The 144,179-nt window shown below is 41.3% G+C and overlaps 4 protein-coding genes across 5 annotated transcripts; 1 reads left to right on the top strand and 3 right to left on the bottom strand.

Annotated features, from left to right (window-relative positions):
• Positions 1–26,367: 26,367 nt before the first annotated feature.
• LOC147322819 (WAP, Kazal, immunoglobulin, Kunitz and NTR domain-containing protein 2-like) lies at positions 26,368–29,287 on the bottom strand. Its single transcript, XM_086302769.1, has 2 exons — positions 28,738–29,287; positions 26,368–28,233 (listed from the first exon to the last, which is right to left on the bottom strand). The coding sequence occupies exons 1-2, from the start codon at positions 28,921–28,923 to the stop codon at positions 26,689–26,691; spliced, it is 1,731 nt and encodes a 576-aa protein (XP_086158895.1). The 5' UTR covers positions 28,924–29,287; the 3' UTR covers positions 26,368–26,688.
• Positions 29,288–34,946: 5,659 nt separating this feature from the next.
• On the bottom strand, positions 34,947–97,427 carry abcc3 (ATP-binding cassette, sub-family C (CFTR/MRP), member 3). 2 transcript variants are annotated; one of them, XM_086302768.1, is made up of 31 exons: positions 97,075–97,427; positions 74,864–75,040; positions 74,049–74,162; positions 69,477–69,614; positions 66,828–66,953; positions 66,521–66,582; positions 65,341–65,475; positions 61,272–61,520; positions 58,516–58,693; positions 58,190–58,351; positions 57,425–57,517; positions 57,095–57,298; positions 55,924–56,070; positions 55,744–55,831; positions 55,600–55,666; positions 55,394–55,520; positions 53,948–54,124; positions 53,557–53,724; positions 48,009–48,192; positions 47,806–47,914; positions 47,402–47,558; positions 47,026–47,233; positions 46,241–46,551; positions 40,841–41,040; positions 39,485–39,611; positions 38,432–38,533; positions 37,761–37,907; positions 37,510–37,668; positions 36,553–36,719; positions 36,277–36,471; positions 34,947–35,755 (listed from the first exon to the last, which is right to left on the bottom strand). In XM_086302768.1, the coding sequence occupies exons 1-31, from the start codon at positions 97,108–97,110 to the stop codon at positions 35,644–35,646; spliced, it is 4,626 nt and encodes a 1,541-aa protein (XP_086158894.1). In that variant the 5' UTR covers positions 97,111–97,427; the 3' UTR covers positions 34,947–35,643. The 2 variants fall into 2 exon arrangements, with proteins under 2 accessions (XP_086158894.1, XP_086158893.1); XM_086302767.1 differs by lacking the exon at positions 46,241–46,551 and adding an exon at positions 45,135–45,448 and having other exon boundaries at positions 97,075–97,426.
• Positions 97,428–108,910: 11,483 nt separating this feature from the next.
• On the top strand, positions 108,911–143,754 carry LOC147322816 (ras-associating and dilute domain-containing protein-like). The gene is made up of 18 exons (XM_086302765.1): positions 108,911–109,406; positions 113,372–113,577; positions 114,835–115,009; positions 117,754–117,986; positions 118,952–119,373; positions 124,810–125,106; positions 125,227–125,619; positions 126,158–126,195; positions 126,281–126,507; positions 126,757–126,869; positions 130,560–130,824; positions 133,946–134,118; positions 136,139–136,283; positions 136,364–136,530; positions 139,199–139,676; positions 139,752–139,948; positions 142,312–142,451; positions 142,528–143,754. Exons 1-18 carry the CDS (start codon positions 109,279–109,281, stop codon positions 142,619–142,621), a joined length of 3,891 nt encoding a protein of 1,296 aa, XP_086158891.1. The 5' UTR covers positions 108,911–109,278; the 3' UTR covers positions 142,622–143,754.
• Positions 109,925–111,601, bottom strand: LOC147322817 (uncharacterized). The gene has a single exon (XM_086302766.1). It carries the CDS (start codon positions 111,207–111,209, stop codon positions 110,568–110,570), a length of 642 nt encoding a protein of 213 aa, XP_086158892.1. The 5' UTR covers positions 111,210–111,601; the 3' UTR covers positions 109,925–110,567.
• Positions 143,755–144,179: the final 425 nt, after the last annotated feature.

The following is a 144,179-nucleotide window of genomic DNA, read 5'->3' as shown; positions in this document are numbered from 1 at the left end:
AAAAGAACAAGAGAATACTGTACTCATACATATAGACCAATCCTGTAATTACATCTTACAACAAACTGATACATTTTCATAAACTTCCAATTAATCCATTCAAATTACAAAGGCACAGGCACTGGTTTTGGAAGCTGTCATGTTGTCACCTTGAATACAGTCGCACTTTATATATGTGGCAAGCAACCAGTCACATATGTACACCTAATAAGTCACTTTTAATTTAAAGATTACAAATAGCTCTCTCATGACCATTTAACATTTGTATAGAATCGAGTTCAGCGCAATCTGCACTCTACTGACATCTAGTGGTGAGGTTTCACACGCTGTACCTTTAAAGGAAAAATGAGTTTTTTGGAATTTGGGTGACCTCATTAAATATAACAGTGATCAGATGGACATTTTTAACATGCAGAGACTACAAGAACATAATACAGCAAAGCCTGTATGATTCCAACACCTGAAGCATCACCTGTAAAGGAGCTGAAACAGATGCACCAGAATGCATCAGAAGACCTTTGAAGAGTTTACTCGAGGTTAGATTGAGGGGAAAAAATCATACTGGCTGCTTCTCTGGAGACGAACCTTAAACCTTGAAAATGCAACATAATAAATACAAATAGGCACTGAGTCATCCCTTCTTGCTTTAACACCGTGTCCCTCTATATTCATGTAGAGCAGCCGCCGTGCAGTGAATCTGTCTGTGGATCCACAATGCCACTCCTTGGTGAATTTACACATGACTGTTTGTGCAGAGGCTTTCCCTGTCAAGTGGATGTGCTGTGTAACCACAAATCTCTAATGGAGCATAGTGTATGTTTTCTAAAGACTCATCAGGCGGCTCCTGAGGATTCAGTGGAAAGACTCCAGCCGATGGAGAGGAGGAGAGCTGTTGTGGCATCTGATAGCCAAATTAAGCAGAGTAGTGCATCTCCTCACCTCTGCACCTCTGCACTTCTCTTCCTCACATAAGAACAACTAAATACTTCTTCTTTGTTTCTCTTCACGACTGCTCAAAGGAAGCCAATAAATACACAGCAGGGCTAGATGAACCTGATTTGGGGCCCAAAGCAAAAGTGAGCTATGGTCGTCCCCCCCCCCCCCCCTCCCTGCCTTGACTTCCCTTCAGTAGTATAAACAACAATATTAAAGATAATAATGCAGGGGCCACCTCAAAGCTCTCATAATGTCACATATCACACAAAGTCCTTCAGTTGCTGTTTGGCAGTAATGTCGATGACTGCAAAGTCAAAGGGGAAAAAGTTATTCTGTTGCATGCTTGTATTTTGCATTTGTGTGAGTATGTGATAAGATGCATGAAAAGAAATGTGTCTGCACAATGAGCTAAAAATCAACACATCTTAAATGTGTACCCCTGACTTTTTAAATGTACCAGTTCTTCATGATTTTAGACTTTAGAATTAACTTAGCATGAATGCCTTTGGGAGGAAGCCGGGGTACCCGAAGAGAAGATACGCAGGCAGAACATCCAAACTCCACGCAGGAAGGCCACAGCTGGCCTGTATGCATGTTGTAAATAAAATAATGGATGCAATTAAGGACATAAGCTGAGTATTTTCCATTGTGTTGTTTGCATTTTCTAGTTTTCATTTTATTTAAAATAACCACTGAGGAAATTTGCAAACTTGTTTGCAAGTTGAGATAAAACTGCAGCACATTCAATTCAATTCAATTCAATTCAATTTTATTTATATAGCGCCAAATCACAACATAAGTCGCCTCAAGGCGCTTCATAGATACAGAGAAAAACCCAACAATCATATGACCCCCTATGAGCAAGCACTTTGGCAACAGTGGGAAGGAAAAACTCCCTTTTAACAGGAAGAAACCTCCGGCAGAACCAGGCTCAGGGAGGGGCGGGGCCATCTGCTGCGACCGGTTGGGGTGAGAGAAGGAAGACAGGACAAGTTCATTCAGTTTTGTTCTTTTACCTACTGCAGGACAAAATGAATTAATAAATGTTGTTTGCAGAAATCGATGCAGTTAACATGTTGGTATTTTATACAGCACGTTAGCATGCAAACTTCATGGATGTAATGCTCGGCGTACGATTCTATGTTGGAATTTTATCAGAAATGTAGACAAGGACGGCAATGATTTTCTAAGAATGCAGGGTTGGTGTTGCAAGTGTAAACAATCAGCACGAGAAAACATCAGGATACACAGATGTATCAAAGCTAAGTGAATAAAACTGTAACTTAAAATGACTTCTGAAAACTGACTGACCGTGTGAGCTAACACAGCCAGGAATAAAATGAAAGAGGCAATTGCCGCGCTCGTTCTGTTCCTTTAACATTTTGATCACGCATTGCTCCTTTTAACAAAAAGTACTGTAGAAATATTTCCCTCAGATCTGTTGCAGTAACTTCCAATCGTAATCTGATGTTTACGGCCAGTTAGAAGATTAGCTGCAGAATTACTTAGTCAGTTTGGAATTACTCTTTGGTTACTGATCACACAGTACACGAGGTACACGTTTACTGTGTCTCCCTTGTGTGTGTGTGGTTTAACAGATTGTTTTCTGTGTTTAGGCTGTTATTTGTGTCAATATGTCTCAGCAATTCTGAACAAATTTGAGCGTGGGAGTGTTGGTGCGCAGGCCTGTGTGTGCTGAGTGCATGTGTTTGAGAGAGGGAGAGAAAGGGGAGAGTGAACACGATGTACCCAGGCACAGTTTTCCTGGGACGTGTCCAACTGTAGGAGACTGCTCACAGCTATGTACTTTGGGGACACCTCCTCTCCCACCTCCCCTTTCCCTGTTGTCTGTCTGAATCCTAATCTGATCTACCCCTGTGACCTCACTTTACCCCCCACCTCAAAACACATACTGCCACCGATACCCATCCAGTGCCCCTGACTTCCTGTCTTATCACACTTCTTCCCTCTCCTTCCTGCCCTTGTCCTCCAAACCTTTTTTCACGGTCTTCAGCAGCCTTTTAATGGCCTCGACACCCCGCCTCCCTACCACTTCCTCTCCTCGTTCTCTCTCCCTTTCTCCTTGTATTTCATCCCTCGCTACCTTTCACTTGTCCTTTGGAAGCTTAGAGTAGAGTTTGGTCATGTGAGGTGAATGCCGTCTCCTGTGCCAAGCCTGCAGGCTGGCGCCAGCAGCATGAAGACAAAACAGAACCCCTCTAAAATACACACTGGCGCACACACACACACACACACACACACACATGCAGTCACATTCTAAAGGGCTACAGCAGCACGTGCACTGAGAATTTAAAGCAGCAACTGAGAGCTTCTTGTTTTTAGTTTGGGAACATATCTCGTGCTAAGCAATTATTAAGGTGGTGTTTTTGATCTGTGGCCAACACCTTTCTGACACTGAATTTTCTGACCACAGTTCTTCTTCTGTCCAACCCCGTCCCATCAAAACAAAAGAAAAAAAAAAAAGGTCGAGTGCCAGAGTATTTTTCCCAGGAATGACCAGAGAAGCTTGGCACGCTGAATCCTTGCTGCCAGTTTGTTCAGTGGTCAGTTGTTGTACTTGAGCTACCCTCATCATGAATATATACAAAGTATGGTCATGGACAATCACAAGTCTTTAACTAATAGGCATGTGGTTTCACAGTTTGTTTCAGTCTTTACTCACAGTACTCTCATATGTTCTTGCTTTGGTGATGCACGGTTCTTTCTAACAACAACATTGCTGTCTACGTCATCCACTTCAAAGTAAACAACAAAACTTCAACATGCAGACTGCAAAAAGGGGGGACATGCACGACAGAGTGATTCTACTTCATTATCAAATTTAAAGTTTGTTAGTGACTAAAATAAAAAATGATCATGGAAGGGCCAATCATCTAATTAGTAGGCAACATGCTTTGCCACCTGAGCCACGACTAACCCTAAAACTCCCACTCAGAAGCTGAGAGTCTGAAGTTTCATCTCATGAAATTTCACAAGGTAGTTTTCGAACAGTACTGCTGAAAGATTAACAGACAGGTAGAGAGACAAATGTCACCAAACACATATTTTAGTCAGAGGAAAACTTTTTAAGATGGATGGGGATTTTTTCAGCAGTCTAATTGGATAACTCTTTCCCAGATCAGGGAGAAGGGAGGTGGGTCTGAAAAGATAGAGAAACAGCAATACTGAAAGAGAGGGTAGATGAACGAGGGAACAAGGGAACCAATTGGATGAGCAAGGGAAATCTGGGTTTAAGAGCTTTGCTCCACTTTAACACGAGCAAATTATTCAGAGCCTGCAAACAATGGAGCCAAGAGGGGAAGAGGACTCAGCTGAGATCAACACCATGTAGGAATTAATGAAGTTCTCCGCCAACACACAGCCGAGAGATTTTACAGTCTGGAGGCTGGAGACGCTCTCCTAATTGTGTTTTGACAAAACAGAAATGTCTCATACTTCATTTTCCAATTAGAACTGCAGCACTGATAAAGACGGAGAGATTTTTGTCTGTTCTGGCAATTTGCCAGGCAATTAACATAAATTGAACAAAAACTTTGCTTCCCTCTGATTCTCCATCTATATACATTTGTACTGAATCCCTGTGTTTTTCTATATATTATATATGTTTGTGTAAAAGTGTCTGAACCAGAAGCAGCTGCACTTCTGTACTGTACTGTAGCCAGCGATGGGCGGTACTGTAATCCAATTACTTTTTTCAAGTAACAAATAAAGTAAGGGATCACTATTGCAAAAAGTAATTAGATTACTGTTACTCTCCCATAAGCACGCTGCGTTACTGCCTTACTGCCTTACTGCGTTACTTAACCGTTATTTTGTTTGTGTCTCATGACAGACGTACAAAGATGTCCGTGGTAACAGACGTGCGTAGATCAACTACGGATAATATGGAGTGCGCGAGAGAGTACGACCATGCAGCGTTTAAGGCTTGTAAGTGCTGACGTTACTTTGAGTTTCATTCTGTGAAAAGTGACAAAAAGGTTAGTGTTTGCTGTACACTCTGCGTGGGAAGAAAACTTCTTTCTACAGTGAAAAATTAAACTTCAAATCTGAGCAAGCAACGAGCACGCTGCCACAGGAGTGTGAAATTCACAGAGAAACCCCCGGATCCTCCCACTGACATGACCGCTGCAGCACGGGGCAAACCTCCACCCGCCCCACTCCTGCTAAACAGGTGAAAATAGACTTAAGAGTGACAGGACTTAGTGCCGCTATTTGAAAGAGTGAGTGTAAACACAAAAAACATTTTCATTTTATATGCTGGAATATGCAGAAAATAGGTTTAAATGTTAAACAAATTTCTTCAAGTCAAAGAATGTTGCATATAATTACATTTTTGCTTGATGCAGTGTGCATAAAGTTAAAAGATTAAAACTAATGAAGCATGTTTTAAAAAGAGACTTTTTCATTTGATTCAGTTTTATATGATGGATTATGCAGAAAAAAATACAATTGGGCTGAAAGGTCGATTGCTTTATTACATATCCAGGTTGTGTAATGTTTTTTAAAAGTAACTAAGTAATAAAGTAACTAGTTGCTTTTCAAAATAAGTAATCAGTAAAGTGACAGGATTACTTTCTTGGAAAACTAATCAGTAATTAGTAACTAATTACCATTTTCAAGTAACTTGACCAACACTGACTGTAGCTGTATGTAAGTGAGCAGTAAAGATTTGTGGTATGAAGAGGGGGAAAACAGTTTCCGTCAGAGGTTTAGGATCTTTAAGCTCCTTGTTTTGGTTTTGTAACAGATAAACTTGATTTGTTTGAATTTGCAGCAGCAACAAACAACCATTTTATAAAGAACAACAAAACTCTGAAAACTCTACATTAATCAAAACTCTACATTAATCAAAACTCTACATTAAGAATCAGTCATTTATCAGAAAGACACATTTAGCATTCAACAAACATGAATCGCCTTTAATTAAATTTAAATCCATGTTTGAATTTGACTTATTTGTGCTTGTTTTCTAAAAAAAGAAAACTGTACTGAAAAGAATAGCTGTGCATATCTGCGTAAGTTAATATTTTCACACTTGTGCAGTAGCAACTGCAAAGACTTATGACTCACGTTTACTCTGAAATCCTTAATGTAGTTGTGTTGTGAATATTATTTCAATTATATCGTCTTTTATTGATTGGATGTTAATTGTTGTGGATGTTGTCCAAGTGTTCCAGCATAAAGTTGAGCTAACGCACCACCATGACTGAGACTCCTGTGGTGATTTTGTCAGTTATCATTCAGGGTGATTGTTAAAACATAAGGTTTTATACTTAACACTGCAGCTCTTCTACTATAGTAAAGTATTGAATTCATGTGAATATATTGGTACACTCAAAAAAAGTTAAACATTTTTAGGTTATTTAAAAAAATAGGAGCCGATTATTTACCATACAACTACACAGATTTTGCCCCCTGAGAAAATCTATTACAATAAAATAACCAGTTGAAGCTTTAAGTAGAGGTATGGAAGTTAGAAAGACTTTTTTTTTTAATTCAGTGATTAATCTGTTGATTTGTTGGCATATGAGACACTCTATATGTCGATTTAATGAATCGGTTAATTAAATTACTGATTTTGGCCCCTAAAGTAGAAATCCTAATCTTTTAGAATGACCTTTTTCTAAATAATAACTCTATTCTAATGTTTAGCTTGGGAAACCTGGGCAGCGTTTTCTATTTCAGGTCCTACCTACAGTTTGTCTCTTCAAATGGAGCATACTGTGTACGCTGATCCAATATTTTTAATGCGATGCACAGCCGATCATACATTTTGATTAGCTCTAGAAACAGAATATTTAAAAAGAGAGCTGTAAAAACAAAGCAGTAAATAAAATCTTTCTGTCCTCATAAAACCTTTTCTTTATGCAATCAGCAACAGCAACTTACATCACAATTATGTCACAAAGATTTAGATCGAGGTAAATCAACTCTGCTAAGCTAAAAATAGATTTCTTCTGTTAGTTTGGTTGCAAACGGCATCTGCTACAGCTCTCATGTGAAACTAAATCAGGCTGTGTCCATATGGCTCTGATGTTTCCATCGCTGCAGGTCGGTCGGTAACAGTGGGCTTAGTATATAACGTCCCTGATAGATCCTGTATTGATCGCTTTCTCTCTCACACACACTCTGTGTCTTTGTGGTCTGCCAGCACCCTGATTAAACTTCTAAAGCAGATTGCATAATACGTGCAACAGAAGCGGGGCAGTGGAGATTTAGAACAGCACCCTCTCTCTCTCTCGCGCTGATGAAGGGATTGCATAAGAAAGGAGAAGGGATGGATTCAGGTCATGGTGGCTCTGGGAGCCAGCGTGAGTGATTAGACCAGACACACTCAGGCGAGCTTGCTCAGTGTCTGGAGAGAAGGGATGGAGGCAAGTGAAGGAGAGACCGAGAGAGACCAGCCTGTCAGTCCATTCCACTTGACTGCTGCTCTGTTCCTGACCAGTCTGTGTGTGCTGTTCCAAAAATAAAACAACATGAAGGAGTGGGCGAGCACATGCATATGCAGCAACACTCCCCCGACAGATATATACACACTTTCTAGCCACATTTAGACAAGTACAATTGGGACAGCTTTACTATGACATTTGATTGTTTGAAGAAAAAAAAAACTCCACGTAATCTCTAATCTCTGTTAATCACTGTGTAAACTTCCGTTTCCCCACACTTCCTTTTAGATTTGGCCTTTTTTATTAGATTTCTCTGGTTTAATTGAAGCTTTATATCATATTTAAACATTGAGATGAGTCAGTGAGACAACATAAATATAATTGTTTCAGGATAAAGTTCTCCCTCTAAACACAAGCTGTCAGTTTTTACCTTTCTGTTTGAGATTGGAGAACAATGATATTGATACGTCTGTAGATGGAAACTTGTTTAATTAGCATGAAAAGTAGAAGCAAGGGTGAAGCATCTAGGCTTGTTTGTTAGCTCTTAAACTGTGGCTGTTCTATATACTGTACATTTCCTGCACATCACTAGAGGTTTAATACTTAATGAGCTACATATATGAAGTAGTTCATGAATTAATGCACCTCTGCTGGACCTAAAGGCACTTCTACTGCTATGGAAACCTTGCACCTTGGATAAAGAGATTAAAAATGGGTGGCTGGGTCATCTGGTTGCTCTAAAAGGTAATTTAAGGAGTTTCAAACGTAGCATCTGATTTAATATCACAGGTAATTCTGTAGGAACCAGCAATGTAGGTAGCACTAGCATTTGCTTCCACTTGGCCAAATCTGGTCATGTCCATTTTTTTAAGCAACATATAGTAGCAAAGGCAAAAAAGTTCATCTCCAAGGTTCAGAAACGTAGCCAGCAAACTAATGCTCATTTTCTGTATTTGACACCATGACTGACCCTTTTCTACATGCATTGCTTTGACAAAATGTTAAATAAAAACCAGAATGCATTGGCTATATTTTAGCGCATATGTTCTTGTGCACTTTTTAAAAACATAGCCACATTAACTTGTAACTAATGCCGAGCTTGGCACGGAAATTTCCACTGATAAAGCGTTCCTTTACTGTATCCAACAAATGCTACGGTACCATAGCTTCATCCACTTGCCGTTTTGCTTTTTCTTTGTTCATCCCATCTGTCGCTGATATGTAAATGTTTAATATGAAATACGCATTGCTGTTACGTAATGTTTACTGATGTTTACTATTCTGGGGAGTTTCGTGCCATTAAATCAGTATCAAAGATCTCATTATGCATGAGAAAAAAAAATCCCCAAAACAAATGAAACCCATTAAATATTCAGGAGCCATCAATCAAGGAGAGTAAACTGGTTCTGAAAGTGTCATTTGCTGATGTTGTCACAGCATGACATGAAAATAAATGAAAGGAGGATGCACTTTCTCCCCTTATTTTCCACCAGCCACTCACTGTTTTGCTTCAAGCATCAAAACATGCTGAGTGTGCAGTGTGTGTGTGTGTGTGTGTGTGTGTGTGTGTGTGTGCTTGTCTTACTAAAATTGTGGGGACATGCATTTTTGGTATAGTTACATTGCGGGGACTTGTCTCTTTTATGTTGAAGACAAACAACCCCCCCATGGCTACATCCTTATATTTTAGGCTGATAACTTGATTTAAGGTTAGCACAGGGGTAGACAGCTGGTGGTAAATCGATGTAATGACCTCGAATGTGTATACGTGTGTTTGTTTTGTATACATTACCAACCTTTGTTACATAAGGACAGCAGTAGTAGAACAGATGTGACCTTAGGCTCGGTAACTGGTTTACAGAATGGGGTAGTTAAAAGTGTAATCTAGCAGTTGGATGGAAGACAGAAGCCGATAGTCCATTTGAATAGCTCCCTTTAATGTCTTCATTATATGGTCAATAATCTGGGCTTTAGATAACAGCATTTTTCTTCTAGAAGACAAACTACTTTTCCTGAACGTGTTCCTGCATTGTGGATAAAAAGACTCCAACAACAAACCACTGACCTCTGAAATTGTTTAAATGTAATTATAGGAAAAATGTGCAAACTGAGAGAAAGTGAACTGATGTATGCTCACAGTGTTGTGTCACTATGCTTCAGTATGGATGGTAGAGGTAACAGATTACATGAGCTTGTGCTTCCCTCTAGTGGAATTGAAAGGTTGCTGCACCTTTTGGTTGCATGACAGCTAGAAACAGACACAGGACAACTTCTGTCATTGATTTTTATTTGCATGGTATGCGCATTTGTTTTTCTTTATAGCCTTAATTGCAAACACATTAAGATAAGCATTATTAATAATTAAGGCAACTTATTCGACTTAAGTAGAAAGTCACTTTTATGAATGTGCATATTCATAAAAAATTATCCAGGTACTTTATTTAAATTTCCTTTTTTTTTTTTTTTTTACCATTTTCTACTTCTACTCCACAACTTTTAGGAGAAAGAAACTTTTCTTTTACAATTGAAGGATGATCAAGTCCCAAGTAGAACATGAGCTGTAGAAAATCAGTTTAACATCAGTTTAACCTATGACTTATGATTATGGGTTTATGTTTGGAAATGAAAACAACCCCCACCCCCCACCCCCCCCCCAGAAGTCCCACCTCACAATCTACATCTTACCAAATACCACCAGATGCTACACTACTTCAGGGGAGTCTATGACTCGATAGGACAGAGCTGTTTGTCACTTCATTATTCATCCTGCTACACAACTGTATCATATTTGATACATGTAGATTTTGTGAACTGGATTTCTACATCATCAGTGGGATTTTTCCTCCCTGAACAAACTTAAATAAATTCCACAAAAAAATGTAAGCAATAACTTGCATTTACCAAAGGATTTTTTGGCAATTATTTTATGGTTCAGGCTTCACAGATCAGTGTATGCTAGTGTTCACATACTTTACTCTTATAAAAAATAAATATTTTGAACTACATTTAAATTTTAAGTTAATAAATGAGTTTGTTTGTTTTTTAGTAAGGTTTTCTGATATTTAAGACGGGTTTTTTTCAGTGTTACAAATGTACCACTGTATTTTATTTTTACTTTGATTTAAGGAAAGGAGCTAATTATGTCATCCACCACTGTTAAATCACATGTCAAACTCAGATCTTAATCCAGCCTGCACGTCATTGTTGGTTCTAAAAATACTTTATCCCTGGTTGTAGCTTCAAGCACCTCTAAGCTCGATCTCCCCAAAAGGCAAAACACAAGGAAGCAGGCAATTTTAAGAGAGGCTGGCAACTGCGAACTTATTTACAGTGCATAAGAAATGCCTCAACACCAACTAAGACGAATAGAATTTGTGATTTCGATTATAGTCATAAGATGAGCTACAAAGACACATGAAGCAGGCAGAAAGTTGTTGAACTCAAAAGCAGCATGCAGCTGAAACAAAATATTGTTCTTCAAAGCAAAGGGACAGATCTGTAAATGAAAGTTTCTTCATATCAGAGTATAGAAATAGCTCAGATAGAGTTTTTCTGAGAAAATGAACACTATAAATTTTAGGTTGGTGTCATAAAGGTGAGCTGTCTCGTGCAGGTAAAATTCAAAATCAGTGATCTCTAAGTTTTCTCACTCAACCCCTTTTTCTTTTAGCTGCTTTAGGAGTCACCACAGAGAAGCATCTGCCTTCATATCACTCTATCCTTAGCATCCTCCTCTGTCACAGCAGCCTTCTGCATGTCCTCCTTCACTGCATCAATCAATCTTCACTGTGCTCTTCCTGTTTCCCTACTGCCTGGAAGCTCCATATTCAGCATTCTTTGTCCAGTGTATCCATTCGTCCCTACTTCGTGCCTGTCCAAACCATGTCAGCCTTACCACTTTAACATTGTCTCCTAACCGCTGGACCTGAGCTGTCCCTCCTATTTACTTGTTTCTAATTGTGGTCACAATCAATGAAAATCATCATTTAGTATTCTGATGTGAAAAATGCTCATTCTTGCAAACTGGCTAACTCATTTCATGAGTAAGAAGACACCAAGCTGCATGTGAGAAGGCCTGGACTTGCATTTTATAGTAAACAAGAAGCACTCTGATAGTGCTAACTCAACTCTCTGGGCAGAATTTATTTTCTGTATATTAATTTTGTTTTCATTGTTCTTTTTAATAGTTTATAGTTTTTAGTGCACTAAAAATCAAATAAAGGTGGCATTCAATTCAAATCAATTTTTTTAAATACAGCACTAAATCACAGCGACAGTTGCCTCAAGGTGCTTTATATTTTATTGTAAAATAGAATAGAATAGAATTCAACTTTACTGTCATTGCACGTGTCACAGGTACAAGGCAATGAAATGCAGTTTGCATCCATCCAGAAGTGCTTTAGCCATAATATAGATATTGTAGCGGGTCAGGGCTGTTCAGGATTCTGTTTGTACAGTTATGTTTTGTTTATGTTGCCATAGTGACGGGTGACGCCCTCTCGCTGCGACGGTGTGTCCTTCCGGGGTTAGAGGGCGCCCTGTGTGTTGTTGTTGTTGTTGCCGCGCTGAGCAGTTAGCTAGCGGCGGTGTTCTTCTGCAAATGTTAATAAACGGCTGTGCTCCCTGGCTAGCTCACGGGAAGCAAGACCAAACTATACCTCCGTCTCCTCCTTGTCCGAGCTCGCCACATTGGTGTCAGAAGTGGGATAGCTCACCCTCGCCGTAATGGAGAGAGACATTCAGAGGCTGGAGCAAGCTGTCGAGGAGAACATTCCCCGCTTGGGAAACTGGCGATTGAAGAGAGATGATGTGAGCGGCCATGTAAGTCCCCCGACGGGTCCCGATGGCGCGAGCGCACCGTCACGACAGATGCTAGCGCAATACTTCATGGGCTACCTCTGTCAACCCACACGCCAAGCCCCCAACCGCGAGCAGTTATGCCTACCACGCCAGTTAAGGTACCGAAATACAACGGGCTAACCCCGCTAGAGCCCTACCTCTCACAAGTGCAGCTGGCCGCCAGACATAGTGGCTGGAGTGAAGAGGAGACTGCTACACACCTAGCGCTAGCATTAGAGGGAGATGCACTGCAGATACTCCTTGACCTAGCCCCGGAAGAGCAGCATGAGCTCCAGGCCCTCACCGCGGCACTCGAGAGGCAATATGGGCAGCGGCACTCCACTGATCAGAGCAGAGAGCAGCTGACCAACCGGAGCCGTCGACCGGGGGAAGAGCCTGGGCACCTTTGCAGCATACGTGTTGCTGTATGCTCGTCGTGGCTACCCGGAGTTTCCAGCAGCAGCCCGTGAGGAGCTTAGCCTGCATGCTTTTCTGCAAGGACTTTTCCCAGAGCGACTACGCCAACACGTCCGCCTGGCCATGCCTCAGACCCTCCGTGAGGCGCTCCTTGAGGCTGAAAGGGCCAAGCCGGTGCTCACCTCGCGACCTAACCAGCAGGTGCCCCCCCCAAACTACCCCCAAATCAGAGCTGCAGACTGCGACGGGGAGGGGAGGTCGCCAAGATGTCCCAGCTGCAACCCTCGGTGCCCCGGAGGCGTCCTCGTCGACTGACCAACCGCTGCTATCGGTGCGATGAGCCTGGCCACGTGGCACATGACTGCCCAGCACCAGCCCCGAAGACCAGAACTATGCAGCGTCAGGGAAACGAGGAGGGAGCGGTGTAGCGAGGGGACCACCGCTCCAGCTTCCTGCCCCCCTCCAAGGACGATGCACAGTGGTTGGGCACCTCAAGGGACTCTACCTGAGCTGCTGTGTTGAGGACCAGCCATGCCAGGCCCTGGTGGACACAGGGTCTACCATTTCCCTGATACGACCTGGCGTGCTCCCTGAAACATCCGGGCCACTGGTGAAGGGTTGGTTGCCCACAGACACCCAGCTGATGACAGTGACAGGGGAGAAAACTGTTATGCGGGGGAAGAAACCGTTGCGGATCCGAGTGAAGGATCTAGAGCTGGTGCACGACTTCTGGCTCGCCGACATTCAAGACCAGTGCATCATTGGCCTGGATCTGCTGAGCCGCTGGGGGGCCTGCGTCGACACCGCGAAGCTGGCTATCACTCTTGGCGCAGAGACTTTTGCCCTCCAGCGCGGCCAAAATGCAGGGAGTGGGGACCAGACGAGACAGGCGTCGGGCAGCTGCCGCTCAGCAGATTTTGGATGCCGGTGGCTCCGGGTCATCTCCACTCGCCTCAGCCTCAGCCTCTCAGCCCGACAAACCTCCTTCGACCGAGACCATCGAGGCTGTTGATGACCTTTGGCAGTGCAGCAGCGTAGGCCTCAACGTCGACCAGCGCCAGCGGTTGAGGTGCCTCCTGGACAAGAATGTGGACATCTTTGCCGCCAGTGACAAAGACTGTAGGCAGACGAGTCTGGTCCAGCACACCATCGACACCGGCTCTGCTCAGCCCATCCGTCTGCGCCCACACCGGCTGCCCCTCTCAAAACGGCAGGTAGCGGAAGAGAAGATCCGTGAGATGGCTGCGGCTGGGGTGATCGAGCCGTCCAATAGCCCATGGGCGACACCTGTGGTTCTGGTGGGGAAGAAGGATGGCAGCCCGAGGTTCTGCGTGGACTTTCGCCGTCTCAATGCAGTCACCATGAAGGACTCGTACCCGCTGCCGCGGATCGACGAGGCCCTAGATTACGTTACCGGCTCCAGTTGGTTCAGCTCCCTCGACCTACGCAGCGGTTACTGGCAGGTGGAGCTAGCCCCCGACGCAAGGCCTAAGACTGCATTCACCATTGGACAGGGGCTGTGGCAGTTCAGGGTCATGCCATTTGGGCTCTGCAATGCGCCAGCGATGTTTGAGAGGCTGATGGAGAGGGTGCTCGTGGATATCCCTCGTAGCCGCTGCGTTGTGTACCTGGATGACTTGTTGGTGCACGGTGGCGACTTCGACAGTGCACTGTCTCACCTGAGCGAGGTCTTGAGTGCCATCCGACGAGCTGGGCTGCAGCTCAACCCCGCGAAATGCCGGCTGTTGGTGAGAGAGACCACGTTCTTGGGCCATGTGATCAGCACTCGAGGTGTCGCCACTGACCCCGCAAAAGTGGCTGCGGTCCGGGACTGGCCGACTCCCTCGAACGTCCAAGAACTGCGGAGCTTCCTGGGCCTAGCCTCCTACTACCGTCGGTTCATCAAGGGGTTCGCGACGATAGCCAGCCCCCTCCACTGCCTGACTGACAAGGGACAGCTGTTTGGCTGGGGGGATGCCTGTGCTGCGGCTTTTGCACAGCTGAAGGAGGCCCTCACCAGAGCCCCAGTCCTGGCCTACCCCGACGCCCGGCAACCTTTCATTGTGGACACTGATGCTAGCAATGTAGGAGTCGGGGCGGTCCTTTCCCAGCAGGACGAGGCTGGAGAACGGGTGGTGGCGTACTTCAGTCGTGCCTTGGGGCGAGCCGAGAGGAACTACTGCGTGACCCGGCGGGAGCTGCTGGCCGTAGTGCTAGCGGTGCGGCACTTCCAGCCATATCTGCACGGCTGCCGGTTCCTCCTGCGCACTGACCTTGCATCTCTGACTTGGCTCCTCAACTTCTGTCGCAGGTGCTTGAGCTGGTCCACGGCTCGGTGGGGGAAGGACACTATGGGAACGCCAAAACTCTCCGCCGCCTCAGGGGACGGTTCTACTGGCCTGGCTGTCGACGGGATGTGGAACTTCATGTGCACTGCTGTGACACCTGCACAGCACAGAAGGGCCCAACTCAACGCTCCACTGCCCCCCTTCAGCAGTACCTGGTGGGGGCCCCAATGGAAAGAGTGGGAGTGGACGTCCTAGGGCCTTTCCCCGTCACAGAGTCAGGGAACCGGTATGTGTTGGTGGCTATGGACTATTTCACGAAGTGGCCAGAGAACCACACCGCTCCACCCATAAAGCGATGGCTTGGTTGAGCGCTTCAACCGCACGCTGGCCACCCAGCTCGCCATTCTCACCAGCCGCCACCAGCGGGATTGGGACCGACATCTGCCCCTGGTCCTTTGGTCGTATCGGACTGCGGTTCAGGAGTCCAGCCAGTGCACACCTGCCGCTCTGATGTTTGGACGGGAGCTCCGGACGCCTGTGGATCTAGTGTTCGGGTCCCCCCCCGAGCCGGAGATTGATGGTGGGCCAGAGATGGACTACTACAGGAGGCTGAGGGAGCAGCTGCAGGTGGTTCATGACTACACCCGCCAGGCCCAGGCCAGCGCCGGAGTACGACAGAAAAGAGCCTACGACACCAAGTGCCAAGGGGGGGTTTTCATGCCTGGCGACAAGGTTTGGGTGTACTGCCTGGTTCGCAAGAGAGGAGTGTCCCCCAAACTCTGCAGTCACTGGCAGGGGCCGGCGGAGGTCGTGGAGCGGCTAACAGATGTGGTGTACCGTATCCGCATGCCGGGCCCGGGGCGCATGGTGGTGTTGCACCGGGACAGGCTCTCACCGTACCGACCGCTCGCTCCGGCAGATGCCGGGGCAGGGGATGATGATGGCACCCCATGTTCTGACCCGAGTGACTTTTCCCCCGCCGGTCGTGACCGGCCAGTGCGCCAAAAGAAGGCACCTGGACATTTGCAGGACTTTGTGTGGGGTAATGGGGTCGTCGGGGACGACTGACCCCTTAGGTGGGGGCTATGTAGCGGGTCAGGGCTGTTCGGGGTTCTGTTTGTACAGTTATGTTTTGTTTATGTTGCCATAGTGACGGGTGACGCCCTCTCGCTGCGACGGTGTGTCCTTCCAGGGTTAGAGGGCGCCCTGTGTGTTGTTGTTGTTGTTGCCGCGCTGAGCAGTTAGCTAGCGGCAGTGTTCTTCTGCAAATGTTAATAAACGGCTGTGCTCCCTGGCTAGCTCACGGGAAGCAAGACCAAACGATACCTCCGTCTCCTCCTTGTCCGAGCTCGCCACAATATGTTACAAAATATATATTAGCAATAATTAAAAAAAACGCTGAATAGCAGTATCTGTAGACTGTACGATAATACATACAGAGAAAACCCAACAATCAGATGACCCCTATGGGCAAGCACTTTGGTGACAGTGGGAAGGAAACTCCTTTTTAACAGGAAGAAACCTCGGGCAGAACCAGGCTCAGGGAGGGGCGGGGCCAACTGCCACGACCGGCTGGGGGTGAGAGAAGGAAGCCGGGATAAAGACATGCTGTGGAAAAATCTTGACATGAAGAACTTGAACTTATTTATATAACTTTTAATATTATACCACAGTATATTTCAAACTAAATAGGCATCTCATTCTCTTTCTCTTGAAAGTAATTTTTTTAAAGATATAATGCATTTCAAATCAAATCAAATCAAATCACTTTTATTGTCACATCACATGTGCAGGTACATTGGTACAGCACATGTGAGTGAAATTCTTGTGTGCGAGCTTCACAAGCAACAGAGTTGTGCAAAATACAATAACGTAAACAAGCAAAATACAAGAATGGCTACATCTGAAACTAATAAATATATGTACAATATATAATAGTGTATGCATTTCTGGATGTGTATACTACATATTTTTCTACGTGTGTGTGTGTGAGTGTGTGTGTGTGTGTGTGTGTGTGTACACATATTTTACAAATTAAATAGAGTAAACAATAAATAAAATATATAAAAATATACAGAGTTGAGACATGTGCAAAACAGTGGCATTACTGTACAGTATGGAGTGCATAATGTTAAAGTTCCAGTAGTGAAGCTGAGGTGTCTATGACGTGTTCAGCAGTCTGATGGCCTGATGGAAAAAGCTGTCTCTCAGTCTGCTGGTTCGGGACCGGATGCTGCAGAACCTCCTTCCTGATGGAAGTAGTCTGAACAGTTTATGGCTGGGGTGACTGGAGTCCTTGATGATCCTCCCCGCTTTCCTCAGGCAGCGCTTCCTGTAGATGTCTTGGAGGGAGGGAAGCTCACCTCCAATTATCCGTTCAGAGCACCGCACTACTCACTGGAGAGCTTTGCAGTTGTAGGCGGTGCTGTTGCCATACCAGGTGGTGATGCATCCAGTGAGGATGCTCTCAATGGCACAGTGATAGAAGGTCCTGAGGATGCGGGGGCTCATGCCAAATCGTTTCAGTCTCCTGAGAAAGAAGAGGCGCTGCTGCGCCTTCTTCACTGTTTTGTTTGTGTGTACTGACCACGTAAGATCCTCAGCCAGGTGTACGCCAAGGAACCGGAAGCTGCTCACTCTCTCCACAGCAGCGCCGTTGATGGTGATGGGGGTGTGTACTTCTCTGCACCTCCTATCAAGTCCACTATCAACTCCTTTGTCTTTGCGACGTTGAGGGTGAGATAGTTGTCTTGACACCAGTGGGTCAGGGCGCTGACCTCCTCCCTGTAAGCCGTCTCATCACCATTGGTGATAAGACCCACCACTGTAGTGTCGTCCGCAAACTTCACAATGATGTTGGAGTTGTTAGTGGCTGTGCAGTCGTAGGTGTAGAGTGAGTATAGGAGAGGGCTCAGTACACACCCCTGTGGAGCACCAGTGTTCAGTGTGATGGGGGATGAGGTGATGCTGCCCAGTCTGACCACTTGGGGTCTGTCAGACAGGAAGCTAAGGATCCAGCTGCAGAGGGAGCTGCTCAGTCCTAGATCCTGCAGTTTCCTGTCCAGCTTCGAGGGAACGATGGTATTGAATGCTGAGCTGTAATCTACAACAGCATTCTCACATACGTGTCTCTCTTCTCCAGGTGTGACAGGGCAGTGTGTAGTGTCAGGGCTATGGCATCATCAGTGGACCTGTTGTGGCGGTATGCGAACTGTAGAGGGTCCAGTGAGTCGGGTAGTGCAGAGCAGATGAAGTCCCTGACCAGCTTCTCGAAGCATTTGCTTACGATGGGGGTCAAGGCTACAGGTCGCCAGTCGTTCAATGAGGAGATGGTGGAGGATTTGGGTACAGGGACGATGGTGGCCATTTTGAAGCAGGCTGGGACTACAGACAGAGAGAGGGAAAGGTTGAAGATGTGCGTTCACCTTCCCGAAGCACCTCCGCACATCCTCCTCAGACACAGTGTGCGCACTGACGTCATCCGCGGTGCGCACACTGTCCGGTCTCATGGTGTTCGCTGTGTCGAATCTAGCGTAGAATACGTTTAGATCCTCACACAGAGAGGCCGTGGTCTGCGGTGTGCTGGTTTTCCCTCTAAAGTCTGCGATCGTGTTTAGGCCCTGCCACATACTCCGAGGGTTGTCAAACTGTTGCTCCACCCTGTCCCTGTACTCACGTTTGGCTGCTTTGATCGTCTTCCGGAGTTGGTAATGTGCGTGTTTGTAGTCCGATGTGTTCGCGGAGGCAAAGGCGGTGCTCCGTGCCACCAGTGCCGCGCGAACATCTCCGTTAATCCAGGGTTTTTGATTTGGGAAGGATTTAACTGTTCTGGATGGGACGACATCTTCCACGCATTTCCTGATAAATCCACAGACTGAGTCTGTGTATTCATCAATGTCCCTAGCAGCCACGTGAAACATTTCCCAGTCCGCGTGATCAAAACAGTCCCGCAGCGCAGACTCCGATTGGTCCGTCCAACAGTGCACCGCCCTCCGGGTTGGAGCTTCCTGTTTCAGCTTCTGCCTGTAGGCGGGCAGGAGCAGGATGGAGCGGTGATCTGATTTGCCGAATGGGGTGCGGGGGAGGGCTTTGTACGCATCCCGGAAAGAGGTGTAGCAGTGGTCGAGTAGCCGATCTCCACGGGTGTTAAAATGGATGTGTTGGTGGAGTTTGGGTGAGACTTTCTTCAGGTTTCCCTTATTAAAGTCTCCGGCTGTGATAAACACTGCCTCTGGGTGTGCGGTTTCCTCGCTGCTGATCGCGCTGTACAGTTCCCTGAGTGCTCGGTCAGTGTCGGCTTGTGGGGGAATGTAAACAGCCGTAATAATCACTGCTGTAAATTCCCTCGGTAGCTAGAATGGCCGGCACTTAATCATCAGGTACTCCAGGTCCGGTGAGCAGAAGGATTTGACCGGGTGCACGTTCGCATAATCACACCAGCTGTTGTTGATCATGAAACACACACCACCGCCTCTGCTTTTCCCAGTAAGATCCTGTGACCTGTCCGCGCGATGCACGGAGAACCCCGGCAGTTGTATTGCGGAGTCCGGTACCTTGTCCGATAGCCAGGTTTCTGTGAGGCAGATCACGCAGCACTCCCGCATCTCTGGCTGGAATGAGATCCGTGCCCGAAGCTCGCACAGCTTGTTCTCCAGAGACTGCACATTAGCCAGTAATAAACTGGGTAACGATGGTCTGTTAGTGCGCCGTCTCAGTCGAACCAGAACGCCAGATCTTCTCCCTCTGCGTCGGCGTTTGCGGCCTCCAGGGCCAGAGAACAAAGGCGTCTCAGGTGAGATGAATGGGGGGTCTGCAAACGGAGCGTCCGTGTTGCAAAACTTGAACTCCGGAAAGTTATAAGAAAGACCGTCTTTTATGTCCAGTAAGGTTTGTCGGTCGTACACAAGGAGACATGTGCTACTCGCGAAAAAATGAAGGAAAAGTAAAATTAAACACAGAAAAAAGCTGTTGCTTGGGGGAGCTCGCGACGAGGCTGCCATACTCGGCGCCATCTTGGATAACAACTTGGGGTCAACTTGAAAGAAAGGCAGACATGTAATATAAAAGTGAGGTCCGAGTTCAAATATGAGATGATATTTGACTGTGCAATGTGATATTTAGAATCCCCATATACCAGTATTATTTCCTAAACACAAACACAGGCAGTAAAGATATTTTATGAAAGTTTGAACTTTTTTGACCTTGAAGGCGAGGTCAGAGGTCAAATATAACACGATATTTAAGATCTTTATACACTACATTCTATATGTTGACAATAAACACCACACTTGTAGGACTCTACAGGGAGTGCAGAATTATTAGGCAAGTTGTATTTTTGAGGAATAATTTTATTATTGAACAACAACCATGTTCTCAATGAACCCAAAAAACTCATTAATATCAAAGCTGAATGTTTTTGGAAGTAGTTTTTAGTTTGTTTTTAGTTTTAGCTATTTTAGGGGGATATCTGTGTGTGCAGGTGACTATTACTGTGCATAATTATTAGGCAACTTAACAAAAAACAAATATATACCCATTTCAATTATTTATTTTTACCAGTGAAACCAATATAACATCTCCACATTCACAAATATACATTTCTGACATTCAAAAACAAAACAAAAACAAATCAGCGACCAATATAGCCACCTTTCTTTGCAAGGACACTCAAAAGCCTGCCATCCATGGATTCTGTCAGTGTTTTGATCTGTTCACCATCAACATTGCGTGCAGCAGCAACCACAGCCTCCCAGACACTGTTCAGAGAGGTGTACTGTTTTCCCTCCTTGTAAATCTCACATTTGATGATGGACCACAGGTTCTCAATGGGGTTCAGATCAGGTGAACAAGGAGGCCATGTCATTAGTTTTTCTGGCCAAACTGGTGGCAAGTGGCATCTTGGCAGCTGCACGCTTGACTTTTCTCAGTTCATGGGCAGTTATTTTGCGCCTTGGTTTTTCCACACGCTTCTTGCGACCCTGTTGACTATTTTGAATGAAACGCTTGATTGTTCGATGATCACGCTTCAGAAGCTTTGCAATTTTGAGACTGCTGCATCCCTCTGCAAGATATCTCACTATTTTTGACTTTTCTGAGCCTGTCAAGTCCTTCTTTTGACCCATTTTGCCAAAGGAAAGGAAGTTGCCCAATAATTATGCACACCTGATATAGGGTGTTGATGTCATTAGACCACACCCCTTCTCATTACAGAGTTGCACATCACCTAATATGCTTAATTGGTAGTAGGCTTTCGAGCCTATACAGCTTGGAGTAAGACAACATGCATGAAGAGGATGATGTGGACAAAATACTAATTTGCCCAATAATTCTGCACTCCCTGTATTTCTGTGTTATGAGGCTTTTTTAAGTCAACCTTGAAAACTTTGGTGGATAAGATAAATTTAATGGAATGTTAACATGACCCCACTCTGCACCCTGTAGAGGTGACACACACACACACGCAACTGCTACCAAAAACATAACCTCCTTTGTGGCGGTAATTAAAGCAAAGGACCAGAACCTCTTGCTACAAGCCTCATTCACTCAGTCATCCAGCACTTTTATTCTGTTCCCAAGTCTAACAGTTAGGCACGCACCCACATGTCAGGAGTTCAGTATCTTGTCTAAAGATGATTACAGTAAACATGCAGACTGGAAGAGGGAGCAAATCACATTGCTTTCTATGCCACCATTGCGCTTGAATGGAGTCACATTTCCCTTATTGACCCTTAACAAGGGAATGTAGTTTTCAATTTATTGTGCACAAAACTTTCAGATTACAGGGAAATGGTGTCTGCTGTTAAACATTTAAGTGACTACAGCAGAATCCTGATGTAACAACTTGAGCGTTTAGATTAAACAACATCAAAGTACAGAATGTGTGGAGAAAATGTGTTATCATATTTCCATACATTTAATATATTTAGTTTAGATTGGACTTTGTGTTGGTAGCAAAGGAAAAATCTGAATGAAAACAAGCTGCAGTCAACACCAGAGGATGCTGTGGTGCATGCAACCTCGTCAAATACAGAACCACATAACCGGGCCAACACACTGAGATCCCCACACTTCTGTCAACTAGGTCGTCCCTACGTGACCTGGGGGGGAAAAAAAGACATGTCTGTCACAGCTCAACAGTTGCCTCAAGACACTTTATATTGTAGGGTAAAAACCTTACAATGATAGAGAGAAAACAGAACAAAGCTAAATAGCATTTTTAGATTGAGATTTTAAAAAAAAGAATATAAGCAGAAGCCTTGACAAATGCCGTGATGTGAGGTAATCTGTTCCTGGCCTGGACTCGGTGATTGCCTTTTCAGACATCATCATCAGAGAGTCTGTCACATTTGACAAAGAAGGGCCTGTGGTGAAACACTTCGCTCAAGGCCACCTATGTTTGTGATTCAGGGTAGTGACAGCATTTAACAGTCGCTTCAGCTTTAGATCAGCTACCACCTACCAGCTTCAGACCTTTCAGCTGCTCCTGCTCCAGGATGATATACTGCCACGGAGAGCCCGTTCATCTCCAGTCAATGCGTGTGAGTGGCCACTGTATCTTCTCAATAGACATTCGAAATGATATAACCATAACAGATGCAGGTCATGAATCAAAGGTCTTAAACCACCCGGCTAGCTGATCTGTTCCACAGGTGCTACTGTCCAAATCTGCTCTGGATAGACAACGTGAAGGCACCGCATAGATGTACACACAGAGAGTGTAACCGGCCCTGCTGTCCTAGTCTCCGTTCCCTGTGCTGTCCTTTCTCCCTGATGCAAGTCTACATCTGAGACTCACGCAGACCACACCGACTATTCCGGCCTTGTGTGAACCGAGCTTGTGAACGCAGTGACCCCATCAAATCAGCAAAGCCAGAGAGAAAGCAAAGGGGGGAGAAAAAAATACGTGAGTGAAAATTCTGCACAGCATATCAAAGCATAACTCTTGTACCCTTTCAGTTGGCCCAGCTCAAATTAGAACAGCATAAAAGTCTGCGAGTGCCTGAAAACTAAGGATCACACATGTTTCAAATATGCTGAATTTTAATTGATAATAAATTGTGCTTTTGTAGACCTCAGACGATGCATTGAAGTAGTTAAAGGTGTTTTTTTTAATGCACATAGGTTGGAAAATGAGAAGAGAAGAAAAATAATTGATGGCTTTTGCGGTTCTTTTAAGGGATTTTTTGTTGAGCTAGTTTCCTCAGATGAACTGTTGGTTTTACCTGCTTGGCCTTAATCCAAACTAAATTAAAGGGACAGTAGTGTGGGTATGCACTCATGAGGAAAGCATTATGAAGAACCCTGACTGTTATACTTGGTCCTCTGTGCACCACTGAAACAATTTTGACCTGTCAGCATGAAGCTATTGTGGTTCAAATCTTCATGCACATAACCCTGATATGCTTCACTTACAGGACTCTCCACTACTGACTGTGAAAAACGCACAAGCATTCCCATTTTGGAGACACTATGATGTAGTTACCTGGTTTGTGCATTGTATCCAAGCTCTGCGAAGGTTCATGATTCAAACCCTCACCTTTCTATGTAAAGTTCTGGAGTGTTAAAAACTGCCTTAAATATTAAAAGAATGTGCATTACTGGGTGAAAAGTGGTTCTGGCTGATAGCTGTGAAATCAACTTTAGCATTCTAACTCATTCTTTCACTATGCAATCATTTGAGTACTTTTCTTTTAATGATAAACCCTCTTCTTTAATGCAGATTTTCAGTCTTTATCTTTTTGTCCATGTAGAATTGGTCATTGATGTAAAACTATGCAGACAAGCAAGTACCACTATACCCTGGTGACAACCACACACATACAGAATAATCCAACAAAAGATTTGAATATCATGGTAATTTAGACCTTTCAGTGACTTCTTTGAACTGGTCTTTTTCTTGGGTGGAATGACTGACATAATTCGGGCTGGATACTTGACCATTCATCTTGGTAGAATTTGTAGAGCCCATTTTAATTACTTGGTTTACAGTTAGCACACTCAAAAAAATTTTAGTGGGGTTGAAGCAGGAGCTTTGGGAGCCATTTCTTAATAACTGCAGATTCTGAGAGTTATTCAGCACTTAACCAAGTTCTGGACAAAAACCTTAACTGCTGCCCTCAGATGAGAATAAATTGGTTAGGATGTTCAGGAACAACCAAGGAACCACCATGGCTCAATCCTGCCAAAAATCAACACCTTCAAGCGTGACTATAATGTGCAGCTGCCCATATGGATGAGCCAAACGTCTTGAGAAAACTTTAATGGTTGCATGTAACAAACAGTGAGCAATTTGGTCACAATGAGAAGACCTATATTTGGAGGATGAGTAAACCTGAGGCTTTCAAACCTAAGAAAATTAGACCAACTGTCAAACATGGTAGTGGTAGCATCACGCTCTAGGGCTGTTTTGCTGCCAGTTGTACTGAATATTGTTAGAATAATGAAAAAGTGGGGCTACTTCCATGTCCTTCAACTTCATGTCAAATCAACAGCTAGTTGGTTGAAAGTTTGATTCAGTTTGGGTGTTTCAACAGAAAATGATCCCAAACAAACAAAACTGGTTTGGAATAGATAACAACAATTAGCTTCTGCAGTGGTCTTCCCAAAGCCCCAACCTCAACCCTACTGAAAATGTATGGACTAGGCTTAAAAGCCAAGTCTGAACAAAGAAAACCAACCAATTTAAATTAACTCTACAAATTCTGTCAAGAAGAATGGTCAAATATCCAACTAGGATTATCCCAGAACCTCATTGATGGCTACTAAAAGAATGTGGTCAAGGTGAGTCTTGCTAAGGGAAATTTAACCAAATCCTGCTTTTCACCTTGTGTGGATTGAAGAAAATCCAAAATTTCAAACTTATGCACCAAGCAATCGAGCAATACAGTTGAAAACAGCTTTTGCTAGCTTTGCTTGACTCCTTAAATATACATTAAGAAACATGGCTGTTTTGTCTTGTGCCTTGAAGCCCTTCTTTGCAATGTGCAGAAGTTAGGGAATTATAGGGAGTAAGCAAAACCACTATGTAGCTTATGAGAGTCTATGTTTCAAAACTTAAAAGTATCTTGTTTTGAATTGATAATTTGCACAAGATGTGGAGGTGCCACCCTGCACTCCCCTGTTACACCCTTTTTGTACAGCTATACTTGCATATAGAGGCCCCAATCTCCGTAATTAAGTCCTTTAATCAGTTATCAGGTATATCTAATTAACTTGTATTTCTAAACGGCCATCTTTCCAAAATAGCATTTTGATCCATACAGTTAGTTTGCTTTTAGTTGTCAAAATCTGGAAAATCTGCAAAAACATACCAAAGATTAAACTATCTTTAGATCAGCTATGTGAATGAAGCAGTCAAACCCACAGACCTCAGTGTCCTGAGGAGTTGTCTGTAATGTCATCCCGTCCATAGTGGATGGGATGAGGGATTGAGAGATTCTAAAATGAATTAACAGCGTATCAGAGAGCAATAAAAGGTTGGCAAACTTTGTGTTTGTGTTGTTTATATCACTTTCTGATGTGATCCAAGGTGCTGCAGATCTAATATTTTTCAGAGTCTAGAGACTCAACAGCTGCTGAAGTGCAGGTCTGACCTCCCGGGGGGTTTTGCCAGTAAAGGAACACCATACATGGGCTGATCTCTGCCTCCATCACCGCTCTGGATGGGAGAAACAGAATCTCATCTGGGAAGTAGAACACCCTCGTCGAAGCCCACCAAGGCCTTTTCCTAGTAACCCAGAGATGCCGGCTGGCACGGCATGAAACACATAACTCTTGTATGGGAGTGGATCTGAGGTTTACGGCCTGGGATCCTTACCCAATTAGGCTGGACCATGGAGGCAAAACAAAATAGGGTGAAGTTTTTACAATGCCACATGGGTGTTTGGAATGGATGGGTTCTGTTTGGAGGTTTGCAGGGATGAGGAGGGGGGCAGGGTGGACTGTGGATATGCTATTCCCAAGTCTCTTTTATCACAACCTGTCAGCGGAGCTACACAGGTACAGTACACAGAGAAGCTGCTGTCTGTCATCACAACAGGTACAAAGGCACCAAATCTGGTTCCGCACTCCTGTTAGCCTTAAAAAGTAAGATCGCTATGACTGTGCCCTATAATCCCTCATAATATGGTGTTACAAGACAAGAAATGAGGAGGAAAGAGAAGATCCCAAATGTTTATTTTCTTTATACATTACACAAAATACAAAAGTCCACTTGATTTCAGAGAGGATGTGAGGTACAAAATCAAAGACAAGCTTCCATGGTAATAAATACCCAAGAAATAAGAGAAGGACGATATAAAATGAGCAGCTGCTTTGGAGAAAATGTGGTAAATAGAATATTTTACAACTCATTCTTTTGGATGAAATCTATGCAGTCATACTGCATATGCAGTATGGCACATGTCCTGGTGTGCCACACCGAGTAAATGTTAGGATGTTAAAAGTTCCTGTATTTAAACAATACAAGTATTACAAGTATTTAAAATGGAGAGTTCAAATTGTTTCATGCTTTGATGCCAAACGTCTACAAGCTATATTTCTGCATAGGTCAGAGAGGATATGAGGGAGGGCAGAGTAAGGTAACTCTCCTGTGTTCACTTACATGGCATTTGGGTTAATAACTCCAATGGCTGGACAAAGAAATGCTTCCCTGCAAACTGACAACACAAAACATAAACAACATCATAGTGAAACATTAAGAACTCCAAATGTAGCTAGAATGCTCAAAAGATCTCGACAGTACTGTGGGCAATGTTCAGAATATAACAGCTTAACATTATGTACAGATATTAGCCCTACTGAGGGCTGTTGGTGATCGCTTTGAGAATGTCACATGTGTTCTTAGAGATGACTTCTTTCAGTTTCCGTACCCGACGAGGGCTAGATGCTCCCACGTAACTCTCAGGCTGAAGGATGGCCATGCCATCGCTGACATTGCCCATGATGATGACCTGGCCCTCTGCAGCAGCAGCTGTGATGTTGGGGCATGGGCAGTTCCAGTCCATGTTGATAAAAGTGACCTCAAGGGGCTCCTTGCCAAAGAAGCGGAGACCCATCTTCTCATCTTTGAAGATCTCCTCCACAGTCACGAGGGCGTGGCCTGAGTCTTTCTCCTCTGTCAGCTCAGACATGCGACCCAGGATGACGAAGTCGCTGCGGCAGAAGCTCGTCACCATCTTGCCTCTCGGCTTGCAGGCCTTGCAGTTTTGGTTTTTGGGGAAGGGGCACATCTCCTCGCAGCCTTCTTTAGATTCAAAGTTGTTGTCATTTCCTTCACAACCGCCGTAAATGAAGGACTGACACTGCTGTAGGGTGGTGCTGTACGCCCACCGCGGCTCGTATGCCTTGCAGGGGCCTTGCAGGGTGGGGAGCCCACAGGGGCCCGACAGTTCTGGACCACAGCACTGCATGCACTCCTCGTATGTCTGGAACACCTTCCTGGGCTGCTGGCTGCTGTTGTGGCAGTGCGTAAAGGAGAAGCAGTTGTTGGATTTGGACTCGTAGTACCAGCTGACTTTCTGCAGCTCACTCCCACAATCATCTGCGCTGTCAAGGGGTTTCAGACATTCGTCAGGCAGGCAGCGGGTCTGGTTCTTGGGTTCAGGAGTTCTGTGTAACTCTGTGGGCAGCACAGTGAATGGGTGTTTGGCTTGCACTAAACCGGATGGGTTCTGAGCCGTGCAGGTGTAGACCCCTGAATCGCGCAGCTGGGCGTTATAGATGACAAGCTGACCGATGTTTGTGACCACCATGTTACCCCTAACATGATTGGGCCTCATGAGAACCCTCTCTACCCCATCAGGCATCTGCTTCTCCCATGTGATCTCAGGCCGGGGGCGACCGATGATGTCACACAGGAAGCTTGCCGTTTCCCCGACATTCACAGTCTGTGGAGTGGGGCTGCTGATCAGTACAGGTGGCTGAGGCTCGGTGGTGGGTGGGATAGTCGCCTGAAGGGTCGCAGTGGTTGGCCGGAGAGTGGTCACCTGGGGGAGAGAAGGGCTTGTGTTGGGCCACATCAGATGGAAGCGGCACGTGACAACAGTCAGGGTGATGCCCTTGGAGCACGCCTCTGCATCCATGTAGCACTTGTTGTAGTAGGTCATGCTGTCAGAGGCGCAGGTAAAATGTGGCTCCTTCTCACAGCGGTCCCGGCATTTGCACACCGGCTGACCGTCCCAGATGTCGCACTCAGAGCCCTGCTGAGTGCACATGAAACCGGCGCAGGTTGCTTCCTTTGGCATTCCCACGGGGCCCTTCTTTCCATCCACATAACGGGCTGCCACACAGCTTCGATTCCCACACACATTTTGACAACACTTCTCATAGGACTCGCACTCCTGCAAGAGGAGAAGGGGGGGAAAAGGTGCTTTGAATCCAAGATGGAACAAAACTAAACTTTCCATGTGAGATATAAACAGTTAAAAAAGTCAAAAGCAACTTACATACCTAAAACAGAAGCAGCTGAAAAATAACTACAACTAGAAAGAGTCATGCATGATATGATATTTACAAATTAAATAGAAATAAAACAGAAATATTGCACCAGTAAGGCACATATTCTAATAAAGTAAATAAATGTGTAATTGTTCTTTTTCTACAGTCATAATTACAGAGTCTGTCATCATTTTTGTGCACTTGTATTTTGAGTTTAGTCAATTTGATAAAAAACAAAACCAAGGACATCAAACAATGTGGCACACTACCATCACAATAATATAGCTATCCTGACTTTTCTTTCTTTCTTTTTTGTTCACTCTATTTGAAAATCCCACATGCACTATTAACAAAAAATAAAACAAACCACGATAAGCTTTCATTCCAAGTTACTGCCATGACATTACCTGGTCAGATTCACACTCTCGTGTGCAGGTGCTCATGGCGTCTACCCACAGGTTGGGGTTCATATCATTGGGGCAGATCCCCCCGTGCGTATAGTCAATGTGGGTCAAAACTCCGACCTGGAGCTCCATCCACACTGACACACACGTCAGGAACCAGATCCAGCGCGGAAACAGCATCCACCACATCTTCAGAGCGGCGCGCAATTCAACAAGTGCTGAAAGTTAAAACAACCAAACGAACAAAGTAATGTGTGTTTCTGTGATCCGGCTGTAAATCAGTTGTTCTCGAAATAAAGGCAGGTGTGCAAACGAGTCAAAGCGCATCAGTCTCCAGAGTCCGTGCGATGTGTGTCAGTTGATAAATTCACTTCTCTATTTATACCACCAACCCTCCGCCATCGCTGCTAACAAGACGCGCCAAGTAACTCGCAAAATGACAGTTATGAGTTTCTCCTTAGATGTTGAAAGAAGCTAAAAAAAAAAAGCGAAAAGCTGGCGGGGCACCTGCCTGTGAAAAGGATTGCTGGTAACCCCGTTTAACCCTTTGCGGTCCCCGCCGGCGCCAGGGCGCACCGTGCACTATGACGCACGGAATAAAAAAGTCTCAAAGGCATTTTTCAGCTTACAAAAAATGTAGTTCTTATTATTTAACGACTGCAAAACAGCAAAAAACACATGTTAACACACATTCAGACTGTTTGAATTAAAGCTGCGGTTTTTACAGGTAACAAGAAGTGATGTACTTTGCCTTTACATACTATGAATATAGAATATTACTTATATCACACACACACACACACACACACACACACACACACACACACACACACACACACACACATATATATAAGAAAAATGAGTCACTTTTACACAAAATAAAACGACAACAGCTGAAATAATGAAAATTTAAACGATTCATATTTTAACTGTTCATCATTTAAGCATATTTGCAACAGCTAAATTTATCTGGGTGAAATCATTTAGAGGATTTTTCTTTTCTTTTTTTTACAGATGTTGAAACTCATATTTTAACAAACACAATATGCTCTTGGAAAAGACTGCATTTTTAAAGAAAACAAAACCATGTCATAGTTATAATTTTATTCTAATATGCTTAATTTTTTCATTACTTAATATTAAAGACAACTGTTTGTAAAAATCTATAATGGGCCAAATAAAGGGAAATTGTGACCTGCAGTACTTTGTGATCAGCACTAATAAATGCAGTACATTTCCTTCAGGTTAGACATAATGATGATGTCGATAACAGCAATTATAAACAGAATCCATTTCAATGTGATTGCATTCATTGGGATTCCATGAAACACACTGACGTAGCTGATTATATACTGTTCCTCACTTTAATAGACTTTCTGCACTGTGTAAAACATGATAACTTGCAGCCTGAGCTCAATAAAGCCATTTTAGCCATGTACAAGTTCATGCTTCTACCTGCTTGATACATTGCACACTCTCTGGACTTTTTCTTGTCTCTGTAAATGCATGCAATCTGTGATACGTGACTGGTGTTGCACAACAATCTCTATTTTCCACGTAGCACAGTTTTCCATTTATACAGTCCACATTCTTCAGCCGTCTGCATACATCCTACAAAGCATGTCTTTGTACACAGGATTACTTTGAATTTATGCAAATGTACAGACTTGTTCTTAAATTCCAGAAAAGAAAAAAAAACGGTCTCTGAATCTTGGCTTGAGGACATTATTTGACAAGAACAAAGCTTAATTGGAGCACTGAAACAGGTTATCACCCAAAACGTAAGTACTCATTTGGGTTTGGGTTCATATCCAAGACTTAAAATAGAAAACATGAGTCCAGCTTTTCGTTCCTTAACAAGTCCGACTGGCAAACCAGCAGAGGTGAGATGAGGACAGTGCAACTCAAAAACGGGGAAAAAAAATACTTTGAAGGTGTGCTCTGCAGTGGGCGTGAGAGTTGGCACCATGTTTAATGAATGAAGTTGTTATTATCATTTCTTCAGTCCTTTCCTGTGTAAACCGTTTCCTCCACAGTTCAGCTGAGGACAGGGTAGCTATTAGACTGCCTTCCAGTGCAATAACGGTGGACTCATGCTGAGTTTAAGTATGTGTGTGCAGGAGATTGTTTGTTCTTCATGCAGACGTGGTGATTTTTGTGTAAACCTGTGTGCGTGTGTGTATGACAAGCTAATAAATAAAGCCTTGTTTATCTGGATCTTGCCATGCTCCGGATCCTGTAGAAGGATTATTTTAGGTCCATTTCAGTGCTAATCATAAAAAACATATTCCCATATTCTCCATGATTCACTATGTCACCTTATATTAGTGTTTACTGGATATGTGTTTGTGGTTGGGGCAGCTTACTGTACTTATTGTTATAGGATATTCACTAGGGGCAAAATGTGTGCGTGTACACAGGTGAAAATACCTGTCGCTCTCCCCAGGACAGAAAGAGTTACAAATGAGAGGTTTCATAATGAGGGAGGATTGTAAGCTGTTAACTGTTGTCAAACTCAGTAAGGCCAGACACATCTTGGGGCTACAAATAATAAGCTTATTTTGTAGAATCACAAAAATTCTCCAGGTGTCAGGAAAATTACAAAATCATGAAATGGCACGCCCTCGGGTGAGAGGTTATGTGAGGATTACAAGCTTTGATATCAGTTTTTTTTATTTAGACTATTAAAGTCAACACCTGTCAAAGTAGAAGAGACAAAACATCATCATAGTTTTTGAGATTACCCCAGTAATGAAGCTCAGCTGGCTGACATTAGACCTTTGGGTTGTACAAAAATTTTAAAAAGTATTTTGAAGAATTTAGCAACAGGTTGGTGAAGTAAAACAAAATCCAAAGAAACAACTTTGACTTCAGCATCTTTAGCAAACATCTGCATGTTTGGTTAAAGCGATATCAGCAGAAGTAGGGCATCTGGCATTAAAAAAAAGTATATATATATATATACTTCGTTTTTTTTTTAAGAAATCTGTGCCAAATCAAACACTACACATTATCTCATATCATCATCCATCTGCTGTGGCGACCTTTAATGTTGTGGCCCCTCATTTACAAATGGTAAATGGACTGATTCTTATATATGCAGCCACCCCCACCTACACATCTACAGTGTATATCCCAAAAGAAGCTACCAGGAAACTGACTCTAGCTTTATATTACAGTAAAATCTGACTAATGTCAGCCTATTCATTTTTCAATTTAAAACCAGTTATGCATTTCTCAAAAATCTAGGCCTCTTCTATGAATTTCCTGACATCTGTGGGTGGCTTAGACATATCAAAAGAACATCTTGCTCTGTCTGGTACTCCGATATTGAGCAATACTGAGCAACATTCTGACAAGGCATCAAAAAATAACACTCAAACCTTCTTGCTGTATCACTGTTGTGCTAAAGTTGTTTTTAATCTTCCTCTCACCTCTGGGTCCGATTCTGTACATCTGTGCCAATAGGCAGGGACCTTATCAAGGAAGCTGGCAGCACAGCTTTCATTCATGCCGCCCTATCAACATTTATCAGTTTTAGCATGTTGGAGACAAAGAAAGGTGTGTGCCAGGGAAAAATACTGAGAAATGTTAACTGCAGTGTTTCTGTGTGTGGGGCAAGAGACATCTTGCTGTAAGGAATCTAAGGTGAACTTCTCTTCTTTGCCCCGTCATGGTCTCTCTTCCTACTTTCTCTTAATCCCCAATCAGTTCTGAGAACAGACAACCCAATTTCCAATAACATATCCACAGAATCAATGTATAAAACAATAGAAAAAGCAACAAATCCCTCTTGATCCACAGTTAGGAAAGCTCTTACATTAACTCTCTTGTCTTATTAGATTTTAATTTATTGTATTTTTGTATTAGTTTCTACCAGCACTGTAGTAAAATTACCATATTTTTGCCTGTTAGGATACATTAAGGAAAAAACACAAGTTCCTTCAGTTGTAAGTGAAGAAGTTGGGGCAACAGTCACTTTCCTGGCTTGCTGACTGAGTGTGAGCACACTCTAGTGGATGGTTGGAATAATTACATAATGACTGGCACTGACGTTAGATTACCCCCCAAAAACTGGTGATTTGCAACACTGTCTCTTCTTAATTGTAAAAAAATAAATAAATCTTTGCTGCATCACTGTATAAATGACATTCACACAAAGCACAACTGAAACAGTCTTGTTTTGTTTTACCTGGAAAAAAAATTCCAAATATGTAAAAGATCTAATTTAAGAAATCTGTACTGACTACAAGGCTAGATGGGAATGATTCATTAGCCACAACTTGAATGGAACAACCCTCTGGACATCATCAGCATACATTTTTTAAACTAAGGCTTCTCCAGAGTCACATAACCAATTATAGAACTGATTTGCCTTCCAAAGCAGTAATCCCTGTGACCACTGAGACCCCATTTGGATTTTTAGGCCGCTGTGTAAGATATTCTGAAAGTCCCGTCTGCATCCCTTTTTATCAGGTCAATGCAACCTTTGCTTAAAGGTTAACTCTAACAAGTTTCACTTCATATAATTCATCCACACCTGTATTCCCGAGTTCCAAACGGATTGACCCTGGTGCTGGTAACTTTAAAAGAACTTTCTGGGTTTCTTTTATTATCTTTGCCAATAAATATCCCCACAAAAATGTGGAAGAAAAATTAGTTGCACACTTCAACCCATGTGAGTAGTATATAATTGGTACATTTGCATGTATGTGCACACAAAAAGTTCCCACTTACATACTACTCCTAAATTCTACAAATAAGGTCTTCGAAGAACTCTCATCTGGTAGAAAAACCCAAGAATTAAACCATCCTTTTTTTAAACCTATTAATATTTTGGGTTTTTTTTAAGGCTTTTCTGTTTGGTTGTTTAAAGGGGTGGGCTTTAACCCAACCCCTAACCCTAGACCAGGGGTGGACAATTCTAGGCCTCAAGGTTTTAAATGTGTCCTTGATCCAACACAGCTCATTTAAACGGCTAAATTACCCCCTCAACATGTCTTGAAGTTCTCCAGAGGCCTGGTAATGAACTAATCATTTGATTCAGGTGGACACCGGCCCTCGACGGTCACCCTGAATCTGGTGGATGCTTTGAGATTAACTAGAATCAGACACTAAACAAAGACTCCTGCAGAAGCTGATATGATACATTTTCTTGCAATGGCGTTATCATTACTGATGATTTATTAAATCTTTATTACAAATGTCCCAAAAGATGATGGTAACCTTTCAGATGCGCATTATGTTTTATTTTCTTCAGGTTTTTCTGTTGTTGTGGTGTTTCGGTCATGAAATGTTCTTCAGTGTTGTGAGTATGTGACGAGTTGCAACCAACAACAAGAACACTTGATATGAATGTGTAACATTTTAGACTTGGTAAGCAGGATTGGCTGGGCTTAAAATATGAGTAATTCTAAATATATTTTTCAGATAAACAAAAAACAAGTCAATCTTCCAACAAGCTGTTCAGTTTCACTATTGGGTTAGTGGAGGGACGTCAAACTCATCTCAGCCACATGCAGCCCACTTTGACCTTAAGTGGGTTGGACCAATTCATTCATTTCCATAGCGCCAGACGACAACTGCCGCCGCAACCAGTGAAGCTTCCCTTCCCAGAACTTTAGCTGCACAAATTAAGGGCCTCTATAATTCAGGTTTTTCTGCATCACAGAGAAGTTGCTGTAGAAAATGAAAGAAGTTCAGAAAGGCTCTTTGGACTTGTAAGAAATATATGGGTAAAACTGCAGATAGGGTTGTGGTGGCTATTAAGAAAATATAGTTAATATAGTCCTCTGGGTTTTATGTTTGACACACCTGGGCTAGAATAACCAGTTTACAACAAACCTGTTATGTGCCCAAACTAACAACAGAGCACATTAATCTCTTAGCATCCACGAGGTCACAGCAACCCATCTAGGATAAAGGTTCCACACCCAAGTGGAAAAACGTAAAGGTTTTCATTTGAAAGGCAGCGTTTAAAAAAAAAAAAAATCAGACATATGGCTAAAACAAAATAAACCCCAAGCAGCCTCTTTAACATAAAAAGCAAATATCTTGATTGTAAAATGTCTTGATTGTAAAATGTTAAAGTCATATCATATTTGACCCTTTGGCATGCAAATGACAATCCCATCTGGAACCATGACTTCAATAAGCAGAAACAAAAATCAGAAGGTTTTATACCCCAGCACCATTTAGAGACAGCACAACAATTTCGTTCTTCCTTTTTTATATATAAAGGCATTTTCATATTACATATTTTGGTGGTACATAATTCAAGTTTTTATAGATTTGGTTCACAGAAGAATCACATAAGTAACTGAGCACACTTCCCTAGATAAGACAATTCTTTAAAAGTAGCTTAAATAATAGTGCAGTACAAAAATAAGTGGGTTCATCACAAAAATGTAGGGTTTTTCTCATGTGAAAGGTACAGTGGCACATTATTCTTCTTTGTAGAAAATATGACATTAAAAAGGTCCTCCTTTTTTTGTTGTCGTGTTGTTTGTTTTGCAGCAGAGAGCCGATTAGAAAACGATACATTCACTGGCTTTCTTTATCCCACTGGCAGAAGGCACTAGAGAGCAGACTTGGCTCAAATGACATTTGCACTTATGGCTTTTTTTACTTGCAGGACAATCAGAGCCAGAAACTTCCTACTGAAACATTTGTTTATGTCCTGATGTGTTTTTGACAGACGCTGCAACTACTTGCAAGTGCTAAATGACCCAAGTCTGTAGAGGAGCTCAGGATTCATTCAAAGAGAGCAATAAGGTTCCTGAAAATGATAACAAGTGCACACAGAAAGTATTCTTCAGTTCCACTGCCAGGTTTCAAACAGACTCAGACTGAAGTGAACTGAGCTGAATTCCAGACTCTGGTTTACAACATCGGGACAAAAAGGCAGTTCTACTGTGCCAGTCCTGCATCTTTAGCCATGCCGTAGAAGATTCCTCTCTTAGATATAAGGTTTGTAGGAGTATCAAACTCAGCTATCCGTCCCTTGTCCAACACCAGCACTCTGTAAGAAGAGAGGAAGAGAGTGTGATTCATTCACAAGACCTATACAGGTTTTAAATCAGTACATTCTTATTTTCTTTTACACGCACATCACATTATCAAATTTACTCCTACTTTGCTTTTGGTAGAAAAGCATCAGTATTGTGTGTTACAGTTCTAAAAATCTCACTTACTTCAAAATAATGAGCAGCTATTTCTAAAATAGTTTTAAAGTGGCCCATTTCTGCCCCTGGGACCTGACTAGAGTAGCTTTGCATGATTCAAAATAATGAATAATAGATGTTTTAGCCACATTCTCTTTGAGGGCATCCTCCCTTTAAGCCAAGGATGATAAGAATGGCAAAAAAGAAGAGTTGAACAGCAGGTCGGCTACAACCACAGTTTTGTTCCTGAGATGACCGTACTAAGGATATCCATCGTCTATGAGCGTTCACCATTGTAACAGTACATATAAATATATGACAGAAAAAAGGAAAAGCAGGTGGTGCATTTTCCCTTCAAAGTAATCGGTAAGGTACTAACCTTGTGTAATCCATTATTGTGTTGAGTCTGTGTGCAATGGTGAAGACGGTGCAGTCTTCAAACTGAGTCCTGATGGTGGATTGGATGAGGTCATCTGTCTCCAGGTCGATAGCAGCAGTAGCTTCATCCAGGATGAGGATCCTGGTCTTCCTCAAGAGGGCTCGAGCTAAACACACTAGCTGCCTCTGGCCCACACTGGAGACACCAAAATCCAGTAAGTGAAACAGCATTTACAGACAAGCCTTGCTCACCGTGCTTCTTTGTCTCTGAACGTACCTGAGGTTCTCTCCTCCCTCTGAACATTCGAGGTCCAGTTTTGCTGCCTGGTTACTGACAAACTTGTGGAGGTGAGAATGTTCCAGGGCTTTCCACACCTCTTCATCGCTGTACTTCTCAAAAGGGTCCAGGTTCATCCTCAGTGTCCCAGAGAACAGCACAGGCTCCTGAGGCAAACACAGAAACACAGGTGAGCAGGAATAAGCTACCACAACCCTGGCTGGAAAGGAAAACCGACAGATGGACATTCAGCTGGGCTCTCACTCTGATATTATTCGATGCTACAGAGTGGCAGGGTGAACTTGGGTGGGTGCAGGGTGGTGGTGGGTATCACTGGTAAGGTGCAAAGCACTAGCTTTAGTTTACAGCACACAGACAGATCAGCAACTAAATTAAGAATTAGCAGTCTCCAGAGCCTCAGTCAACATAACAACAATCTAAATAACCCCGTTTATGTGACTCAAGCTGTTTTCACATAATCTTTGAACAATTTTTACAATAACATTTTTACAATAACAGGCTCAGGGAGGGGCAGATGGCCTGGTTCTTCCTGTTAAAAGGGAGCTTTTCCTTCCCACTGTCGCCAAGTGGCTGCTCACAGGGGGCTGTTTGACTGGTGATTTCAGATGTTTCCCGACTAGAGATAGTGGAATATAGAGCTTGAGACAGCAGTAGCAGATATCACAGTTAATAATATTAACTGCGCTATGTCCGCATTGGCTTAAAAGTTTTGGTCCTTGAGTTATACCAGACCCTAATAAGTGTTAGAAGTAAATAGATGCTTTTTATACTGTAATTACTACTCTGAATCATTTAGTTTAGTTTTTTTCCTGTTGATGTATGAGATCTAAACTGTACATATTTCATTGGAAAATTAAGATTATTCGCACAAATACTGACATATAATCCTTTTCAAACATACAGGTGCTTCATTCAGGCAGAATTTGACAGTCGTACCTGTGGAATGATGGTGAGTTTAGACCGCAGGTCGTGCAGGCCTATCTCTGATATCTTCACGTTGTCGATGGTGATCTCGCCTCCCGCAGCTTCCAGCAATCTGAAGAGGCAGAGCGTCATCGAAGACTTGCCGGCCCCCGTACGACCTACGATACCGATCTGCGCAGAAACACACGGAGTTGTGTTGAACACCCCACTGAGCCATTATTCTGCACTGATAAATAAATCATCTCGGCATATCCTCCCCACACCTTCTCTCCTCCCTTGACTCTTAGCGTGATGTCCTTCAGAACGAGGTCCAGTCCCTCTCGGTACCGAACGCTGTAGTCGTTGAACTCCACATTCCCCTGCATGGGCCATTCAGGTGGGGGCTTCTTGTCCTCCACCTCCCAGGGGGCCTGTAAACACAAACACAGCTCTTCATGGTAGGAAAACTTTCTGAGCAACTCATTAGCCTATTTGGCTTGGACCAGAACCGATTTGTTTATCAGGCTAAGAAGTCAGAGAGCTGTACTTCTTTGCACAGCCACTCGGAGCTGCCAAATATTTATTTCACCTCTGGGATGCACCGGATGCTTCAAACAGAGGCTTTCAATAACAGCTACACCAACTAATGCACAGAAGGGGCACTTTCTGTGATGGCTACTGAAAAAGTACACTCTGTACAGTATAAGTGCCCTGTTTCTCTGCAACAGAGGGGCCCTTGTTGGCAGCAGGTAAGCTAACATTTCTGGAACTAGTTACAGTTTATAGGTCTTGTGTTGCAGAGTTGAGCAACAAGGCAGGTTTTTTTTTTTTTAACGTGGCTAAATTCCTACATTTTAACCGTAGCACAAAGCCAACACCACTTTAAAAGCAAACACATGAACAGTCCCATCTTCACAGAGTATTAGAAAGGTGCTTAAAGGGATTCATGACATACCTCTGTCTTGGTCTCAGAGTACTCCTTCACTCTCTCCACTGCTACTATGTTGTTCTCCAGTTCTGAAGTCATCCGCACCATCCAGTTCAAAGACATGGTCACCTATTGAAACAATGCCTTATGAAACACTCCAGAAATTTACAATAAGGGATGCTGTGTGTCCACTACAGCAAAGTAAGGCAAAGCAAAACAACTTCCAGAGCCTTGTAAATAAAAAATGACTTACATAAAAGACATTAAGACAAAATGAAAAGGAAAAAGTTTTAAATTGAGCAGAAAACAAGTAGGCCCTTCACATGAACGTGAAGCAGCTCAACTAGATACTAACGAGCTGAACTTACAATATGAAGACTTATTCACATATAACTTCATTCAATTAAAGCTGTATAATATTTGGTGAAGTTCAAGGGAAGCGTTAGCATGCAAGTAAAGTAAGGTTTATTAGCTAAAACTGAGCAAAAGGATAAATGATGTTACTAAACAACCCCATCCAATAAAATTGTGATACAGAGTAAAATGCAGATACATTCAGAAAGCAATGATCTGCTTTAAGTGAGAAAATGAAGCTCATTCTTAATTTGATGACAGCAACATATCTCAAAAATACAGAGACAGATCCATGTTTACCACTGTGCAACACCCCCCTCTTCTTTAAGCAACAGTCTGTAAACACTGAAATTTCTCAAGCACATTATAGATCAGAAGAGTAGTAACTGTGAGGCACAGATGATAAAATATTTAAAAGGATAAATGCTAGAAACTAAAATTTGAAATAAATTAAGATGCTTTGCTAAACAACAAACATGAGTTTTCATAAAGTTAAAAGTAACTGATAAAGTGATAAGAGGCAATACTGAGAACACTTATAGCGCTCTGTATTTCAAGCAAACAATAGGCTAAGAGGATAAAACACTGATTTGATCCATGGTAAAAATACCAGTGACTGCAGCTTTACTGAGAAAGCATTATAAATATAAAAAATGCTATAAAGTGACATTATTACTGGTTAAATGAGATATCTAGGTCATATTCTTGCAATAGCTGTAGTAGTACCTGTAGAGCATAGGACACCGACAGACCCACGAGGCCGGGACTAAGACTGTCCTTTCCTGTCACCGCAAACAGGCCAGCAAACAACACAATGCAGTTTCCAATGAACTCAATTCGCACTCCGAGCCACCTGTAAAACAGCAGATGCAGTTGACCTTAAGAACACCTGAGAAACTAAAACACGGGATAATTCAGCACCTCGTGTTACGACAATAATGACTTATACTCATTACTGGGATACAAGGGGCAGTGCCATTGATAGAGCCACAAGTTTTAGAAATATTATTTATTGTGGAGCAACACTATAGTAAGTACAGTATATTTTCTTATGTGTGTATAGACAGTGTGCGAATTCCTTTTGTGCTTTTCACTCTTTGCACTCAGACAGTGTTTCACATTAACGCCATCTTTCCAATAAGATGGACAGATGTTAGAAAATCTGCTTTTTTCTTAAAAAAGGATCAGGTGAGAATTTTGATATTGACCTTGACCTTTCTCACTATGTGTTAATAGACCTCTCTGCATTGAACAATACTTGTTATTAATCTCTGGTTCTCTTCCACAGCACGTATTTTATCCCGTCTTCCTTCTCTCACCCCAACAGATGGCCCCGCCCCTCCCTGAGCCTGGTTCTGCCGGAGGTTTCTTCCTGTTAAAAGGGAGTTTTTCCTTCCCACTGTCGCCAAAGTGCTTGCTCAAGTGCTTGCTCAAGTGCTTGCTCAAGTGCTTGCTCATAGGGGGTCAAATGATAGTTGGGTTTTTCTCTGTATCTATTATTGTAGGGTCTACCTTACGATATAAAGCACCTTGAGGCGATTGTTGTTGATTTGGCGCTATATAAATAAAATTGAATTGAGTTGAATATTACCTATGCTACACCCAGTTAGCTTAGCTTATCATAAAAGCTGCACACAGGTGCAAACGATTTGCTAAGCTTTGTTAGAAGCCACCAAAATTTCACTGTGCAATTTGAGTTTAAACAGTCATTGTAGTTAACCATAATAAACCTACAGACACGAGCAGGATTGATTTTCTCATCTTGTCACTCAAACTTAAGGCTGAATAGAAGAGAAGAAGTCTTTGAGCATGAGTACTCCTTACCTTTCTATAGTTATAAACACTAGATATTCGCCATTTGTGCACACGAGACAATGAGATTTTTAAAAAACCCACCTTATAGAACTTTAGGGGCTCCATAAGTAACAGATTATGTGCAGCCACAATTTGAAACAAAATTCAAAGCAGAAAGAATCAGCCAAACAGAGACGCAGAATTTTTACATGCAGTGGCTGTGCACAGAGCGACACAAGAACTCAAGACTGGAACACAGCTGCTTCTCTGCTGGAGCAGGATACTTGCCTGTTTGACACTATACCAGGGTAGTAACTCTTTTGGTTCTCATCCACTTTGATATCACTCATCAGAACAAAGGCAGAGTGCCTGCCATATGCTCGGATTACACTACAGCCAGTGATGGTCTCAGAGAAATGGGAGTATATGGGAGAGCGGCTGACCGACTCCAGACGCTTTAGCTGCCGAGACGTGGCAACGTAAAATCTCTACAAGCATTGAGGGGGAGAAAAACAGACAATGTTAAAACACAACAAGGCTTTCCATGTGATTAGATATGTTTAAATATGATGCAAATACAGGCTCACACGCATACACACGCACACCCACACAGAGTAATGAAGAAAGCCTATGTTAACAAAACAACTGCAGATATTTGACCCTGAGCTTTTAAGCATTTAAGCATATTAAACTAATACAAATAACAAGATTCACTGATAAAATCCGCAAAGCTGACAGAACAGGTGATTTTTATCTGCAGGTGTTTTGTTTTTCATTACACATATATCTGCATCCAGTATTTGGTAGTTTCTGAGCACAGTGAGATTAAAGACGAATATGGCAGAGAGACAAGCGATGCAAAGTGGATGCCATGACAAAGCTGCAGGAACAACATTTAGTGTTACTGTTAAGCTGATATTAGTTGTGTGAGTGTGCAGTTAGTATCACGTAGTGAGGACACAGAATATTCCCTTAAAGACAAACTGAGAGTTGGGTAAGCAAATCTTTGGGCAGTGACGCAACTTTTATCATTTTTGCCCTTTATGCCACATTTGAAATGAAAGATTCCATTTTATTTATTAAAAAATAAATAAATCGTATAGACAGTTTTATATGTTCATGATGTGAAATATGACTTGATAAGTAACCTACGTTATAGATATTTTTATTAGTTACACAGGAAAAGGTTAGAATATGAGACGTATATACCTCATGTGGTCATGGCACAACATGTGGCTAAATGAGCCCACTTTAATCAGGCTTCCCTTTGACTACAATGGACTGTAGGAAGATTAATGGCTTAATAAACATTTTAGTTCATTCTAAAAGAGTTAATGTGTACTTAATAAGATAAAAAAAAAGACATCTGCAAACATCTGTGGAAAACAAAGATAATGGATGAATGATCACAGGATTCCTTCCATGGTTTAAAAAAAAAAAAAAAAACGTAGATAACACTCTTTAGGATGTCCGTAAATCATTATCCACACCTATGGTAAATCGAGATGCCACAAGAGTAAATATAGAGGGTTCACCACAAGGTGCAAACCAGCGATCAGTCTCAACATTAAAAAGAATTGGGCACTGGTTTAAATCACAGGTTGAGTTGGAGCCAGGTGAATCTCTCCCCAACCGGTCGCGGCAGATGGCCCCGCCCCTCCCTGAGGTTTCTGGAGGTTTCTTCCTGTTAAAAGGGAGTTTTTCCTTCCCACTGTCGCCAAAGTGCTTGCTCATAGGGGGTCATATGATTGTTGGGTTTTTCTCTGAATGTATTATTGTAGGATCTAACCGTACACTATAAAGCGCCTTGACACGACTGTTGCTGCAATTTCTGTATGAATAAAATTGAATTGGATTGAATTGAATTGAATCGTTGTCCTTGAAATGTCTCACGTTTTTGTTGCACTGGCAGAATCGCATGTTATTCTCCATCTACATGCTTCTGTTGGGTCAGATTACTCTGGAAATGTTAGTGTTAATTTCCAATCTTCTGTGGATAATATGCAGTTATATTTTCTGCCGACAGGCTGTGACGTAAACACAGTCTCACATTGCTGGGCTCACTCAGATTCAGCCAAGCATTGCAGTTTAACAGACAACTTTCTTCATCTACTACATCTTCTGTGGCATCAGAGAGCTTAAATTGTGAAAATTGTGTCACTTCCCAGTCACCTCCAGGCTAACTGTATTATCCTGAATCAGGGGTGGGCAATTCCAGGCCTCGAGGGCCAGTGTCCTGCAGGTTTAAGATGTGTCCTTGAGCCAACACAGCTGATTTAAATGGCTAAATGACCTCCTCAACATGTCCTGAACTTCTCCAGAGGCCTGGTAAGGAACTAATCATTTGATTCAGGTGTTTTGACCCAGGGTGACATCTAAAACCTGCAGGATCCTTGAGGCCTGGAGTTGCTCACCCCTGTCCTAAAGCCTTTCAAAATCCTATAAGAAAAACCTGTAGTGAGTTGGCACCTGACAAAAAGAGATTCATACTCATTCATATTCTAGTCACCTAGTTATTGAACAGCTGTTTGAGCCTTCAACTAAATGCCTGCACACTTAACTGAAAGCCAAAGGGCTGACACTGCACAATTTCATCCGATGAGTTAGATAAACCTGTGATATGCAATAGAAAGCCGAGATAACCCTGATACCAGAAAAGTAAAAAGGACACCATGTGTTAAAATTGTTAGTTTGCCCTTTAACTGCATATAGGCAACAAAGTGTTGCTTGAGCACTGAGACAACCACCTTTTCTATGAGTCTTTAAAACTGACGACGTAATCAGCAGAAATTTATTTTGTGAATGTTAGTGTTGATTTGTGAATGTTAGTGTTGATTATATCTCGTAGCATTTATTAAAACGTATATTAACACAGCAGTGCTGAACACTATAGAGAGATACCACCAACACTAACCACTGCTGCTGACACCAACACCACTAAACAGATTAGAAAGGGCTGCTCTCACGGCAGAAATGTTTGCCCTGTCCTTGGTGAAGTTGCTCATCTTTTGTGCATGTGATTGTTTAAAAAACAGGATGTAAATAAAGAAATGTAGTTCATGCATGAGCTTTTTAATAAGTAATACGAGCTCCCAAACTAGAACCAAATTACACTGGATCCTTCAAGGCTGGGGCCAACACATCTATTGAAATAACCTGACAGCATTGTAGCCAAAATTATATTTTTTTGTGGTGTATATGGGACAACATATATGATGATACAGATATATCTGTATGAGGCCAACAATGACAGTTAATTTAAAGCGCAAAGGCCCAAATATGTTTTGCGAAATGAAAAATAAAATTCCTTAAAAACTGTTCTTTACTGCTTTATGAAACCTCGCAGAGGAACAGATAAGTTTCTTTTTGACACACTGAACGATGTTAAAAGCAGGAAAAACATGCACGGCTCTTTATCCACATCTGATTTTCAGTTAGTAATATTATTTCTGCCCTAAGAGAAGCCCTGCCTCCGTGGATCGACTGTAACGAGTGCTGGGCTGTATCCTTTATATCTGGTACACAGAGACGTTTCTCAAGGCTAACAGGTGTTTTTTTGGGCTACAAAGTTTAGAAGAATAACTTATAAATGTGATGCTTCACTCACAAGCTCGTATGCAGGAGCACTGACGTGAAAACTTTTTGTTATTCGACTTGCTAAAATGACGAAAAGTGGCATCATATCAATTCTTGAATCAGAACTGACAGGAATTTTAGGAATTAAGCCCATTACACGATGAGTGTGTTGCAAAAAGTGACACGAAATTCTGAATTTTTCAGATATGAACTTGTAACATACACACACCGAACCGAACGAGTTCACTGAAAAAACAAACGTGGACGTGAAATGAGCTGGTCCTGATGTTTGTGAAGAAGAAAAGGAAGAAACTTGAGATTCTGGTTTTATCCGATTCTCGTGAGAAGGCAGCGGCGGAGAAATTTCATGGTTTGATTCCAGAGTTGAAGCTTTCATACATATCTCAGCATGTCAGTGGGGCTATTTTACTATTGTTGGGACAGCATCTGACGACACAGAAATCATTTCACAGAGCTGACTGACTTAGAGACGTACAGCTGTGTCTCTCGCAAAGTACTATTATTTTACCACGTCTATATTCAGTACCAGTGCGCGCTTTGAGATACGAGTGCCAAATGCAGTGACGTGATTGGTCAGATGTGTTCATGCAGTAACTATAACAAGAACAACAACATGATCTACTGTGCAAATACTTGTGTGATAGATATTTCAGGTCATACTGCCCAGCACTAACTGCAATCCAATTCACATTTGTTGATTACAGCAAAAAACAGTTTAACTGACGTTTTGCTGCATTTTAAACCCATAAAACAACTGAAATAACTACGGCTCACACAGTCTTAAACTACAGACTGGCCACTGAGCGACTAAGGCCACAACAATTTATGACTACTGGACTAGACCAAACCACACAGCAACTAAATCTAGACGAGTAACGATCACTGCCTCAACCACATGCAGCTGTTTACTACCACACACACACTCAACAGCACTCGCAGACATGCATGTTATATTAATGAGTTAGCAGACTCTTTTCCTATTTACCTGAACCCACCAATAGAACACCATTAACGGGGCTATGACTATGAGGAACATTGGGGTGAGGGCACAGCATATGAGCAGCACATTCAGTGTGTACCAGAAAGTGCGCATCCATATGTCAATATTGTCTGGGATCTGGGAGTCTATAGCATCCACATCTTTGCTGAAGCGGTTTAGTAACCGCCCAGTAGGGGTGCTCTCGAAGAAGCCCTGCGGAGCTCGCAGGACCCCCTGAAGTAAGTTGCGGTGTGTGAGCTTGGCTGCCTGCAGCATACTGTAGGCCCGGCACAGCAGGCAGTTAATCAACAGCAGCGCACCTGCGAGACAGGAGGGGAGGGGGTCAGGTGTGACAACACAATAACGCCTGCGTTAAATGGATGAGCAGCCTGTGAGACAGCAACTTTCAGTGTCAGTGCAGGTTTCCCAGAGTCAGTCCTCTACGCCACTTATACACCTCATAAGTGGCATTTTATCATCATATTCTTTCATTTATGCTTCCCTTTTGTGCACATGGTGCTTACTTTTAATATCTAATGGAAAACTACCAGATGTGGAAATTTTAAAAGACTAAATAATTAAAAATTTCATTAACTTCAACAGAGAAATGTGAGATACTGCTATCATTTCACCTAAGAAGGTGAGGTCACACTGGCCTTCGATAAAAATAAAGTTTATTTAGTTGTGTTAACAGTGCTTCACCACTAGAGGGGGGTATAGATCACTAAAAACTGACTGACGTGACTTTGATTTTGTTCACGATACAGTGATGGTGTGAATGTGTTTAGGAGCGTGATCTGTGAGGTGTGTGTGTGCATGTGCATCGCAGCAAGCTGCAGGCAGGACAGGAAGTGTTTTGGCTGTGGAGAAAGAGCAAAGTGAGTTTACAACTGAAAAGGAAAAAATGACAGCAGGAGGTGCTCATCATGGACAACATTGCAGGCTACGGAGGAAACAAGCCAAACCTGACGGTTACAAATTTTGCTGCGGCAAACATGCAAGCAGCATGCCACTTGAGGAAGAGGAAGAGCCCCACATTTTCAAGGAAAAGAAGAACTGAGAGGACACATTTGGCACGCGAGCCACACTGCCACCCGACCCCACCCAAGTACCTGGACAAAGACGTATATGACAGCCAGGGGTACTATGACAACAGCAAAAATGGGTGTGCTGGAAACAATAACTAATATAGTGGAGAGAGAAACGAAGAAGGTGCCCAGGAACATGAGCACAGTGGACGGCAGAGCCTCATCTATCACGTAGATGTCCTTGGAGAAGCGGTTGATGATGCGTCCTATAGGGGTGGTGTCAAAGAAAGACTGGGGCGTGTGGAATTTGTTGGTGAGCAGGTTAAAGTGCAGCTTCTTGGCTGCACCGATGTTCCCCATGGCTAATGTGAAGGAAGCAATCATGATCAGGATACCTGGGATTAGGTTAAACCACAGGAGCAGAAGAAAAATTGATTAGGGGGAGGAACGTTTCACTGTAGAACGAGAAAGCAGCTGTTATAAATAGACATGGGCAGCTTCTGTCCTGAATGTGAGGTAGTCAGGGGAGCAGTTCACCATGAAAGGAGCCGCAGTTAAAGAAAAAAAGGATGTCTCTTGTATACAAGAACAATGCTCAGTGTATTCCAATTAACGATGCTGTAATCAGATTAACTCTCCTTTGGCTCACAGCATCTCTCCAGAGTTTACTGTACAAAAGAGAAGCATTTCAACTGGCTGCAAAGCAAATCTGTTCCGATTATTTCAGTAAAACACAAAGAAAAAGCTGTGAGGGTGGAAGTGGAAGTATAAAGTAGGCATTCAGGTTCAACAATCCGACATGGCAGCTGTTTGCATTTCCGCATTAAATACATGCATTTAAATAAACATTCAGCATCAGCGTGTCTTACCTTGTGCAAACCCCAGTGCCGCGTACACCCCCACCCTCATCTGAACATTTTCCGCGGTGCTATTCGTCACGGCGTCATTGGTCCACTCGCTGAGCCAGATGTTTGTTCCGATGGAGGCAGCGCTCTGACAGCCGTACAGGAAGCAGATGACCACTGACAGCAGTGGTCCGACTGCCTTGACGTACTCCAGGTACACCTTTCCTTTCACCTGGGATCAAAACAAAAGATAATTCAGGGGTCGATGTGGTCCAACCAGTGAATACCAGGTTGCTATGTTGCAGTGAACGCTGAGCAGTCGTGGGTCAAAGGTGGAGAACTTTAAAATGAGCAGTTATATATTTGCAGGTTAAAAAGAATTGAAATATGATGCACCGACCTGGCCAGTTTCTGCCGTTTCTGCCTGGATGAGTTTCTCCATCTCGCGCGGTTTCTTCTTGTCTTGCGACTCTGAATGTTTTCGCTGGCTGCAGCCATGTCTCCTTACTGAACGGGACCTGGGGTTCTCTCCGTCTGAGGACATAATGCTCATCTGCCTGTAAAAAGGGGCACAGGGCAATGAGCTCACGCTACTGAACAGGGTCAGGATAACTGGTGGCGATAATGCATTTATTCAACTGCTATTTTGTGCAAAAAGACTCCATATTTTTCAATTTGCTTAATGTTTTAAAAAGCTCATATAATTCTTGAGAAATTCCTGATAAAAAAAAGACAAAGTTTGGAGTTTATGCAACAACCGTTTTATCTCATCCAAGTTTAAATATCCAGTTTTTTTCATTTTACCTTATAAAACTTCTTTTTGCTTCATTGATCATTGGTTCACTGTCCACCATGTCTGTGTGGTTGCTAAGGGCGTCATCGGGGAACAATTCGTCATCTTCAATGATCTCATCTGTGAGAGCAGAACACCAGCATGAGATACTATTGAACCATCAATCCGTTCTGCACCAACATGAGGTGATATGTAAGGGGAGGAAATGCTGTACCGCTGGCCTCATCCTCCTCCATAATATCCTCCAGGGCATAATTTCTGAGGAACTCGGCGAATGCTCCGTTCTGCTTGAGGAGATCCTGATAGGAGCCCATCTCTGACACCCGGCCATCCACCATCACCATTATATTATCCACCTGAGGCAGGAAGCTGATGCCATGTGTCACCAGGATGCGTGTCTGGAGTCAAACACAAGAAACTTCTGTCATGCAATAAACCAGTATGACAATTACCATTTGCATGAACAAGACCAATTAAACTGCCGAAAATGAAAATATTAGACTTAGTGATTTAATTATTGAGGAAGATCATCCTTTAGCCCAAGGCTATAATCTGGCATATTTACATTTGTTATGTTCATTAATATGTATTGTCCCTCTTTCTAAATAAAACTAAAATTAAATTAAAATTAATATTGTCCATCTGGGAGGGGGAAAAAAGCACGCGATCCCAAGCGCTTATTTTCTGCGTACAGCCTTGTGCAACAATCCCTCGAAAACCACATTTGCAGGAACCGCCGATCTGTCCTGCACATTAGGTTAGAGGAGCTTTAGAGCAAGCTGGATTCCAGATATTCACTTTCATGGTATTTCTATTATTACAAGGTCAAGACTTTGACTTGGCTGTTCCAAAACATTCGATTTCTTTTGTATTTGACCGTTCTGATTCAATTCAATTCAATTCAATTCAATTTTATTTATATAGCGCCAAATCACAACAAAAGTCGCCTCAAGGCGCTTCATAGATACAGAGAAAAACCCAACAATCATATGACCCCCTATGAGCAAGCACTTTGGCGACAGTGGGAAGGAAAAACTCCCTTTTAACAGGAAGAAACCTCCAGCAGAACCAGGCTCAGGGAGGGGCGGCCATCTGCTGCGACCGGTTGGGGTGAGAGAAGGAAGACAGGATAAAGACATGCTGTGGAAGAGAGACAGAGGTTAATAACAGATATGATTCAATGCAGAGAGGTCTATTAATACATAGTGAGTGAGAAAGGTGACTGGAAAGGAAAAACTCAATGCATCATGGGAATCCCCCGGCAGCCTACATCTATTGCAGCATAACAAAGGGAGGATTCAGGGTCACCTGGTCCAGCCCTAACTATATGCTTTAGAAAAAAGGAAAGTTTTAAGCCTAATCTTAAAAGTAGAGATAGTGTCTGTCTCCCGAATCCAAACTGGAAGCTGGTTCCACAGAAGAGGGGCCTGAAAACTGAAGGCTCTCCCTCCCATTCTACTTTTAAATACTCTAGGAACAACAAGTAGGCCTGCAGAGCGAGAGCGGAGCGCTCTAATAGGGTGATATGGTACTACAAGGTCATTAAGATAAGATGGGGCCTGATTATTTAAGACCTTGTATGTGAGGAGCAGGATTTTGAATTCAATTCTGGATTTAACAGGAAGCCAATGAAGGGAAGCCAAAACAGAAGAAACATGCTCTCTCTTTCTAGTCCCTGTCAGGACTCTTGCTGCAGCATTTTGGATTAGCTGAAGGCTTTTCAGCGAGTTTTTTGGACATCCTGATAATAATGAATTACAGTAGTCCAGCCTGGAAGTAATAAATGCATTAACTAGTTTTTCAGCGTCACTCTGAGACAGGATATTTCTAATTTTAGAGATGTTGCGCAAATGGAAGAAAGCAGTCTTACATATTTGTTTAATATGTGCGTTGAAGGACATGTCCTGGTCAAAAATGACTCCAAGGTTCCTCACCGCGTTACTGGAGGCCAAGGTAATGCCATCCAGAGTAAGAATCTGATTAGATACCATATTTCTAAGATTTTCAGGGCCGAGTACAATAACCTCAGTTTTATCTGAATTAAGAAGCAGAAAGTTAGCGGCCATCCAGGTCTTTATGTCTTTAAGACATTCCTGCAGTTTAACTAATTGGTGTGTGTTATCTGGCTTCATGGACAGATAGAGCTGGGTGTCATCAGCGTAGTAGTGAAAATTTATGCTATGTCTTCTAATGATGCTGCCTAAGGGAAGCTTGTATAATGTAAACAGAATTGGTCCTAGCACTGAACCCTGTGGAACTCCATAATTAACCTCAGTGTGTGAAGAGGACTCTCCATTTACATGCACGAATTGGAGTCTATTAGATAGATATGATACAAACCACTGCAGCGCAGTACTTGTAATACCTACAGCATGTTCTAATCGCTCTAATAGGATATTATGATCAACAGTATCGAACGCTGCACTGAGGTCTAGCAGGACAAGCACAGAGATGAGTCCACTGTCAGAGGCCATAAGAAGATCATTTGTAACCTTCACTAAAGCTGTTTCTGTGCTGTGCTGAGCTCTGAAACCTGACTGAAACTCTTCAAATAAGCCATTCCTCTGCAGATGATCAGTTAGCTGTTTGACAACTACTCTTTCAAGGATTTTTGATATGAAAGGAAGGTTGGAGATTGGCCTATAATTAGCTAAGACTGCTGGGTCTAGAGATGGCTTTTTGAGTAAAGGTTTAACTACAGCCAGCTTGAAGGCCTGTGGTACATAGCCGATTATTAGAGATAGGTTGATCATATTTAAGATCGAAGAATTAATTAATGGCAGGACTTCTTTGAGCAGTTTTGTAGGAATGGGGTCTAGAAGACACGTTGATGGTTTGGAGGAAGTAATTATTGAAGTTAACTCAGAAAGATCAATTGGAGAAAAAGAGTCTAACTTAATATCAATGGTACTAAGAGTAGCTGTAGATAATATTACATCTGTGGGATGATTATTGGTAATTTTTTCTCTAATGATAAAAATTTTATTTGTGAAGAAGTTCATGAAGTCATTACTAGTTAACGTTAAAGGGATGGTTGGCTCAAAAGAGCTCTGACTTTTTGTCAGCCTGGCTACAGTGCTGAAGAGAAACCTAGGGTTGTTCTTATTTTCTTCAATCAGTGATGAATAGTAAGATGTTCTGGCTTTGCGGAGGGCTTTCTTATAAAGCAGCAAACTATTTCTCCAGGCTAAATGATGATCCTCTAGATTTGTGACACGCCATTTCCTCTCCAGATTACGAGTCATCTGCTTTAGGCTACGTGTTTGAGAATTATACCACGGAGTCAGGTACTTCTGATTTGAGGCCTTAGTTTTCACAGGAGCTACAGTATCCAGAGTCGTACGTAGTGAGGAGGTGAAATTATTAACAAGATAATCGACCTCTGTTGGGGTAGCGTTCAGATAGCTGCTCTGCTCTACAGTATGTTGGTACAGGGCATTGGAGATGATAACAGTGGGTGGATTATATTCTTAAACTTAGTTACAGTGCTTTCAGAAAGACATCTACTTTGATAAAGTCTACTCTCCACCGCTGTGTAATCAATTATTGTAAAAGTAAATGTTATCAGGAAATGATCAGACAGGAGAGGGTTTTCAGGAAACACTGTTAAATGTTCAGTTTCTATGCCATATGTTAAAACAAGATCTAGAGTGTGATTAAAGTGGTGGGTGGGTTCTTTTACATTTTGAGAGAAACCAATTGAGTCTAATAACAGATTAAATGCCATGTTGAGGCTGTCATTTTTAGCATCTACATGGATGTTAAAATCACCCACAATAATTATTTTATCTGAGCTCAGAACTAAATTAGATATAAAGTCTGAGAAATCAGACAGAAACTCTGTGTAAGGCCCGGGTGGACGATAGATGATAACAAGTAAGACTGGTTTCTGAGTTTCACAGCTGGGGTGGACAATGTTAAGCATCAGGCTTTCAAATGAATTAAAAGTCTGTCTTGGTCTTTCATTAATTAATAGGCTGGTGTGAAAAATTGCTGCCACACCTCCCCCTCGGCCTGTGCTTCGAGGTTTCTGGTAGTTAGAATGACTCGGGGGTGTTGATTCATTTAAACTAACATAATCATCCTGCTGCAACCAGGTTTCTGTAAGGCAGAGTAAATCAATTTGTTGATCAATTATTAAGTCATGTACTAACAGAGACTTGGAGGAGAGAGACCTAATATTTAATAATCCACATTTCACTGTTTTACTCTTTGGTTCAGATGTGGATACTGTATTGTTCTTTCTTTGTAATTGTTTATGTTTAAGTTGTTTGTTGCTGGTTTTTAGTTTGTTTTTTGTCTTTTTGGAAGCTGACACAGTCTCTATGGAGATGGGTTTTTGGGGGGGTAGCAGGAGGAGAGAAGCTGCAGAGAAGCGTGTAAGACTGCAACTCTGCTTCTGATGAAGAATGACTTGCAAGTTATGTTTGTTTTGTTATGTTGTGTATGTTTTGCTGCATGACTCAGGTTTTCTTGAGATTTGGTTCTTGGGGGGGGAAAAAAACATCCTGAATTTGCTGAATCTGGGTGATGGGAAGCAGGTGAGCCAAAAATAAACTTCTCTCAACTTCTAGCAATTTAATCCTAGAAAGCACTGAGGTGACAAAGCCATGTGTGACGATTGAATCTCAGAAGATTATCACAACAACTCATCTTCTGGGAAGCTCAGAGATATGTGTGCATGCACTCATAATTTCCTTTCAACTCTCCTTTTCATACATCCCTGTTTCTTAAATAAATACAGGACGCACACTCACACCTGACAGGAAACACCTGCATTTAATTTCACCTAAAGGCAGAGGTCTCCACACCCTTCCCCTCATTTTTTTAAAAAAAATATTGAACCGCTGTGTACTTTTTAGGTTCTTGTTCCTACTTTTAAAAGCTACAGCCATTACAATTTAGCTGAATGCACTTTTGGTTCATAGTTCTCTTTAAAGTAACAAAAGAGAGAAGGAAAAAAAAACAACCCAAAAAAACCTAATGAACCGGCAGAGAACAGTGAGTAGCATCTTACTAATGAGGGAGAAAAAGATACAACTGTACATACTATATTAAATACTGCATTGTACAGTATATAAATAAAGAAAACCTGAAGGCCAGCTGTTAGTCAGGTTCAGTAACTTCTGAATATGACTACTTCCAGCAGAACGCTGCCACACAAAGTTACTCTTTTTACAAACTGGTGTCATAAATATGAAAAATCAGCAGATTGGAAAGTGATCAAACCTCATAAAACTTCCTGTCCAGTAGAAAGATAAGACACAACTTCCTCTTCTGATAAAATTACAGCTCTGCGAGGCTGTCCGTTTCACACTGAACTGCAGAAGTTTATAATGGTAGTCTAAAGCACTTGGGTGGTCAGGAAGAGTAGGAAAGTACTACATAAATACAAGTACATGAAACTGTTCAGACTCTAACGGTCGCATTCCGGCACAGAGCCAGACAACCACCTGATGTCCACCAAAAGAAGGCCGGTGGATCGATGCCCAGCTCCTCCAGGCCATGTGTTGGAAGTATCGGCGTGTAAGTTACTGAACGGAGTGTGAGTGTATGCAAATATTAGATAAAACGCTGTGTGTGACTGGGTGAATGACACTTAGTAGTAGTAGACTTCAGCAGTAAAACTGAGCCGAAAGTAGCAGTTCATTTACAACATAATAGGACAAAGATTCATGTCATATTTACTGGTTGTGTTGTTTACAGAGAACCTTTACATCATCAACTAACCAGGACAGAAGTTGAGTTTAGAGTCTCCTCACCTTGCCCTTCAGAGCCCCTTCTGGGCCGATCAGGTTGTCAAAGATGTGTTTGGACACGTGGGCGTCCACCGCGGACAGCGGATCATCCAACAGATAGACATCAGCATCACTGTACAGAGCTCGAGCCAGGCTCACCCTCTGTCTCTGACCACCAGACAGATTGATGCCCTGCAGGACAAAAACCAAATAAAAAGGCCGAGGCTGAATTTATATCAGAGTTCCTCGAATCAGAAGCCTGATTACATTAGCAACGAGTATCCAATAAATTCAGGAGAGATCTTTGATGAAAGTCATCAACAAGTGCTGAGAGAAAATTGGAAATAAAACAGATGCAGAAAGAGATTAAAAATTAAAATCAAGGAGACTAAACTCGCTCCCTGTGCTTCTGTACCTTCTCTCCTATCTCAGTCATGTCTCCTCCAGGCAGCACCTGCAAGTCTGGGGTTAAGGCGCACGCTTCCAGGACAGAATTGTATTTCTGCTCATTGTACGGGTTCCCGAACAGGATGTTGTCCCGCAGGGTGGCGTTCTGTATCCAGGCCTGCTGAGGTACATAAGCCACTGACCCCTGAGGATAGAGACAGACAACCAGGTTCTTCTCACTTCCTCAAATAGGAAACCTTTTATTATCGGAATAAACCATGCCACATTTTCTAGAAATGATTCCCACTGCAATAGGACTGATGTGCCCTTTTTAAATGTAACGTTAAGCAAAATAATATACACATATATTCTACTCAAGACTAAGCTTTACAGTACTAAGTTATAACTTCCTTTTTGTCTAACTGGATTTTATATTTTATTACTTATTACTTCCAGAATTGAGCCTAAGTTAAGCTAAGCTAAGAGACTGCTAGCTCTCCTCATTTTTTTACCAAAATGTCAAACTCTTATGAACGCTGTCTGCAATATTTTAAAGAATGAATGTACCCATATATTAAATACATGTTTATGTTAATAATGGTCTTAAATGTATTATGTAGACTGTTTTTAATTAACAAAAATGTTTAAAAGATGAGAAATTGAAGCCAAGTCCCATAAACCTGCATCATTTTCAAAGAAAAGCACGGGGCAACCTTATGGAGAAACCTTTAGGGAGCGGCCCTCAGCTCATTTGCTTTGTAATCTTGGTAAAAAGGTTCCTGAAGACTTTATGGGCTGCAGTATATTCTGTGTCCTTTATCTAAAACAGAGCAACTTGTCAGAGCCACTCCTCGTGCTTGACGTCTGGTTTTAAAGCAGCTGCATAGTGTCGTCACGGTGACCGTCCATTTTCCCACCATTACTGTTACTGAACCACAAAGATCAAAGAGCGTCATTAATTTTAGGCACAATGGCTACAGTCGTTTTTTTCATTCTTCAGTATCTGTGTTGATGTTTACCTGCAACATTTCAGACATAAACTGGAGGTTTATGCAAATATCAACATTCAATAAAATGAAAAACATTTGTAGAAGTTCAGATATTAATGTTCATTCTGCCAGCGATATTCGGGAAATTGAAAATGCTTGTTTTGTCTGTTTTGTTTTGTTTATTTGTCACTTGGCAGTAGTAAATAAATGCATCTTTTCAGAGGACAAATATCTAAAAACGAGTTTATTGAGTTTATCAGAGTTTTTTAGTAAGTAAGTTGCGTCAAAAGGAGCAAAAAAATTTGATGACAACTATTTGATCATTAAACACGAGCCGTTTCATTTTACATCTGGCCAACAGATCCAGCTTTCACATGAAAATATCAAATGGCGAAACTTTACAGGAAGGAAAACTGCAATAACTGGGTCAAAACCACCTGCTGCTTCCCGGTATGTTATTCAAAAAACACTAGGGGAATTCCTACCCGAACAGAAACCTCTCCCTCCACTTTTTCCATGTCACCCAGTAATGCTGAGATCAGGGAAGACTTCCCACAGCCAACATGGCCCACCACAGCCAGCAGGGAGCCCTGGGGCACCATCACGTTAATACTGCAAGCACACAATCAAATATTTTACTAAAACAAATACGGTGAATATAAAAATACGATGTGTGGCTTTCGTAGCATACTTGTGTAGAACAGGAGCGTCGTCTTTGCCCCACGTGAATTTCCCATTGACAACCGTGACTGCAAACTCTGTTGAGCAACAAATGTAATCTAAATGACTAGACAAAGCAAAGTTTTGACAAGTTAATCCAAGTGTTTAATTTCACCTGTGACTGTGTTGCTCCTGTTTACGGAATCTGGATCCAGCTCATCATGACTCAGGAAATTTTGGACTCGCTTCAATGAGACGCTCGCCTGAGATGTAGAATAAACAGATGCATGCAATGAATTCTGCTAAAGAAAACCCGAAACACGAACACAGCGCAGGACGTGAAAAAGGTTCCCACCTGTACCAGGCTGCTGATGACTTGGGGAAGCATGTTGAGGGGAAACCTAAGGATGTTAAAAAGCGAGATCGACACGAAGGCCGTCTCCGCATCCAGGATGTTTTTTTCATCCACAGTTACATACACGGCAAATGTTGTCAAGGCAACCTGGAAACACATGGGAAAAGCAGACCACTCAGACATCAAGGTTCATCGGTTTAATGCAGAGAGGAGGCAGAGCCGTGATGCCAGACAGTCAGTGACTCAGCAAGGATCTAAATATCAACAGCACCTTTAAGGCTGAAGTGCTCATTTACCCAACTAATAAAACATGCGTCCACAAAATGTGACCTAAAGAAGATAACAATTGCAGGCATGAGCACATGTGAAAAGAAACGCTGCTCACACACCATATGAAGACTTTTCTCCTTTCTTCTTTGCACAGAAACTTGACCTCAGGGTAAGGCCATGTGTATATATACACGTGCTTCAGTTAAGTTTCCTGTGGTTTTGTTAGTCCGCTGCAGAAAGACGCCTGCTGAGTGGTGAAAGTCGAAGCACTAGAAGCACTCTGGTTCTTCCAATATTGTCTCAAAAATCACACTTTTCTTAATATTTTAGCCTTTCGCAATTGGGACACAAACTTTCTGTGGTGGCTCCAAGTGCACCAGAATACTTAGTCACTGTAGGTTTATCCAGAGCTTTTCAGACTGCTTAACAAACTTTGATGGGAGATGTTTAGACTCATCATAAATCATTCGAGTAAATTATGTGTATGTAAATTAAACTGTAAATGCTAAACAAACAAATGGGGTTAGTGTGATCGTATCTGCAAATAATCTTAATCCAAATATTTTCATATCAAGGCCTAAAACCCCCTAACGAGGAGCTTCCTAATAATAATGCCAACATGTGACATTCTTATACAAGTTGGAAATGAAAGTCATGTTAATGTAAAGCAGCTTCCGACCAGTAAAGTTATTAAAATATGACTTTAAAAACTGACCTAGAAACTGACAAAGCTCTTTGTCAAGGCTTTTATTAACAAACCATAACAGACAAAAAGCTGTGCTGAAACCTATAGTGGTGTCATAATAATAAACTGTCAAATTTGAACAAGTTTTCATCCTGTTTAGATTTACTGTGTAGTCAACTTTACTTCATGAGTTTGAGTTTTTTGGGGGAAGCCTACCAGGAAAGGCGCACTGGTCCAGGCCATGGTGGACAGTGCTCCGAGGTAGGCCGTCTTGCGTAGCACGATAAGCTCCTTTTGCCGAATGGCCAGAACCTTTTCTTTGAAGGAGCTCTCCCACGCGTACAGCTTGAGGACTTTGATGCCGTTCAGGATCTCATTCATCAGCTTGATACGAGCATCTTTGTGCTGCATCTGCTCCACCTGACGATGATGGTGAGACCAGCTGTTTTTACTTGTGAATTTTGATACTTAAAACACAAAGGGGACTTATTTTTAAGCAAATCAATTGTGTGAATGTCTCATTCTGTTTGTTTTACACTGAAATACCTGATAGGCTCGAGTCTTCATAGCGATAAATGCATTAAAAGGGATCAGCATGATCATAACAGCCACCCCAGCAAGCACAGATGGACCGAGGATCTGTAAAATAAACAAGAGTCAGCAAATGATTAAATTTATGATACAAAATAAAGAAGAACTCTCCTGTGTGTAAATAAAAACGTGGCAGGTCCTGGATAACCACTACCTCCCACGGTCTGGTGAGGAAACTGTAGACTGACTGGATAAAGAACTTGATCCAGTGTGGCTCAGCTTGCCACAGCTCTGACCACGAGACCTTCCAGTCCATTCCCTTCTCCCACTGAGCCCACACCCCTTGCTGTCACAGTCTGTCTCTAGCTGTGCAGGTTTCCTCCACCCCTGTTCAGATTCCTTCCTAAACCAACTGGGTTCTTTCTTCTTCCCAGGTTTTGTTGCATCATGGTATTGGCATGCTGTTGCCAACACCAAAGTCTGCCGCAGCGGCTCTTCTGCCTGGTCAGCTCCTCCTGAGCCCTTCACTTCCTACCTGTCCTCACCTTTGTGGTGGTTGAGGAGGCTCTCTTACCAAACAAACCACAAATTTTTCTGACAGGCTGCTGAATGGAAGTCATAGCTTGGAAGATGACGAAGATGATCTCAGTGACCGACAATGGTCAGACAGCTTCCGAATTACAGTAAATTTTAGCTGTTATTCTCATGAGTGCATTAAATAAAGTCCCCTTGGCATAAGGAGAAGACTCAGTGTAACAGAAATACAATCTGTGCATGTACCTGCCAGAGGAAATATAGTGCCAGCATAATCTGAAGAGGGGCAGACCACAGCATGTTAAGGAAGGTGGTCAGATCCATGAACCTCTGCGCATCCACAGACATCAGGTTGACTATCTCTCCCACAGTAGATGAACGCTTGGCTGCATTAGTTATCACTAGTGCCTGTAAAAAAAAAAAAACAAGCAAAACAGAAGATCAGGGAACAAAACCCTTAACACCACAAGAATATTTTCTATGAAGCAATTGATTTCTCCCTTCTAAATTTAAATATGAATGTAATTTGTTTGCAGAACAAAAAAAATCTAATGGGATCGTTTCCTGCATACCTTCCTGTAGATAGCTCCGATGACAGCAGTGCGCACATTCATGCCAGTGACAAAACAGTACTGAAATTGATGGTGGAGTATGAGGGTTTGCAGCAGGGCCGTGAAGAACATAAGGCAGGCCAGCGTGTACCCCCACCAATTAGGAACATCTTTTTCTTTAATGAACAAGATCAGCATCCTGGAAAGATAAAGAAGAGGAATAATTTGATTAAAGCACATGAAGCTGAAATAACCAAAAGTGTAAACTCCTGTGTAAGCCCTCCATCCTCCATCCATGCAGACACACACTGCAAAATGTTAGTGTCATTTAGCGCACTATGATCCAGGTATCCTACAGTTTGGACTGTACAGACATCTGTTCTTTAACTATGGCCTTAAAATACTGGGGAGAACTGCTGACCTTCAACACCTGAAAAAAAAGATTAAAAAAAAGTCTGGCATTCACAAAAGAGTGTTACTATTAGCAGAGACCTTAGCGGCTTTGTTGACTCATGGTGTGAGTGTGTCAACACACCACTGTTTCCCAGGCCTCTAATTTCTTCTGTGCTCGCCTGTTGAAATCAGACCAAATCAAACATGTTCTTTAATCAGCCGTCCTCTGACACCGTTACGAGGACACAGAAGTCACGAGGCTCACGAGACTTGGAATGTCCTCCGACAATCACCTGAAGCTCCTTTGTTCAAACTGTGCTCATGCTTTTGCCCTCAAGGCGAGTCACGTTCCCCGAAATCTCAGCTAAACCAAAACTCTAGTCTGTTTTAACTTTTCGTGCATTTTACTTCATTAGTCTTCCAAAGTTTTTAAAGCTACAGACTTATTTGTTTCTTTTGGAGTTAGCGACTCTGGACACACGTTATTTAGCTTAGCATGTCACCTTTAAAGCTTTACATACTATATATCAGAAACTCACTTATTCCTGACACTCCCTAACTTCCCTAATGTCGCATTCCAGAAGGACTGCTATTTCGTGCTATAGGGACAAATAACAGAACCTGTTTAACCTGAGATAGATACACTTAATCTGCAGATTATCTGCTCTTTCCATGGGTGATTACAGTATGTAAAGGCAGCTTAAAGGCCAGAGCTAGAATGACAGGTACATTCTGTTGTAACAGTAGATTTTTCATAGTATAGCATAGTATATAAACCAGTAAAGGGCTCAATGGCATGTCAAAGCTGAACATGAGGGACAAAATAGTTGTCTTTAATGTTTAAGTGTGTGGCAACTGCTTCTTCTGGTTAAGGGTTTTGTTATTACTGTGGTTATACTCTTAGAAACCACTTTTACAAGTTTGATTATAAATACAGTGCATCTGAAGAGCGCTCTTTACTTGCTCCACAGTTTGTCCAGTTACAGCCTTCTTCCAAAATGAGCTAAATTCATTACCACAAAATTATGTACACAATACCCCATGATGAAGGTTCCTGCTGACCTGAGTGACCTCTCAGGGTCGAGGCAAAGATGAATGCAGACATGTACTGAGACATCCTCGATGATAACCTGCTCCAGAGCACTCCTGACCTCAGACTGGAACAAAGGATTTTCACCCAAACGAACAATGAGTCTAAGTACACAGCCAAGATAACAAAGGAATGGCTTTGAGACCACTCTGTGAATGAGTGGCCCAGTCAGTGACTAGCTGGGCACTGATGCGCTCCATCCAACCCAATTCAGCTTGAGAGGTTCTCCAAACAAGAATGAAAGGTGTGCTGAGCTTGTGGCATCATACTCAAAAAGACTTGAGGCTGTCACTGAGGATACCAAAAGTGCTTCAAGTACTGAGCAAAGGCTTTTAATTCTTATGTGCATGTTTTATGCACTTTTTCCGTTTTTAGTAAATTTAAAAGAATTCCAAGCAAAGTTTTTGCCCACTTTGTCATCATGGGAACTGTGTGTAGAATTTTTAGCAGAGCAATGAATTTATTAAATGTTGAAAAAGACTGTAACATGACAAAATTTGGAACAAGCAACAACAGCATCTCTGTGAAAGGAAACATGCTGTACATATAAAATATAAATAGGAATCACTGGATGGCGTTACCACCGACATTCTAATGAATGTTTGGAAGGACTGTAAAGTTTTCCCTTCACTATTTTTTTCCCTCTCTTTCTCAGACGGTATTAACTTCCAAAAATGGCTCAAAATTAGTTTTTCTATTTTACATATAAGGCATCGTATTAAATCCTGAGATCCATTTTTCCATAGAGGAGAGGCTGGAACTTTAACATTAAGTTAGGATTTTACTTGGGCATACTACAAAAATAAATGAAAAAGCTGTCTTATCAAAAGATAACTGTCAAATAAAAGGACAGAAAATTTGAAATTAAAATTTCCCCCCACTGTGCCGCAAGTAAGAATGATACATCAGTGTCAGGAGGGAATGTTCAAACACATCAGTCCCACAAAAGACACATGCAGGAAAACTATCTGGGAAGCCATCTCTGACAGCTTATCTACACAGTGATAAGGATTTCTGAGAAAGACTCCTATCATTGAATTTGCACCCTGGGCTACTAAAGGCATAAAGAGGAAACATATTTACATGAGGAGTTTGCATCCTGAACAAGGTCAGTGTACGCCTTTAAATATAGACAGCTAACATGCTCTGCATAAAGAAGACCGAAATGCAAAAACACAAACGCAGCATGCAAAAATGTGTCCTGGAAATGGTATTCCACAACACTGGAACAATAGTTGTTTGTGTGCTGTAGTAAAGAGAGCACGCAACAGTAGAGTAGAATCTTTGTCTTTACTTCAGGAGCTGTGGGTTGACAAAGGTGATGATGTCCTGCAGGAGCTTGTAGCCTGAGCCAATCAGAAAGTAGGGTCCAAAGGCCTTGACGAGGGCGCGAAGGAAGGATGGCTGGTGCGCGACTTTCTTACTGGACAGCAGCACCTCTACTTCCTCTGGGCTGCTTTCGCCTTCTCCTCCTCCTGAGATGTGGTTGGTGGTTGACGGCGGGGGCTTAGCGTACGTAGCCTGGCTAGCCACACTCTCTTCACTGTAGGGGGGAGGATTTGGGTATTTAGGATGGGAATGAAAGAAAAAGAGCAAGAGATTCAATACAATTACATTTTATTTATATAGCACCAAATCATGACCAAATCATCACCTCACGATTTATATTGTAAGGTGAAGATCCTATGATAATACAAAAAAACCCAACAATCAGATGGCTCCTAGAAGCAAGCACTCGGGAGGAAGACTCCCCAGTAACAGGATGAAACCCCTGAACTAGGCAGAAAGAGGCTTTTGCACTGGACCTTCACCAGGACCCAAGCATAGTGATTGAATCATGTGAGGCCAAGATAACATGTTACTCAAGATTCAGAGGTGCTTTTTTCTGAATAACATCTGTTGTGAACAGATAATTGGCACAACAATTTGGATCAAAATGTTTGGAAGGAAAAGTCTAACTTAAGTTTCTTTAATGACACATATCCTGACTGTTTAACTACAGCAGCAGAAAGTGGCACTCTCATACTGATAAAGCAGCATGTTATGTGTCTGACTCCCTCTGCCAAATATTTAACATTTGCTAACCCTTTCAGCAGGCTTTCAGGGTCAGCACTGGCTTTCGTTAAAGCCACATGCTAGGCACAGGCACAGTTCAGAAACGAGAAGATGCTGCGCTTCACATGAAATCTCATACATCTTTGGCATTACAGGTCTTATGTTAGAAGATTTTCCATTTGTGTGCTGTGCTCGCAAAATATTTGTCTCCAGATTTTTAAAATATTTCAAAACAATTACTAGTAATAATTTGATATGAGTTTCGAAAAAGTAAATTAAACTGCCAGAGCTCCTGACTATCATTGGATTTAAATAGCTTTACCGTCTGAGGTCCAACCCCAACAACTAAATCTAACTAACTCCATAAGAATGCGTAAATTTTGACACATCAAAAAACTATTCACATTTGTTCCAAAAAAATGAAAATTCTGCCTTTTGCCTCCCAAATACAGGGTTATGGTGTGGTTAGGGTTACCACCTATGCTAACGTAAACCTCAGATCATAATACTGGGGCGATCGTGGCTCATAGAGTTAGCAGTTCGTCTTGTAACCGGAAGGTTGCCGGTTCGAGCCCCGGCTCGGACAGTCTCGGTCGTTGTGTCCTTGGGCAAGACACTTCACCTACTGGTGATGGCCAGAGGGGCCGATGGCGCGATATGGCAGTCTCGCTTCTGTCAGTCTGCCCCCTGTGGCTACAACCGTAGCTGCCTCCACCAGTGTGTGAAGGTGAAATTGAATGAATAGTGGCATTGTAAAGCGCTTTGAGGGCCCTGAAAAGCGCTGTATAAATGCAATCCATTATTATTAAAGTCAATTGTTCTCTTGGTCAAAGTGACTGCTATTATATCCGTTTGATATTGTACAAACTTTTCAAATGCTTTCTTAGCCAATCACTTTCCTTTGATGAAAATACCAAATGCATTTAGGAAAGTGTTCAACAAAAGATACAGGAGGTAATATTATTGACCTTTAGACGTCGTCTCAGGTTGCTAGCAAAATTTCTTCAATTTGAAGCTAGTTTAGCTGCAGATTTGATGATGTTTATAAATGAGAAAAATGTTTGCCAGTTTATGGCAAACATTGGAGGAAACGACTGACTACTCAGTCCTAAATTGCAAAGACACTGTAACCCATTAAAGGATTCAACTTAAATGTAAAGTACAGTGAACTGTTGATACTAAATCCCTGGAAATGTAATAAAAAAAATCCCAGAAAAGCAGTAAATCACTGTCACGTACTGACTATAATTTACCATAGCTGATGAATCACACTATGAGAGCAACTGCCAATGTTCAGTAGCTAAACTGTTTTAGCTCTAAATTATACCGCATAAACAAATCATACTTCAGATTCCCTCTGCAAACCTGGATCCTTCCAGTGGCGAGCAGCGATGCAAACATCGGAAAGGGAGAAAACAACAACAAAAACTACAGCATTAAGAGTTTTTGTGGCTGTTGGTGGCTGCATTTGCTTAAATGGTATTAATGGCATTATTTGCTCAAAAGAAGCTCAGACAACTTCTGTTCAGCATACTACACAAAGTGTAATACAAGCTTAAAGCACAGGAGTCTGATTACAGCAGTGAAGTAAAGGGAGACTACAGTTCAGCAAACAACTGTTAACATGAAACAGGTTTACAGGTCACTACTGAAAAGGCCCTAACCAAACTGTTCCCTCTCATTTTACAAGAAGAATGCACAGACAGGAAAACTGCACAGAAAGAGGAAGCAGCCTGACAGAGGTCGGAGTTCAGCAAAGTTGTCAAGCGTGTTTGCTAAAGCGGTACAACGTGTAGCTGGAATGCTGTTCCCAGCCGGCAGGCAAGGAAAGTAATTTCTCCTGCATGAAGCTGAACAAACTCAAAAGAATAGAATCCAGCATCCTTAATATGAGAAAAGTCATTCACTTTGCAGAGCAGCGGGAGGTGGACTTAATCCTCACAAGCTCTGACAGTAAAAGCCCGAGATATTCCACAAACGTACAGGAAACATCAGAGCAGCGTTACTACAAACGAGCTGCTTTCCTTTATAATGTTGCAGTGCATTTCGTATATCCTCTCTGATGCCTGCAGACGCTCTCTGTGTGAGTTGTTGCTGCAGTCTGTGTGCATGGAGTTTCCCACAACTCTTTAAAGTAGAAACGGTGTGTGGTAGCTTCAGATACTGATACCCTCCTGCTAGGGTTACAAAAGAAACGCGCTAGTAGTTTCACTTGTGCAAAAAGGAATGAACCTACGCCTGCATGCGCACAACCATACACAAAGAGCTCTGCCCTCTACGACAACATCCCTTCCCTTTTCTAGTCTAACAAAGAACTAATAAATCTGCCCTTCCTTTGAAAGCCTGAGCCCGGGGCTACAATCAGCTATGGCTTTTTTTAAATTCACATTATGTGGATCAAAGAAAGCATTTATAGAAATTCAAATTAGTTTATAAATGTGAACTCTTAGGTTTTCACTGACTGCTCACTGCTCAGACAGCCGGAATAAATGACAAACAGGAGAAATGTAAACGGTCTAGAGGAATACATGCACAACAAGAGAAAGGCACACAACAGAAAAGTCAGCGTGTTGCAGGAAGACAAAGTAAAAAGGTTTTAAAAACACAAAAAGGTGCAATATTAGCCGCTGCATACGTCTGTGTGCGCCGGCATCATTGGACTATGTTACATTTAAAAGTTTTGTAAATGTCATTGAGCCACAAAGAGAACTTAAGGCGGACACTGTTCAGCATCCCTTACCCCATCTTCAGCTGGCTCAGAACGTGCTCTCACTGGCGAGTTAGCAGCCAAAAACAACACATTGTCTGTGTCCTTGCTTGGCTTCCAGTAACATTTTGAAATTGCTAAGACCTTATTCTAGCATCAGCCTTCTCCAATCATCAGATCAAGGCCTTTTAACTATTCCCCATTTAGAACAACACTTCATCAGCTCATCAGGCCGGTTGAATCCCAGTGAAAAGGGGTTTGTACAATTCTGATGAGCTTGAAAGTCAAGTTGGTATGACCACCTTTTTTTTCTCATGACCCCCAACACCAGCAGCCCCAAACCATGACAGTGCAAGAATTTAAAATATGGATTCATCACTCTATCGGACCCATGGACACTGATTTTCAGCCTAGTTATAAGTCTGCAGCCTTTTCTCACAGCTTATCTTCCTTGAGAGTGACTGAAGATAGTTCTCCAGGTTTAGTCTGAAGCCTGGAGAACTGTCGTGTAAGACCACCTTAAAAGACATCAAAGCCTGTCTTATTTTAAGCAAAACACAAAGAAATGAAGTGTAGCTCAAAGCTTTTAAGTTTAACATACCTTAACTTTGCCTTGGCCTCCTCCTTCTCCCACTCATTAAGGAGCCTGGGCACCATGACTTTGGAGCTATCGCGCTTGTTCAGAGACCACAGGTCTTTGGCCTCCAGGGGCATTTTGTAGCCCTTTACAGCCATACTGGGAAAGAGAAGCAGCAACTTAATTCAATCTGTTACATTAAAGCAATTCATTGCTACAAGTGTGACTGAAACAAATGAGACATTATCTAAATGGTTAAAGTGCATGTTTGCCTCTTTTTTCTGTTTAGTTTGCTTTGATTCATTGCCAACATGTAACACTAAAATTCTTTATCCCAGAGCCATCTTACCAATACATGTTGTCCTCAAAAATACTTAATTGAGTTTACTGAATTAGCTAATGATCATTATGTATAACTGGATTGAATTTCACTATAGCCACAGTATGTGTGCATTAAAAAGAGGACTGAAGGGTTGAAGCACTAATATGAATGAAGGAATGTTAGCATGGTTTATGATGACCTTACATTTATTTATTACCATGGCAATTGCAGTCACTATGAGAGATGTGAACAAAGATCACACTTTTATCATTCTGCATGTTTGAACACAGTGAATACTGTGTAAACAGCCACTAACATAATGACATATATTATTAATTGTGGATTAGCTAACATAGCATGGAACAAGCTAACAGCAAAAGTAACAGCGATTTCTAAGCTTCTTCATTCATTGTTTTTTATGACTGCAAACGTTTTACATTTTACCACCAGCTGTGGTCGAGGTAAGTCGACACTGCTTGTTCAGTTTCACTGCGTTTATGATCACTGCAATAAAAAAGGAGAAAGGAAAGGAGAAACTAGCGCTAATCTAAACAACAATAGTATGAAGCCAAATGACTCTCAGGCTAAGCTAAGTGAGATACGTCCAAATAAATTAGATTGACTTAAATTATCCTAAAACATTTTTCTTGTTTTAAGAGGGCTAATCCATCTTGAGAAAAAGCCCCAAACTAAAGATTTAACAGACTAGCACGTCCTACTATATTCACAGAACTACAAAAACTGCTTGAAAAATGAATAGCAGGGTCTAAAGATGGAGAAACGAACACCTCAGAGCCTTTAAAGCCCCAAAACATTTAGTGTATACCACAAACTGTTGGTCTGTGGAGGTTGGTTTGGTGGCAGACAGCAATGTTAGCTTACCTTGTGAACCACCAAAAAGTGATCCTTGAGAGAAAACCTGCTGTAGCTTCAGGGCAAGGATTCTGGGGGAGGGGAAAAGAGGATGAGTGCGCATAATATGAGACCAGGGAGGTTAAATGAGGATAAAGAGGACATACTGAGAAGCCAGTAACAACTGAATTCAGTGTGTGACTGTGTGACCTGCTTTAACAAGCACAGAGCTGCCCCGGAGCGTGCTCAGACTTTCAGCTACTCAGAACACTGACTTTATGGTGTGAGCAGGAAATCACAAAAATTATTTATGAGCGGACTGTGACCGATGACTCACAGGGTCAGTGACAACATTGGAGAAGAGAGGAGGTTTCTCGTTGAAGCAGCAGAGAATGAACTCACAGACCACCATGCTGAAGTAGAAGTAGAAAGTGGTGAACCGCAGCTTATCTGTGACTTCGCCCTGTAAAGTATAACAAGAACACACACGCAGACAGCGTTTATCAGTTTTTGGGATGAGATGGCTTTTTGGAAAACACACCATGTCCTTGAAGTACCAGTCCACAACAGCAGTCACCTCAAGGAGTGTTTAAATCCTAAGCTAAAGACCCAACAATATTATATAGAAACCTCAACATTCACACGACCCCTGTGAGAAAGCCTTTGGCGACACTGGAAAGTCCAGTTCCCTTTTAACAAGAAGAAACCTCCAGAGCAACCAGGCTTCAGGGAGGGGCGGCCCTCTGTCATAACCTCCTCTAACAGATGAATAATGTTATTCCTCAACTGCACCTTTCAGACCTGCAGCTATATCAGAATTCACAGGTGTGTCTGGGTGTTGTCATTGTGTGCAAAAGGTTCTTTGTGACACATGATGATATGAGTTACTGCTTACAGCAATTTTACAGCTTTATGACAAAGTAAATGGAAATTTAAAAAAGAACCTTCCTTAAATTCTTATTCAAGTCCTATGCTTTGGTGATGAATGTAAAATTCACCCCTTGCAGTCAGGCAGCAGGCAGCCCCACCCATGCATTGCTACGATCATCCAGGAGAAAGGTAAGCATGAGTTGTAAGTGTGTGGGTGTTAGGAACATTCGCATGAATGGATGGAAGCTGACCGCAGGATATTCGTATGTAAACACCTTTTGACATATGAATGGAGGTAGAACCGTTGGATCTGTATGTGTGTACAATAGTACAATACTACTGGCAGCTAAAATAAGCATTGTCACAGTGAGCACAGCAGTGTGCTGAGGTTAGGATTTGGTTCAAAGGCTAAACAACCCTACAAGGTAATAGAATGGCTTTTCCATTCACTAAACATCCACACAGAGGAGAAAGTATCACAAAAGCCAAAAGTCTGCAAAAATCAGGCACCCCCTTTTTTGCCACTATTCAATTCAATTTTATTTATACAGCACCAAATCATAACAACAGTCCCCTCAAGGCGCTTTATATTGTAAGGTAGACCCTACAATAATACATGAGAAAAACCCAACAATCAAATGACCCCCTATGAGCAAGCACTTTGGCGACAGTGGGAAGGAAAAACTCCCTTTCAACAGGAAGAAACCTCCATCTAACCAGGCTCAGGGAGGGGCGGGGCCATCTGCCGCAACTGGTTGGGGAGAGAGATGGTCTGCCATGAACCAACACAACAGATGTGAATCTGAAGATCTCAAACGCATGAATGTTGTCTGGTGCAGTGAATTTGTATTTACCATTCAGAAAGCACGCTACGTTGCAGCTATCAGGAGAGATCAACGCTGGCACCAAGAAACAGAGATGAGACAGAACCTTGTTGAGGGTCACGGGGGGACACATTTAGCCATAAATCTGATTATCCTCCACATATAAAAATGTGAATATGAACCCATGTAAACACGCTAATTGGGGTAAGCCTTACTCTGATTATTGACTATAATCCCATCATTACGTGCACGTTAACACAGCTTTTGACCTTTTTATAACAGAAAACAAGTATATCACTTAAAGATTTTATACAAGATTAACATTCCCCACATGACAGTCATTCCATTCTCTGTTCTCCACAATAATATTAACTCGTGAAAAAAAGAATTACTTGTGCATACATATATCAGACATCAAAGCCTTTCATATCCAACACTGAGGCTGGTCATCTTTTTGAGTATTAAACGACACCAGCCACAAACAGAAACATCTGCCTGTACAGCAGCTAAATCGTCCACTATTCTCACTAGGCAGTACCAAGTGTATGGTACCTGATTATAAATAGTAAGAATGGACCAAACCAGTAAAGACAAAGATTAAAAATGCTGCAATGCAATGCACAGTCTAGTTTTTATTAGGAGCAGTTTTGTTCCGTATTCATAACGCCATGATTATGAACAAATATAGATTTTTGCTGCCTTAAATAACACTAAATACACTCAGGTCTAAAATCTTGCATTATTCAATAAACTGCACCATTCTTCATCATGTGCACAACTTGCAATCAACTTTGACATGAATCTTTACTGTGTAAAAACAGCAGTTTTCAGCCTTTGTAGTACAACAGTTTAATGGGTCACTAATCAATTTCCCTTCTCATGGACGGGAAGCTTATCTGGGAGTCATGCAAGTCCTGCAGATTAGAGCCTTGCAATTGTTAAAACCAGAATTCGCAGAACTACTGGGTCAAACAACTGTTCTGCATCAGTCTCCACCGCAGCTCCATACTCCCTGCAGGGTTTGTTTGCTGTGAGCTGCAGCTCCGCTGGTGAGCGGTGCACACTGAAGGTAAGATAAGTACACTGGGAACAACAGGCCTACTATTCCCTTTTTGCTTAGTGGTGCCCTGATCTAACCCCTGCCAGAGCATCCACCCACTGTAAACTCCAAAACAACTCTTAAGACAACAAGACTGGGGGAAGGAGATTCAGACGGGTGAAAAAAGGGCACCAGGCAGAGAAGATGATGGCAGACAAGTAAAAGGTATTTGAGGGCAACGGCATGTTCTCACCTGGCTGGAAGCCTGTAGGATCTTGGAGCGGAAAGGCACGGTGGCACACAGCAAACACAGCAACCAAAAGATGAAGAGGACCCCCGAGGACTGGACCCCGCGTAACCTCTCAAACTGGATCAGAAATGTGGCCAACAGCTGAGAGGGAAGGAAGGGGTGGGGGTGACACACAGAGAGAGGAAAAAGGATTGGGAAGGGGTGAGGGGCACAGGGAGAGACGGTATTGATTGATTGATTGATTGATTGAATCTTTATTTTGAACATGTTGAAAAAGTATAAAAAAAAAAAATAGAATTAAAAGAGACAAATGAACAAAGCAAACAAAAGGAAAACGAGCAACCACAACTCCAAATAACGTCCATGTTCAAAAAGGAGCAGGAAGAAGCATAAGCTTATTTAATCCCACCCCTTTTCCACTATCTAGTATCAATAGACTACAGAAATACCTCCAGATTAGCCATGACAGAATAACTGAGGGCATGTGAGGTAAACCACACACAAACTGGGTCAGTGTTTCAACTTTGGGTTAGATATGCTCCTCGTGGAACCGCAGCACTCAGGGCAGTTTACTTCAGGAGGACCGCGTCACTGTTTTCCTATCTGGCTTTTCAGTCAGCTTCTGCTACATTATTTCTGGTGATGGAGAGGTAAAGACAGACTTTTAAAAAAGACAGTGAGATCAAACTCGTGCTAATTACCAATTTAAGGACCGTCTTTAAATTAAGAGTGAAAGCGTAACTTGCTTTTCATCCTCTGTTAGACTTTTTCAGAGGTGGATCCTTATATCAAACATGCTCAAAATTTAAAATAATAACATCAGAGCTCCACCTACCTACTGTTCAAATCTTCTGTTTTCAAGGGGCAGCCAATCAGAAGAGAGTTGGCTTACAGGGAGAAAAACTAACACAGCTGATTTCAGACAGATGATGAACCCAGAGGCTGCATCAAGTCCCAGTGTAACGTAAATAAGTATTTAAGCTATTAATGAGCAAATGAACTCTGATAGAATCCAATAAGCTGCATGCTCCTTTGAGGATGTCCTCATTCAGGACATTCGGTACACTTACTCATTCTTGTTATCCTACTTTCTAGTCCGCCTACAGGAGTTATGCACAGCCGGTGTCTTTTTAGTGCAGTGGCTACACAGACAGTGAATTGGAAAGTGCATCTGCATCCATACATCTTCTCATTCACCCTTTGATAATGAAATTTTGGATCCTAGTAGACTATTGCACATTTCCAGATGTAAAAAGCATGTTAGGACTGCAATGCTGTCCATACACACAGCCTTTTCTTTTTTTAGCCGATGTGACTCACCTGTGTTTAGCAAGTAATCTTTTCCTTTTTCCTGTCTAAACTTAGTCTGTCAAGCAAATATTGGCAAATATTTATCACAGGATAAAAAAAAGGCACAAAGGTCATAAAGACTCATGAACATCTACACCAAAAAACGTGCTAAAGTTTCAGAGGATGAGCAAAGTCATCATTAAAATGTTCTGCAGCAGTCGATTTCTTTTGTAAGGATTTTTCTGCCTTTATTAAATTCTTTCACCTCAAATCAACAAGGCCAGCTCTTTAAACCTCACAGCTACATTATTTTCACCATTCAGGATTTTTTCCTTTTTAAAGTGCAGACTGAAAACCTCAATGTCTTTGACTGAAAAGATTCTCTCATCTTTTCAGTCCACTTTTTTTCTTTTTCATTTCCTGCTGCTGCGTGACGTTTTTCATTTCAGTGCTTCCTGTCTAATTTTACTTTGGGCAACCATTGCAGTGTGCTTGTCCAACTTTTAGTGGTTCTAAAGGATTTCATCACCTTTTCCACCAGAAAACTTTCTCTAAACAGTAAATTTATGCCAACAATAACAACTGAAGTGATGGAACATTCCACTGCTGTGGAGGGGGAGACGAAATACAATTTTCCTGTCTAAGAGGAACCTGGAAAAAAATACAGTATCACCATTTACACAGTATCTGGCCTCAGGTCTGTAGCACTGGCCTGGTTAATGGATTTGTTTGGAGAAAGGAAAAAAAAAAAAAAAAGAGTGCATATGACTTTTCTCCTTTTACTGCCTACACATGTTTCTTTTCCAACTATTTATTTATGAGTGACTTATGTATGTATGTATGTATGTATGTATGTATATATATGTATATATTGTACTATTCTTAGTTAGTGTATTGTCTGTCTTGTCTTAATGTTGGTTTAAAATGGAGCACTGTAACAAAAAATAATTTCCCCCAGGGATCAATAAAGTATTCTGATTCTGATTTAAGAAACAGAAACTGTTTCAGATTTGTTTTTACGTCCTGGAAAAAAAACTGTTTTGATTTGGAATAAGACATGCGACATTTGAAATTGCAACAACTTCACGATGGTGTAAACTGTTTATCACAAGACTGCCAGCTGTATCCAGTGTGACAAGGACATTTCTGCACATGTGCAGAAATGTGCCAGAGTACCTTCACTTCTGCATCTTGGTTTATTTGGTCCAATCTTAGATAACTGCATCTGAGCACTTATCACACTGATGGATGCATTTTGTTTTTAACAGTTTGGGATTTAAAGAGGTAACATCAACAGTCTAACAGATCATTCATTTACTGGACATTAACAACATTAAACCACATGGGAAAATGTATATTAGCTGAACAATATATATGTTTGACCTTTCATAAACAACAAAATGTATCTTTTAATCAAGCACATGAGTTAGTAAACTAATCAGGTATTGAAAACCCAACTCAATGCCCGCTCCTCCAGTCTGTCTTGATCTGTGGCTCAAATGAAAGCACTACTGGGATACTGATTAGCTCCAAATGAGCTAAAAATTGCACCAAAAACTGCATTTCTTAAAATTGCTTCCAGAGCCTCGCTCAGTCCCATGGACTCCTGTGTTAAAACACCCAACTTTAAAACATTACAACACTCCAAAGCATGTGTTGACCAACCTGCTAATTTCCCTTACTTAACAACTATTTTGGCATCATTGTCTTTTTTTTGTATAACTCACCCATTCATTTGTCAAGGCTTACACAGTTAGGAGTTGTTTTATCTGCAAGTCTGCCAAGTTAGGCAGCTGTAGCTGGTAAGGCTCTTAGAGAGGTTTTAAACGTGTCCGTGGTGTTGATGGTTTTTGGAGCATTTTATTGGCATTATCTGACAAATAGAAAAGGCCACCAACAAAGTTACTGCTGCAGTTAGTGAGTGAAATTCTAGCATGTTATCTAGCACGTCTGACATGATGGCAAAGAGGCTTCAGTGTGGAGTCTAGGATTCATTTCATGGTCTCACGGGCACTGTGCATATCTTTTATCAATATTTTGTGTATTTTTTTGGGTGAATTGTATCAGTTCAGAGAATTTCCATTTGAAGCTGACTGTTTTAATGGCATTTTTACGGCCATCTCTATTCTCTTCTGGTGTGTTGACTCAGGGTAAGATCTAAAACCTGCAGTACACCGGCCCTCAAGGCCTGGAGTTGGACACCCCTCTTGTATTGTGTCTATAGTGTCCATGACTGCAAGTTGAAAAAAGCTGAACCATCAGAAAGTCTAAAGTTTTGCTGCCAAACCCTGTACATTTATGAGTGTGGAATGATGCAACTACAGGGATTTCAAATCAAAGTAGCATATATGAGTGTGAGAAACCCTTTTCTCTTGCATAGTTTCATTTGGTTTTCTTTTTGTTGTTGTTGTTTTACAAAAAACAGGGAAGTCTTTACTGTGGCATTATGTCTTAAATGTATCAATCGGAGAAACATTTCTGCGTTTGTGACCCGTGTCTTTGAAGTACAGCGATACAGGAATGTTTCCCCACTTCTTGTTACTTCAGGAAATCAAACAATAAATAGCTGAAATACTGATCCTTTGGATTTCCTGACAAAGACCAAATAATTTAGCTTTGGCCCACGGACAGACATAAGCAGGAAATGGACACAGAATTACACAGTGATTGCTACGTTTTCCTCTTTTGTTTTATTATTCTAGACCATAACTGCACTTAAGATGATTTAAAAAAAAGTTTGAGGCCTCCCGCTCCTTAAGCTCTGAGTCACATTGTTTGTCTATACAGGCTCCTCCACATCTCTGTGGACGTTTCTGTTTACACAAAACTCACTTATTTTGTTGTGCTTCATAGCCAAGTTACACTTGCTTAGAAGAAGCTAAGAGAAAGGATTTCAGCCTTTCACCCACACGCAGTATTTGAGTGTGTGCATGTGAACATGAACAAAGATTCGGATCACACATTAACTGGCCACAGCTGGTTATGGATGTGTAATGTCAGCTTCGATTTTCTGTTACAGTCATGTAAAAACACCTCTGGAGCACTGAAGGCAAGCTAACTGCCCATGTTGCTATTTCACTTTATCCATCACACGAACAGCTGCTGTCATTTTGGCAAGCCAGTCTCCGTGACTCTTATCTTTTATCACTCAGATATTAATCTCTTGTATATGTGGCCTACATCAGCCTGTATTTGAATATGCAAAAAAACATTTGTATAATTCTTAAAAAAACAAAAAAAAACAAACATATATATATATATATATATATAAAACATGATCCTCACCATGGTCATGCCAAGCACGAGTGGGGTTACATAGTAGATGGGCGGCTGATTGCCCTCGTGCAATGTGTAGAAAAGATCTATCCAGCACACAATCCACAGCAAAAAGCCAAATGCCTGAGAGCAAACCGAGAGACGAAGGGAGAGAAAACAAACATTGAATTATATAAAAACAAAGAAATAAGACACAGAAGTCAAAGCCATCAAAATATGAGGAGATTTCTGGCCAGTCTTGTGCTTGGTTTAGTTCGTTAGTTAGTTTGTAATATATTTATTTATACTTCAAGTTCTAGACGCTCTCTGCTGGTCGAGTTAATGTGATGATATATGATAACATGTATGATAACCTGAAAATCATTTAACCATCTAAAACAGAGAAACAAAGTACTCGGTTACTAAAATTGATATACTCTAGTGCAACCTTAGTTTGCAGGACGTTACTAGAAATCAAACACATAAAAGAGGCTTTAAAAACTGCATTCATAGAACATGAAATGCTCCTCTTTGTACTGCGGTTATACCATATATGAGAAACAGATTACATATTATTCAGTAATTATTTAAATAAATGAACACAATGTACAATTTATAGACACTAAACGTGAATATATGAAAGATAAATGTTGAATCTAACATGGTTCAGTATTGGACCCTCGGGTTTTTATTTTATAGACATGAATATACGAATTATCTTGCAAAATCTCACATATTGCAGTACCTCCCAACTAGTTTTAAACACAATAATGTGTACTATGTGACATTACCATACACTGAACTATAATAAACTAAAGTGATGAGTGTATGAAATGCTCTCTCACCGTCTTGAACCTGTTCAAAAGTGACATCATGATGTATCCTTTCTTGTTCTTCTTGAGACAGAAGATGTAGATTGGGCTGACAGCCCACAGATAGATGCACTGCACCCATGAGAGAACAGAGAGCTGAAAACACTCTGGGAGGTCAGGCCAACTGGAATTAAATGTCCGGTTGGATACCTGTGGACACAAGAAAACAGCGGTTTAGTTTACATGCCTACATCTCACTGAAAGACCCACAAAGCTAACACCTTGTCTAAACTGCACAAGCTGGAATCCCACCTCCACAACCTACAGAATTTAATCACACCAACTGGTTTCCTTAAGTTAAAACTCTTAGTAAACATCTTGTGAACATCTGCTCATTGCTACAAATTGGGGGGCAGGAAAACATGATGTGCTGGCCTGCAATAATATTAAATCTATAACTTCAAAGGTGACCAGTTGGTTAGCTACCCAGTGGAAGAAAGTTTTGTGTCTTTGTTTGTTTTATATCTGATGTTTGGATTTAAACTACACATATATATATCCAGTGAAAGTAACCTGGCATTGTGTTAATCACTTTCCTTAATAATCAAACTCAAATTCAATCAGTATGAGGATAAATGTCAGGATAATTTGGGGCTTTTAATAATTTCTTTGAACTGGATATTTAAAAACTTCAAATTACCATAATATTCACGATCATAATGGGTATATGGGCAAACTGCATTCAATACAGTTTTATTTATCTAACGCCAACAGGACTTTATTTTGTAAGGTAAATGTGCATTAATACTGTGGATAATGTTCACCTTGTCATTTTGACTTTTCATCCAACATTTTTTACTTTAAGATTAAAGCCTATCGGCCAATAATATCTGCCGATTGATAAATCAGTCCGCGTCTATTTTAGATGAGCCGACACTGGTCCACACACTGCACTGACGGGAAAGCAGAGTGCAGTCCACCTGCATTAGTAGCAATGGAGGTTAAGAAACATGTACAAAGTGTGCACCACTTCGGATAATGTGTAAATATTAAAACCTTTAGCATGACGTGTCAAAGACAGATGGCTCGTTTACTTGCAGCTGAAGAACAATATCTGATTAGCCCAGAGGACATCCGGAGGAGAACGCCAAGTAAACATTCGCAGATACGCAACTCTGACAATGCAGTTATGGTGCTCCCACACGGCTGAAGGCCCACCCACAGATCGAACCAAGATAAACACAGCTGCCAGCATCTAACCACTCTTCATACCTTGCCACGCCCATCTGCATGGCTAAGTGTGTGCTTGCGCATGTGTGTGTGGCTGTAGAATGTCCCTCTCCACTTCAGATAGTCTTAACATTGCTCAAGAGCGAGCAGTGAAACCAGTGGTTCTGCTAATCTTCTTAAAGATTTCCCAGACCGTGAACGTGAGCCTTATAAACTTGTTATTTTTAAACCTAAATTCATGAACTTCTCCCAGTGTGTGTTTGCAGTTTTTACCACAAAAAAATGTATGCACTTTAGCTCCAATAATGACAGGAAACTAAAAGAATTCTCAGACCGTGAATGTACTGTTTATCAGCAGGGTTTCTCCATTTCACAGTCCAAACAGAAATGAATTTTCTGACTCACAGGATGTTAAAGTCCACAAGCCAAAACAATAAGCTGTATTTTACCATCAGATACACATTTACTTCAGTACATTGTCATAGAGATAATAATCTATTATGTTTAACATAAACTTTAGGAAGAAGCTGCAGCAAAACTTCAGCAAAATTATTTTACTCAGTGTAGCTCAGTGAGTGAGCAGATGATCATATGCTACCATCGTGGCTCAAGAGTTGGCAGTTCGCCTTGTAATCGGAAGGTTGCCGGTTTGAGCCCCGGCTCCGACAGTCTCGGTCGTTGTGTCCTTGGGCAAGACACTTCACCCGTTGCCTACTGGTGTTGGTCAGAGGGCCCAGTGGCGCCAGTGTCCGGCAGCCTCGCCTCTGTCAGTGCGCCCCAGGGCAGCTGTGGCTACAGTGTAGCTGCTATCACCAGTGTGTGAATGGGTGGATGACTGAATGTAGTGTAAAGTGCAATACAAATACTGGCCATTTACCATATGCTGTATGATGGGACAGCAGCATTCCCCACTTTCCTGCCTAGATACACAGTCTCTATCCATAAAAGGCCAAAAGAATAATCTTAAAAATAAAAAATATTTCACTCAGTGGTTAATCAATATAAACCTGAAAACAAACTATTCTAAATCATGCAGGCCTACAGACAGGTCAGTGACCCGCTGTAACTGCCAGTCTTTTAGGAAAAATCCAATTCCAACCAACTGGCAAGTGGTTGCAGCTTCCGAGCTCTTACTAGATGAAATTGGTTGTAAGAAGGCATGTGTTGGTGCATTAAAGACCGCCCTGCAAATGCATTGGTTGCTGCACACAGTCCTTTCTACTGAAAAAACATGTTTCAAAAGGTGCAGCTTTTACTTTGAAGGTAAACGTACTCCATTTCAGGTCAGCATCACATTTTTTCCTAGTTTCACAACCGCTCTGTGGTTAGTTAGCAAATGTTTGCAAACAATCATCTTCTATGCAAGCTAACCCTAACCCTGACCTAGGTTAGGTAATCTGCTAGCAATCACAAGGAGAATTTCTGTGGAGCAACTCTGTTGTCACTGATATCACCCAGCGACAGACAGCAACCTGTAGTAACCACTTGCAAACTGCAGGGGGAAATACACTTTCTTCCATAGTGAGTTGACGTTGCCAAGGAATCCCCAACTAGTCTCTCGGTCTGGGTCCAAAGAATCCAAAGTTCCAGATTTGCTGAAGATTTATCAAAATGTTAATACTACGAAAAGGAATCTGTTTGGGATTGTTTTGGTTTTAAACTGCTCAATGAAGCATTTAGATAAAAGGACACCTTGGTGCTCCTACAAGGACAAACAGATAGAGGGAACATGCTGTTAAATGCTCAGTATGCACAACCTGAACCCTGCAAATAAAGCTCGGACAGTCTCGGTCGTTGTGTCCTTGGGCAAGACACTTCATCAACAGCCTACTGGTGATGGCCAGAAGGGCCGATGGCGCAATATGGCAGCCTCGCTTCTGTCAGTGTGCCCAAGGGCAGCTGTGGCTACAACTGTAGCTTGCCTCCACCAGTGTATGAATGTGAGTGTGAATGAATAGTGGTATTGTAAAGCGCTTTGAGGGGTCCCAAAAAGCGCTATATAAATGCAATCCATCATTATTTTTATTATTATTAACAAAGAACACTGGGTGCTAATGGCATTATATCAGCTTCAATAGTTTGGACTGGTGTAACCAGTCCAAGCTCTTAACCCTGTATAACATACAAGTTGTCATTTTTAACTTCACTTTTTATGAAAATAACACAGGGAAGTGAAAGTGTGGCATGCTAATTAGTGAGAAGTGTCAACAGGTGGCTGTTGTCACCTGTGGATACAACTGTGTTAGCGCCCGTTTCCATTTAAGCTAACCATCTCCTGTCTGGACTAATACATTTATCACACAGGCATGAGAACAGCACCAATCTTCTTCTCTGGTTCTCTGGAACAAACAACTTTTTTTTTAATGATCCATTCAGGTTTACCTGACACATGGAGGACTACTGCAAGCAGATGTTACTTTTCACCTAAATGAAGTAGTGACTTCTGCATGCTTTGCATTGCAAATGTGCGCATGACACAGCAACTAATAGGTCCTCCTCTCCATTTCTCCTTTCTTCAGGTCAACCTGAGCAGCAGGACAACATATTATTTGTGTTCAGATTGTAGTATGTAAAACACTGCTGGTGTAAAAGTGTAAAAGTGGTGTAACTGTAAAGGCTTAAAATATTACAACTCTGTGTGTCAACTGATATTGATTAAGGAAAAACAAGTTAACAAAATGTGTTTTAGAAGCCTTAAGAAACACCAGAGGCTTCTATCAAGCAGGAGATTAATGAAAGGGAAGAGACAAGCTACTTTCAACACTGCAGCTGCTACTAAAGGCAGACTACCGGTACTAGACTTCATTCTGTTTCACAGACTTTCAAGGTCGTTGTCTTCGCACTAAAGACCTGAATGCTGAGACTTTAACAAAAGGCGAGATGTAAAGGTTCAGAGAGCAGGAGGATTTCTTTTCACAAGACTGAGATAAAATATTAGTAGAAGCAGAAGCAGACCGGAGTGTTAAACTGCAAGCCAGATAATTTTCTCCCTTATGAGTCTCATCATGTGGTAATACCGATCACACTGAGCGATAAGAGCCAGGAAAGATTCAATAGCGGCATTTGACTTAAACATCCTGGTACATCGGCTTCATGGTAATCAAATCAATCTGATTTATACAGAAGCTGCTCTCTCGACTCATCAGGAAACGTGTTATCTTTGACTAAAACCACAAAGAAGAAAATTGTGTCACTCTGCATGTCAATCACGCTCGTTAATCAGAAGTCATTAGCTATGAGAATATCCTGCTTAATTCTATTTTCTTAATCTTAGAATTACTAAATCTGATTTAGTGATCAGTTTGACCCAAAACAAGTGGATGAGACCATAAACCAGGGGTCTCTGGCTTAAATGAGCTGTGGGCCACTGCTGGCACTGTCATCTCATTTCAGGGAACTTTGCTGTTCAAGTAGTACAAAAAACTAAACAAAGAAAACACACACAGAAAATTTAGTGTTTTGTTTGTTTTTGAAATTTCAAATATTGTCTACGAAGACAAAACTGCAAATGCAAACACAATTTTCCCCTCACTCTTAACCAACTGAAGCCTTTTATTGAACTACCAAATAAACAAATTGGTCCTCTGTTTCTGGCCACACACGTGGCCGCACTTCTGCTATAAATTTGTTCGTATTTACCAAAGTAAGAATGCAGACTTAAGTGTACACATTAGTTTCTCACTGATAGTGAAAGCTGTTTTCTCTACAAAGAACTGAACTAACACAGCCAATCCCTCCACATGTCTGTGCTCCCCACATGCTTGTTGCCTCCATATTAAATATTTTGTTGCTTTTTAAAGAACTTATTTTAACATTGCACTCAACAACGAACAAATCCTTCCTAAAAAGAAAAAAAAAGAAAAGTAACTTCAAAGGCCAAATTGCATTTTATTTCTTCAGGTCAATGTATCAGCTCAAGTAGGGGTGACGTGGGCCGCAAGTTTGGCCGCTGCCATAAACTGATCAACAACATCAGAAGTAGGGCTGCTCAATTAATCGAATTTTAATCACGATTACGATCTGGGCTTTCAACGATCATTAAAAATGACTGAGCCGATTATTAGCCCCTCCCTCATTTATCCGCGACACCTTAAAGGCCGGTCCGTGAAAATATTGTCGGGCATAAACCGTCCGTGGCGCAAAAAAGGTTGGAGACCGCTGATTAAGAGGACCCGAGGGAAGCTCGGAAAGCTAAGCAGAAGTTATTTGGAGAGTGACTGCCGTTGGTTGAAAAGAGAGTTTAAAAAAAAAAACTTCAGTGGTGTTGCACACTATTTTATATTATTTTTTAAAGTCATTATTCAATACATTGTTATTGTTAACCCTTTAAAGCCGGTCAGAGCAGCACGCTCCGTTTTGCGTAACTATTTTTAAATCCCTGTAGAACCTGAACCGTGTAAGCTAGCGCAATAATTTGTTTTGCATATGAAACCGGAGGAGTTGTACTTACATCTGATGCCATCAGCTTGTCCTCGGTCACGGTTTCGTTCCACATATAGCTTTGCAAAAATTGCATAAAAAGCGCTTGCAGGAACAAAAACATAATATTCCAGAAACACGCTTTGCCGTTCCTATCAGCTGTTCGTAACACTTCCCACAGTGAAATGATGCACATGCTGTTTTCTTTGCAAATTTGCATCATAGGATTGTTTTTTGTTTTTCCTGCAGTATATAAAAATTGCTGTATCTCCAAAATAAAACTATGAAGACACTCAAAATAAATTTCCTGTGGTGGGAAACTATTTTTTGCAACTTTATTGTATTTAAAGTTTTGAGGGATAAACCTCTTAAATTTCTCCAAGTAGAAATATATGTAAACAAAACAAAACAAAAACGATTTTCAATTTTTTTTGTAGTTTATTGCACTTTTTTGCAATTTATGTAATTACTATGGACTTAATGCATACATATTATTAAAATATGGGCTATAACAGTTGTATTGATGTATAGCAACTTGAAATGCTCCCACAAATGGCACTACAGCATGTAAAAAAAATAATATAAGCTCTGGTGGACTTGGTTCTATAGTAGGTCTTAAAGGGTTAAATAAATATCGTCAAATAATCGTGATCTCAATTTCAGTGAAAATAATCGTGATTATCATTTTTGCCATAATCGAGCAGCCCTAATCAGAAGACACTGCAACAAGTAACAAGATCCTGGTGGCCATTAAAAAGAATGCAGCTTTAAGGCACTTCACGCTGGCTTTCTTTCTAACACTAGTATAGAACAGACTGAATAAGACAGTATTCATGCCATATTAACATGAACAAATAAACAAAGTAAAATCACTAAACCACAATGACAAACATTCTAATTAAAAGGTCTTTTAACAAAAATTTTAGCCCCCTCTCGTCTTTTTTTCTTGAACTTTTGATGTTGTAAAATCAAAACACCCTGTGAATCCAAATAAATCATTTGCAGAATATCAGAAAGTGAAAAGCTTTATATCTGAAATTATGGAGCAATATAAAAGATCACTTTATCACCTGAGCTTCAAGTACTACCACTTTCAAATACAACGAGCGATGCAGCTTACAATAGTACAAAATCTCTACTGTACATGCTGGCAGTTTGACTTTTAATACAACCAGTGAGTCAGAGCTGCTCTTTCCTCGCTGAGACTCGCTGTCTAATTTGTTTAGACTTGTTGCAACGTGTGCTTTTAAGATGACTCAGTATGGTGACACAGTCATTCTATTGCATACCCCCATCTGCCCCCCAACCTTTCAGTGATTTAATGAGACAAGCACATGTCAGCAACCTCAAAACTAAAAATCTCAGCACGGTGACTTAAATATCCAAGTCACAAAATCACTGAAGTGAAGCTTTTCGATACATTTCACATCACTAAATGATTAAGGCCTTTGCTAAAATACTTGACTGTCGCCATGTCAAAATCAATTTTACTGTCAAAACTTGAGGTGATTTATAAATGGTTTATATTGCAACTGAGACTAAAATGAAAAATGAAAAGATTTCAAATGAACATCACTTGAAGTGACACTAAAAATAGCCACTGTTGGTAAAATATAGATTGACAGTAAATTAAACTGTTAGCTGTAAACTGATAACAGAAGTGGGAAAAGCACACACGAGTGCCTCTTCTAGCAGAATCAGATACTTGCATTAAAAAAAACATTCAGCTAAAAGTTTGAAACTACCGATTCAACTTCTTCACTCAAGTTAAACTGAAAAGCTTATTTTTGCCAAACTAATTAAATCTCATGTCATAATTTGATTTACTCTGCCTTACTTGATTTACTCTGCCTTACAGAAACCTGGTTGCAGCAGGATGATTACGTTAGTTTAAATGAATCAACACCCCCGAGCCATTCTAACTACCAGAAATCTCGAAGCACAGGCCGAGGGGGCGGTGTGGCAGCAATTTTTCACACCAGCCTATTAATTAATGAAAGACCAAGACAGACTTTTAATTCATTTGAAAGCCTGATGCTTAACATTGTCCACCCCAGCTGTGAAACTCAGAAACCAGTCTTACTTGTTATCATCTATCGTCCACCTGGGCCTTACACAGAGTTTCTGTCTGATTTCTCAGACTTTATATCTAATTTAGTTCTGAGCTCAGATAAAATAATTATTGTGGGTGATTTTAACATCCATGTAGATGCTAAAAATGACAGCCTCAACATGGCATTTAATCTGTTATTAGACTCAATTGGTTTCTCTCAAAATGTAAAAGAACCCACCCACCACTTTAATCACACTCTAGATCTTGTTTTAACATATGGCATCGAACCTGAACATTTAACAGTGTTTCCTGAAAACCCTCTCCTGTCTGATCATTTCCTGATAACATTTACTTTTACAATAATTGATTACACAGCAGTGAAGAGTAGACTTTATCAAAGTAGATGTCTTTCTGAAAGCACTGTAACTAAGTTTAAGAATATAATCCACCCACTGTTATCATCTCCAATGCCCTGTACCAACACAGAGCAAAGCAGCTATCTGAACGCTACCCCAACAGAGGTCGATTATCTTGTTAATAATTTCACCTCCTCACTACGTACGACTCTGGATACTGTAGCTCCTGTGAAAACTAAGGCCTCAAATCAGAAGTACCTGACTCCGTGGTATAATTCTGAAACACGTACCCTAAAGCAGATGACTCGTAATCTGGAGAGGAAATGGCGTGTCACAAATTTAGAGGATCATCATTTAGCCTGGAGAAATAGTTTGCTGCTTTATAAGAAAGCCCTCCGCAAAGCCAGAACATCTTACTATTCATCACTGATTGAAGAAAATAAGAACAACCCTAGGTTTCTCTTCAGCACTGTAGCCAGGCTGACAAAAAGTCAGAGCTCTTTTGAGCCAACCATCCCTTTAACGTTAACTAGTAATGACTTCATGAACTTCTTCACAAATAAAATTTTTATCATTAGAGAAAAAATTACCAGTAATCATCCCACAGATGTAATATTATCTACAGCTACTCTTAGTACCATTGATATTAAGTTAGACTCTTTTTCTCCAATTGATCTTTCTGAGTTAACTTCAATAATTACTTCCTCCAAACCATCAACGTGTCTTTTAGACCCCATTCCTACAAAACTGCTCAAAGAAGTCCTGCCATTAATTAATTCTTCGATCTTAAATATGATCAACCTATCTCTAATAATCGGCTATGTACCACAGGCCTTCAAGCTGGCTGTAGTTAAACCTTTACTCAAAAAGCCATCTCTAGACCCAGCAGTCTTAGCTAATTATAGGCCAATCTCCAACCTTCCTTTCATATCAAAAATCCTTGAAAGAGTAGTTGTCAAACAGCTAACAGATCATCTGCAGAGGAATGGTTTATTTGAAGAGTTTCAGTCAGGTTTCAGAGCTCAGCACAGCACAGAAACAGCTTTAGTGAAGGTTACAAATGATCTTCTTATGGCCTCTGACAGTGGACTCATCTCTGTGCTTGTCCTGCTAGACCTCAGTGCAGCGTTCGATACTGTTGATCATAATATCCTATTAGAGCGATTAGAACATGCTGTAGGTATTACAAGTACTGCGCTGCAGTGGTTTGTATCATATCTATCTAATAGACTCCAATTTGTTCATGTAAATGGAGAGTCCTCTTCACACACTGAGGTTAATTATGGAGTTCCACAGGGTTCAGTGCTAGGACCAATTCTGTTTACATTATACATGCTTCCCTTAGGCAGTATCATTAGAAGACATAGCATACATTTTCACTGCTATGCAGATGACACCCAGCTCTATCTGTCCATGAAGCCAGATAACACACACCAATTAGTTAAACTGCAGGAATGTCTTAAAGACATAAAGACCTGGATGGCCGCTAACTTTCTGCTTCTTAATTCAGATAAAACTGAGGTTATTGTACTCGGCCCTGAAAATCTTAGAAATATGGTATCTAATCAGATTCTTACTCTGGATGGCATTACCTTGGCCTCCAGTAACGCGGTGAGGAACCTTGGAGTCATTTTTGACCAGGACATGTCCTTCAACGCACATATTAAACAAATATGTAAGACTGCTTTCTTCCATTTGCGCAACATCTCTAAAATTAGAAATATCCTGTCTCAGAGTGACGCTGAAAAACTAGTTCATGCATTTATTACTTCCAGGCTGGACTACTGTAATTCATTATTATCAGGATGTCCAAAAAACTCACTGAAAAGCCTTCAGCTAATCCAAAATGCTGCAGCAAGAGTCCTGACAGGGACTAGAAAGAGAGAGCATATTTCTCCTGTTTTGGCTTCCCTTCATTGGCTTCCTGTTAAATCCAGAATTGAATTCAAAATCCTGCTCCTCACATACAAGGTCTTAAATAATCAGGCCCCATCTTATCTTAATGACCTTGTAGTACCATATCACCCTATTAGAGCGCTCCGCTCTCGCTCTGCAGGCCTACTTGTTGTTCCTAGAGTATTTAAAAGTAGAATGGGAGGGAGAGCCTTCAGTTTTCAGGCCCCTCTTCTGTGGAACCAGCTTCCAGTTTGGATTCGGGAGACAGACACTATCTCTACTTTTAAGATTAGGCTTAAAACTTTCCTTTTTTCTAAAGCATATAGTTAGGGCTGGACCAGGTGACCCTGAATCCTCCCTTTGTTATGCTGCAATAGATGTAGGCTGCCGGGGGATTCCCATGATGCATTGAGTTTTTCCTTTCCAGTCACCTTTCTCACTCACTATGTATTAACAGACCTCTCTGCATTGAATCATATCTGTTATTAACCTCTGTCTCTCTTCCACAGCATGTCTTTATCCTGTCTTCCTTCTCTCACCCCAACCGGTCGCAGCAGATGGCCGCCCCTCCCTGAGCCTGGTTCTGCCGGAGGTTTCTTCCTGTTAAAAGGGAGTTTTTCCTTCCCACTGTCGCCAAAGTGCTTGCTCATAGGGGGTCATATGATTGTTGGGTTTTTCTCTGTATCTATGAAGCGCCTTGAGGCGACTTTTGTTGTGATTTGGCGCTATATAAATAAAATTGAATTGAATTGAATTGAATTGAATAATCGAATAGTATCAATACAAGGAATAACAATTTTATGCATAATTTTTACATCTAATCCACTTAGTTTGACCAGAGAAAATCCGCTCTATTTGCTTCTGACTACACTGTAGGAGGGTGAGTGGTTAAAGTGAGATTTGGCAGGTGTGCACCACTACCACCAATCTGAAGGTGTGAAAAATGAGTGGTGGTGCAGCATGGGGTCACAACGATAATGATTTCTATTGTGAGAAGCAGCTTTTCTGCACAGGTTGTGATCAGCTGATCGGCGTTGCTGCTCTTTGTGGATTTCATCATTAGAACTTATGTTACACAAGCCATCATGTCAAATTTCCCATCCCGAGTAAGTATAAAGCTACTGTGTGTTCAGTCAGTGAATCGACATCATCAGCTTAACTGAACATGAGCGCTGTAGAATCATGAACACAACCTATGGATAGTTTGGCTCTTACCAAACTACTTTAATCCCCGATTTATAAATCATACACACGTTACATACTACATTCTGACTTTGTGATCATTAACACAAACTCTAATTTTGTAATAAAGCTTTTATTGTTGATTAGCAAACTTAACCTCATTCTCATGATGTCTAATATTACAGGATCTTAAACTTACCTTGAAGTTAGTTTTATCTATTGTAACTTTTCACCAAAAGTGAGTTAACTGCCATTACTTTACTAAAGCGAAATACATACTTAAAAAATAGAATTCCGTTACTATTTAATTTTCTGTAACCATTTACGATCTAATAGTTTTTTGTTTTCTTTTAATTAACGCTCATTCAGGTGTCCAGAGATTTAATATCAAAGGTTTGTAGGACCTTTGATCAACACATCAACTGAAGATAAACTCAAGCAAATAGCAAAATGAATATGGAAAAAAAAGAAAAGAAAAAGCAGGACACAGACCACCATCTCTAGATTTGGAGTCTTGTGATTTTTCCACTAGCATCCCACCTGCCTTTTTGAATACTTAAAAACATAAGAACAGCTATAAATATTATTTAGGTAAAGTATTTGTTCTCTAAAATAATCCACTGAAACAGTCAAAACTACTAACTAAAGCTAAATGAGCTATCAGTTCACCATTTAATAATGACGATGGTGATTATAAAGTGCTATCACTGAGCTGTTAAGGCAGTTTATTCAATAAAACACTGTTCTAAGAGTGGAATGCTGAACAGCTTAAGAAGTAATGGAGCAGAGCCACAGGTGGCGTCTAATTTTTTTAATTCATCCTTTTTAATCCTGGTGCTTACAGTTGTTATGCTAGTAGCAAATAACTGAATATGCCTACTTCCTAACGCCACATTCCCAGATGTTTTTCCATTTTCCCCATGTGTATTTTTTTAACCAATGACATCATTTGAACACATTTATGAAAGTGGTGAATCTCAAGCTTATTCAACATTTACTATATACATGCAGTGTTTTGGTTTATGGTTTAGTGTTCATTTGATTTTCAGAAGCATAAAATTATCAACAAGCCTGATCAGGTAACTTACAGTGATACACAGAATACAATTATCTACGGCAAAAAAAGGATCAAGCATCTGGCACGCTCGTCTTCTAAGTACCTGTAGCGACATGCCCAAAGCAATGCAATCATATGATTTGTTTTGGCACAATCTAACTTTCTTACACAACCACATGCGCTTAAGATCCAGCCTTTAATTTTACAATGAATTTTAATCCTTAGACTGCTTTTTATCAGCAAAGTGGTGCATGCTCATCTCCTTATGGAAATCTTGGACATCTGTACCTGTAAAACTGTCGTTTGCATAGCTTAGCATAAAGACTGGACTTAAGGAAATAGAAAGCCTGGCTTATTTCAGTTTAGTTTTCATACTGTATGAGTATGAAAAAAATGAGTTACCAAATGGTAACCGGTGAGTTTTAAATGCATTAGGCCCATTTTGATGTGGTGGTAATTCTGATCAAGCACTTTGCATGTTTTCCTGTGGTTATGAAACTGCACTTCAGATGTGTATGAACACAGCTTGGTACACTTTGCCTTGGGGAGACAAAATTGCACTCTGTGCAGCAAATGCATTAGGCCTGTTTTACTAACCTCATTTTGTTGCTAATGACTGTAAATATAATGTTGTGGCTCTGGTTTCATACTTTAATTACATGTGGTTTAATACAATACACCAGGGTACTGAAAGCCATAGCAAGGGAATTACTCGGTACTGAGACACTGCAACTGTTGTGCAGGGGAATTGTATTAACTTGTACTTGTACTTGAATTACCATCAACCAACACAGTTTAGTCAGGCTTATGCTTTCTAGTGTATCTAGAGGTTTGAGAAAATCAACAGGCCATCTCCATCTGTTCTCTGTTACACTGAAAAGCTGTCCAGCGGTATGAATGGGAGGCTGACGACAGTAAAGACTGCAGGGGGACAGGAACTGCTGCTGGCTGTGTTTGCTTACACCGACGCATGGAAAACATTAGCATTTTACCCATGGATCTTTGGTCTGTATAGTGGGCATTGCTGAAATAACTTAAATGCAGACTACAGTATAGATTTTCATATTTGGAGCAGATAAAAGATGATACTTTACAGATGTGTTGCGTAACTTGGGGGGCAAAGGGCCTTAAAGAAAATACAGCAAACCGTAGAGGAAAGATAAATCGGACCAGCCGGCTGAGAGAAAACTGAAAACATGAAGAACTCTGAGCGGCAGAAAGACTGCTGTTACACTTTAAACCCACAACGTTATGGGTTCACGCAGAGAACCACATTTATTAAAACATGGTATCATGAGCCTGTAACCTCCCTTACTCATTCAGAGCTGTTAACCAAGACTTGTCACAACTGTGTCGATTACCAGCTTTTGCTGACTTAGCAGTCTCTCGGTTCAGGAAGTAGACACTGCATCGGGGGAATTTTTCCTAGGGCATCATTACTTCTCCATGCCAGAGTGGACAGATATAAACTGACATTAAAATACCGGAATTCATAATACACATGTAACTACATTTTTTTTCCTACAACAAAAAAGCAGAATTTGTTTTTAAGGAATTTAAAAAAAAAATCAGACTTCAAATAGCAACAAGCAACTTCCACTCCATTGGGCACCACTGTCACAAAGTTTAGATCAATTTCTATTGTACAGCAACTACTTGAGGAGGGATGATTCGTTTGGAGCAAATCGACTAAGGATAACATATTTCCTCAGACTAATCCAAAAGTAAAAAGGCACAAATGTGCTGTCACATAGACTTTGGCAATAGAGCTAGGAGGCCCTCATGTGTTACCACAGGGCTACGTCCATCCAACCATCCAACCTCTACCGCTTGTCTGGGTCCATGTCACTGGGACAGCAGTCTAAACAGATGCCCAGACCTCTCTCCTTGGCCATCTCCACCAGCCCTTCCAGGTAAAGGTGTTCCCAAGCTTGCCGAGAGATGCAATTTCTCCACTGTGTCTGCCCCGTCTCCCAATTGGGACATGCCTAAAACACCTCAACAAGGAGGAGTAGTAGCTCCACTCTCAGCCTCTCCTGAATGACCGAGTGCTTCACGCTATCTTTAAAGGAGAGGCCACCCACTCTTTAAAGAGTGGGCGATCTCATACAATAAACCAACAGATTCACTTTCACCCTCACCACAATCTGTCAATCTCCCAGTCCACTGTGGCTGAGATACTTGAACTCTTTCATCCTGAGGCTTCCTAACCTGGAGCAGGCACACCAACGTCAACAACAAGCTATGAGGTAAAACAAAAGTCTTTCTTTTGTCTGTGCAACTGGTGGCAGACAGATCTGCACAGCAGACCTGAAGGGATTGCAGGCTGATCTAAAGATTGCAGTTATAAGGTGATTAAATATTAATAGGATGTCATTTTAAACTGTTGGTTACTACTGTTAAGATGGTCAGCTGCTATATAGCTATAAAAGGCTGCCAAATGAGATGGAGGATAGAAAGCATAAAGGCCAATACTTTACTTTTATGGATAATGAAGAATAAATAATGTAAAAATGAATGAAGAACAAATGTGCACAGTAAGTTTCTTGTCAAGACACACTGAATGCACTAAGCACATCTGCAGACTCATCACCTCATCAGTACTCTCACTTCCCTGCAGCGTGTGACAAGGGTTTAAAAGCTCAAAAACCGCTACGCATTCGATGTCTACAGTTTAATACCAATACAAGAACTTCCTCTTTTTCAATTTCAATTCAGCTTCAGCCTCGTAGTATCCAACCTCTGCCTAAGAGCAGCACATGAGACAAACTATTCCAGCCTTACACAACAGCTTACACTACACTTTAAAGTCTTTGAGAAGACGACGCTCAGCTCCTGCACGGCTGATCTTCCCCACGGCACTCAACTGTAATCCAAGCTGCTGCTGACAGTTTGAGTTGTTGGTATATAAGGCTGCTGATAAATAGGCTTTGGATCAGTCTGCTAATGTGTGCGCTGCATACCATGCATTCTGTCTGACTGTGCTACGCCCTCCTGTATGAGTATGGGTTACAATAAGTGGGCATTTCTTCATTCTGGCCGAATACACATCAGGGTGACATTAGTGTAATAACCTTTACATGCGCATTTAAACCTGCCCAACCTCAGCTTTGATGCTTACTTTAATAAAACTGACAGAGGTTTTAATAAAGTGCTGTGAGGCAGAAAAGTTCTTCGCACTTAATCAGTTATTGTTGCCACTGCTGAACACGTTCTGGCATTTTCATTTATTTAAATATACTTTGAACTCGGGGAAACTGCAGAGTTTCTCACACACACACACACTGTACCCTTTACTTGGGCGCTGCAAGAACACTCACACTTGAAAACATCCAGTCGCTGATAACCACCTAGCTCCAGTCCTTTTGGCCGTCTGGTCAGGCCATTGTTGTGGTGGTCCCTGAAATTAATTCAGCTGCTTCTCTGGAAATTCACCATCCACCACCGTGCTACCGTATCCTTTAGCAGATCATCTGCCACCATCTAACCCTACCCTTAGCATCCTCCTCCATCACACTAACCCTCCTCGTGTCCTCCTTTGCTATATCCATGAATCTTTCTGTCCTCTTCCTCTTTTCCAGTCTAGCAGCTCCCTCATCTCAGCCTCGCCTTTCAAAGTTTGTCCCCAGTCTGCTCAACCTGAGTCGTCCCTCTGATGTCCTCATTTACAATCCTGTCCCTCGTGGTCACTCCCAATGCTGGCTTTTAATAAATAGCTTAATCGTGAAGATGTCATACTTAGAAAATGTCCATTAAGCCATTTAAGCTAATCAATGTGTTCAATTCCAATTATCTTTCAAGTAATCAGTTCAAAAGCTTTTTTCTTATTAGCAGCCAATATAGTAAATACTGGAATGCATCTATTTTACTTTAAACAGAAACATACAGTTATTATCTATATTTCTTTTTTATGTGTACCCAAAAAGCATTTTCCGCATTCAAACTTCAAACACTGTTGGGAAAGGTTCAGGAACATTCTGCAGTCCTCCTTTCTCTATTCTAGTACAAATAAGGAGACAGTCTGTGTCAGAGGGGCTGCTGCTTCCAGAAATACTCCATTTGGTTTAAGTGTTTAGGCCGGGGTCGAGCATGAAGAGGCAGCGCACAACTAGACAGAACACGACAGTTAGCAGCTGTATTCTCACAATGATACACAACACAGACTTTGTACAAGGGAGGTTATCAAAACAGTACGTAACACATTACAGTGGGGCAAAAAAGTATTTAGTCAGCCACCGATTGTGCAAGTTCCCCCACCTAAAATGATGACAGAGGTCAGTAATTTGCACCAGAGGTACACTTCAACTGTGAGAGACAGAATGTGAAAAAAAAAATCCATGAATTCACATGGTAGGATTTGTAAAGAATTTATTCGTAAATTAGGGTGGAAAATAAGTATTTGGTCACCTCACCTCAAACAAGGAAAATCTCTGGCTCTCACAGACCTGTAACGTCTTCTGTAAGAAGCTTTTCTGTCCCCCACTCGTTACCTGTATGAATGGCACCTGTTTGAACTCATCATCTGTATAAAAGACACCTGTCCACAGCCTCAAACAGTCAGACGCCAAACTCCGCCATGGCCAAGACCAAAGAGCTTTTGAAGGACACCAGGAAAAGTATTGTAGACCTGCACCAGACTGGGAAGAGTGAATCTACAATAGGCAAGCAGCTTGGTGTGAAAAAATCAACTGTGGGAGCAATCATCAGAAAATGGAAGACATACAAGACCACTGATAATCTCCCTCGATCTGGGGCTCCACGCAAGGTCTCATCCCGTGGGGTCAAAATGATCATGAGAACGGTGAGCAAAGATCCCAGAACCACACGGGGGGACCTGGTGAATGACCTGCAGAGAGCTGGGACCAAAGTAACAAAGGTCACCATCAGTAACACACTACAACGGCAGGGAATCTAATCCCGCAGTGCCAGACGTGTTCCGCTGCTGAAGCCAGTGCATGTCCAGGCCCGTCTGAAGTTTGCCAGAGAGCACATGGATGATACAGCAGAGGATTGGGAGAATGTCATGTGGTCAGATGAAACCAAAGTAGAACTTTTTGGTATAAACTCAACTCGTCGTGTTTGGAGGAAGAAGAATACTGAGTTGCATCCCAAGAACACCATACCTACTGTGAAGCATGGGGGTGGAAACATCATGCTATGGGGCTGTTTTTCTGCCAAGGGGACAGGACGACTGATCCGTGTTAAGGACAGAATGAATGGGGCCATGTATCGTGAGATTTTGAGCCAAAACCTCCTTCCATCAGTGAGAACTTTGAAGATGAAACGAGGCTGGGTCTTCCAACATGACAATGATCCAAAACACACCGCCCGGGCAACAAAGGAGTGGCTCCGTAAGAAGCATTTGAAAGTCCTGGAGTGGCCTAGCCAGTCTCCAGACCTCAACCCCATAGAAAATCTGTGGCGGGAGTTGAAAGTCCGTGTTGCTCGGCGACAGCCCCAAAACATCACTGCTCTCGAGAAGATCTGCATGGAGGAATGGGCCAAAACACCAGCTACTGTGTGTGCAAACCTGGTAAAGACCTATAGTAAACGTTTGACCTCTGTTATTGCCAACAAAGGTTATGTTACAAAGTATTGAGTTGTATTTTTGTTGTTGACCAAATACTTATTTTCCACCCTGATTTACAAATAAATTCTTTACAAATCCTACCATGTGGATTCATGGATTTTTTTTTTTCACATTCTGTCTCTCACAGTTGAAGTGTACCTCTGGTACAAATTACTGACCTCTGTCATCATTTTAGGTGGGAGAACTTGCACAATCGGTGGCTGACTAAATACTTTTTTGCCCCACTGTATATTCATCAAAGTGTTTATATAAAACATTTCTCCCTTTAAAAAAACAAAACAAAACGTGATTTTCATTTTTTTATTTCGCATGACACTGTTCACAGCAAGTCGATAATGAAGATTTGCAGGTGGTAGCAAACTGCTGAGTCCAGTGCTGAGACTGAACTTTCAACATCAACTTTGAAACCAACAGGGAAGTCTTTAAAAAGCTCAGAAGAACTAAAATTTGCAATCTAATGAGAACTTGATCCATAAAGGAAGATTATGTGGGGAAGCCCCAAAAAGCAGCTGTCAGATGATTTTATGGAGACAGTTCTGGCAGATGGTGTGCAGGGCTGGCATGTGCAAAACGATTTGCATGTCTTTTGAGCCTTTTTGTACTGCTCGGTCACTGCAAAGCCAAACCAATAGGACTGGAACCACCTATGTCACATGACTGTATTTCAAACATTGGCTCAACATTGGTATTAGCCGATATCTGTATTGGTTGACATCGGCTTTCCTGGTCGATATCAAATAATTGGTATTTCACAGTCTGCAACCGCTCCAATAACTATTTAATTGTTTCAGTCAACAATCATTTTCTGGGCCTTTTTTAAAATGGGGAAATAGCTGCATTTTTCTTTACACTTTGAAACTGTTAAAACTTTCGTGAAAAACTGTAAAAGATATTTTGATGATTATTTAATATTATACACTAAATGACTCATTTAAAAACCCATATGGCATTATCAAAAAGTGGGATTGTAGCCCTTTTATTAAACACAACCTTTTTTTGTCTTTATAAATATTCAGAAACCAGAGTCACAAAATTAAAACTCACCACAGAACACAGGGCACATTTTCTCTAATGTGGCTTCACGCTGAGTTACCACAGAGGTAACAGCATTACAGACAGCCTACCCAGTGTCACACTGACACAAATGTTAAATACAGGGGCGGCTTGTCTATAAACTCTTATGTGCTTTATGATAGAAGTAAACAGGTCAGAAACAAACATCAAAGCCAGCTGTTTTACCATTCAAATCTTGTCAGTGTGAGGTTTCAGAGCAAAAGATTCCCCCGCATAGTACTTCAAAACTCCCTTTTATAAATGCTGTGTACACGCTCATTCACACAAAGGCTAATTCATAAATCACCCGACAAGGAAATGAGCAGTGCAAACGCTGATTTTACTACAGCCATGTTTGAGCAATCATTTAAAGGGGAAAGGTGCACACTACACCTTTTGCAAACAGTGAGGGAACAAATAAAGCTCTCTCCCATGTGCTAAGGGGCATACACTCAGGAAATTAAAGGGACAACTAGTGACCATGGACGACAATGACGTTCGATGACTTGGAGTGACGACAGGCAAAATAACCTTTAGTAATAACTGGTGAACTGTTACCAACTTTAAAGTGAATGATTGAAATGACCATCGCTGGAATGGAAGGATCACACATGGTGACAAATTATAAGGCTGCCTACAGAAGCACATCTACAAGCGAATCGCTTTATATGTGAACGGGGGCTTTAGTAGTTAACCTGACTTGCACTGTGCAAGGGGATTACAACTGCCGTCGGTCTGTTTAAAGCGGACAGCAGCAAATAGGATAGGCAAATAGGCCTCAAGAGCGAGCCGGCACTTAATGTGAGATCCAACCAGATGCAGGTCAGCTGAGTAATATCACGAAGCAATCAGGTGCTAAACGCTGAGAATGGCCGTTTCAAGCCAAAATTTGATATTTGATGTTCACTTGGAGCTCATTGTGTGAGATTCAAAAATTTTGGATTTTATTCTTTTTAAAATTAGTTTTCATTATCTTTGGTCTGTGGTCATCTTTGGCTTTCTCTAGCTTCCTTTGTGTGTATATCGCATCTAGTGTAACTACACCTGACTTGAGCCACCAGTCCAGCACCTGCTGGTTAACAAGCTTCTTCGTTTTGTGCTGTTTAGCAGTTGCTGGCACACATCCATACTAAACAGCCAGACAACCCCGCCAAAAGCGAACAAACAAAAAGAATCCTTTTTATCTGAATGGGTCAGATCGATGTTTATATGCGCAACTGTTGGTCATCAATACACAATTTGTGGCTAAACCATGAAATTAAAGCCTTAAGAAGCTATTCGTTTAATGCTTTACAATATGGCTGCAAAATATTCAAATTAAAACAGCACATTGTAAATGGTCTTTCAACCACAGGAAGCCAGGCAGGCTATAACTAAGAAGTACATGTGGATAAAAAGCATCCAGGCAAATCTAGTGTTACTGAGCGTGGCTGTCGGTTACCTTGCAATGTGGTCATTTTGGAATCTGCATTCTGCAGTGAAGTGACCATTGTAACCTCCATGAGAGCAGCATATTACCGTCACCCACCCTGGGAAATACTCATTTGCCGCAATGTCACTTCTTTAAAACAGACTTCCCCAAACAGAGATAGTCATAGTAGTCAAAGCTAAATGATGACACTCTGTAGGCGGTGTTTGCATTCTCACAGAGGTGGGAAGTAACAAAGTACAAATACTAATAATCAGATTTTCAAAACAAGACTCAATACTTTTGGTTTAATTTGAGGGGAGTTATTTTGTCATGTGACTGCAGGCCTTCAAACATTAAACCGATTTAAGCCTGAACCGTAACACATGAAAGGCAATCCTGTTCATGTGTTGATCACCAAGGGATGTGGCATAAAAAACTGTGCCATAGTCAGAGGTTAAAGTGAGCCAGTGTTTCTATTTATTTTTTTGGCACAACACTGGAACAAACTGTGCGTGGAAATACTCTTTTGTACAGGATAAACAGGTTAGTTTGCTGTACTGTGATGGATCAGTGTGTGACTGGTGCGCAGCAGCTGTGGTTCCATGATCAGAGTTAGGTTACATTAAGTGTAGCAGAGGAGAATCTGAAGTTAAGCTGATGATGCTGAGAATTATTGGGTATAAAGACATTATAAACAGTGTACTGTCAGTGTAGACGATGGAAATCAACCAGGACAGCTCATGAAACATCTGCTTAATTCAGGTGTGTAAACCCACAGCTGATCACAGCCTGTACACTAAGAAAATCTACCGGAGCTCTCAATAGAAATTATTGAGAGTTGTGATTCTTTTCCTCACACTGAGCCACTACAACAGATTTATTGGGTTCTCCACCTGCTGAAACTGCTTTAACCTCTTCTCTACGCATTTTCCTGTTAAGAGGCAAAGTCAATGTAGGCAACATAAAAAAACGCCACTTTTTTATAACATTTCCTTCTTTTTCTCTATTCTTGTTACACTTACTGATTCAAACTGAGTGTATTTATTAGAATTAAAATTCAGGCAATTTTTTTTTCAGGCAACTATTAATATAACACAAGGTTCAATTAGCTTTGTGTACAAATAGTTGGAAAAAATATTCTTTAAGGAGCTACTTTTATTTTCTTATTTTGTGTACATTTCAGAACTTGTATTTTTTCACTTTTACTTGAGTAAAGAAGATGAATCATTATTTATACTTTTACTGGAGTATTTTTTTAACAGTACAGACATTCTGTACTTCTACTTAAGTACAGAATGTCTGCACTTCTGCCCGCTCCGCATTCCTAACATTAAAGCGGGGGAAATGAAACTCTGAACCGTGTTTACATTAGGAGCTGCAATCATGTTTTATGGCATTAAACCTGCAAGTATAAGACAAACGACGCACTACACCGAGCATGACCTCAGTTTCCTCAGTGTCGCATCATCAACAGCAGAAGGGGAAAAAACAGAGTCACCAAAATATTCCCAGTGGGAAAATGATTAGTGCTGATGCTTAACTGTGAGTTTATCCCTCCTTTATTCCCAGTGAGGCTAATGTAGCAAGCTATTTAGTAGCTCTTGCCCATTCGATCATCTTGCTACTGTTTATGGACTGTTAGAGAAGTTTAAAGACCCCGACATGTCTAAGGAGTGCCGCAAGAGCCATTAAACAGAAGTTGACAGGTACTTATCCAATGTATGAGGTGTTCTTTTGCACGAGTGACCGACTTCTCTAAACCGAAAACACGCAGTTCGCCGTGTCATTAACTGTGAGCTTATTAAACCGGTAAATGCTATTAGGTGGGAAAAAGCTTATTTATAGACAGCTGCGACGGAAAGAAAACAAGAGCAGCCGGTGACATAACACTGTTCAAAACCACCTGGTAGTGAACGAACTATACACCGGGGTAGGGGAGTATTCTGCAGTATACCCCGATGTTCATGACAAACCACCGAGCGCAGAAGGGTACTCACCCAGAACGGAAGCTTTGGTCCGCACAACCGCTCCATCTCGGTCACAGCGGGAAGCGGGGAACCACCGGAGAGCTCTGCGTGCACCTTCTACAGTTTCTACAGGTCGAGCTCTTTGTAGCCAAACGACCTGCTTTCCTGTTCCTTCTCGTAACTGGACGCTCTCTAACCGTCACATGCCACACATACGAGTGCACTGTAGCGGAGTTGGTTCGGGTGTCTGTATCGCGCTCCCCTCTCTCTTCACGGCGTGGACCGACTCGCGCAGTTACTGCTCCGGTACTTCCGCACTGCCACGAGAGAAGTCATCCAGAGTCAGCTCGAGAAGTAGTTCGCTGGAGGATTTAGTGACAGTAAAAGGTTGTACATATTGCGGAGCTCCACCCCTTTTGCTGCTCCCTGTCTCACTTTTACCGTGTACAGTCAACATGACTCGACAGTATTGAATAATGCTTAGCTTCCGAGTCAGATCATTAGGGTTTACACGCGATAACTGTTTGTAGTTATGTTTTTGTTTTTTTTTAAAGGTTTTGACTTAGATTTTTTTGTGGCCAGGATAAGAGGGCTTGGGTTGCTCACATTATCTTCACTGAGATCATATTGTGAAGTGCTCCAGACTGGTCCCGCATTCATTCTGCAGCATGACAACCACTAGAAAACATGCAGCAAGAGTCATAAAAATCTTATCCTGCAACAGATGGTATGGCCCACACAGAGCTCTGATGTCAGCATCAGGCTATTAGATGAAGAGAGTGAAGACAACCTAAATCCACACAAAGCAAGCTCTCCGAGATGTTTAAAAAAATATTTAAGTCCTTTTAGTGCACTGTATGTGAAATTGATGAATGGTAAATAAACACTTGTTTTTAAAAGCAGCCTCAAGTAATGGTGTATTTCAGAAAACGAATGTGTGCTGGAGGGCACAGCTCTGTGACGGTGATGCTTGGTTACATATGGACACATGCACTTAAAGAGAACATACAGTAGGACCACACCTAACAAATATATCTTCAAACCTGTATGACTGGAAAGGTATTTAAATAAAAGTCCTTAAATCTTCCTTCCACCTCGTAAACCTGTTACACTTCCTCTTGGACTGGTTCAACATGCTTAAAAGGTTATTATAAAATACATTTTCCTGTCCTACAGATAAACTCTGTTTGAGGTATTGTGACCTTAAGCTCATGTATGGGCCAAGTCAAATCAGCGAGTCCTAGTATTCTGTCATTCTGACATTTCTTCTGATCTCCAACCAGATATGGCACATGGCTGCACTTTCCTGGTTCTGTTGAAGGCCTTCTTGTTAAAAGGATGTTCTTCCTGTTGTTGTTCCTCCTATAAAACAACTGAAATTAAATGAACTGAAAGGTAGACAATCTCGAAAAGTGTTTCAGCTTTACCTATGTATGGCCCTGTGATGGAGTATGCAGCTATTGGCAAACATGTCAAGCTCTGTATAAACCACCTGAGACATAATGTCTTCAAATGTTCTCTTATAAAACTCGTTTGAAGCGTGATTGCTTCATTGTCCAACTCCACAGATACTTCCTGAGGATTTAGAACAAGCTGCAAAGCACTGATTACACACACACAAAAAAGGCCAGAGAAATGGTTCATGATCTGAAGCGTACCACATTATTTATCAGTTTGTCCGTCTGATTGCGTTAATGCATGTACTGTATATCAAGAGTGGTTCAGCATCAGTTAAATTATGTGCACAGTGCATACTTGTACCTAACAGTCTGATACAACTTTGGCTGAATTGGGTATCCCTGAATCATCCCTTAGTTATGCAACTATAGGCTCACACTGCTGTGGGTGCTCCTGTGGTACTCTGATGTGGTTTCAGTACCACTGCCATGTGGTTTCTGTATCAGTACAGAATGTTACATTTCTGCCTTCTCTCTCTTTGCTCTTGCTTTCTTCTTTTCTCTTTCCCCTCACTCCCCAAACAGTCATAGCAGATGAATGCCCATCCCCGAGCCTGGTTCTGCCTGACGTTTAATCCTGTAAAAAGGGAGTTTTTCCTTCTTACCCTAACAAAGTGCTTGCTCATAAGGGGCCAACTGATTGGTGGAATTTTCTCAAGTATACTCTTTACCTTAAAGTACGTAGCGGCTTGAAGCAACTGCTGGTGTGATTCAGCGTTAGCTACACAAAAATGAATTGAACGTCCCTTCTGTGCAGTTACACTCTGCTCATTTGCGGATTTCTGCATTCTGAGCCAAGTCAAAGAAAGGAAAGCGGAAGTCAAAATACTTTTACTGAATATTGCAGTTATTATCTTATTTACAGGAATCAAAGCTTTAACAAATACATTCCAAATAAGTGCCCAAAAAGCAGGCTCCTTGCAGAAGTACAGCTACTGAGCATGCCTGAATATTTCCTCTGCTGCTCAGTGTTGCTGTGTGTGAACAATCAGAGCCTAGATTTTGCTTCAGAATATCCACTCCACGCCAACATTTGGTTCGCCACATAAAAATAGATGCACCTCTGTGCCTTAAGAATTAACCTCAGAATCAAACACTGCTAGTGTATCTACTCTGGTCAAAAAAACACGCTTCATACTAACGTCCACATTTCAGTTTATTTTCCTCTCACAATGCTGAAGCATCGTGAAAAACAGAGAGAAATAAAATCATTTCAATTTTACATATGACATCCATCTCAGAAACGTGTTCCCTTTAACAGAGTACGTAAGTGCTTAGCAAAGTTAATGCTCATAATTCTACTGTTGAAGTCTGCCGTGTTATCGTTCTGCCTCTCCCGCTCACAACTTCCGGTTCCTGTGACTCACGGAGGCGGGGACTGTTCGACAACAATTTTATCAGAAAAAATTTATTTAAAGAAATGCATCCATAAACTTGTAAATTATCTTGTGGTGTTTCACTATAATTGTACACAAATATAAAATAAACAAAAAGAAAATAAACAGAAATCAAAATGAAGATTTCACATACCATCTTCTTGGGTTGTCATGGCAACCCACTCAACGGCATTTCAGCGTGGCTAGGTGGCTTTTATTGCCTCTGAATATTTATGAAAGCTACCTATGGCTGAAAGTTTTTTTTTTTTTAAACAGTTGTTAGCAGAGACGGTCTTCCAGCGGAATCTGCATGAATATTGAAGATACTTATATTGTCTAGACGGAGGAATAATCACATGTGGGGCATCGGCTTTTCACCGGAACAACACTTAGTTTTTATTATTGAACTCTCGCGTGCACTCTGCAGCATAACAGGAAGCATCCTTTCAAAATAAAATCACAACAGATGACAACGAGGGCATACCTATTAACTAGCTCAACACCCCCACTTGCACTCACGTTGTCAGCTTTACATGCATTCCAAAAGAAACAGTTTTTCTTTACTATTTGTTTACACTCCAAACATATTGTGGCGTGGGTGTGGTCCTTGGCCAGCTGCAGAGGAGGGGTGACGCAGTGAGCTCCCGGGGCGGCGCAGGGGCGGGGTGAACAGGTGTGCTGGGATCTGACAGTGATTGTGTCTCTTTATATGTTGGCAGTGACAGACGGAGACGGAGGTGACAGCAGAGAAAGAGAGCGCGGGAGTATATGTGTCCACGTACAACCCCGAGTTTAATAAAAAGTTCTGCATTGTCAAAGTCGCTCCGGCTGGTATTTCTTGGGTCCACCGTTACACATATATTTCTCAAACTTCAATAACTTCCCCTTTGTTGCTGGCTTTGTCATAACATCGGCCACCATCAGACCTGTCGGACAATACTCCAATATCAAATTTCCAGCATTAACTGTTGATCTCACAAAATGATATTTGATATCGATATGCTTACACCTCTGTCTGTTAACAGGATTCTTTGCCAATGCAATAGTCCCTTGATTGTCCTCAAAAATCTTTGGCGGTCTCTTTTGATGCTCATACATGCTTTGCAACAGTTGTGTCAAGTACAAACATTCTTGTGTTGTTGCTGCCAAAGCTATGTACTCTGCTTCACAAGTTGACAAGGCAACAGTTGGCTGCTTCTTTGTTCGCCATGACACCAAAGTACCTCCTTCATTCAGGCTTACGCAGTAACCTGTAGTACTCCTCCTGTCAGTCACATCCGCAGCCCAGTCTGAGTCACTGTGACCTTGTACTCTCAAATCTTTGTCACTTTTCCTGTAGCACAATGTCTTGTCTTTTGATTGTTTCAGGTACCTTAGAACATGTTTCACAGTAGTCCAATGTTCCACAGCTGGTTCTTTGAAGTGCTGTGACAGCTTACTTACAACAAAACTCAAATCTGGTCGTGTAAAAGAGGTCAAGTAAATAAGGCTACCTACTGCCTCTCTGTACATTCTGACATTGTTCATTTTCTCAGCATCATCATTGTAGTTCAACCTTTGTTCACAAGGAGTTGATCTTGGTTTACAGTCTTGCATTTGAAATCTTTCCAGTATGTTTTCTACATATCTCTCTTGTAACATTTTTACACAATCTTGGGTTTGCTCAAAATCAATACCAAGAAAATGTTTGAGTTTCCCCATATCTTTCATTTTGAATCTTGCAGTTAGCATTTCCTTCACAGTTTTCAAAACCCTTTCATCACTGGCTGCAATAATAATATCATCAACCCATATGATCATGATCACTTTTTCTTTTCCTGTTTTCCTTGTGTAAACACAATGATCTACAGGACTCTGCATGAAACCGTTCTCTATCAAATAGTCATGTAATGTCCTGTTCCAGTTTCGGCCTGACTGTTTAAGCCCATAAAGTGACTTTTCCAGCTTGTAGACCAGTTTCTCATCTGTTTTTCCTTTTACTTCATAGCCTTCTGGCTGCTCAACATACACTTCAAAATCTATTGGTGCATGCAAGTATGCGGTTTTTACATCCATCTGATGCAAAATCAGGTTTTCTTGTATTGCACACTGCATCAATACTCTTATGCTTGTCAGGTTAGCAGTCGGAGAAAAAGTTTCATCATAGTCTATCCCAAAACACTGGTTGTAACCTTTAGCTACGTACCGTGCTTTATATTTTTCTGATCCATCACCACTGTTTTTCTTCACATATACCCATCTACCCCCCACTGCTTTCTTTCCCTCAGGTAAGATTGTTAGGGTAAAGGTGTTGTTCTCTTTTAAGGATTGCATTTCTTCATCCATAGCTGCTTTCCACTCTCTAGAGTTGGGTGACCTTGCAGCTTCACTGAATGTCACGGGTGAGTTACTTATCAGTCTGTAACAGTAGTCTATGTTAGTCAGCACTTGATCATCAATGTCTTCTCCTGACTCATATTCATTTAGATAATCTGGTTTCTTTCTTGTTCTAGAAGGATACCTTCTGGAGTTTTCAGTCTCATCACTAAGTGGCATCTGACTGTTCACTTCTGGTTGGTTGTCAGTATCTGGTTCCTGTGAACTGGTACTGGGGCTTTCCCTGTTCACGTTTGGTCTCTCCCTCACCTGTATGTCTTCATCCTCAGATGTCGTATCAGTTTGTGTTTGCTTTTCCTCATTGTGTTTGGTTACAAACTTAACCAGCCTAAACTTTTGCACTTTGGCGCTGTCTGGGAAATAAACCTTGTATGCTGGACTGTTTTTGTCGTAGCCTACAAAAATCCCTTTTGTACACTTAGAATCCAGCTTACCCTTGTTTTGCTTGTAAGCATAACACTCACACCCAAACTTTCGCATTCTGGATAGATTGGGCTTCCGCCCAGTCAGCAAAAAGTAAGGTGTCTGCCCTGTCCGGTTGTTAAAGCATCTGTTTCTCACGATAGCCGCTGTTTGAACTGCATACGTCCATAATTCCTTTGGTATGGCACTCTCAATAAGCATGCACCTCCCCATATCAAAAAGTGTTCTCCAGCCACGTTCCGCTGTACCATTCTGGTGAGGGGAATATGGGGCTGAAGTTTCATGTCTTATTCCATGTTTGTTTAACAATACCTGGTAACTCTTTGCCATGAACTCTGTGCCGTTGTCTGACCTGATACACTTTACCTTCCCGAGTGGGGCTGTATCGGCCAAAAAGATTTCAGTTGCTTGCATTGTTTCACTTTTGTTTTTGAGAAAATATACAAATACTGCACCGGAAAAGTCATCGGTAAACAATAATGCATATCTGTGTCCATCTCGTGATTCTGGATCTATCGGCCCTGCTAGATCCGTATGTACCAGCTCGAGAGGTTTCTCAGCTCTCCTGTCAGGGTTTCTATTCCTAGTCTGGACAAATTTTCCCTGAATACACACCTCACAGTTCAAACTTTCTTTGTCAGTTTTCCCTTTGATTTTCATACCTTCAACCACATTTTGTAGCTTCAGAATGTCACTATGATTGCAATGTCCCAAAATTTCATGCCATGTCTGCACATCAAAACAATTATTACACTTATCATCGTACACACTTAGGCTACGTTCACACTGCAGGCGAAAGCGCATCAAATCCGATTTTTTTGACCCTATGCGACCCATATCCGATCATGCTATGACAGTGTGAACGGCGCAAATCCGATATTTTCAAATCCGATCTGGGTCACTTTCGTATGTGGTACTGAATCCGATACATATCCGATGTTTTAGAAAGCGACTGCTGTTTGAACGGTCAAGTCGCATTAAATCCGCCTTTTACGTCACCGACACAAGACTGAAGCCAATTATCAGCGCCGGAGAAGACATCGCGAACGCTTCCTAGCCATCCAGTGTAGATGTCAGTGAAACTGTTGGGAAGACAACGTAAACATTTTATTTGTACTGTATAATCTGCAGATTCTGACAGAAATCTGCAGCTATCCTTTGAAGCACCGCTCCTCTCTTAAACAGCAATAAGGATCATTATTAGGTTATTTACATTATTATGTAAATAACAAAATAACTTAAAGCAAAAATTTGGAAACGTAAAGTCCGAAGTCTTTATATTAACGGCCATCAGTCAAACAATACTGTTTGTTCTTGGTCTAAACAGAGCGCGTTGTGTGTGACATCTTCTTTTGCGCATGCGGGCCGCTTTGAGCGTTCACACTAGAGCGCGTTTGCTGTCGCATTTTATTTGTAGTGTGAACAAGCAGACAAAAAAATCGGATTTGATCAAAAAATCGGAATTGAGCATTAAGACCTGCAGTGTGAACGTAGCCTCACAGTCTCAAGGTAATAAAGTCTGTTGTGCTCATGGATGTGAAACTTTGTACCGTCTCTGTGTTGAAGGACGTTCCTTCCTTTCTTAAAGATGATAGTGGCTCCGTTCGTGGTGGCCGCTCTCACAGAGAAGATATTCTGTGGAAATGAGGGAATGCATAGGGCGTCTTTCAGTGTTGTTTTACACTGTCTCCCTCTGCTGTCTATCAAGCACACCTCTGCATCTCCTCTGCCTTCAGCCACTCCTTTACACCTGGTGCCATCAGCTAATTCCACACAGTGCGTTCCCGGCTGGAAGTCGTCATTAAATTTCTTGAACGCTGTTTTATCATTCAGGATGTGTGATGTTGCGCCAGTATCCACCATTAGGCCTTTGGTCCTGATGTCTTGTGGCTGTTGAGGTGCCGCGTAGTCATCGCTCATCCGGAAGACATAGGTGTCGTCGCTCTCTGCGTTGTCGCCCTCCTCCGAGGCTATGCGTGCTTCATCATTCCGTTGTCGTCTCCTTCAAGTCGACTCTCGATGGGTGTTGCTCCTACAGTGACCGCACCACTGTCTGTGCTCTGGCCTTGTGTCCCCGTTGGCCACACTTAAAACAGACTATGTCTGACATGTCTCTCCTGTGGTCATTAGCAGCTGCTGCGGGTCTCACGCTGGGTTGCACTCTCGCCTTCATGATGTTATCCTCTTGTTCCATTAAGCGCATTTTCTCAGTGTCCTCATAGCTGCGGAGTTTCGTTTTAAATTCCGCAAACTTGATTTCTGATTCACTTTGCGTAATGTGAACGGAAAAAGGTTTAAATGTTTCTGGTAAACCTTTTAACACCATCGCTACAAGCAGACCATCACTAAGTGTCTCTCCAGCATTTCTCAGGGCTGTAATAAATGTCTCTGCGCGTATGATGTACTCCGTGACGCTCTCACTGCTTGCTTTCTTCAGAGAAGTCAGTTCGGTATAAAGGCTGATAATTCTTGGTTTACCTTTTCCTGCATAATAGTCTCTTAAAATTTTCAGTGCCTCGCGTCCATCATCGGCAGCTTCTCTCATCACGAGCGATAAACTCTTATCATCCAGGAACTGTATTAACTCTGCATAGGCCTGGGCATTCTTATCTTCGTCGTCCTCATCGTCGTCATCACTTTTCAATATTGTGTCTTTTAGACCTTGTAATCTAAGATGTCCCAAAAATTTTGTCTCCCACAGTTCATAATTCTTCTCATCTCCGTCAAAAACCAACCTTGCCCATCGGCCACTGGGTTCACCAGCACGCTTATTCATGGTGCTAACTTAGCACGCTAGCCCTCACCGAACACGCTGTACTTTGCGACTTTTCTGGTGGTAAACTTTCCCCTGGCGTAGCTTCAATGTTTTCCTGGGCCCATAACCTGTTAGCAGAGACGGGTCTTCCAGCGGAATCTGCATGAATATTGAAGATACTTATATTGTCTAGACGGAGGAATAATCACACGTGGGGCATCGGCTTTTCACCGGAACAACACTTAGTTTTTATTATTGAACTCTCGCGTGCACTCTGCAGCATAACAGGAAGCATCCTTTCAAAATAAAATCACAACAGATGACAACGAGGGCATACCTATTAACTAGCTCAACAACAGTGTTCATTACTCCCAACTGTCTTTACAACAAGAGTTTTTTCTTACACTGTAAAAAAAAAAAAAGTAAAGAAAGGTAAAAACAACAAAACAAAATACTGCAGCATGAAAATGTTCCACAATGATGGAAAAAGTCACACGAGTCTGTTGTTTAAAATTTGTAGTGTTTGGTCATGCTGAGATACTGAGCTGTGAAGTTCTCTGTTAAAACCACCAGCATACATCAATTCCTGTCACCTGTCAATCTGTTGAACACACCCAGGAGTATATGTAACTCCACACTGTAATAAATTAAAATCTTTAATTTAAAATTTTTGCAACTTTTATAGAAAAACAACTAGCTGTCAATCCATCCACCCTTTTTGTCCACCAAATTATCCTTAATTGTCTCAGCCCTTTGGATCTGTGTTTAAATGTGCACACCACATCAGATGTTCCACCAACCAACACAGCCAACTTCAGTTTAGTTTTTTTCCACTCAGTAATATATGAATTCTGCTATTGGCACCTCTGATTAAGCTGTGTAAGCTAATGTTTTTGTCAAAACTGATTAAAATACCAGAGTCATGCAGTGCATTTCCAGCAGGTCAGTTCTGGTCAAATTATAGACGTCAGAGTCAACATAAGCACAGAGCTCTGCTTTATTTTGGCTCATAACACAGCAGATGTGTTGTTTTCTGTTTTGGAGATAGTGAAAGAAAGGGAGATTTGTGTGTAGTAAAGGCATTTTTAATTGTTCCGCAAACAGCAGCACTGACTTAACTACTGTTAGGTAAGTTTGTGAGGTATGGGCTGTAAAGCTTTCTTAAGTCTCCTGCTTGCAGGTGTCACTCCTCCTTCTCCAGCCGGGGATCTGATTACTAGATCTTAAGCCCTTCTGTTCTCTTCCTATGTACTGAGAAAGCCTGACCTTGGCCTACAGGCGGATTCTTTCCTGCTCACGATAAGATGGATAGCCTATCCAGTGAAGTGCAAGTAAACGAGTCCACACGAGAGAGAACCTGTACGGTGTGAACTTGCAGTGACATGCGGGGGAAGCCCTGCGTAGTGTTTACACTACAGGAGCTGTTACAAGATTCAGGTATCAGAAGCGTCATGTTATCCAAAAGGGCCTATACAGAACAGCTCCGCCCATTTATCTTTCCACGCAAACCACGAGGGAGTGCTCTTCAGCTCACCAGCGGGTGTTTGATGTGTTTTTGTTTAAAGTGAATTAATGAGTTAGAGAAAAGTGGCCTTTGTGAATTGAACAAAGGAAGCAAACGTGAATTATATATATATATATATATATATATATATATATATATATATATATATATATATATATATATATATATATATATATATGAAATATGTAAGGTTTTCAATTTTTTGAATCCCTTATAAACAATGTCAGTGTACAAGCAGAGCTTCTGTTCAGGGTGTTACACTCGGTTATTTGTAACGCACAGTGCAGTGCACCATCTAGTGGTCATGTCTCTAATCGACGGTCACGTGGTGTTGCTCTTGGAACTCTTCAAACAAAACAGCTGCTGGTGGACTTTCACACGGACGAATGGAAAAACATAAAAAGCAACTTTAAGCTTGTATCTTATCATTCTAGTGTAATATTGTATTAGCTCTTACATCCACTAGTGAAATTTTGTATGGAGTGGATCTTATTTGTTGTGTAGCTACTTTCTTTTCTCATTATGGGTAATGGGCTGAATAACTAAACCTCAGTTACAATATTGTGCAAAAGTCTTGAGTCACCTCTTATTTGTTTATATTTTGATACGAAATTGGAATCACATGAAACTACAAAACACATGTGATACACTCTGATGTGAGTTTGCCAGTTATAGCAAGAAATGTCTTCTACCCAGCAACCTAAATGACAGCATTCAGGGCAATCAGCTAATTTTACACATTGGTTTTATGCGTTAGCATATTTTTACTGAGAACACTGAATAAAAGCATTATAACATTTCTTGTCACACATGGACCTCTGATGATGACATAAGTCAGCAATTTGGTTCAGGGTTTAATAACTAAAAAGGATTTACCAAGCACTAAATCTTTTTAGTTATTAAAGGTTTAACAAAAGTATCTTAAACGTAGTGCCGACAACTCAAATATGATTGTTTTTTCCATAATAGCTCCACTTAAAGATGGGCAAAGACTCCAGTAATGACATAATATGCAAAAATAATCCCTCAAGCTTAAAGCTAAAGCAGCTTTAAACACTTTTTTTTAAATACTAGCTCTGTGTGTTACCAACAAGAGGGGATGTTACTATATCTCAAGCAGAAACCTACCTGCTGTTCAAATCTTCTTTTTTTCGTGGGAAAGCAAATCAGAAGAACTTTGGCTTTGACTACTTTTGGACTGAGTCAGTCCTAAACTAGTTGGTATTGAGGGGTTACACCAGGGACCTGTATTAGATAAATAAGGACTAATTTGAAAGGTAAATCATTGCAAAGCTAGAATCTAGTAGATTTAAGAGTAAAAGAAAAAAAATCAGAACTGCAAATTAGAATAATAAGCCTACATTAACAAAAAAATAAATAAAAAAATCCTGCTGTGACAACACGTTCTCACTCCCAAAGCCTAACATTTTACGCTAGGTGACAAATCGTCAACATATTACGTTTTCGGCTACCCACCACGTTCCTAAATGACGACCTCGGGAAAATGAGGAATTATGAGAACCGTATGGACTCAATCTACACATGTTCTTCAAATCGCTTAGAAACACGCTATTTAACATCATTAAAGTCCTGGTTAAGGTCAGGAAAAAGGTTATGGTTAGGGCGCTGGCTGTGATCTGCTTTCAGCCAGAAGATGGAGTGATGGACACAGGAATCTTGGATTCACTCACTGCTCGAGTTCCTCTGTCTGCTTCAAGCACAGACGTGAACTTAGCACATCTTCCACAGCAAGAAAAGCGGTGCAATGCTGTGAAAGCTGGGATTTAAAAGGTCAGACGAGTTCTTCAGTAAGGTTTTATTTTGAAAGTTTCAGTGCGGGTCGGCGGGTGTGTGCAGCCTTGGCACTTTCAGGCAGTTGCGCTGTCGAAACACATCTGGAGAGCGGGTTCGTTATGAATTTGAAACAGGCTGCTTCCTTTGGAAGCGGACAGGATACGTCATAATGGCAGCAGTGTTCATCAGATGTGTCCGCTCCCTGGAATGACATCAGTAAGATATATTTCGATCACGTGTCAGCGTCCCAGAGACAGTTAAGAGATGAAGTTGTAACTGGAGAAGCTTCGTCGCTGTTGTTGGACTGAGCAGTCCGTCAACAGCTGGATGAGGGTTGGAAACATCTGCAGCGCTTATTCCGGAAAATGAAGCAGCAGCTGGATGAATTTGCGCCTCGGTTCCTGAATGGAACATGTCAGGAATGATGCAAGGCAACACCGGCTGTTCTCCAGTCGAGCACTAGAATAACCCTCTCTGATCATTTAGAATAAAACCACTTTAACGTAGCACCAGGTGGATCAGACAGGAATGAGTCGGATTAAAGATTCCTCTGAGGAGCTGCGCTCTCTACCACCAAGACCCCCGAACTTACCTGCAGCTCTCCCAAAAAGACGGTTTGTCAGGCTGGGGAGGAAGACCAGTGATGGCTCTCAGCAGTGAGTATGAAACACGTGCTAACAAATGCGTATTCGTGCCAAATTGTGTTCATGTGCACTTTAATTAACAAGTTGTTCACCTGACCAAACTTTTGTCTGCCTCAGTGCACCTTTACTTCTGTCTTCGTGCTTCCTGTCATTTGATTGTATTGTTAGGCATGCTGTCTGAATGTTGTTGTATGCTGTTATGTATTCAATCCTGATGTGTCCTGGAACTTGCGATCCCTTAAGCCACTGGATATAACAAAGCATGAGGTTCACATTCACACTGACAGACTGTCTGTGTATTTGAACTGTGAACTTGACTTTAATTGTAACAAAAACAGATGATCCATGTTGATTGTTCACCTGACAAAACATTTGTATCCCCAAGTGCAAGTTTACTTCTGTCTCTTTCTTCTGATTTGAATGTTTTGTATTTCATGTAATATTAGTCCCAGTCACTGTGAACAGGAACTGATCGGAAATTTTAAACTTCAAGTGACTGAATGGGGTCATTTTTGGCTCAGTCGTGACATAGATTTTTAAAATTATACACACATGCATTTGTCAGTCTACTTCTCCTATAGCATTTCACAGTTCAGTTTTCCACTTCTTACTTTTTTCGTAGTGTTTTGCAGTCATCCATGGCAAACAGACCTAGAGTTGTAAGAGTGGTAATGCTTTATAATATAGCCATTTACTAAAAGCACAATCATTAAGTGGAATTTTCAGTTTTCAGTTTTCAGTTTTATTTGTCATATGCAAGTTAGCACAGGGTCAACATTGCAATGAAATGTGTTTGACGAGCAGCAGTCACTCAGCAGCATGGTACAGTAGAAGAAAATATAATAAAATATAATAAAATAAAATAAAGTAATAAAAAATAGAAAAATAGTAAGGAGCAAAATATTAGAGAGACGTGGTAAAAGAGAAAAGATGACTAAATATATATGTATCTATAAATATAAATATATGTACACTAGTGATTAAATAAGAAAATCTTGAAAAGAAATATGACGGGGGGCAGATGGGATATTGCACAGGAATGAGCAGCAGAAAATTACAGTATTGCACTTTTAAATATAAATATCAATAACAATAAAGTGGAGTGACCAGTGCAGATTAAACAGAGTACTTGTGAAGCTGCAGGGTAGCTTCTGAGTGCTGTGTTGTGTGTGTTTAAGTGTTGTGGTTGAGGTGTCGTATGGCTTGGTGGTAAAAACTGTTTTTGAGTCTTGTAGTCCGAGCAGACAGACTCCTGTAACGTCTGCCAGATGGTAACAAGGAGAACAGCTGATGTGCTGGGTGGCTCTGGTCCTTGATGATGCTGTGTGCTTTACGGAGGCATCGCTGGAGATAAATGTCCTGAATGGCAGGAAGCCTCATGCCAGTGATGTGCTCTGCTGCCTTCACCACTCTCTGTAGTGATTTACAGCTGCTGGCAGAGCAGCGTCCGTACCAAACTGTGATGCAGCTCGTCCGCAAGCTCTCAATTGCACACCTGTAAAAATTTGAGGTGATGTTGGCGTTCATGCCAAACTTCCGCAGCCTCCTCAGGAAATAAAGCCGCTGGCGAGCTTTCCTGATAGCAGTGTCTGTCTGAAGGGTCCAGGAGAAGTCGTCTGTGATGTTGACTCCAAGGAACTTGAAGCTGCTGACCCTTTCGACCTTGACACCGTTGATGTGGATGGGCTGGTGTTCTCTGACTGGTCGTTTCCGGTAGTCCACTATCATCTCTCTAGTTTTGCTGATGTTGAGAGTCAGGTTATTTTCCAGACACCACTCGTACAGCGCCATCACCTCCTCTCTATAGGCCATCATTGCCTGTGATGAGGCCTATGATGGTTGTGTCATCCGCAAACTTGATGATGATGTTGGACTCGTGTTTAGCAACACAGTCGTGTGTGAACAGGGAATATAGGAGGGGGCTAAGCACACAACCCTGTGGCGTACCTGTGTTTAGGATGAGTGGTGAGGAGGTGTGCTTACCAACTCTCACCACCTGGGGCCTGTTTGTGAGGAAGTTTAGAATCCATCTGCAGATTGGTGTTTCCAGCCCAAGGTCGACAATTTGATGTACATTATTTGAAATTACTATTAATTATATTTAGATACAAATACTTAATGGTAGGTGCACTTGAATAAGTGGGCAACAAGTCAGATTTTGTTAGGAAGCAAAGAAATATTTACACTCTAAGTAAATTTAAGTAGTATGTAAGTAATTTTAACTAATGAATACTTGTTTTCCCACAAAACCATCAGGTAATTGCACACAGCTCAGTTAGGCCATACTTCATATTACTTACAGGATCATTTCTGTCTCCTTTTCTGTAAAATACCTGTAAGTTAGGCAAGGTTATCCCACTCTAAAATACAGCCACACTCTAAAAAGTACAGGGAAATCACACAGTACTTAAAATTACTTATGTAGAACTTAAAATTGTTCTACATATGTAACCACATAAGTTACATTTACTTACCGCATAATTATTTCTTTGTTTCCTGTACAATATGACTTGTTACCTTCTTAAGTATTTGTATGTAAATATACTTCTATTGTTATTTCAAATAAAATATATTGAAATATTATTTAATTACAGTTGACAGGCTGCACTATAAACTGTTACTGTAAGATTTACTTCTCCAGTACCTTGAGGCAGAGTCATCAATTCTACGCTCATCATCCACTTTCTTACATACATCTGTTCAACCACTCATTGACACAGATATCTAATCAGACAGTCACACTGCAGGAACTCCATTTAGCCATTTAGCCATAATTAAGGTGACCTACTGAATTTCAAACTGATCATGAGAATAGGGAAGAATGATGATTTAAGTGACTTTAGATGTGGCGTGGAGATTAAAATGAAAATGCCAGAGCTCAGAGGAGAATGGTCAGACTGCTTTGAGCTGATAAGAAAACCACAAACTGAAATAATAACCACTAATCAAGTGCACAACATATGTAACCTTGAAACAGATGGGTTACACCAGCAGAAGACCACACTGGGTACCAAACCTGTCAGCTAAGACCAGGAAACGCAAACTATAGGTATCATACACAACAAGAGCCATTACAAAAGTATTTCATCATAAAATAAAACGAGGTTTTAAATGAAAGATATTCAGCAAAATTCACCTTGCTCTACAGGGACTTATCCCTTGAAGAAACACAACCATAAAGATGCCAGCAGTGAAGCTGCACTAACACATACATGGACAATGATACTGTCACACTGAAGTTCAGTTCAAAGTTGAAAAAGCTCAGGCAAGTGGTTTTTAATTCAACATGGACACATGAACTTAAGTTTGGTACAGCTAGAGCCTTGCAGTATTGTTGCACACTACTACACACACGACACTATGATGAACTCAGCTACTGGTGCTCGTCTTCCTTTTTTAAGACTATTGGCCTGATTCAGAAGCTGAAGACCAAACTGAAAAAAATGCCACTGCGTATTTCTTCTACAAATAAACCCACATTTTGAGCCGAGAGAACTTGAAGGAGCTTTCATTATCCTCTAATGCAACTGCTTATGTGCAACTAGGAGTGCTAAGATTATCAATCAGACATGTAAAATCGTTTATTTCCAAGTGGTGGCGTAACTGCAGAGAACCTTTGAACCATAATGATAAGTAGCTTAGAGGCTCAGTCAGAAGTAAAGCAACACTTGATTATTTCATTCATGTCCCAAGAGAGCTTGGTGAAGGAAACCAGGCAGCACTGCATTACGGTCAGAACGGTATGTGCCTAGCATACGTGCTGCTTTCAAGAATGGACATGATACTTTATGATTCGATTTGCTTTTTCTGATATCTTTGTTTTGGTTCCCTTTTTTTGTGGCTGATGATTGTCTGATTGATTGAAGACGCAAACATGTCTTCCTTGATCTTGAACCGATGTGATGGCTTTATCAGTCCTCCAGCTGGTAAGTGTTCAAAATGTTTCTCAAACACTCTTTTTTTACTTTTTTATTTAGCAGTTCAGCTTCATCCACTGGAAGTTCATCTGCTAGCAGATCTGCTGAGGGCGTGGCCATAAGACAGCCCTGCAAAAGCCGCATTCGTCGGAACACCCACCGCCTCTCAGGTGTCTTTCTCCGCACCCCCACCTCCACCTCAGGCTCCATGGCACTGACTGCAGGACTCAAGTCATCATTGTCTGTCCACACCAGGAAGGGAAGCAGTACGTCACAGTGACTTTACTTTCTCCCTGCATGTTTACACTCAGGATTTGTTGTGCTAATGCTACAGCTAGTGTTTTTAGCACAGATGACTTGTGGCTCTGGGATAAGTGATGATGTGCAAGACGATGACCCAAATGATATCATCAGAGCTATTTTGGCACTAGTTTGCAAGCGCTTTAGATTAATACCAAAATCTTGCATGCAGGCTGAGCCAGTTTAGAAAATAAAAGTCAGAGTAGCTCTGCCTCTGCTGTTTTCATTTTAATAATAATTGTTTTGATTAAATCAAACAATACCACTAAGTTAAACTGGCTGCATCAGTTGTGCAGTTTGTGTTATAAAGAATATTCATCAGCGGGTCATGGATGTACAGTAAGGGGCTGTGGCTCAGGGTGTAGAGCAGGTCATCTACTATCGGAAGGCAGGAAATGTGATTCCTAGCCAGCCAAAGTGTCCTTGGGCAAGATGCTGAACCTGAGTGAACCTGAGTTGCTCCCATTATGTTCATTGGAGTGAGAATGTGAGATAGAGAGCACCTGGATGTAGAAATAAATGCTAGTGTGATTATATAGTGCTTTGAGTGTTCACGTAGAGTAAAAAAGTGCTATATGGGAACCACTGCACTTACTGTACATTAATTTTCACCATATTTTTTCATTACATTGTCCTTCAATTTTTGGAAAGTCACAAAAACAAAGTGCATTCAAATGCAAATATGCATTCTGAAATTGGTTAAAATTGTTTTGAATGACAATCAGCTAAAGAGAAACTGAGGAACCAGCCTAAACTGCATCAGTTAGCATTAAACTTGTTTTACTGCATGCTTTTTTACTAATGCTCCGTGAAGGGGGACCTGTTATACTTTTTCAGGCTTCAGGCTGTTCTATCCACTCAATTTCTGACAGTTTTTCTTCTACTCTTGGCTCTATATGATGTGAAGATAGAGTAGATATACCGAAACTGGCCCTGAGCACAGAAGCCCCACCAACCTTCTGTTCAAACCTTTTGTTTTTTAATGGGCAGCAACTCAGAGGAAACCTGACTTAACCTGACTTCAAGAATGAGGTTAAAAAAAAGTAAATATAGTATTTACTAAATGTGAATCATACAAAGCTACTCTAGCAGAGTTAAGAATAAAACATGGGGCTCCTTTAATAAAAACTAATTTTTGTAATCACATGTAAAAGTTTGGCCTTTCATCGATAATACCAAACCACAACTGAGTAAAGCATTAAACCTTCCTTCCCTTTCTGCAGTGATCTCTGCAGATGCTTTAATTGCAGGAGACCCATCTGAGCTGTCCAATCAGATAACTGCCCCAGGAATCCTGAAGATCTTTGGAAATGAAATCCTGGAAGGAGCTCACTATAAAAGCGTCCTCGCCACCACGCACTCCAGTGCAAAAGAGCTCGTCAAAGAGGCCCTTGAACGGTGAGACCATGTGTTATCTGGGAACATGCGTCTGCCTGCCATATGTGCCTGCTTTGTGTGTTTGCTCATGAGCCTGGCTGAGTTATGTATATCCATATGCTTCTTCTGCTGGAGCGGAGTTTGTATATCAATGCAGTCAGAATAGTTTTATAGACTGGCTATAGTGCCTGATGAAAGGTTAGCGCATTTACGTTTCTGTGTTTAGTATTGTATATTTCAGATGAACAAAGTTGGTATGACCCGTTGCTCTGTTTGTTATAACTGCAGTATAGTGCACACAGGGCCACTGAGTTAGTATTGCTGAAAAGGACCAGAGAAAACCACAGGCTTGTGTTAAAGACGGCCAGTGTGGCCCAGCTCCGAGGCAGCCTCTAGAGAATCAGTGTCTGTCAGCGTTTGCTTATATTTCAGCCAAAAAACATAATGGGATGATTAATGCAAGCGGTATTCACTTTGTAGAGGAAGGAGTAAATCATGACTCTTTTCTCTTAGTGAAAATAATTCTCTGCAGCAGTGACATTTAAATATGCCATTACTACTTTATGCATTTAGTAACGGTTCAGCAAACACTCTCAAATAATTATTTTTTGTGTAATGAAAACAGGTTTATTGTAATATTCATAAGATACTGCTTTGACTACTTCAAAGAAACAGAATAAAAGGAGGGTCTGTTACATCTGGAAGACAAATGTGTCAAAGCTGCATTAATTCCTTTAATGTTAACCATTGACCCATTACAATATGTAAAGTTAAAAATGGTGCCAACAGTGAAGAAACCACTAAGAATCACCCCTAGTTTCTACAGCTTCCATCAATTATACCAAACATTTTAGCCTCTTGGAGCTAATTGTTGAGTTTCTAACAGCCTGAAGCATTTTTTACTTGGTTCACTCCCAGCAAACCCATTTCCAGCTCTTAAAAACCCACTACATGCACGGCAACAAAGGCAGACATAGTTAGCAACTAGCTGGCAAACAAAGTTGGGTTTTAGCATCTTTAAATACAGATATTTCCCTCAGGAGCAAATGGAAATCGAATTAAAGCCCAAAGTAAAGTGAATATTGGATTAACATTCAACAAGCAAGCACAAAACAACTCTAAAGTTAAATATTAATTCTGTTGTATGGACAAATGTGCAACTAGTTGCTAAGAAATCTATGCACACATAATAGTTTGTCAATGATATGGTAGATTTGTATGCACTCTACATAAAAAGATGAAAAAGTGAAGCAGGATTAAAGGCTTGAAGATTCAGTTAACAGGCAGTGCTTGCTAACATTAGCAGTAGCATAATGGCTTAGCAAACAGTAAGTTAGTCAGTTTGACTTATTTGACCTTGTGTTTGTTTGTCTATGAAGGTTTATCAGTCAAAATTATATTGATAAATTGTAAAGTTAGTACAGTACTGTAAGACGAAGACTTTCTTTTAATTTGTAAGTGTTTTTAGCAATAGAGCTCCAGATTTTCTAAAGGTCTTTTAGTTTTTCTCTTGACGTTAGCTGCTGATTCAGTCCCGTCCTTGTACCTGACATTTTCAGAGGAATGTTTTGGGTTTTTTATTTTACTTACTTGTTTACCACTTAACACTGATAAATGAATCATTCAAGCACAAAAACTTATCTAATTCAAGGGATGAATCAGTGTTGTGTCTACACATTATAGACAACTTAGCAAAGAACAGTAAAGTTTGTTACTAAAAGCTTGTCACAAGCACACAATTTGTTCCCATTTTTTTTAGCTGATCCTACAAAAGTGCCGAGGATAACAAAATCTAAGGGGCATAAAATTTTATTTTTGTACCAACAGGGTAGATTCCCAGAAATATATTAGCCTGAAAATTGACATATCTCAGCATTATGCAGTGTGTCCTTAAAAAATGTTGAGGAATGTTTAGTGATGGATGAAAGCAAATGTGCCAGATGAACATTATCTAAAAGTCATGTTCTTAAGAAACTGGAAAAACCTGAAACAGGGTCAGATAGATGCATTTCACCCCCTTCATTGAAGCCTCAACAGAAAAATTTTCAGTGGAGAGCTCAAAAAGTGATTCTTAAGGAAGGAAAGGGGAAAGAAAAGACTTAGACATGCCAAATTATGCAAGAATTAAACTGAAAATCAATGGCAACGGGTTTTAGGGGGTGATTAATCTTGTCAAAACTGATGAAATTATGAAAACAGATGCTTTAATTTCTTTCTCAACACGTGAATAATACCAAACATTTTACCAATGCTATTAGCAAACCTGAATAGAAAAACAATATAATCAGTAAATTGCTGCACTTCCTTTCCATTATCCTAGTAAAGTATAAAGAAATTTATTGCACTTTTACATAGTACTGCATGTAATGTATATAAACACTTATGTGAAAGCAGTTGCTTTTGGTGATGAGCTAATATTGCACTCAAGAACAGTCTCTCTCACTTGTTCAGAGCATTTAAGCATTTTTGAGCTCAGTATAAAGTTTTGCAATTTGCTGTCACTTCTTTTAAGAAATTTGTTTCTAGACACAGCAGAAGGGTGTTTTACGCAAGAAACATTTAATAAACCCACTGTGAAGAAACAGGCATAGTTAGCTGCTAACAAGCGAACATAAACCTTGAGTGCTTCTGAATGTAACGCTTCGGTCTCAAGAGAATTAATGATATTGTCCAGGAGAAATTCTCAGGAGAAATTTTGCTGCCTACTGTTTTAGTGCTCTGTCTCTGGGTTTGAAAGGATGATAACATGGCTAACTGTGATCTAGGTATGGCCTGAGAAAGGAGGAAGCGGAGTCCTACGTTCTCTGTGACACCATTGGTTCCATTAGTAATCATCCGTGGAGAACAGAAGGTTTCCGAGTACTGGGCGACCATGAAAAACCCCTCCTCCTGCAGTCGCTGTGGAAACCCAGAGATGGTTTGGCAAGACGATTCGAAATCCAGAAGAGAAGTTCAGTAGAGGAGAAGACATCCAAAGAGAAGGATACCATCACTGCTGGTACGCTATAGCCACAGGGCAATAAGGAGTTATCGCTGCACACTATACCACATCCTGAACCAGGGTGCATGCCCTGGAATAGGAGTCTTCACCAGTAAATGAAGCATTGTCAGTGTTAAGCCCAGTTTTAAAGTTCTCACAGTAAAAATGTGGTTTGTTGGCACGTTGTTGTTCCAGTGAAAGTAGGCCAAGCCACATAGGCCAAGCTATATTTTAATAGGTCTACTATTTCTTTTTTTCCTTTCTTTTCAATTTCTGCTGCAAATTTGGGGATCACATTTGCTCTCAGTTCCATTAAAATGTTCTTTAAAACTTTAAATGTAATTGATGTCGCAGACACACTTGTTTAATTAGATTTCTTCCAGTGACACACCCTATCTTTTGTACTTCACTGCTTGCTGCAAAATGCTGTAAAAGATTTACACTGCTACAATATCTAATTGGCCTTACAAGGGATGATGTGACACCAGAACTTTCCACAGATACCTGACACAAACACTCCGTGGTACTGTAACAGCACTGGCTGGACTATTTTCTACAATCATTTCTACTAGGGGCCCCAGCTGTGGTTGACACAGCTGTGTTCGTAGTGTAAGACTGTGTCCTGTTATGTGTTTTGCTTTTATGAATGGCACAGCTTGTGATGGCCTTCTATCGGTGTCAGCTTGTAGATGCCTGCTGCGGGGGTGCCGTTTTTTCTTCTTTTTTTCCATGAGCTCTCTTTCTTTCCACTGAGGTCTGTTTCCTGTATGGTGCTTCTGTGTTCATCCTGGCATAAACACACCATGGACAAATGACCGAGGCTCACACACACCTCACCTTGCTTCAGGAAGAAAAAAAAGGGTGTTGCTCTATCACCACATTCCATTAGCCCTGAGCTCTGTATATTTTTACTGCAGCTCAGTTTGGATGTAGTTACAACGCTATTCCCAGCTCTCTTATTTGTTTATTCATCTCCCTCTCAGGTATCAATGCTCAGGCTCGTAAGCTGCAGAAGAGCCGCTCCAGAGTGACCTCCACCCTCATAGAGAAAACCATGAGCCGGAGCCAGAAACTGTGGAGGAGCAAAAGTGAGATGGACCTCTTAGAGACCAAACACGACACAGATCACGAAAAACGTGTCAAGGATGAAAGCGAGTGCCCGAATCAAACGTCAGTGCAAAGCTTTGAGCATCCAGAACAGAATCACATTCACAGCCTTGCAGCTCCCTCAGAGGGGGCCAAAACAGAGAACCTCTGTCCGTCAAGGCCGAGAGGCGAGCAGGAAGTAGAGGAGTCGGAGAGGGAGGAGACAGAGAGCAGCGACGATAACACCACACAGTACTCTATTCACCCTCCTCACGACTGTCCATACCTGCTACTGCTGCAGGGCTACAACCCCGCGCAGGTATCATATCCAAACACACGCTCTGCATCTGACCCCGAAAAGCAGTTTTCCAATCATATGTCAGCAGCAGTAGGAAACAGCAATGCCTGTCAGTGCTTTGGCTTTTTATACATGTTCGAGTGTTGAAATCGTCCATTTAAAGAGTTTAGTAGCGGGTGAGTGGTGTTTTTATATGATAAAAAAAAAAACTAAAAAGACAATAGTGTACGTTTAGGGAATGGTCTATCTGATGTCAGTTTTATTTTTTCTGGCAATTTGCCTCTTCGGCCAATAGGACAAGACAGGAAACATGCAGAAAGTGATAATCAAACTGAAAAACTTTTGGTTACACTGTGTACTTTAGCTACTGTTTTATTTACCTCACCTTCAGAACCTTCAGCAACAACCAGGTCATTATTTATATGATCGCACTAAAAAGATGTAAACTAGCAGTGTATTTTACAGTGTCATTGCATTAGCATTACTGATGCACACAAGCTGAATTGGCATTAAAGTGTCATGACAATTCAGCATTTAAAAAAATGGTCCTGTTCGTAATAACTACACATGTGTTTTTACTTACTGTGTGGAAGTTTGTCCCGGATGCTGAGTTTGGGTAACACTACCAACTGTTCACTCCCACAAAAGAAACAAAAACAAAAAATAATGGCAGACAACAGTATTGGCAAACTCATTTGGTTATTTCCCTTAAATTCTCTTCTTAGGCTTTGCCACTGTTGATCATCTGCATCTGTTTGGGACTTGAGCAATCTGCATTATTTTTATCCATATGCATGGCAAAGATGTAACACTCCTCATTTATCCTGGTCCTGGACCAGCATGATCACTACATTGACCCCCCCAAAGGGGCTCACCTCACACTTCCTAAATATAGCCTGTATGTATAAGATGGACAAGGCCACTGTGAGGTCACCCATTGGTTAGTGAGGTCTCATTCTGAAGCCTCAAGCAAAGCATTTTTCTTGTGTCCCTCTTGGAGCTTAAACCAGACAATTCATTTCGCTTTATATTGTAAGGTAGATCCTACAATAATACATACAGAGAAAAACCCAACAATCATATGACCCCCTATGAGCAAGCACTTTGGCGACAGTGGGAAGGAAAAACTCCCTTTTAACAGGAAGAAACCTCCAGCAGAACCAGGCTCAGGGAGGGGCGGGGCCATCTGCTGTGACTGATTGGGGTGAGAGAAGGAAGACAGGATAAAGACATGCTGTGGAAGAGAGACAGATAAATAACAACTATAATTCAGTTGAGAGAGGTCTGTTAACACACAGTGAGACAAGCCAGTAAAGAACTGTTAGGTAAATGTTTGGCAAGCTTCTCAAACCCTATAATGTTAACATCTTAAGATGTTTTGAATGGTAACACTTTCTAGGATTAGGATTAGGAAACTATACTTTTTTGCAGTTGGCCAGAATGGATCTTAACATTTTATCTTGTACTCATAGTTACATTTTCACTATAACAATGATTCTGTTTCCAGTGTTGGGGGTAACGGAATACATGTACCGGCATTACGTATTTAAAATACAAAATATGAGTAACTGTATTCCATTACAGTTACTGTTTAAAAAGGTGGTTATCAGAGTACAGTTACTTTGCGAAATAAAGGGATTACACTGCGATCTTTTCCTGCTTCATATGTTAGGCTATGCCCTCTCTATTTTTGGTAATTCCACGCCGGTGGAAATGCAAACAAAACACACATTGAGAGGCCCCGAGATTGAGTCTGTGTCTCAATCTCGGGGCCCATGCCACCTCTACTTGCGGCCCGCATAATGACGTGAAGAAATATTTTTTTAAAAGTATTATTCAAAAAATTATTTAATATGAAGGCAATAGGCAGAGTGTTACAGCCATAGCATGTATGGAACATGTAAATATAATAATAACCACTGCAGCCAAAAAGAGTGCCTGACGAACCCAGTTGTAAGTAAGCTATTTAGACTCGACTGTACACTGTGTTCGTGTTTTCCTCCAAAACAATAACTTCCGTTGGAGCAGCCTTTCAACGCCTCGCTCTGTCTCTCGTTAGCAAAGTTGACCCAGACAACAAAGTAAAGCTAGTTTTCGGCTACGAGCCCGACATGGAACCCGACATATTAGCCAGAGGTCTCTTTACTACGGTTCGCAGCCGCGGGCCTGTTTTATTTACGCGCCGAGTAATTTTCTATACGAAATCGCTGCATAAAGTGCAGCCTCAACTAATGTCCACCCTACTGTTACTCATTTTATATTAAGAGTATTCTGAATCCAAAGCATTCAGAATACGTTACTCTCATTGAGTAACACAATGGAATACGTTGCTGTGTCTTTTATGTCAACTGCTGAGCATGCTAACTTTTGACTGGAATAGGCAGTTTTAGCTTCAGTCTTTTAGCACCATGCAGTTTTCACCAGACAATTTAATGCGTTGTTAAGTTGAAATGCATTTATATAAAATTCATAGAACGAGAACTTGCTTTATCAGTTAGCTAGGTAGATTCTACACTTAAAAACCGCTATAGTCAGTCAGTAGCTCTGCCTCTGTTAGGTGTGGTTAGCTAAAACGATGAGGTATAATTTTTGGGCACGACTCAGCTAACGGTAAATTTAGACTGCTCTACAGTTTTAGCTGCATGTACGTTGTTTTCAGCTTCTTTAAAAAATATTTCCATATGCAAACCATTACATTTTAAAGTATAGTGTTACATGTGCTGTAAAATCCATTGTTTTCTTAAGTGAAAGTGAGAGGCAGCGGAAAGAATCATTATTGTGAAGGTCAGTGAACAGCACGTAGAAAAACTGTCAGTATAAAAACACTGTTCAGGAAACAGAAGAAGACAAGCCTGGCACTGCTTCCTGACTGATTACCAGTGGTTTTTTAACGGTGGCCAACAGCCGCACACATGCAGGCACACACACACATACACAGATTCTGCAGTGCTTTAGCTCTGCGTCACAGCTCTTTCCCAAAATACCCTTCATAAGAATATAATCATGTACCCCCAAGATATACTATTATAAAGGTTTAAAGAGTTTATTTGTGCATTAATTCAGCTTTAATCTGTCCAGTTGGAAAACACAAGCATCACAAGGGGAATGTCAAACATAATAATCTCTACACACTATGCTTGCCACTCACTGGGGCTAATAAAACATTGTTTGTCTAATCCGGCTTGGATCTAGAGTTTAATTCCAGTACCTCCACATGATCAGACTGCTAAGCTTTGTTTGAGGGAGACTGTTACATAGCTGATGGTGGACTGACGTAATGCACTAAATTCAATCTTTCTTTTTGTTAGTGATTAACAAAAGGGCTAAAGTGTGTAGTTGTGTCTCCAGATCACAGCACTATCCATAAAATGAACTCAAGCATTACAAAAGCACTCATTACTCAGATTTGAGCCTTTTTTTTTTATAACATTTTTTACTTTTTTACAGACCAAACAAAGTCAAATGGATGCAGTCTGTTAACATGTTGCAGATATGTTGCTGATTAACCACAGACTGTGTATATAAGATCGATGTAGCCGACTTCACGTTACCCTTTGGTTTGTGAAGTTTGCAGCATGTGTCAGATCAGCATCATTAACTCAGTAATGCTACCACATGAACATAATGGCAGTTAGCTCAGTGGACACAAATGTGTGAGGTTTGAAGTGTGTGCTTTTCTTTCTTCTGCTCATAATTTTCTCAAGTTTTTTTTAATTGTTGTTTTTTTCCACTGTCTATATAATTGGCAAATAGACAGAAGAAAATGATTCTTGAATGCAAACCTATTACTAGAAAGTCTAACAAGGACATTCAGGCGCTATTTAAGAAGCACCTTGAGCTGATGACAGAGTAACATCTGCAACATCTGTTCAACTTTAATTTTGACGCTATTCTTCAACCGCAACTAGACTGCTGCTGGCTCTTCAGTGATTGATATGCTTTCTTAAACTTGGGCAATCAGAATATGTATTTTTTCTTTTTTATTAAAGATACAGTGTGTAAAATCTTTTCTTATCCCTCCAAATCCCCACAGGAGCGCTCGCTGCCATGTATTTTTAATGAATTCATTCCGAGTTTGTGAGAATGCATCAGTTTTTTAGAAGATGTACATATACACTAATCAATGTATATTTATGAGTACAACTGTCTTTTTTTCTACTAAATAATGTCAAAAGATTACTTACTGTACCTTTAAATTGTGCTCCCAAGTCTCTGCAATCAAGGTACAAAGAAATTAATCAGACAAAAATAAAAAAAATATATCAGTTTTTACCTTCTCTAAAATATAGGTTTAGCGTTAGCATTAATAGTAGTGTTCCACCTACGATGACTTAGACCTCAGAGGTCTGTCTGGAATGTCTATGGCATTCACACCAGTAGCAATTTGCTTTATTGCTGATGGTTGGTTGATAGCGGACATTCCAGACTTCGATTTCCTGGATAACTGGATAACCCTCAAATATATTTACAATCCTGTCATATGGTAATTAAAATATGGTTTGAGCTCAGTGACAGTCACTTCCGTTGCTCGCCTCAAAGTTCAGAAAAGTTGAACCCTACTGAAGTCACTGAATGTCACAGATTTTGTGTCAGCACAGATTTCCATGTTGGCCTTGCCTGTGTGGACACACCTTTCTGTTACTAAATGCTGTTTTTTTTACCACTGTTTATACTCAAGTACAGCATGCTAGCATTCACTGTGCAGACACTTGTCATTGAATTGTATTAAGCAGATCTTTGCATTCTTGTTTTTTAGCTTTCCTACTATCACTAAATCCTCTTCAGGCAACCATTCATAGGCTATATTAGAAGTATTGGAACCTGTCACTGGATCATTGTGCAAGTTCTGATTTGAACCAAAACTATGATCCATTCTAAAGCTTTTGGTGCTTAAACACAGCATGTCTTTATACTGTCTTCCTTCTCTCACCTGAACCGGTCACCATCTTAACCAGGCTCATGGAGGGGCCCCCCCTCCATGAGCCTGGTTAAGATGGAGGTTTCTTCCTGTTAAAAGGGAGTTTTTAGTTCCCACTGTTGCCAAAGTGCTTGCTCATAGGGGGTCATATGATTGTTGGGTTTTTCTCTGTATGTATTATTGTAGGGTCTACCTTACAATACAGAGCGCCTTGAGGCGACCGTTGTTGTGATTTGGCGCTGTATGAATAAAATTGAATAGAATTGAATTAAACCAAGTAGATCTGGAAGTTAAATGTAATCAAAGAAGCAGGTAAAACCAAAACAATAATACCAAAGTAAAAAAAAAATAAAAATCTCACATGGGAGGTCAGGTAATCATAATGCTTCTTTATATACTAAAAGAAATTCTTTGAGCATGCCTGAACAAAGCACCAGCAGACAACGGCACTGTACAGGGTGGAATACATTTGAGAGAAGATGAGATATAGTGAACTCTTGGTGATTGTTTGGTAACTTGTCATTTATTTCTTCACTCAGGACTTTGTAATCTACCTCCTTGCCAGCCCAAATATTGTTGTTGGTCAACAAAGCGGTCACAAGGAAGGGTCAAAGGCTGATATCCTTCTCTTTGCCGCTGATATTCTTCCGAGACACTGCTACTTCCTTCGCCACAGCGCCGTTGCACCCACCGTTCTCTGCCCGCGTCAGGATGCCGTGGTCACTAAGAATGGAAAAGGGCTGAGAAATGAGGAACCGCTTTGCTCTGGTGATATTATTGGGTTGGGACAGCACTACTTGTTTCTTTTCAAAGACCCTCTAGCTTCAATGCACAAGGTAACGGCAGATTACCTTCACAAGAACCAAAATCTTTTACTTTTAATCAATTTGGATTTTTTCTTAAGTGCAAATCCTGCTTCATGTTTCATGTTTCTTGTTTCTTTCTGGAAAATGAAGGAAGTGATCAGTGATGCTCTTGAACCCAGCCTGTCTGCCGCCTCCTGGACTCTAGGTCACACCACCTCTGCAACTACAAGCGAAAAGATCCTCTGTAGCACCTGCATCACCTACCAGAGCCCAAACTGCAAACTGCCCTTGAGCGGAGGGCCTCCATTTCTAAAATCACCTGAAGGCCACAGTCTGACTCTTACCTATGCAGCTGAAGACGAGGACATTATTGTGAAGGAGATTGTTGCTATGGGGAGCAGTAGCAGCATCAGTGGTAGACCACCATTGACTGTTGCATTCCTGTTGTGCATGTGTGTTCAGTATTCATCAGTTTGTCTTCAAACGTCAGACCTACGCAGGCTTCTGCTGCGTATTGCAAGTGGAGTTCAGAGTGCCATGTGGGTGAGTTGTAGTAACAGACATAAGGAGCTCGGCCACATTTTAAAGTGGAGCATAACAACAACAAGCAAAAAAAGTTGCTCCAGATGTGTTCAATGTCAGGAAATCAGAGATTTCATGTTTAAAAAAGGATGTGCACAGGTTAATATTTAAAGAGATCCATAGCTGGTCGCCATGATGTGCTTACAGTCTTTTTCAATCATCTGCTTCACTGCTAACCAAAGGAGAGGTCACTTTCAAGTGTTGCTGAGTGCATCCAGCACGAGCACACCGAGACCAAAGAGAAAATGTCTGCAGGGAGAAAATCAGGCTTAAAATTCTGTTCCAAAAGTTAATTTCCCAAAGCAGAACTTTCTTCAGGGAATCATTTCTTAGGAACTCAAACTGCTGTTCACTGTAGCAACCAAGGACTGAATTACTAAATTAAGTTACTATCTGAAGAACAGAGAAATACTGTGTTATATCCCCCAGATGGCTCTGGCTTACAATTTTACCTATTGCTATTTTAAGTCACTCCAAAACTTTTAATCTTGTCGTGCAGGAGCAGACCAAGGAGCTGGCTGCAGTTCAGCCTGAAGTGTAAGCAGAGCTTTCTTTATTTCCCCGACACTAATTATATTACAGTTCACAGAGAACACTGCACAGCTTTCCTCCTGTGTTGCAGTCTCAGGTGCGAAGGTTCAAACCCAGAAGACCCCACTCTTCTCTGCCTTCAAGAGCTGATCCCTGGACTGCACCCCCTAGTGGTGTGGATGTCAAACAGCCTGGAGCTGCTGCAGCTCATTCAGCACCAGCTGCCTCTTATTCTGGAGTGGAGGGCCCGAGAAGAGGAGGAACAAAAGGAGGAACCAGAGAAGGAAGATGATGAGAGCAAGGAAGTAAAGAACTTGGGTTAGTTGTTTAGGTGCTGTAGAGAGCATGTAACCATGATAATAATGAAAGAGGAGCTATTCTGCTTGTTTCCAACTCCGGATTTTTATTCTTGATCTCTGCTGGCATAATTTAAAATTCATCATATTCCTTATTTATCTTATGCTGGGCAGTAGTGCAACCAAACAGTGCAAAATTATGAAGCACAGTCCACATTTCCAACCATATGATTACATGACATTTATGCGTTTCTGAATGTATACCTTTCAGTATTGTTAGAGCTTCTGATGTCCTGCGTCCGTTCAGCCAGCGAAGAGACGATAGCTGTCCTAGAGGAGGTCATCATGCTCGCCTTTCAGCAGTGTGTGTACTACTTCACTAAGGTAACAGACTACTATCAAGGAAGTGACTCAGTGGTGCGGTTTACAAATTGCTGATTACATATGTCCTTGGTTTAACTGGAAGGAAACGATCTGACCTGCATAGACAACTTGTAGATCATCTGGTCCACCCATTGCAAATGGCTGAGAATAAAGAGCTTAGTTAGCATTCCAGTAGCTTTCTAGCAGACAGAGCAGCAATGCTGCCAGACCACACTGAGTGCATTGTGACATGGGAGAGAGGCGGGACACCAAGGGCCTTTGTGTGTGTGTGTGTGTGTGTGTGTGTGTGTGTGTGTGTGTGTGTTAGCAAGGAACCATTTCTTTCAACTTTTTATTTGTAGAGAAAGGACTTTGTGCACATATTCTCATGCTAACAAAGTTTCAAATGTCTGTATGATGTGACAGTTGTACTAATGAAGTAATGAAGACCTACTTTTTTTGCACCCTTTTAGCTTCCTTTTTTTTTGGTTTTCAAGCTTTGTAGCTTTTCTCTTCTTTTTTTACTCTTTCTTTCTTCCTTCTTAGTTTGGATGTTTCTTGCCAGTGAAAACACACTGTATTCCAGTAAGTTAGCACCTTGTTAGTAAACTATGATTCCACCTTGAGCAATAAAAAGGCCAGGTTTCCCAAAGGCAAAAAAAAGAATTATTAATTCAAATATACAAGTGAAATGTCTGTATTGGTATATGGTTGTCTAATTTTTCTAGAAGTTTAAGAGTTAGTCAAGCTCCTTTCCATTATTTATGCTAAGCTAGGCTAGTTGTCTCCTTGTTCTAGGTCCAATTTTAGTTCCTAGACTAAAGACTGATGTTCATACTTATCTCACAGTAGGAAAACTAGTAAGCACATTTTGCCAAGTTCCTGACACTAAAGGTAAATCATTTACAGTTCTTAGTCTGTATGTTTGTATTGATTTATGTTGTGCTTTATTCACACAGTGTTCCTTGGGAAAAGAGAAAAAACATATTTTATTGTAGCCACAGTATCCAGTTGTGCACTTTCACTAAAGCGCCACACCCATGGAGCTCTGCCCAGGAAAGATTCAGATAAATTTCCAGTTAAGTGTGTGGGTGTGGGTGAAAATAGCATCCAAAAAAAATTAATCAGGAGACTGTCCTATTTTGGAGTCATACAGTTACATCTTTAAGCTGATAGTTGATATGGAAGTCTCCTCTTCCAGTTACCGTGATGCTTCAAACGAACAATGCAGATTTAAAGAGTTCTGTCTTTTCAAGTATTAGGCCACATCCAAGACATCATTAGCAAATGACATTAGCCAGCCTGACATGCTGACATGTTAAAGATAGAAAAACAGAGGTCTCACATAAATTCTGGCAGCTGCAATTTTCTTTTCTTAAACAATTTTCCTGTGAAGGAAGGAACTCAGTAATATGACCCTGGTTCTTTAAAGAGGAAAAGTGTTGGAGGATATGGTCTAGATACCTGCCTACAGATAGTAATTTCTAACATGATGCATAATTTTACCTTTTAGAAAATGTAATGTTCAGCTGGTTCACCTTAACTTCTCTCCTGCACCGTTTTGCTTATAAAATACTTTATTGGAGTATATCCAATCAACTGGTAATATTTATAATTTCCTTTTCATTGTCAGTTAGTTATCTCTACAAAACAATTTACAAATTAGAGCAACTAATAGTTCGTTCGGCTGTGTTATATAATGGTACAGCAGATCATGAAGAACTTCAGGGGACACAGGAAAGCACCAGTTGTCCCAGTTTTGACCAGATATTAAATGTTAACAGGGTATTACAACAAACTGCCACCTTCTCCACCAAAATACTGTTGCTGTTGGTTTTTTTTATCCATCTTGTACAGCGTCACTTGCGGTGAACTTAAAATTTCTGAAGGAAGATAGATTGATTGGTAAAGTCAAGTACAGTTAATCTCTGGCTCTCTTCCACTGCATGTCTTTATCCTGTCTTCCTTCTCTCACTCCAACCGGTCGCAGCAGATGGCCCCGCCCCTCCCTGAGCCTGGTTCTGCTGGAGGTTTCTTCCTGTTAAAAGGGAGTTTTTCCTTCCCACTGTCGCCAAAGTGCTTGCTCATAGAGGGTCATATGATTGTTGGGTTTTTCTCTGTATGTATTATTGTAGGGTCTACCTTACAATATAAAACGCCTTAAGACAACTGTTGTTGTGATTTGGTGCTGTATAAATAAAATTGAATTGAATTAAACCACGTAGATCTTATTTTAACTGAATGTATCTTTTAAAACTTTATTTTATTGTAATCTATTCTATGAATCGTTCATGAGCCAAGGATGGGTTAATGTGAGGTATTATTTGTGCTGCATAATCTTGATTACTAGACAAAAGAGAAGAGGATAAAGTTATTTCTCTGCTGTTTGGGCAGATTGAACTCGCTTTCTTCTCACATAGTCTTCTTTGATTTTTGCTTTTTTCTGGTCTTGTCCTGTTAATCCAGGCATGTTTTGTCATCCATCATGAACGCCACAACTTAGAAAGCTCAGAGCCATGAGGCCTGTGGTGTGACCACTGTTAGTCTACAGTAGCGTTTTGTGTAGTGTAGCTTGTCTGAGGCAGTATAAAGTTATATTAAATCCTGACAGGTTGCTCCACAAGGTGACCCAGGAAAAACCTCTTGTTTGATAACATTATAACTCTTCCTAGATCACAGCAAATTCAGCTTTAAATCTCAGCAGACATGCTAAAAGTTTCTTAAATCTCTGTTTATTTAGGAGTTTTTCATGGCTTTCCATCTGATGTGAGGGTTATTGCTGCGGGATGGAAAACAAAAGGCGCCACTGGTGAGCAGCTATTGCAGCTGAAGACATGTCGTGATGAATAAAGGCGCACTTTAACAGGCTTGTGGGCAGACTGCGTGTTTACATGTTCGTCACAATGAATGCAGTTTTATGTTTTTTTACCCCAGGCTAATACGTGCCATGGATGCATGTGGTAATCCCAGAATCCAGTGCTGCTGAGTGAATAAATCCTCTCTGCCCTGATTCCACTGAGAGATATTTTCCAACCAGCAACATTTGCAAGATTATTTGCTTTATTGTTCAGCCATTTCCAGCGTCTTATGTGCAGTGGGATCCGTGGTCGTTACGTTCTCCTGTTCATGTTCGGCCTTTCCTAGCTTCAGAGCGTTAGTGAAAGTAAACTGATCTCCTCAGGGTGGATTGCTTCAAAACCCTTCACTCAGCAGTTCTTTTTGCAGTGCAATGCCAAGCCCACACGAGCCATATTCAGCTTTTTAGGAATGTGATCTATGGCTGGAGTTGGCCTCGGATGCTTGGTGGGTCTAAGAGTGAGATCGGAGAGGAAGGGAGATGTCTGTGTACAATTAGCCTGAACAAAGCGGCCGTTGTCCGGGCTCGCCCTGAAGAACACCAAGGGCCTTTCACTGAAAGGAAGGAAATGTTAAAAACATTATGTCTTTTTTATTTCTGCGAGCACTGGTTGGGTCTACCCAGTCTTCTATCAGCTATGTTATAGTGTGAGACAGACACGCCAGGAAATTGTGGGTGGTCTGAATTCTAGGTTAGGGGGTTACGTGTTTTATTTTATCCTGCTAATCAGAACATACACCACACAAAGTTAACTTTTCCAACCTCAAATTGACCCACAGGAATTATCAACAATTGCCAGCTCCACATCAAAACTGAGTGACTCTAAGCTGCACATTTGTTTTCTGTCTCACAAGGTCCTTTACCCACTCCTGCCAGGACTTTTGGATTGCAATCCGTTCAGGGAAAATTCTGACCTGAGTACAGCCAGTGAAAGCGCTCAGGTCCTGGGTAGCGGAGGACTGCAGGTCCCTGGGGAGATCCAGCAGGTGGTGGAGGTTTTGACCGAGTGCCTGACACTAGTCTCCGACTGCCAGGTTCACCCGGAGATTTCCTCTCAGCTCATCAGCTACCTCTTCTACTTCATCAATGCATCACTCTTCAACTCACTCATGGAGAGAGGTACGCTGGTTGCTTGGGGTGTTCCAGTGTCTGTATCATAGACTATATTAAAGATGGATGTAGCCACTGTTTGCTGCATTAACCTTTGAGAGGTTTTTTTAGGCAAGGTGACCATATTTGGATAAGAGAAAGGAATGCTCAGTGACGAGTTAGAAAAGTGCATTCATAGGCTAAATTACGCTTGAATTTCAAATGCCACTAGAACATAAAAAAACCTGCATGTACAGAATTACTGGTCAAATTTGTAACGTCTGGTTAGCCAGTTACGACCTTTAACCCTCTGAGGTTTAAAGCCTGATTTAGACTTCTGTGCTGAATCTTTGTAGAAGCTACAATGTAATCTACTGTAAGTCAGCAACACTGTTGCCAGCATTTATGTGGGTGCTTGTGGGAATGCTGGGAATTTTTTCCCTCCTGGGTCCCCACTATGTGTTGTGGTCAGAATTTTTTAGGGGCAAACATATTTGTCCGTCAAGTTTTTCCACATCATTGTACATTCCCTCACATCCATTCCCGTAGTTTCATCAATCTCGCTTCAGGAACTTGCTGACATTTGTGACTCCTTGTGCTGATGCTGCGATTATTATTCCTTATATTGACAATGACTGTTACCCTTGCACTGATGAATTCAAAATCTGCAGTGAAACAGTAGCATAGGTCGAATCGATGATACAGAACAGGCCAATCACAGTCGCTGCGGGTTGCCTTAACGCAGCTTGTTGTTAAATTTATAGAGAAGTGCACGTCCAATTACGCCGTAAGCTGCCTGCAGTGTTTCACAGGGGTTTGTGGTTAATAATTATGTAAGTAAGTAAAGTTTACTTACAGGGTACTTTTTTTTAGACAAAAACAGGTCACAAATTACTTTGCAGAGATATTAAAAAACAAGGTCAAAATGAACACACCTTAGTCATGAGGATAACACAAAACGCAAAAACAGTAGAGCACTATCTAATTATAATTACAGTATGTGGTTATGTTTTTATTTATTTACTCTGCAAAGTCTCTGCTTTCAGGGAACCAATTATTCCAACCGACGCAGACCAAAAACTATGTTTTAAGAAAAAACTGTTTACTACAAGCACGTCACACCACAGACATCACACCAGTTTAGGATTAACATAACGTCCATGCTGATGGATGTCAAGATCCCCGATTGTGCTTCGGTAAGAAGCACAATTTGGTTTGTGGTGTGATGCACACGTAGTAACCTGTTATGTTGTAAACTGTTTGGCTGTGCTTGGAAAAGAAAGACAAATTTACTGCATAAAATATCGTAACTTGCAGACCTCTGCTTTGCCAGCTGATTGCTTGGTTTCGGACACCAGCTTTTCAGTCTGGTAACTCAAGCAGGCTCTCCTCCACACAGTCCTCATTTATAAAATGCTTGGACCCCAAACGTTATAGCTGGCAGGTGGATTTTCCAATTTCAGTACAGGTAGCTAAACAAGGAAATCCACTTACTGCTTAAGAGACAGAGACTGAAAGTGGACACTATATCTTTGGTTGCTTAGAATAAAACTCATTGTTGTAGACAGAGGCAGCACAAAAGTAACCCCCCTTAGACTGCCTTTTCTCCTTGATTTTCACTGGGTTATTGGTTCTGTCACTAGTTAGTTAACATAAACTTAAAAATGTCTGTGAGCTGCAACCAACCAACCCGGTGACATTATGTTCTGTACTGGCACAAGATGGCGCTAAACATGTTCTAAAAACTATTAAGGCTTATTTCTTAAATCCAGCCTCACAGACTGTGTTAAACATATGGCAGCTTTTAAAAGCAGGGCTCCATAGTGTAAATTAGCCTTTATAAATGTAGAGTGTTAAAGTCTGGAACATTTTTTTCTTGACATGCATTAAATGACCTTAGAGAAATCTCAGTAGCTTTCACTTTTTATCCAAATCACAAAATCTTTTAGTAGTTTCACATAGTTGCCTTCAAGTTCTTTCAACACATTTTTGCTGGTTCGAGCGTCGTCTTTCCTGATAGTCTCAGCTGACAAGTAGTAAAAAGTGAAGTGGATAATTTTATAGGTCAGCAGAATCATTTCACCTTTTCAGGTCTTCACAGTTTATACCACGACTACTTCTCAGTCTTTCGTCTACTAGTGAATTATCCTCATCAGTCACAAGAAGATCAGATTGTTACTATTAAATGGGAAAACTGTGTGAGTGTTCTGCCCTAACTTTGTAATAACATTTACACTGAGTCACATTTGTCATGAATTTCTTTGCACTTCATCTTTTCTTCTATACTGGCACAGAGATTGTGATGCATCATGTATGGCTTAAACTTACAGCGTGTTTGGCATCTTTTCCCGTATATCTCTTGGCTCATAATTAAGTTCTTAAGGCCTGAAAGTTTATGTACTAACAGAAGTTACATTTAGCTGTAACTGCCCTGCCCTCTAGTGGCCATCAAGAGATTTAGCAGTGGCTGCAGAACTTGTTCACTTGTCTCCTTTGTATTTCTTCTGAAGTATGAAGGTGCCGACTTAAACCGAAGTGCTTCTACTGTGGGAAATTAACAATATGCAATAAAGATAGCAGTTGTCTGTTTCTTATAATTCAACAAACAAATGAAAGAGCTAAACATACCCAACTGTAATAACCATAAATCAATAGGTTACAGCAGGTTTTTACCAACATAAAGAGAAGTTGAGATTTCTACATTTTCAGTTATCATATTGGCTAAACTATAACCATGTGTGTAAGTAATTAATACAAGAGTTAAAAAAAACATTTTAAAAGAATCATATAACAAACTCATTAAACCTTCTAAATAACCCTACCCCCCAAAAATTGGGAGAGGTTGACAGGGATGTCAAAGGTCCTTAAACTATCAGCAGGACTGATACCTGCTCCTTTGTGGAAGGAGGAACAGCAGGAGCACTGCAAGAACTACAAAATGACCTCCACCATGTTGCATCTCACACTGTCCAGGGGCTCAGTGATGCCCAAGTCCAGAACTGGAAGGAGATCCCCCAGGAAACCATCTTCAGCTCATTAGGAAGATGCCCCAATTCTGAGCTGTGCATATATAGTTGGGAGACTAATATCTAAACTTACTGTACATTATACATTAGTACATAAAACATGTTTAATACTGTTGTGCACACAGGATCTGAGCCAGGGTTCTATCAGTGGTCCAGAGGTGTGCGAATACGAGCCAATCTTGACCTGCTCCTTGACTGGGCCCATGCAGCCGGACTGGGAGAATTAGCCTTGGAGCACACACACACACTCTCATCGGCTGTCAATCTGCTGGCAACGCCTAGAAAGAATTTACTGCAGGTAAAACACACGATGTTGATTTTGTTGATTTTCCATGCGAGCAGCCCAGGAGAATTTCAAGCTGCTCTTTAACACTCTGACGCTGGTCTCTCAATCTCCCGTTGGAGAGCCGCGAGCCTCCCCATGATGGTATCAAACTTCTGTTCCATGGTGTTATCATTCTTTTGATTCTGAGACCTCACAACTGCAGTGATCCGTTCCGCGATGTGTTCCAACTTTCGCTCAAGGGTCTCATTTTGAGCAGGCCTCTCTCTGATGTATCCCCCCATACGCTCAATGGTCTTGTTTTGAGCCTTCACAGCAGCTGTAAGCGTCTCCAAGGTGTTAACCATGCTGCGTTCGTTGTGAGAGGTCGCGCCTCGTCCCATCGCTTCGATTCCAGCGGGCAGCCTTGGGGGGGTTTGAACAGCCGGTTCCGCTCTCTTATTTCTCCGATAAACCAGGGCCAAGCCAGCTCCGATCAGCAAGAACCCTGTTATCATGGTTCCGAATAGGTAGATATCTTCAGCGTCCTCGATCGACAGTCCCGCCAGGAACATGACCCTCCAGTTCTGCCACCCGTCCATCGTGTATCCGGCAGGGAAAGTCCCTCCAGGGCACTCGGGCTCTCCCGAGCCCAGACTCCTCGTTGAGAAAAGGGTGTCAATAGCATTCAGAGACCAGTTGATCAAATCCATAATTCTCTTTTAGGTTTTAGTGAACGACAGTGAGAGACTGTTCCAGGGAAAGTAATGCACACGAGACAAGACAAGGACAAGAGGCTAAGCAGGGAAGATAAGGGTAAGGAGGAGAGGAGAAAAAGTGCAACCGCCTTCGCTGAGAGCCAACGGACATTCTAGGTCCCTACTCCCACCTTTGGTCACAATCTCGGGGTAGTGACCCAAAGAATGAGATGCAAGCGTCAGAAATGAACTATCTCTGAAGGGTGGCTGGCATCTCCCTTAGAGATAGGGTGAGGAGCACATGCATCCAGAAGGGGCTTAGAGTAGAGGTGTTACTCCTCCACATCAAAATGAACCAGTTGAGGTGGTTTGGGTTAGCATGCTTCTTGGGCGCCTCCTTGGTGAGGTGTTCTGGAATCTCCTACCGGCAGGAGGCCATGGGCAGACCCAGGACACCATGGAATTATGATATCTCTCAGCTGGCCTGGGAACGCCTCTGTGTTTCCCTGGAAATGAGCTACAGGAGCTGGCTAGAGGGAGGGAGGTCTGGGCTCCTCTGCTTAGGCTGTTGCCCGGCCCAGATAAGTGGAAGAGAAGGGATGGATGGATGGTTTGATGATGTTTCTCGTTCCAGTATTTAACTGACATACTGCACTTAGCCTAAAGGCATCTACTTGCTTGCCCTGTGTTTGCTTAACGTCATATTTAAACATGAACTAATTCAACAAAGTGCTGGAAACATTTCTTAGAAATTTTGGTCCATAGCGATGTGATAGCATCCCACAGTTGCTGAAGATTTGTTTGTTGTGAAAAATGACATTCCCCAACCGAAAACATTTCAGACCAAAGTCTTTCTTGATGGATAGACAGCTCAACTGCTGCTCAGGAGGTAGAGTGGGTGGTCTGATATTTGGAAGGTCATTCCCGTCTACATATTGAAGTGTCCTTGGGGAGTATACTAAACCCTGATTCAACAGTCTGTGTGCAGTTGATAAATTTCCTAGTTCTGTTTAAACCTGTGGATGAATGTGGGTAGTTCATCAAGTTCAAGCTCAAGCTGACCGAGACATCAGGGTTACCCCAGTCAGGTTTGAGGGACACTGGCTTAAGGTCGTTGGTCCCAGTTTTTAGGTACTCACCTTTAAATGGCTGCTTTTCACAACAGCATACAAACCTTTCCGTTGAGCAGCTGTAACTGTATTCAAAAAAGACAACTGACTTGTACAGCTTCTTATATAGCGCTTTTCTTTTTTTAAAGAAAGTTTTTATTTAACTTAACAGATGAAAATGTAGTAGAAGAATCATTCTAATGCACTGTGTGTGTGTGTGTGTGTGTGTGTGTGTGTGTGTGTACACAGAAAACATGGGTTTCTCTTCGCTTAGACTATCCTGCCCTGAGTCCAGCCCAGCTGAACCATCTTTTGAGTCTATATAGCCCAGCATCGCCTTGTAGACACACCTGGACTCCTTCAGTGCAAGAACAAGCTGCAGCACGCCAAACAGGTGAGAAGTGAGTGTACTGTGAACACAATAATCTTACCTTTCATTTTTTTCATTTTAATACACTCCGTCTTCTTGCTTAGCTGACATTCTTGAGAGCTTTGACACCCACCATCCACTGGTGCTGCCAGACGTGGGCTACCAGCTTCAACTGAGAAGAGCCGTAACAGATTCAGCCCTGAGGAGAGAACTGGACAAGCTCAAAGAGTTTATTTCCACCTTAAATCTCTCAACTGCTGAAGACCACAAGGTAAGAAAATTGCAAAAAGAAATAATATTTTATATAAAGCATAAAAGTATAAAGTTTGCACATAAAGTCAGATTGGAAGCCTTTGCTAAAAAAAAACATATATCAGAAAACTTTCTCGTCATGCTAGCAGCCTTGTGAGGCTATAGCAGCATTAGCTTTAGCTTAAGCGCTAGCACCACTAAGCAAACAGTGTAAAACCAACCATGTTGATTTTTACTGTGTTTACCTTCTTAGTCTGTAGTGTTAGTCTGATGACACTTGCTAATTAGGAGTAATAACTGCTAATTAATAAAGTTCAGCAGTTCTTAGTCGATCTGACCGGTTTCTTAGCTCTACTGAGTGTTTCTTTCCAGTAACTAGAATATATTGGGGTATTTAGCAAGTACAAATTCAAAGAGCTAAACAAAGATTGCACATAGAAGTGATGTCCAACAGGTAGCCACATTATCGGTTTCAAAGGAAGAATGTTATTTTAAAAAATGTCGCTTTCAACTGAAAAACAACAAAAAAAGTCTAGTACCACTCAGTCCTTTTTCAAGAAAAACTTCTTGTTCAGCTTTCAGCTTGTCTTTAATATTCAAATTCCAGTATTTAATAGCTATACACTAAGTCACTGAGAGTAACAGTCAGTTAGCATAGAGACTGGAAGTCCCAGCTAGCCTGGGCCCGTTTAAACGTTAAAACATCTGTCGATGATTTTATGAAAAACTAGAAAGCTGATCATCTGTGAAGGTTGTCAGTCATCCAGGTCATCGTAGTCTAAGGAGCTTGGAAAGAAAAAACTCTCCTGAGTTTTAAAACATGTGGTTATCCTAATTGGGCTTTCATCAAGTCAGCAAAGAGGCACCGAAAAGATGACCAGACAACAACTAGACAGACAACAGGGAGGATCAGAAAGACAAACGCAACAACATTGTCATCCCCTATGTAGCAGGTTTATCAGAAAAACTCAGGAGAGTCTTCTCCAAGCATGACATCCCAGTATACTTCAGACCCAGCAACACTCTCAGACAAAAACGAGTTTATCCCAAAGACAGAACTCCTAAACACAAAATTAACAATGTAGTGTATGTGCGAGGAATACTCAGGAATGCTCAGACCTCTACATTTGAGAGACCAAACATAAACACGTGACACAACATAGAAGAGCCACCTCCACAGGACAAGACTCAGCAGTCCATCTGCATCTAAAGGACAATGATCACTCTTTCGAGGATGCCAATGTTCACATTTTGGACAGAGAGGACAGATGGTTTGAAAGAGGAGTGAAAGAAGCATCTATGTCCACTGTGATCGACCATCTTTGAACAGTGGTTTACAACACCAACTCTCTGCCATCTATAATCCAGTTTTGAGATCCCAGATGCCTTAACGCCCACTCATATCCTGGGCCTTCTGACCTCAGGAAATCACATGATAGGGTGGGGCTAGGCTTCACAATGAGCTCACCCGAAACCTTGGCTGATTGTGACCTACACCCGTTTTCACACCTTGGCTCGTGTGATTAGGTAGAGGATCATTAAGGGGTTCATTGACCCTCTACAGGGGACACTCCCACAGGGTTTAAATCCAGGACTCTCCACCATTCGACCTTAGAAGCTTCTCGGATGAGAGGTGAAATTGTCATGATCCTGGGTCTTATGACCCAGTGTTTTGAGTTTAGTTTATTTGGATGTTTATGTGATTAAGCTCATGAGTTTTTCTAGTTCTTTGTTATTAGATTCCCCTTGTGTCTTCCAACCCCTGTTAAGTCTCCCTTGTCCTTCATGTGTTTCATGTCTGTTATGTTGTCAAATTCATGTAGTCATGTTTGCGTTTCATTATGTTTCCTATTTTATTTTCTAAGAGGTTCTGTGTTTTGTTTTACTCTTTGCCTGTGGCGTTATGTCCACGTTGTGTCTACTGTGCCTTTCTGTCCCATGTTTCAGGTCCCTATGTTCTGTCTTCTCAGTTGCTGTTAAGTTTGCATGTCTAGAGTTCAGTCAGTGTGTTTCTTGTTTTACTTTGAAGGTTCATGTCTCATGTGAGTGATTCTAGTTTTGCTTCCCTTGTCTCGTCCAGCCTGATTACTCCCAGCTGTGCTCTCCTTCTGTGTCTCATTCCCTCGTTATCCCTCTGTGTATTTAAGCCCTGTGTTTCTCTTTGTCAGTGTCGTAGTCTCCCTCATGGCTGTGTTTCCGTGCGTGTCAGTTTATCCATGTCCCAGTTTAGTTTAGTTTAGTTTAGTTTTCCATGCCATTCTGGAATAAAGCAGCTTTTTGAGTTTAATTTTGTTGTCGTGAGTTTTGCATTTGGGTCCTTCTCCTGCCTGTACACAACCGAAACATGGCAGAAATGTCTTCAAGCAACTTAAAGAAGTCCAGATGTTTTTTCTTTCCAAGCTCCTTAGACTAGAAAGCTAATCACATATCTATACCAGAGCAAGGGCAGATGTTAGGCCTGAAAGTGACCATTAAAAGTGAAAAATCAACAGCTCGAACACTGCAGGCATATTTGTTGCACATTTCACAGTCACAAGTTCTTCATCAGACAATAATGCAATAAAAAATAAATCTGGTGACACCCTTTTTATCGTTTACATCATGTTACAATGAACTATACTATGGTGGCTGTTTTTATGCTCATTGGTGTATCTATTCATGCTGTTCTAATGTTATTTGTCCACCAGGGTGATGGGATTCAAATGGAGGCTAACCTGACAAATGTGGCTAATCTTCAAAACAGCAGTCTAGAAACTTTGAATACATTACAAGCTGATTTGAACTTATGGGAGCCTAGTGACCAAAATCACCATTCCCCTTCAAGTACCTTTGCTCCCTTACCACCTTCACCCCCATCACCGCCATCACCATCATCGCCTTCAACACCATCACCCTTTCCTCTCTTCACCAGCTACCTGGATGAGTTCAGCTCCTCTGGTGCCAATATTTTGTCCCAAAAGCTAAGAAATCTAGAGCTGCAGACAAGAGAGACTGAGACCAGCGAGTCGAGGAGGTCAGTCCTGGACCCCTCCTGCCTCCTCACCCCACCTAACAGTCCCCTCATACTAGGTCGAACTGATCAGGTGAAGGAAGACCAAGACAAATGGATGAAGTCTGATGATGAGACACTTCCCTGGCTCTCTGGTGTAGATGCACATGATGAAGGTATAGAAAGACATTTCCATTCCTAGTTTCTTCTCTGCGTCTTTTTTTTAACATATCATTTGTTTTACTCTCCAGGTGGATTAGTGTTTCAGTGCTTAGCTGCTCTCAAAGTAGACCGCTTAAAGTCCGATTGCAGCAATATGAAAACACTCGTAGAACTAAAAGAAGAAGAGGAGGAGCACGGAGATGAAGAAGAAGCAGATGAAGAGGTTTTTAGCCTGGAGCTGGAGCGAGGTGAAAGAGGGATTGGTCTTGCTCTAATAGACACAAGGGTAAGTCAACGAGAATTTAACCTGTAGACAGTTCGTCACAGGGCTAGCAGAATCTATGGCACAGCTAAAATTTTATGACGATGAAATTCCAAGAGTAAAGTTGAAGATCTATTTCAAGAAAAAAGTCGAAATGAAAATGAAAAAGATTACAATTGTACCACAGCTGCTATACCCTCTGAGTTACTGCAATCGTACGTCAGAATCGGTTTTAGCAACAAGGAAGGAAGTGATTTCTCTTTTAGCACATAGAGTTAGTGTGGTGAGGAGTATGGAGTAAGCTGTGTCTGGTCAAGCTTTGTACGAAATGCTGGTAATGAACAGATTGTTGATGGTTATGCCATCGTGCAATAAAGACGATGTATGTTGTGGCCCGATACTCCATCACAGCGCTCATTTTAATAAAAAAAGATAAATAACATTTTTATGTTTTTGGAAGACGAAAGAGAAACATTTTAAATTAAAAAATATATATAACAATAAAAGGTTCAGAAAGAGATAATAGAATTCAATTTTCACTGCTTAAATATTTGTATTTTCCCACACAGGAAAAAAATCTTGTGATTAAAAAGGATTGAATTTAGCAGTTGTTGCTGGATAAGGACAAATAGCTAGCAAACATGCTACTGATTATCAATTATCAGTTAATAATCAGCTTTATGTTTTGTTTTTCTTTTTATTAGTAATATGTTAAACTTGTTTAAATATTTGCAACATTATAATTATTTAAAAACTGTGTTTTACCATTTAAATAAAAAAATGTTATTCTCTTATCTTATTCTATTCCATTATTTTTCTTTTTGCTGTTGTTACTTTGCACAGTCCACTTTCTGCTGTGACACAACTAATTTCCGAGATGTGGGACTAATAAAGGTTTATCTTATCTTATCTCTGCTAACATAGCTGTAAACTTTTACAGCTATTACAATGAAAAGAAAAAGAAATAAGGTTTGAGTAAGCATTGAGCCACCAACCAACCTAATAATGAAGTGCCTAAAAATACAATTTAAAATGACTCTTTGCTAGGTATGAAAATGTGCCCGATATCCTCTGAAAAACTTTGAAAGAGCTTCTGAAAGTCTGGACAGCTATTACTCAAAAACACTTAAAGTTTGGCTTCTTTGAAGCAGAGTACAGTACTGTGTAACGCAGACACTAAAGCTGATGCGCCAGAATGTCATACGAACGATTCCTTAAATACATGGGGGAGCAAGCGAGTCAGATACCAAGGGCACAAAGATGAAGCAGGTCTGATCAGCAACAGTTTATTTCCCGAGGCAGTAGAAATAAAACAACCCAAATACTAAGAAAAAAGTATACACCAAAGGCCTATCTCCCCTCACCACACTCCCTGCCGGTAACTGATGCCCTCAGGGGTTGGTGCGTTGGTGGTTCTTGGTGTCCGGGGCTGGGCGCTCAGGTATGTACCAGCTCACTCCCAGTGACTACTTGGCGGGGCCTGGTGCCTGTTGCTCGGTCAGGCCTCTTCCGGGGCAAAGGGGGCCCTCGGGCCTCCGGCCTCTGGGCCTGGGGCTCGGTTCACTCTGGCACAGCTGGCCGCCGGCAGAGCCGGCGGGCACGCCACTGCAGCCCCCTCTGGCTTCTGCTCCGTGGCCACCAAATGGGACAGGCAAAAAAAAAAAAAAAGAAAAGAAAAAAGTATACAATAAAATGTTCTCCATATGCTAAAATTCCCACGGAGACTAGATAAAACAATTCTAAAACCCATAAAAATACCATTTTCTACTTGCACTAAAATCCACTGGTGTAATTGTCCCACAACCCCAGATGAATGCTCATTATGGGTCCACCAGCAGGCCAGAAATTCCTTCTCCAGAGCGGGCTCCACGCCAGCCTCATCCCAGAATGACGAGGAGGAGCCTCCTGTCCCCCTCTCGTCCCTTCACTGGACCCGTCACATCCCAGCCCACCTCGCATTTTGCACCGGAGTCTGTCCCTATCAGCTAATTGTCCCATGCCCAGCCAATCCACAGTGGATTAAAACAATGTAGAATAAAACGCTAAAAACCATGCAATACGAACATTAGAATAAAATCATGCAATAAAAACTACACTCGCAAATAAACGCTAAAATCAAAATAAAACCAATATAAAAGATAAATACAAAGTTCCACTGTGTGACAACTGTACTTGAGTTGTTAACAGCAGATGCGTAACACTAAAAATATATCTATAATACATAATAACTATATATTATTATGTATTGTGGCATGAATTATATTACTTCATGCCATCTATATATAAAAAATATAATGCAGGTAAAAATAAGGACCATTTTGAAAACCTCACAGTCAGAAACTGTGAAATCTTTGCTTTAATCGAGAACTCGACACCTCATGTTTCAGGACACTTCTTTGAAGGCGAAGGGCATCTTCATTCGTGCAGTGGTCCCAGACTCTCCAGCTGCCCGGTGTGAGAAGCTGTTACCAGGAGACAGGATCTTGGCTGTTAATGGAATCAGCCTTCTTGGACTGGACTACCAAAAGTAAGAAATCTATCATATCTCATATTTTAAGAATTTGGCACGAGCAACTTTGTTTTCATATCTTTCCCTGTTTCAGCGGGAGGGAGCTGATCCAGTCGTCAGGGGCCAGACTGAGGTTACTCGTGTCCAGATCAGACTGGATGGCTAAGATTATACAGAATGAGTGCTGACGCTACATTTGCTGAGAGACTTGTGACACACCATCAGCACTTAAAGATGATTCTGAGAGCTTTTGGAACTTTCAAGTTAAAGGATATGGACAATTTAAAGAAAATCTTCAATCTTCTATCAGGTTTTAGATGTTTTGCAGCTTTTTAATTTACATCACAGTGGCATCATAGTCCTTTTTTGTGTATGGTCAAGGTTACATTAGCGTTATCATTTCCATTGGTAGAAGACAAGACCTTTTCTCTCCATGCTCTCTCCAACTACAAGACCATCACCACAAGAACAAGAAAGCTGATGCAATAACACACATGGAACATTTTTCACAGTGTTATTTAAGTTCAACTCTCTTGTTTAGTCATTAGACATTTCTGGGTCCAAGTATTTCTTCACTTCAAAAGAAGCAGACGAGCCCTGAGGCACTACTGGGAGTAAAAAGCGTGGCTGTTCTCCGAAGTTTTGCAATATCATTTAACATTCAGACATCCAGAAGTAAGTAAGTTAGCTTGTTGACATGTTGATATACCATACTCTGATTCAAATATATTTTTAAAAACAACAACAAACAAAAAATTAACATGTAGACCACTGCAACAACTGTAAAGGTAAATGAAGACAGAAATCTGTCTTCCAGCAATGTTTGGAGGCTTCTTGACATATGATCATCTGCTACTTATGACAATAAAGCACATATAAGCATATCGACTAAGTGAAGATGTAGGATGTGGATTCAGTTGTTCTTATTGTACATGTCAAAGAGAAGGCTCTGAAAATGGACAAAACTTCAGTCAAGAGAACATCTGAAATAAGACCATCTAAAACAATGTGTTACTGGATGGTCTGGATTTCTTACCATGAACAAGTCCTGAATACTTTGAAAAACAAAGGGTTTTTTCTAATTGTATGTGTCTTGGCCCTTCATTCACATGTCAGTGTTTAGATTTTCAGACGTTTTTTTTTTTGCATTTATATATGGACAAGAAAAACAAAGATTTTGTCACGCAATGTCAAAGTTGTACACCTTTTTGATGACAAATTGTGTTAATGTTTGTAGGTTTCTTACTGGCTAACGTGTCTATAAACAGTTAGGATTATATCACTGCAGCAAAAGTGGAGAAAAAAAAAACAAAAGCAGAAAACCCCTTTTTTAAAAATAAAATATGCAGATTAAAAGCCACTTATGCAGTGCCTTCACTTTTTCAGACTGTATTTTTTATATTGTCTATGGCTGCATATCAATAACTTGTAAAAAGAAAGATCAAACTCAACTTAAGAGAAAGTTGTTTATTTTTCTTCAATCATAATTGGAAATTTCTCCTTCACATGTTTATATATACACTTTTTTTAATTTTTAAATGAGAATGGACAGAACCGAGACAGGAAAGAGAAAGAAGGAAAAAGAAGCTGGGAAGTGAGTTTACAGAAGGAGAGGGAAAAGAAAAATAGAGAAGAGGGATAGAGAGAGAAAAGACGCTGTAATCATAGCAACAACCAACATAGGCATAAGTAACACTAAATAATAAATACTGCATGTTGCCGAGCAGCACACAGTACTAATAATGC

This window comes from Aulonocara sp. 'chitande type north' Nkhata Bay, linkage group LG8 (genome assembly GCF_057382095.1).
Source record: "Aulonocara sp. 'chitande type north' Nkhata Bay isolate Kocher_YH1m ecotype deep benthic linkage group LG8, A_spYH_male_GT1.1, whole genome shotgun sequence".
In the NCBI taxonomy this organism is placed as follows: domain Eukaryota; kingdom Metazoa; phylum Chordata; class Actinopteri; order Cichliformes; family Cichlidae; genus Aulonocara; species Aulonocara sp. 'chitande type north' Nkhata Bay.
This window is presented reverse-complemented; position numbering and strand designations above follow the sequence as displayed.

What these genes read in the sequence shown, in the direction of transcription:
- LOC147322819 (XM_086302769.1), bottom strand. Translation starts at nt 28,923, where the DNA reads ATGTGGTGGATGCTGTTTCCGCGCTGGATCTGGTTCCTGACGTGTGTG. An exon ending in GAGAGTGTGAATCTGACCAG is followed by an intron (nt 28,234 to 28,737) that starts GTAATGTCATGG and finishes CTCCTCTTGCAG; the next exon opens with GAGTGCGAGTCCTATGAGAA.
- LOC147322817 (XM_086302766.1), bottom strand. Translation starts at nt 111,209, where the DNA reads ATGATGGCCTATAGAGAGGAGGTGATGGCGCTGTACGAGTGGTGTCTG.
- abcc3 (XM_086302767.1), bottom strand. Translation starts at nt 97,110, where the DNA reads ATGGAGCGGTTGTGCGGACCAAAGCTTCCGTTCTGG. An exon ending in AAGGGGCTCTGAAGGGCAAG is followed by an intron (nt 48,193 to 53,556) that starts GTGAGGAGACTC and finishes GTTTGACTCCAG; the next exon opens with ACACGCATCCTGGTGACACA. An exon ending in AACTCACCATCATTCCACAG is followed by an intron (nt 36,720 to 37,509) that starts GTACGACTGTCA and finishes TGTTTGCCTCAG; the next exon opens with GAGCCTGTGCTGTTCTCTGG.
- LOC147322816 (XM_086302765.1), top strand. Translation starts at nt 109,279, where the DNA reads ATGAGTCGGATTAAAGATTCCTCTGAGGAGCTGCGCTCTCTACCACCA. An exon ending in ACCAGTGATGGCTCTCAGCA is followed by an intron (nt 109,407 to 113,371) that starts GTGAGTATGAAA and finishes TTTTTTATTTAG; the next exon opens with CAGTTCAGCTTCATCCACTG. An exon ending in CTCTAGCTTCAATGCACAAG is followed by an intron (nt 125,107 to 125,226) that starts GTAACGGCAGAT and finishes TGGAAAATGAAG; the next exon opens with GAAGTGATCAGTGATGCTCT.